Here is a 105,019-nt window from a genome sequence, read left to right on the forward strand (position 1 = left end):
GACTACTGTTCTTATGAAATGGAATTTTAAGAAATTTCATTATTAAATGTAATTTGTGATTTAGCTATTATCTTGTATATGCTTTACGATAGGTGATCCACTGCAGTGGCTACCTGAAGATCCGTCAGTACAGTTTGGACATGTCACCTTTTGAAGGATGCTACCAGAATGTGGGCTTGGTGGCTGTCGGTCACTCTCTGCCTCCCAGTGCCGTGACTGAGATCAAACTGCACAGTAACATGTTCATGTTCAGAGCCAGCTTGGACATGAAGCTCATCTTCCTGGACTCCAGGTACTAATCAAGACTTTGTTCTATTTGTTGTTTTCTTTTCCCTTTAGGTGTTTTTGAGTTTGTTTCTATTTTAATTGTACTGTGTGTTTGGCAAACGTTGTGTGAAGTCTATGCATTTTTCATTAGGAAAGGGAAGCAAGTTATAAAAGAAGCTCCTGGAGCTAAAATTGCCTGTGAAAACCGAAGCACAGAAAAATGAAATATCCCTGAATTAGCTGCTTATTTTAACTCCTGAATTTCTCCCCAGGGTAGCTGAGCTGACAGGTTATGAGCCCCAGGACCTCATTGAGAAAACGCTGTACCATCATGTCCACAGCTGTGACATCTTCCACCTCCGCTGTGCACACCACCTCTGTGAGTTACAAGTGTGTTCATTTATGCTTTTACAACAGGCAGCTTGACCTTCTCTTGTTATGCAGCAACTGCTCAGGCAACCTGCTGCAGCCACCATGTGCAGGCAATCACACGTCTCCCACACGCACGCACACACACAAAAAAGAAAACGTGCAACTTGTTAAACATGTTAATCTCTGCTGTCTGTGTGTTTCTTTTATCTCCTGCAGTGCTGGTAAAAGGCCAAGTCACAACTAAGTACTATCGGTTCCTTGCCAAACACGGCGGCTGGGTCTGGGTCCAAAGTTATGCCACTATCGTCCACAATAGCCGATCCTCAAGGCCTCACTGTATCGTCAGCGTCAACTATGTCCTCACGTAAGTGTAAATAACGATTTCCATCCTAAAATCAGAGGGAAACTTTTGTTTTAACAGATACTTCATAATTGATTTCAAAATAATTTTAAAAGTATGCTTTTTTGAGACAGTTAAATCTATAATCTGTGCTGATGGCTGCAATTATACTGTAGCTGCGCAGTCATTGTAAAACAAGGTTGCAGCACTACTCCGGTCTAAATAATAATGCCCTTTTAATAGAGATGGCACTGTGGGAATAACACTGAATATTTTACTTGTATAATCATATCATGCACTCTTATGATCTGTACTTGAGGCTCACTCTGTGATACAATGGGTCTTTTTCTCCTGGAGAAATCCTTCTCTTTATCCCTCCGTAGTCTCTCTGTACAAATCCACCAAATACAGAGGTTGCAGGACTCAGGCAGCTGTGTGTTATGAGAGAACAAAGCACACTAAGGCCCTTTGAGACAGCAAGACAAACATCAGGGTTCAACCCCATCAAAAACCTCTACTGCCACCATCGATCTGCAGTCTAAGGAAAGCAAAATCGATCAAACGGTGAACTAGGAATCAATAGCTATCTCATAGCTGTAACACATGTTGGATTTTCCTTGTTTGGTTGATCCACATGTCGTTTTTTCCTGTGTGTGTGTGTGTGTAAGTGCATGTGATGGAGAGTTTGCGCAAGTCTGTACGTGCATGTATGCATATGGCTGCACTCCACCTATTGATTTCTTCAATGCAGTAAGGCGAAAACAAAGTAACTACATTAAAATGACAGAGAATTTCCAAGTGAATAATCAAGTCCAACACAGAAGTATCTGAAAGTCCAAGAGGCAAAAGTGGAAAAAAACAAACAACTACTTAAAAAAAAACAGCAATTCAATCGCCTTGGCATGGCAGCGTTTCCGCCCAACAAGAATCCATTAATAAATTATGTTTGGAAGTTGGCTGGTGGCATATTTCAGACGTGAGGTGCTCTGACATTGACCCCTGAGGTGGAATTCGGCTAACACAGCTGAGTTTGCACAAAGGCCCAACATTATTGGCTCAGACATAAGTCAGCCAGGGCACAGATAGGATGCACAACTGGCTACCATAACTATACCTGCAAGAGCAAATAACACTCAGACTGTGCACTGGCTATCCAAACATAGCCTTTCGCCTGCAGTGTTGTACATAAGGAATGGGTCATATTTAGAGTCATATTGAAGAGGCTGGCTGTACAGGGTCAGGGATGGGCCACAAGGTTTAAAATGCCAGACAGCTGCTATTACATACTGTTGATGTGATAAGTTAAGAATAGGCTCATGTTTGCTGAACACTTGACACAGGAGCCTTTTTCACTCCCTCGACGGTGACAATTGCATTGAGTTCAGCCGCAGTACAGTGGGTTAAAATGTCAAAGATGGCACACAAGTTGCATGTTTGAAATCTGCAACATTCAAAAGTAAATTTAAAAAAACTGGGTACATTTAGAGGAAATTGATTGCATAGATAAGACTTATAAGTATAAATATGTTTCTGGTGTGTGTTTACTCTCGGTGCATTCTTTCCACATTCTCGTAATGTTTGTGGTTAAAAAAGAAAAAAGAAAAAAGAATGATTAATGTTTTTTCTGGGTGTTTGTTAATAATCTCAGAAGCTGAGAGCTTATAATCTTAAAGTTCCCTTATATACTGTATTCACTTAAAGTTGTACTTAAATCCTTTTTTATAAAGCCTGACTCAATCTAAGTCTGACCATCTATCTATATTCAACATTAGCCAAGGAGTGTGCTTTAGACTAATTAGTAATTATGCTTCTCGTGCAATGCTAAAATCAAGATGGTCAGAAAGAGAACATGATCCAAGTATATATGATGAAAATAGCCTAAAGGTTTGGGGAATTCTGGATTAACTACAGAAACATGAGCTAGCTTGAAAAAATGAAAGTAAAACTAGGTCAAAAATGTTCTGTGTGTTTGTGTAGGTCACTGTGAAGAAGCTCCTCAGTAACCTGCAGCTCATAGTGCATAAAATAATTTGAACCCACAGCAAAGTTCAAAGATGCATGCATGTTAAAAGAAAGCTAGCGATCCGAGGTGATCTCTGAGGGTGTACATGCTAACATCAGCATACTCGCAGTAATAGTACTAACATGATGTCAGCACTAAAAAGAAAACCTCATGGTGAGTGGTGATGAATTTGGTTTTGGTGGCGCTTGATGGTGATAAATAAGTAAAAGGATTACTTGGCAGAGTCCTGTGGAGCCCATGAATTTCATAGCAATTCGCTGTTATAGATATGTTATTCTGAGCATGATCTTGCAAGATTATAAAAGCATCACAAAATGGAAGTTTAAGTTAAACTATTTTGTTTATCTCTAACATGCATTTTATGTGTTTTAAAAGGGACACTGAGTATAAAGGAATGCAGCTGTCTTTGGATCAAATGAGCCCCAGCAAACCAGCCTTTCCCTACGCTGACAGTCACAATGAAGAAAGAAAGAGCACCAAGTCACGTCTGACCCAGTCCAAGGCCAAAGCCAGAGTGTCACCCTACCCACAGGTAATTGTTTTTTAGAGCTAAGTCAATTAGGGAAGCTTGCTGTGGATTCAAATCAAAAACTCCCAGAACTGTGATTTTCTTGTTTCTGTCCAGCAATTTTCAGCTTTCAATCCAGAGCGTTCAGAGTCTGACCAAGACAGTCAGTGGGGAGGGAGCCCACTGACAGACTCTGCCTCTCCTCAGCTGTTGGATCCCAGTGAAGCAACGGAGGCTTCTTGTGCCTACAGATTGTATCCAGAATCGGGCTCCCTGTGCTACGGCCTGGGTCTATCAGAAGAGGATCTTGCCCATGCCCAAACGCACCCTCACACCACCACCTGTGATCGTGTTCGATGCCAGAGTGGCCGCTACTTCCTGGGAACCCCCCAGTCGGGAAGAGAGATGTGGTGGGACACCACACGCTCCGTTCTCTCGTTGCCAAAATTCTCAGTGGACAACAGCGAAGGCTACGAAATAACATCCTACCATGGCGCCATTCACGGTGAGGTGTTAGGGTTGAGACCACAACCATCTGTCTCTGAAAATAGTTCTGGCCTAGCTTCTCCTGGTAGCTGTTTTCCAAATGTTATTATGGGACATGCTAAGTTGTTTACACCGTCTCTTGCCAGTGTGCCGATTGCTACCATCTGTTCAAAAATTGCCCGCAACTGAAAGCCAAGTTATTTCACATTTCACATCCTCAAACAGCAAAAAAAAAACCACTGTGCTTCAGCCAAGACACCCAGTCAGACCATGATGCTATAATGATATATGCATTTAAGGCAGAATTTTGCCCATTAACCACATGAGCATTTTAACAATGTGATATTCATTTATTCTATTGTTATCAACTCTGACCACTGATTTGCATTTATAGGACGGGGCCACTGGGACGAAGACAGCGTAGTGAGTTCACCTGACGGAGGTGGGTCCACCAGTGATTCAGGTGAGCGTTACCACGGTGACCAATTCCAAGCGAGCCCTCGAGAGCCCAGCAAGATGGAGACCCTGATCCGTGCCACACAGCAAATGATCAAAGAGGAGGAGAGCCGTCTACAGCAACACAAGATGCCACTGGATGTCTCGGGACTCACCAAAACTCACAGTCCCTGTTTCACCTCCTCCCTACCCCATCACTCTCAGCTCACTATGCCCAGCGTGGTATGCCGTGGCCCCGGAGCCCCCAGCATCGACCTCCTTACTGAACGCCTCCATCACCGCGACAGCATTAAAGTTCTTGGCCCCAATGAAAATGATGAAAACACGACGAGTCCTGCTTCTTTGTCTCGTCTCAGCAGCCCCAGCTCTGACGGAATCCCCAGATCAGGCCTCTCCCTCACCAAAGACTACATGCAGACAGATATGTCCCCACACCCTCAACAACCCCAGGGAAGTCCGCTGATCTATCCAGCACAGGAGAGGCAGCCACTGGACAGGCAGGCGGCGTACGCCTTGACTGGGTACTCCCTCGAGCATCTGTATGATCCGGAGAGCTTGCGGAGTTACTCCACCTTGGCCTGTGGAGGAGTGCAGTATGATGTGGCATCTCATGTGAGAGTGCAGGCTGAACAAATACAGGGACATAAAACCACCTCAGTTATCATAACCAATGGAAGCTGACGATATCTGGTGAAGATTGAGCCAGCTGTCTAAAAGAGGACGTTACCATCCATAGTGAGGTTGTAGGCATGTGCAACCAGGTGCTCCACACAAAAGCTGAGACACTGACAAAAGGATACAAGGAACCTGTGTGGGGCTGACTTGCCCTTGGTGATCCATTCAGCACAACTTGTGTTTGTCAGGCCTTTCTCTTTTCTTTGTCATTAGAGAAGTTTTTTCCCCAAGACTCTAAGAAGCTGTTCAGGAACTGACTTTTTGCATACTGCCTGACAAATGGAGAAAGTTTGCTCCATTACATAATATAACAGAGTTGTCTTAATGGCAGTAAAGTAACTTTCCCTCCCTGCAAAAGCTGGTTAAACATCAATCCAGTGTTTCTATTCCAAACCTCTCATGCACCATTGGCCATGTTTGTTAACCTGACCTGTACATGATTTCCAAAGGCAGTAAGAAAATGTGTTGTTCCATAGCCATTTCACCTGAAAACTCCAGAGCACAGACCATACTGTCTGACACGTGAAGTGCAACATGGAAAAGGCTATTGACTCCCTATTGTAAGATGTCAGTGTTTCCTGGTATTTATTTGTCAGTGAGCTGTTTTTTGTATGTGTCATTATTTTCTGTCCAAGTAGAATATTTCACTGGTGGCATTAAATTAGTTTTGGTGTTTGGATCACACCATTATTACATTATTTAAAAAAAAAGAAAAAAGAAGAAGAAGTGAAAAAACAGAAAGAGAAACATGCCTCTGATATGGAAAAGTGCAAAATATCCAGGTCAACTTGAAACTGGTTTATGGAATATGTGAAATGCCCTCATTTAGTGTGCGAAAAGATGTTTCCAAACTCACTCATTTTTTTTTATCTTCCCATGCTCTCTAAATATAGGCATTGTATATTTACTTGCAGTTTTAGCTATTAATGCTTACATATCAGAGTATGATTTCTTCTGTTTTTACATCACTTAACTTTTACCTGACCTATTAGCATATGTAAAATATGCAGTAAAAGTTTTTTAATTCTGTTCCATGCGTTGTAAAATTAACCGTGGATTAAGGCCACAGGTTGTAGCTGTTTTTTGTTTTTTTGTTTGTTTTTTAGAATTCTATGAAAACTTTTTCTGCAGACTTTTTTCTTAGAATTCTTTTTTTTTTTCTCAGAACTCTAGAAAAAGAAAATCTAATATTCTGACAGAATTCCGAGGAAAAAAAATGAAATCCTGGAGAAAAAAAGTCATATTGTCATTGTTTTCCCCAGTGGCCCTAATCCTCTTCTTTAATTTTTAATTGTTTTGATTTGTTATGAGTTGTATTGAATGCTTCAAACATATCTTAAATAAGTTGAAAGTCTTTAGTTTCTTATTTAATTTATGATGTAAATATCAAACAAGGAACTTTTTGAACTGGAAACGACAAAATTATTTATTGATTGGTTTAAAAAGTCCTTAAATCCGAATACAGTTGTAAACATATATCTTTTGTCGGTGTTTTGTTGTATCTGTCAAATCTGTTTTGAATGAACTCACACACAAACTCAAACATGCAGACACAAACACAATGCTGCTGCCTCAAAAAAAAAAAATAGATACAGAAATGTACTGATACATAGTAGATCATAATAGATTAATTGCTGTGTATTTTTTATGTGGCTTTCATCTTTGTTTTCTTCTAATATTTTAGAAAAAGAAAATAAGGAAAAAAATATAAAAGAATAAGTGCTGCTATTCTGTCTCCCTTTTCTTGCAATCACTGGAAGAGACCAAAAGTAGTAATGTGAAAATATAAACTTATAAATGCTGAATTTTAGATTTTAAGCTACATTTACTATAATAATCATAATACAAGGGTAGTATATTTTAAAGTAAATTACAGCATCTGTATACCCGTTAAGAATCAATGTATATACATGTAGTGCAAAGACTTGGTTCACTGATGTGTTCAGACAACAATGAAGCTCTATTGCACCCTTTGAATACCCGGTATCAGTCTTTGGCTACACTGACAATGTAGTTTTTCCATAAGATTCAATGACTGTAATGGGAAAAAAATTGACTGATAATTATTCCAAACAGCTAGCATAAAAAAATCCTGAACACATCATTACAATGGCAAAGTAACTGCAGTTTGGAGCAGTTAAATTTGCACATTTAGCCTCTAACCTTTTCTCAGAGGTAATTCCTCTGTGGTGTATTTTAATGAATGTATGTTGTTTAAATGTAGTTGGAGAGGTTGCCTGCCTGTCTTTCTGTCTGTCTGAGCTGACAAAGGACCTGGACACAGCCTGGGCCTGAATGGAGAACTTCCATCAGTTACTGCTGACGTGACTAACTGATGGTCTGCCAGATATCAGTGGTGCTGTCATTCCAAGAGGCAAAACCGTTATACCGCTTAGCTGCTGACATCATCAAGGCTTATGAACAGTGTGTGTGCGTGTGTGTGTGTGTGTGTATTTGTGTGAGTGAGCGTGTGTTTAGTGCTGAGATACGGCAATAATCAGAGGCCTTTTTTTCTCCTCCTGAATACTAGGAATTTTGCCTGATGTGCCCCGAAGGCTTTCACATGTAGAGTCGGTTACAAATGTGGCCAAACACTGGGCCTTTTGCCCAGACTTCGCACTCTTGTATACGCCTCCCCAACTACCTCATACTCCCTCATCCAAGATCCTCTCAGTCTATAGAAAGTTAGAGCGCTGTAGACAGACTAAAAGTTAAGATGAAAACGCTAAGGTTGTGTGCAAGTGGAAAAAGAGTTTAAGAAAAAGAAACCAAAAAGGTAACAAGTCGAAACAGTGGAGAGAAGAAAGGTCAAGAAAAATCAATGCCAAAATAAAACGAGGATTTCAGAACTCTGCAAAAGTTTTACACTCAGTCTTTAAGTAAAAGTTCTGTAGAAAGGCTCCAAAACGGCTACGTTTTAAATTATGCATGAATCAAAGCTACCTGGATTTAACTTTTTTATAATGCATTCGCTTGTACATCTGCAGTTAAGGCAAGCACCACTTTACCACAATTAATTTACATAAGCTTTTCTACAGTGAATTTAACTTCTTGTAATGTTTAATAGATATTTTATTAATGCGCTACAACTTTTAGTTTGCCCAGTCAAGCTTGTCTCTAAAATATCGGAGTGGAGCTAGGAAGTGTTTGGATAAAAGGGAACTAGTCAAAAATGTACTCGAGTATTTTGTCACTTTGCATCATTGTAGAATGGGAAAGACAAGAAGAGTGGAATTATCACAATTACAGAAGAGCTCATCCTTAAACTCTAACAGAGGAGACATTTTTTAGAAGTGACTCAAGGAGATGCTGGAGAATAGCAGATGTTACTCCTAGAATCAAATCAATCACAAATATAACAAAGGATTGTATGACATCACTACAAAAACAGATGTCTTGCGTTAATCGCTTAGTCACTCTTAACTCATCATAATGAATCGCAGTGCTGCAAAATTAAAGTATTTGCAGTTAATTTAACTATATGCTACTGCTAATAAAACGCACAAGTGAATTAGCTTCGTTTGCACCACAAGGCATTAGCAGTTTGAGAAGATAAAGATGCCACCTATGTCATGTGGTTGCCTCAGTGTGGAGGTAAACCATAGAACCACAGGAGAAAGACCCCAAGGTTTCACAACTGCAGTGAAGGAGAAATGGATCCTAACTTCTCAAACGAACACAGAATACAAGAGTGCAGGTGGCAAGGTTCAGAATATCCACTGACTGTCTACTTGATTGATTTCAGGCCCGGGATTGAGGCACAATTGCATATTCATGCATCAATTAAATTGTTCCTTCACCAGTGCCACCATAATTCATTGTGGCGCTCCGTGAAAAGTCATCCTTATGAAACAGCTTCAGAACAGCACAAAGGAAACTGTTTCAACATGTTTTCTGTTCGTGTGTACTTTACGACCTTTCCAGTTTGAACTGACATCTTCTAATTGTTTAATTCCTGCCCTTCTCTGAAATCAGCTTGGAATTTATAACTTTTACATATCTTGCCTCAAAACACAGCTGCACAGTGTAAGAAATGCAAATGTTGTCCTGTGCATAAAAACGTTTCCCACGGAGCCAAAAAAAAAAAAAAAGAAAAAAAAAAAGAAAAACGCCCAATTCACAGATTCCAAATGAGTCATTGAAGGACAAAGTAGCACAGGACCTGGGAAAATCACTCAACCAGGACTTTTAGTGACACCTCCACAGCAGACCGCGTTGCACCAACAAGACATTTAGATGTTCTGATTGGGTGGACCGGGATATTGAGGTCATCTGGTCGATCTGATTGGCTGAGCTAGAAAAGTGGAGAGGTCATTCTGTAAAGAGGAGAGGAAATAAGTTTTTCACTGTGGAGGCAAATGCTGCTTGGAAATCGTGCCCAATTAGAGTGTACACAATGTACTTTACATGACGACAGTGCGATCATTATATTCATTTAGATGTAAATGTCATCAAGCTGGATAGTTTAAAAGTTAGACATAAAATGATGAGAGAAAAAAGTCAACAAGTAGTTTAAAAGAATATCCATTCCTAGTTTAAATCTGAAGTTTTGCTTTTAATCGCTTTGTAATCTGTCCTTTTAGTGTGAGCACCTGGATGCTGAATGCACTACAGTGCAATATATAATATTACAACAATATAGCACTCTGTCATAAATGAGTCTAAAAATTCATGAATTAGTTTTTCCCTCTATAATTGCTTTATAAAGTATTTTACATTTTTCCTTAATAATGTCGCTAAAAACTAAGTGACAAATTAATCTGGAGACCAGTACAATAGTTAACCGTGTACTGTCAATTAGTTACAGTGTTATGTAAAAGAACTGGACCATGTGACACTGCAATATGAACAATTCGTTTATGCCTATATTGTTAGAAAACTTTAAGAACATTTAAACACAAAAAGAGGAATGTGAAAGTCATAAAAACCAAAACAAAAAAATTCACTCTTAATTTAAAACCCACTAATCTCTCGGCAATGAGGCTATTAAAAAGACTACAAGTACAATATCTTGAGCCTCCACACACACACACACACAGCACCGAGGCTCAGACAGTGTGAATCTAATGCCCTTCAATCCTGTGAATCCCTTTGTTCCCGATTTCATGCTTGATTTGCCCACAGCTTGAGTCTGGCTGGTATCAGCGCTCTTCTCACTGCTTTCACTCCTGCCAAATCCACAGAGCCACACCGGATCCATGTCTCCTCTCTCCCTCTCTGCTTTCGTCTGCCATTGTTCGTTCCAGCATCTCTGCAAAATGCTCAGCACATGCCAAGATGTTGTGTTTGTTTATTTGCATCCCGGTCCCTCTTGTAAACACCTTACCAATCTGCCAAGATCAAATCAGAGCTATTTCTGATGGTAACAAATCATTTCACGTGATTTAAACCGTTGTTTATCCACTAGACATATATCTTTATTAAATGATCTCCTGCAGAGGTGCAAGGACAATACACCCCCCCCCCCCCCCCCCCCCCCCTGCTGCATCACAGTGCATGCACGATACAAATCATTCACAGATCTTAAGATTGATTCAACACCTCTCACAAGAGGCCTTTCAGCTATTCTGTTTTGAAGTCTTCTGCTTCTAAAGCAGCACATCAGCTCGGCTCTTCTCCTACGATTCCTCCAGCACTCGTATTGAGCAGATATTGTGACAGCTGCGCGAGGGGGACAAGAGGGAGAGAGCAGAAGACGGACAAGGAGAAAGAAGGGGAAAGGAAAGAGCGAGGAGAGAGTCTCTAGAGAGAGGGTGCCAGTGCTCCACAGCTCCAAGTCACTGCTTGCATGCCAATGAGGAGATTCCCCTGCAGCAGCAGCAGCGGCGGCGGCAGTAGTAGTAGTGCAAAGCAGCAGGAAGGGCCGCTGCTGACACCGTACCGCTATAGTCCTTGATAGTCACATTACACACTCCACACAAAGGAACTGAACACCAGATGGACTTTTGGAGCAAAATACCAAAATGAATGAATACCAAATCAAAGTTAGAGTAATGATGACGATATCGTGATATTATTATTGCAACTTTTGGTCCATTTTCAGTTTGAAAAACATACGTTTATGTCAAACCTTTAAAATGTTACCATTTTGGGGATATTCCTATGTTTTGTAATGCATATCGTACAAAAGCAAAAGGACTGTTTTTGTTTGTTTGTTTTTCATTTTTTGTGAAAAAGGTCAGAGTCGTGTGCTCTTAATAAAAATGCAACAGACCTCAGCTACATTGTGCTCTGCTCTACTTTATCGGATTCTGCTGGTAAAGAAATTGGTTACTCCTGCCTCCTCCCAGTTGGGTTTATCTTTTTATCTTAAACTATAAGCAACAGAGAGAGCAACAAACTATAAGCAACAGAGACCAAAACCTGCTGTTCTGGTGGATTAGTGGACAGGTTCACAATTTGTTTCTCTTGAATTCACAGCCATCCTTTTGTCAGAAAAGATTAAGCATTTGTGTCTGGACTGGAAATAGCACACTGTGATATAACATTGCTTAGGTTTGGCCATTTAACTGCAAGAACGAGAGTAATAAAAACTGCAAGATCCCCCTCGGAGCCGGTTGACTAAAGGTATATTTTTTTTTGGTTGAAGCAAATTTAAGAGCGTTTTTATTCAGATCTGTTCGTCACTCTTTATCATTTTTCGCCAGCAGATGAGAACACGAGTTACATCCGTAATCCTGGTGCTAACAGCAGCAGCATGAGTAAGAGCACTGGCCCCCCCTCCCAAAAGAAGAATTAATAACTAATTATGTCAGGTCACTCGTCCAGATGGTCCTATCAGATGGGCCCACTGTCTGAACCTCACCTCCAACAAGCACCTCTGACCCTGAGGACTGCATCACCCCTAGCAACATGGAGTCTGAGGCCTAAGCGGATGGAAAGATGGAATCAGGGGGTACATGAGCGTTTGGGGTACACATAAAGAGGCTTTGGGATGGGGGGGGGGGGCACAAGTTGGGCGTGTCTGATCAGTGTTGGATGGCTGCCTTTAAAGCTCAATGAATACAAGGCTCCCTGCCGGGGCCCTGATCTCCACGGTCATGATTCTGTTATTACACGCCATGTTCCTGTGATGGGCAGATGGCTCAGAGCACTGGCACATGCATTCACACGCATTCAACACACGCCGAGCCTGTCGCATCAATGGACACAACCTGATACTCCCCTTTCTTGTCTCATTAGGAGGCTATAGAAACATAAGAACATAATAGGGGGGAATTAAGTGCCTGTGCGGATGTCAAAGGGGGATGTGGCAGAAGATTGGGACGATGGCTAACAAGCGCATGGTGCGCTCGTTCAGCTTTGTGGGGTGATTAGTGCCTTCGACAGGCCTGACAGGTAAAAGACAAGCCCACTGAAGAGAGGGCAGCTTTTAAACAGACACTTAAACAGCTAGGAAAAATGACAGCAGTGAGGAACATGCATCAAAGTTTCCAGTCTGACACAATAAATTTGGGCGTGCATGTCATGTTGAATAAAGATAAGTTTAATTTACAAATGTAGGATGTGGAACACGGCGTGTTATTTTGTGACAGTGTTACAACTGTCCTTCATATGGTGATCAGAAATATTTCAAATTAAAATCTGTGCTTAAGGTTACCAGTAACGAAAGAAAGATGACGACAGCTACGTTTAAAAAGGCAGTGACACAACAGTTTTGCATTTTTTCTTAATTCTTTCTCTTCATTGTCTTTGCATGCACTTTTTCATTTAAAAGATTTTGCGTCCCATTATGTCCTCTAAAAGCTCCTTTGCAATTTGTCACACAAAAGCCTCCTAAACTCTTAAGCAAACAGGAACTTTACCAAAGCTCCCCTCAGTGCAAGACTCTGACCAGATCTCCGTCTCGTATTTGAGCAAGAGACACGCGACAAAAGCAGCTAAGAAGAAATCAAACAAAGACACCTTAAATAGGATTTAAGGTGTTTAACCACATCTCTTTCACTCTGCCACTTTCTTTTCTGTCCTTTGGTACAAAATTGGTGGATAAAGAAGCGTGACAAAAGCGGCGCGCCTCACACAGCATCAGTGTGCAGCAGAGCACTCTGCTGATATCATCGTGGCTCAAGCTTTTAACAAGCACTCTGCAAATCAAAGAAATTATAAATGGGAGTGACAAGATTGGTGGCTATCATTCACTCAATTATATCAAATGGCCTGACACATGTTGATAAACACAGATAATTACTTGTGAAAAGGTTCGTCATTAACATTACATCATTACTTTCTGGCATTCTGGTGTTAAGTGTCTAACAAGATTAGCCTGCCAGGCACGTTTCTCCTCTCAGCTGAGTAGACAATGAACAACTTTACCAGCTGGCTGCTTTTTTTAATGTCTGTTATTTATGAACTCTCAAATTTGGCTTCATATTTAGGAATAGGAGGAGAAATTAAATGATTGCTGTCCAAACAAAATCATGTATATTTTAAGGTTTTTTTTTTCCCGTTTTCTTCTTGTGCACAAGAAAAAGATGAAAGTAATTTTGCTTTATGGGTTGTAAAAATGTATGTACTTTGCTTGCCTTTTTATTAGGTATAAATACCTAAAACCATTGAAAACTAATGCAGCACATAGATAATAAATCAGACCTGAATGATGGTTATGAGGCTTATTTTTTTGTTCAAACTGTTTTATGGAGGTCGCAGTTTGTGATGTTGCTGAACTATTCTCATTGTTTTGTTCATCAGATTTTTGTCAGCGAGGGTAACTTAAATAACAGAAATGCTTCTTTGTCTGATGCTATGTATATAGAATTTCAACAGCCCCACAAAACCACATCCTCCAAAGTAATCACAGTTGAATCCTCACCTCTGTAACACTGCAATCTTTATAAAGGTACAATTAATTATAGCCAGGATTGTAGCTGCATCACTTTAAACTGGGTGCACTTAATTAACTTGCAACTATTTTGGAAGCTTTCTGAGTTGGAGGAAAATTTAAAGTCACAAAGCTTTGATTCTTTTCTCCTTTTTTTTTGTCTTAATTAAAAAAAAATATCGTGATGGAAGAAAAAATTATATACTGTGAAAATAAGAGTCATGACACATATGGAAAAAATAGCCTTGAATATAGTTTTGTTCTTTTTAGATTGCCCTCTCTTAGAAGCCTAGCAAATGGTCATGAATGCCATGAGGTGAATTGTGTGAACTATTTTGCAACATTTGCTGACAGCTTTCCTCCGCTATATTCAGAAGAAATACTTTCTCCAGTTTTCTCACGCAAAACCGTTCCCATAAAATCCATACTTTTTTTTATTAAAGTGGCAAAGAGAAAAGAAAAAACAAAAAACAAAAACAATTAAGCAATAAGATTGCAGAGGTTGTGTAGTGCCTATTTTTCACAGCTATTATTATTCTCCCATTTCCCACATATGTTGCTGTAATGAACCCAGAAGCCCTGTCACTATGTTACAGCAGGAATCTGATGATGGCCTCTTCTAAGCAGCTATCACACACCATCTGGTAGTACTATTCTTCAGCTGTTTGAAGAATCAAGAAAATCAACCCATCATCTACCCCCACGCTACCCCCTGCACTCATCCACACAAATACACACCCGTGTGTACACTTGCGACATGCACCTGCACATATACACACGCATGCATAATTTCATCCACACACACTTCACTTTGAACGCACACTTTTCTCCTGACCGCCAGCGGGAGTGTGATGTCATTACAGCTCTCTACGGCCTCTTACTAGCCAGTGCTCTATAATCACTCTGGTTATATATTAGTACAATGCATTGATTACCCCATAATCCAATCACTCGCCTGTTATTGATCTTTTATAGAGCACCCCCCAGACAATAAAGCTGAAGCCACAGACTGTGGGTCAATAGGCACACAGGGAGAAGAGTCTCCTTGCAGCTAATTGGCTTATGAAATAATACAAACATTTTGCTTTCCCTACACCAGCAGAAATCAATGCAGAGCAGAGCTGGTGCATTCAGATTCTTTTCTTTTCTTTTTCTTTTTACCAGGAATTGATGTCTCGGTTACACATTTCAGGCTTCGTGCACTTTAATCTTTTATTTTTAACTTTCATTTTTTTTCTTTTGCCACTATTTTTCTATTTTACTGTCCTCCACTTTCTCTAAACCTAATGCTTCCTTTTTATTTCCCTGTAATTTGTCCTGCCAGTCCATCTTTCTTCCACTTGGTCTTCTCTCCTCTTTACCCCTACTCCCTCTATGTCCAGCCTTCAACTGATGTTGGATTGCCAGATAAGTTTCTTCTTACAGCAAGACCACATCTGACACCCAGCTGTGTGGTTCATGGGCTGCAGGAGCAGCTGCTGGTCATAAATCACCCGAGCTGGAGGAGCTTTGGCACTCCTTCTGTCAGCCGTGAAACAAAGACATAGAGGTAGCGGGGGGTCAGAGGTATCCAACCTGGGCAACAGCAAGAGACCCAATGCCACCTCTGTAGTGCTGCACAGAACAGTTCTAAATTATCAAACCACACTGTAAGACTGGGTGAAGTCATTTAGGAATATATGCAGTCAAGGTGCAAGAGGATATAAATGCAAAGTCAAAAAGTATGCTGTAATATGGTATGCAAGCAATTATGGTTAAAGAGGCAGTGCAGCCTGCGAGCTGTGAGGTCAGACAACAGACAACCCCTTGCTGAGTTACTGTAGCAGAAGAAATGCAAATAAATTCGATCAGAAAGTGAAGTTCTTTAAGGAAAGACCTGCCAAGCATAAACACAGTAAAAAGCAATAATATAATATTTTGCTCTAAATTAGGAATAAAGCACTGATTGTGCGCAAAAATTAAGTTTAGTGAGCAATTTCATAAAAAAAATATCTAACATGGATGTATGCCTTTTTTAAGTAATTAAAAAAAGTGTTTTTATACACTAATTTGCACCATTTCTGTAAAATATACAATAAAATGTATTTATCTATAATAACAAAAAACACCAAAACCAGGCAACAGGTAATATGCAATATAATGCATCAAGATGCTCGGGCATTCTGTCATACTTTCAAATTCTCAACTTTAATCAATCAATACCATCCCTGCTGAGAGCCATTATTTGGTTTCCTGCCATGTTTTTGGTTTGACTGGATCTACAAAGGGGTCTCGAACCTGCAGCTTGTTCCCCATCTCCAGTGGCTTCCTGTGGCTTTGACATAAAAACTACATGAATATCATCACGAAACTGAACAATGTTTATATGTTTAAAAATTACATTTTTGTTTATAACGTCTATGATTCATTGGATCCAACCAATTCAAAAGCACACCAAAAGTTTTATAAAAGGAAAGAGTTTCAGCACCAGAATTACTCAGTTGGTAGGGCCTTTGAGATGACTATGCATGCACATGTAAGCAGAATTGGTCTGCATGTAGTTCAGACAATGAGTTTGTGCTACCTGAGTTTACAGAGGTCTATTTTTTTTAGGTTTTCCTGTTACTTTAATAAATATTTTAAGCCTGTATTTAAATGTAAATTAAGCCCCTATTATTGGAAAAAAAAAAAAAAAAAAAAAAAACCTGTCTAAAAAATGTCAGTACTGGTAATTTTGCTGTCGTGTGAAGCCAAAACTTTGTTGGGTGCCAAAAATGTTTATATGCAGGAAAAACCCTGCACATGGGAATAGATAATAGATATTTAATTCCTTGTTTTATCATTAAAAATAGCAACAACAAAAAAAGATTTTGCTTCTATAAACTTATAAATGCAACAGAAACCTGGTATTATTGTAATAAACATGTAAAGTTAAATTGCCAAATAGTCATAAGCAGCTCACAGTGAAGGAAACTAGGTTAAAAGATTTCAATATTTTGGCTCATGGTAGGCTCATTTATATTTAACAGGCCGTGTTACCTTAACTGTTAGACTTAAATATGTTGTGCAGCTCCAGTACATAGAGACTTTTTTAAAACCTCAAAAATGGGTGTTTTGATGGAGCGTGGCCCCCAGCCCCGCTCGATAAGAGTCAGACTGTAATGAGTAACAGTTCTGTCTGCTCTTGTTTGGTGAATTAACATGCTTAGACGTGCATGTCTGTTCACATGTATGATAAAATATTTTAATTATTAAACCCCTGGTTGGGAAACGAATGCATGAGCTTATTATCATGGGTGAATATCTTATCCAGATATTAAGGGAAATTGCTAAATTAACACAAGAAGTTTTGAGTTGGGGTGGGGAGGAGGGACTGCATTTACTTTGTTTTTTTAAGCAGACATGCACACTGCAGTGGGCAGTGCATGCCCTAGCTTAACCTTTTAGCCACGGTCCCTTAATAATGTTGTTCAAAACTGAGAACGAAAAATATTTGGAAACAGAATGAACACTTATTTTGTCTGTATGTATTCTGTAGTCAGCAGAATTATGCTAGGTTTTTTTTAACCTCTTACAGTTGCTTCTCAATCAGAATATGAAAATGTCTTGTGACTTGTTTGAACCCAATGAGCAATAACCTCTGAAAAAAAATGCAAATGACAAATGCAACACATGCATCTGTGTAAGAAAATAAATCTGTTTTCAGATCCAATCCCTGCACAGTACACTAAACTGTTGAAGTGTGGAGATTGTGCAGATTGCACAGAACTGTAATTCAAGACCCCCTTCAAAGTCACCTCTCAGTGTTTATACTTCAGCCCACACAAAGCTGCATACTTTTGCAGATTTCTGTATAATAAATTGGGTGTTATTTTACAAGACACCAAATCTCCTACAAGATAAAGAAAGAAAAAAAAAACGAGAACAACAAGCATGACGGCTTGGAGAGAGGATTGGCCATAGACACGAGACACTAGGGAGAGGAGTGGGAGGAGAGTTGTGTTTTCTTTTTAGATCTATATGTGTCTAAAATCATGTTCTTTATGTTGCTGCTCACAAACATGACATACGACACAAACACCACAAAGACAAAGCCTCTAAGAAAAACACGGAAAGTGTCAGTTTCCAGCTTTTTCATCTCCTTGAGCAGAAATATAATTGCCAATGAGGAAATAGCAGTAGGTAGGATGTCAGCGGAGAGGAAAGGGCACAGGGAAAAGAGAGCAGATTATAAAAAGGTATAGAGGGGAAAGGATGACAAAAGGGAGAAGGAAAGGAGAGGACTTCTTTGCCCTTTGGTGTGCAGCAAAGGCAGATCGATAACACCGTAATGAGCGTGGTATTAGCTGGGGTGCAGAGGGACTGAAGCAGAATGGAGGGAAGGTGGAGGGGGAAGGGGGAAGCCAGGATCTGATTCCCAACAGCAAACAACACCAGTGCTGTAGACACCAGAACCAACACCTGAGAACACCTATTAAAGCCAGATGACCCTCTGCTCAGCTAATGATGAATCCACCCTCGTACAAAGTCCTCACACACACATACCCACGCTCACATGTACACACTCACATGGGTTTAGTACCCGTCACAGAGTTGTTCCGACTCTGCCAAGCTGCTACTAAAGCCAAACACATCACCCAAAGAGGGCTAACAGAGAAAAACCAAGCCTAATCCTTACTAAGAAAAGGACTACACTCAACATCACCTCTCCTTTTTGGTACAGATTACCCAACAATGGCTTCTGCCACTCTCTTAAATCCACTACACATTGGCAATTTGTATTAGAAAGCAGGGAGACACAGGGATTGTCTTTGGTTGGTTGAAAAAGAGAGAGGAGGACCAGCAGAGAGAAGTGGGGGATAACCATCAGGTATACTCAAAGCCAATCTGTTGCCTCATCAATAGGCTCCTTATGCTACGAGTGCCATGTGCAGGGCACACAGCTCTGCTAGCCCCCAGATTCGGCTGTCCGACTAGCCATCGAGGCAGGCAGAAGCCATGGGATGCAGATAGATGGCCACGGCTGGGTCCTCTCAATGGAAGGATCAAAGCGGGAATCAAAGAATGGGCCCCCTTCTTTGTGCTCGTGTGGATCCCAAAACAAACGCATCCTCCTTTCTGTTGGAAGCTGCATAGAACAGACTGTCTGCAGGAACAGATGGTAACAGAGGACTACTACTGGGAGACACCTCTGCAAGTGCTTAATTCAACACATCTCTATGTCTCATTTATAGACAACAATCATGTGAAATCACTTCTAATCCAACATATACTAGACCATAATAATACACTATATGGTATCTAGTTATCCAGCAATTAATTTATCAACAAATTGTTTTTAAAAAAAGCCTAATATAACTTATTTTGCCACAAATTAGTTTTTTGTCCAAAACCATGGAATACGATGCAGTGAGTGATCTTGCATACACAGTATCTGCAAATTCATGATTGAAAACAGCTTTCAGCAAAGCCTATATACACATACACACCTCCACATTTTATTTATAGGCACCTTTTAAGGCACTGAAAAAATCAAAATCAGTCTGACTAGACTAGAGAACTAAATTTGTATTGATCACCAAGTGAAAACAGTCTAACAAATCCACTTATCTTGTTTGAGGAAATAAAACTAATTTTTAAACTTTAATATCATTAGTAGGGAGGAAACTGAGATAGTGTCACACACAGAGTGACACTGTGTGCTACAGTGAGATAGTCCTCACTGTAACAAAAAGTAAAATCCTACTGCCAGACTCAAAATTTTGAACGTCAGTTTACTTATAAAACAGAACTTTCTTTATATTCAAAAGAAGTTTGGGTTTTAAATAGCCTAGGTTACTAAACAGCCTTCACTGGAACTTCTGCCAGCACCATAAAAGATTCCAGTGGCTGACATTGTGCTGGTGTGAAGGAAGAACTCAGATAGGTATATCATCAGATGTATAACCCTTTTTTAATATAATCCAACTGTCTGAACAATCTGTCACTGAAAGCACTTGGGCTGTTACACTCATTCTAAAAAAGAAAATTGCCTTGCTAGAATTTAGATGTTTTTGTTTAGTGTAAAACAATCAAAATTGTCAATTTTGTTTTATTATTATTATTTCCTCTTGTCGTGAAGAGTCACAGTCTCATTCACAGCCAGTGAGTAGAGAGATTTTCTCAAGCCCATCAGAAGCAGGGCTTCCAGTAGATATAACCCATGCTATGGTAATCACATGCTAATCACAGTTAACACCAGCACAGGGTCCTATACTCTAGATTAATGCATCCGTGGCATATTCACGTTTCCATTAGCATAAATCAGGTTCACCCTGCCTTTGTAATTAGTGTTTTCGTGTGAATGATAATAGGATATGGTGATTAGGTCAGGGTACTAGAATGGAAATGACTTGTCAGCTAAGTCGGCCTCAAACAGTTCCGCACATGATGGACTATCAATATGTGCTTCCTCAAGAAGCAATTAATGATCTAGAAAGATAATTGAAGTTTGACAGTAAGATGTGGAAAGCAAAAGGAGACCATTAATCAAATTTCGGCAATAGTTGTCATCGCAGAGTTTTGATTGACACTTTTTTCTGACACCTTGCATTAAAGGACAACTTCAGTCCTACAAACCGGATCCCTTCAGAAAATGTTTTCCAGGCTGCAGGACACCTTTTAGGATCAAAACATGGGAATGGTTTGTGGACCCCCATTCTTCTCCCCAATTATGTGCATGAAAATTCAAAAGGCCTGACCTACTAAAGCATAAGTACAAACTACAACCAGTTTCACCTCTGTTCCTCTGCAATCAACATGCAGTAAAAACCTTTTTTGTACAGCCTGGAATCACCATTTCATCTTTTTCATAGGAAGCAGTGTGGGCGGGGTGGGGGGGGGGGGGTGTATGTATGAGCAAATACATGCGCTTGGGAACATGCGGACTCAAGATAAGATCAGTGTGTTACCCATGTGTGTAAATTTAAGAGACAGACATGAGGACAGATATATGTGCGTGTGTGTCAGTGCAATGCACACCTGTGCGCTTTGATGAAATTCACAATACAAGCAGGACAAGCACCAATGACTGGCCAGAAGTGCAGTACACTTTGTTGGGTATTGTATCCCTCGGGAAACCCCTTCCTCTCCTGACATCCATGACATGGAGCATTCCTCTCAGGCTGGTGACCCCACATGACGGACGAGAACCTCCATGCCTATAACCAACTGATGAGATCTGCTGCAGCCCTAAGAGAGTGAAAGGTAGAGGTTGTGATCAGGAATGTGGAAAAAAAAAATCAATCTGTTAGGTTTACAGTAGATCACGGCAGCAAGGAGAAAGGAATACATGGCATGTAATCAAAAAATGAAAATCACTCTGATTTTAAATCTTGATTTAACAGGACTGGTCACTCTTTGTGTAGCTACCTGACACCCCTGTTTTCATAGTAATTTATGAGCCTTGACCTGTGAATCTGAACACCCAGCTCTGGCCTCCAAAAACCCATCTTCTTTATGGGTATCATAACCCCTCTTTGAACTGTTTGCTTGGAATCACAGCTTTCACAAAGTCTTAAATGTGAAAACCGATAGTCATGACGAAACTTTTGGTTTCCCTCTCTTTTTTTTCTGGTGAGGGTTACGGTTAGGATAAAGGTAAAGGTGGGGTTACTTTTCAGCCTTTTCTGGGAACATTACAGCTTGCCCATACAGTTTTAGCCACAGTGCAAACACCACTAACACAAGGGTATACAGAACGTCTGTGCAGCATAGCCTTTTATACATCCAGTTAGCCCACATTTACCTGGAGGACTCTGTATCACAGTGCAGCTCTTGTCATGGTAGAGGAATAGCTGAATGAGAGATTCTCAAACAGGGGCAGTAATTTGCAGAGTGTGTTTCTAAGTTATTCTAGCTCCCTGCAGCTCAGCAGTGGCTGACCCCTCTCCCCTTCTGTCTGCTAAGAGGCCTACAGGGAGGAATCAGCCCAAATTACCTTTATTGATCCAGAGAGACAGGTGAATACCAAGCAGGTCTCTTTTCCCTTCACTTGTCTTATCTCTCATCCAGCATTTTCATCTCCCCATCCCCCCTCCCTGCCTGCAAGAAGACAAAATTTAAAAAAAAAAAGAGAGAGAGAGAGAGAAACAGGGAGCGTTTATGTGAGAGGGAGTGTTCTAACCAGCACATGCTACTGTATCAGCCACAGCAGTGATTTACTGGTCACATTCGTGTTGCTGTGATTAAACCTGCCTTCTCTCTCCTCGTTCATCTTTCACAAGCTACCGAGTGAACGGGAACGGCGAGCGCCTGTTTTTCTGTCTCCAATCTGCCGTTGTCCTTTCGCCCCAGCATACAAATCACTGTAGCGGTGGAAAAGATACTCCATTAGGTCCAACTCTGAGTTAAATCAATGCGTGACTTATCAAATGAAATAGGGGATTATGAGGTAATCACCTGACAAACGTTACTGAAATTGTAATTATCTCCACTGCACACATCTCAGAGACGGAAGACCAAACTAACTATTTAAGAGGAGGGTGGGATAACAGGGTACAGAAAAGCACAACTGCCTTTTCTCTTAGATAGCAGTGTGAGCCAGCATGTTCGTGGAGCGAGAAGAACCAGAGCAACTCTTTGGTTTATTTCACTCAGCAGAGATATATGTAGCTACTAAGGGGTTCACTTCATTGACAGATCTATGCTTTAGCTTGTGGAAAACTGCTGCCCAGTCTGTTTGTTTCTCCTGCTTCATGACACGCGTGTCCTCTTTACATCATTTTTTTAAGGAAAACTGCTGTTATTAGTTTATTGTTGCTTTACTTTGAAAATTGGAGTTATAGAAATGTCTTTTTTTATTCCACTGTGAGTAGAAATCAGTTATTTACCTTTGCCGGCTAAAGCAGAAACCCCTGACAATGTATCCATATAATTTATCTCAGCAGCAGGAAATAGAAGATATTCAGTATTTCCAGAAATTAAACTTCCAGAATGATATAATGATCTATTCCAGTGTATAAACAATTTATATCATTACATTTCTTAATAGGTGCAGATTCTGCATCATAAATGACATGTTAAGTATTTTCCTATGCATTCATCTGTACAGTGATGTACAAAGAAACATCACAGGAGGGACGTTCTGTAAAACTCTGTTTTTATATACATATAGAGTTTGAATTTTACTCCATCATATAACTGAAATTCACTGATTACTTCTCAAGTACAACACAGCCCCCAAGTGGATGTACTGAACTATTACACTGCAGTGCTGCAAACCAGGGGAAGACTCACTTTTGGCTCTCTTGCCCCATCTTTTGGTCAAAAACCCACATTGAGCTTTGTAGCTTTCTAAATGCATTGCATTTATATAGCGCTTTTCGAGATCCTCAAAGCGCTTTATAGTTCCACTCTTCATTCACTCTCACATTCACACACTGGTGGAGGCAAGCTACAGTTGTAGCTACAGCTCCCCTGGGGCAGACTGACAGAAGCGAGGCTGCCATATCGCGCCATCGGCCCCACTGGCCATCACCAGTAGGCAGTAGGTGAAGTGTCTCGCCCAAGGACACAACGACCGAGACTGTCCGAGCTGGGGCTTTCAATTACAAGACGAACTGCCAACTCTTGAGCCATGATCGCCCCAACTAGATTGAAAACTCCATTAGGATATGTGCAGCCTATCTACATTATTAAGGGTTGCATTGCATTCAGTCCCCTAAAAATGAAATGAAATGTTCATTAGAGTTTTTACCAATTTTATGCACACAAATAATGAAACACAATTCTCTAAAGGTTCTGTGTAATCTGCAAAAGTTTCTCTATAGTGTAGTGGTTTACAATTTGCCTAGCACAGGAAAGCTCCCTGGTTTGATCCCAGGAAGTGACACAAACCAAGACATTCACAGCTACCTGCTAAGGTGACACATTAAGAATCAGCAAGCAGCTAAAAGTAGCTTCTTCATGTATCATCTGAGTGATGATATTGAAAATCCCATCAAATAAACACGACTTCAAGCACAGTTCCATTGGTCTGCATTGGTTGCATTATTTCACACACTTTGTTCACCTCGAAACACTGGCCTTCAAAATGCAATAACATGACTACCAATTAGTCTCAGTCATGTTGCACCTGTTCAAACATATTTGGAAGAACAATTTAATCATGTGTCAGAGCATAAAAGAGGCCTCAAGTGACTTATACAAGTGTTAGACAAGAAGATGTAGCAGCAACAACACAGAGGAAGAGGAAGGCAATTAGCATTTGTGTGTGTGTGTGTGTGGGGGGGGGGGGGGGTTGATTACTGTAAGCATACTACTACACATCATATGACAGTATTAAATATTTATTTTGTTGTAGTTCTGTATATATGCACTTACTGTACTGTTTCCTAATGTGTTTATATTACACAGATATAATTATTGACTTTTGCTACATTTTTTACTATGTAAAACAAGTAAAACTTTGGATGGATGGATGGATGGATAGATAGATAGAACAGCAATTTGGCAATTTAATCAAAACATTTTCTGCTTTTTTTGTAAAACGGTAAAGCTGAAATTTAAGCATAACGATAATAATTATAATTTTCATTAAAGAGCATGTCCATACTTGTGGATTAACCATTACAGAAACATAAAAAATGTTAAACATAAAAAAGAAACATAAAAATGACAGAGATGTGTGAAGGTTTGAGCATTCAACACTTTCAGATTGTGCTTTAAATTTTTTGAGAAACTGAGCCAGAGTTTTTGGAAATGTGTTTGAACAATTTCTTTATCTAAAACATATACATCATCCCTACCTAACATTCTCCAACTTAAACATTGAGAAGAAAAACTGTGCTAGAATTTACCATGTGAAATTCATACCTTAATTCATATACATCACATTTTCTATTCCACACCAGTGGTGCTTCTTGTCTACAAATCTGCCAAAGACAATCTTGTGCATATTCAGGAGCACACAGCTCCCTTTTTGTATAACTGGCTTAACTGTCTTCGAGCAACAGAACAAACAAGAGAACTATCGAAACAACAGATACGAACCAAAATGACCAAAATGCATCTCTAACTGCAACCCCTCTGTTCTCACAGCCCAACAAAGGTGTGCCTGTGGGAAGCTGGTTGATTAAGATCAGTCCCAACTTGGCCGAGTCACACTTCATCACCTCATTAGGTGACTACAATCACACCACCAGTGCAGTCAGAGTTCACAGGGGCATGCCTCCACTTAAGCTCACCAGATGAACTAAAACAAACAACAATATTCCATTAGAAACTCCCAAAATTATTATCCATTGATATTTATACATTGATATTTGAACAGTAATGAATACTGAAGATTGATTAACACCAACTTGTGACTTCATATAAGACAAACATGAACTGATTTGAATATAACCATAATCTCCACTGCACTGGGGGTAAAAGTGATATCCATCGCTCCATATTTATGTGTTTCATTGTCACTGGTTGCATCTGTTTGTAACCAAGGTGCATGACAGTTGTGACATGTGGCTACTTGAGACTGAATATTACTGTCTTAGGTTTGTATTCTTTACACTCAAGTTCACACCAGCACATGCAAAAGCAGCATGTGTCTGATAAAACAAACTTTACAAAGCTGAGTTAGGTTTTGGGCAATGTTCAGCATTCAAAGTCTCAATGGTAAATAACAGTTTACTTTTTATTATCATATTTGCAGCTGCATTATCCAAGCATTCAGCTGGCTATCATTTCACGAGGACACACATCTTTCCCTTGTTTTATGTTTATTCCTGGACGTGAGCAGATTTCACACCAAAGTAAGTGACACTCCAGTAGCTTTAACACCCACGCATGCCTGGGAAAGTCCCAAAGCTCCTACAGTTGCAGACAATTACTTCAGCAATTCATCAAAATCTATGATCTCAGTTGAATATTTAGACATTAAAATGAATTTTGATGCTCAGGACTCAGATTGTGATCACTTGCTCTAGAAAGTCATTGTTTTACCTTTTGTGATGGTTTATTGAACCAACAACACCATAGTTTTTTTCTTTATTAATCAGAGGCCTGTACTACTATTAAAGTATCAGCGAACAAGTATTTTGCAAATTATTAAACATTCCTACGTTGAAGTCTGTCTATGATATGTCACATGTGCTGGGGTGATGCATCGCCCCCAGTGCAGTTAAGAGCCCAAAATTTGTCTCACCACAAAGGCGTGCAAACTTTGCACTCTTCAGAACACCTACAGATGATCTAAAAAGTTCCCATGGCACGGTTTAAAAGGTCAACACTGGTGTGACTTGAAAAGTTCAACAGTTCAAATGTGCAGATATGTTGTTGAGGCTTTAGCAACCCATACTAGACTACTCATAGTACTTGCATCATATCCAAAGTAGAGCAAGCTCATGAAACAGAACTTTAACATGACAAGTGTCACTTTAATTGCTATATCGCATGATTGCTGGCTGATGTAACTATTTGGACATGTCATATGTTTTGTGGTCCAAAACCCAAGACTCTGTTGGGATTTACTACAATTACAAGCAGTAGAACTTATCTTATTCATAGCCTTTTCCTTTTTTGTTTTCTTTAGGTCACGAGCAGTTGTCCAAGCATTTCACTACATATCGTACTGTGTATGACTGTGTACGTGACAAATAAAATTTGAATTTGATTTAAATTTGAGTAGTCACAACCTGATACCATAACTTTAAAATAATAAACTCATTCACTTCTGCATTCCAGTAAGGACACATTGTTATTATAAACATCATCAGAGGAATTTTAGAAGAAAGGTTGAGATGTCACTCTCTAAACAGGCAACTGATATGGCTCTAAGTTCACAGGCTTTTATCCTTAGATCGCTATTAATTCATGTTGGTTTACTGGGTGATATATGTTATATAACCAGAAAAAAACACAAGATGCTATACATATGTATAGAATGATGGTGCATTATATGGGCACCAATAATGCACCAATAGCAGGCGGAATAATGGACCAGTAAAGGTTTGCAATGAGTTAATCTAGCTCTTGTTAACACACTCTACATCAGTGTTGTTTCTGTGCCTACACTTGCTATGATTTTAAAGCAAGCGTAGGCACAAGCATAAGAACTGGAACATACATTCAGTCAAACCAATTCAGTCACTAGTTGGTTTTCAACAGTTTAAACAATCAAGATCATGGGGGTTAGCTCTAGCTAAGAAAATACAACTAGTCCATGAATGCTTTTGTTGTAAAGTAGGGGTCCATAAGGATAGAGGTTGGGAAACATTGAGCAGATGAAACACAGTGGTTCTCTATTGCAAGGTTTGTTATCACATGAGCCTGTTAGCACCTCCCCCTTTCACCCCAAATCCTTCTTGACTGAGTCAAACTAAGAGCCTAATTTTAAAAAAATGCAAACCTAATGTTAACAGTTTTTTGTTTCCTCGCCTCGTGCCTGTCAGATTCGACCTCCTGCTTCATGCTTGCTCCCCAAATATGCGGTGTCATCCCAAGGAGGACGTGTGACTTTATGGGTTAGGTCTGATGCACTTCAGCGCACAAGTTGGTAGAAGTCCTTTGATGGCCCACATAAAATACAGATTCTCTGCTAATGTTATCAGTACATTTTCTTCTTCTAAAATGTTTCACCTCCGTTTGTCTCAGCCAAACTTTATGGTCTCTGGTGACAGGGGTTTGCGCCCTCCACCTGTCCCAGTTTCCGCGCTTCACGCGACACTGCACAGGAAATGGTGCGTTTAACACCCTGCACTTATCCGTGGGAAAAGGGATGTTCAGTGGAAAGAAAGCGGTTATAGCCAGTAAAGTGAATGCAAATATGGAAAGAAAAAGCTCTGCTACAACGTCTAATTAAGGGATCTGCATACATTTAGAGTGACTTGTAGGATATATTCATGTGAGGTTTTAGATGTTTCAGTGCCATAAATAAATACAGTAAGTAAGAAAGGCCCAAACAAGTTCTGCACTTGCATAAAATCAACCTGATATCTTTCGAATGGAAAATGTCACAGTCTACTGGAGAAGTTCTCATTTTCCCTTGAACACTTCAGTCAATCAATGCAGCGCTGAATGCTTAATTTGTGTGTGAGGGTGCAGTTATTATTTAAAAAGCAAATAAACTCCAGATAACGAAATTTATTTCCTGCATTTTATTATAAAATACAAAGGAGGTAGAAATGTGAAAGGAATAACTTAAGCTTGGTAACTGGTATTTGAACTATTTACATATAATTACAGGAATAAATTAAAAGATATATATATATATAAATATTGTCCAATATGACAGCATGCAACATTCTTCAAAGTTCACGAAGACATTTAGTTCCGCTCCTTTTCAACCTCCTCCTCGTCATCATCGTTGTCTTCGTCGCTGCTGGAGTCTTCGTAGGTGCAGATTGCTGCTTGGACTGGATAGTTGCGAAGGAGTATTTCTGCGTCCCGGTACAGATAATCAAAGCATCTCGATTTTGGCCAGTACAACCTTAGAACAAAAAGCAATTGATGTTTTTATATTTGTAGACTTTACTCTTTTATTCAACGATGCCTTAATTAATAAAGCTCCACTTACTTGACTGGATGGATCACTTGAGGTGTTTTCGGATCTTTTGCGCCACTGAGGTCTCCATGGTTTGAAAGATTCTAAAAACAAAGAGATTTCTTTAGTCTTTCTGTCAAGTAAGCAGTGCGTGTTTGGATTTCAAAAATACAAACTTGAACGTGCAAAACTTACCTTGTGTCGGACATTGTTATCCTCATTTCGAAACCATGGCCTCCACAACTCGGACTGCTGGCTCGAATTGCCTCCGTTAGAAACAGACGATAGCCCACTCTTGTTAGCGCAGGTCTCCATGGCTCCTTGTGGTGGTCAGCTCTTCATAAAGTGTTGTGAGGATGTGGGGAAGCTGACAGGAACCGTCTTTTTATCAGGCCCTGGAAACCCGTGCCAAATTGCGTTTTGACGCGTCCCCAAGTGTTTCCATGCGCCACGGTGATAAGGTGCGAAGTCACACTTCAACAAACTACGGTCATTTGGTCACCTTCTGGTTTAATTTTGCATTAAGATTTTTTTAAACTGCCTGATAGTAATCTATTTAAAACTGTATCAGTAATGGTCAATTTCTAGCTATTTATTAATACAACTGCTTGCACAGTTGTATTATGTATGCAGATTGCAAAGTCTGCATGTGTTTTGTACTGTCAATATTGTGACAGGTTTTGTGTGTGTGTTGCTTTTTTTTAATGATTATCCGTAAACGTAATTTAAAATTCAAGCACCTATTTTAATCAGCTTAACTTTTGTGAGAGAGAAAAGGCTGAACTCTTGATCCCTTTCTTTATCTCTGTCTGTCTGTGTAGCCATTTGGGTGTAAGGTGTGAAGAAACACGTGCCCTAATGTCTTTGTGTGCTCAGTGAGAAATGGAAGGAGGCTCGTGTGCGTCTGTGGGAGGGGCGGTGAGGCAGTTACACGCGCCAGCCTTTGTTGAAAACAACGCTGCAGCAGATGCAGAGCTGGAAGGCATCCACTCTTAAATGGAAACCCTTATAATAAAGTGTTGTGCAACTTTTGGAAAAGCCTTTATTTTTCAACTTCTTGTTGCCTAATTATAGATTTTCAAAGTTGCTAAGGCACATTCTTATGCATAATCTCCATCCTTTTGTCAGACCTGAAAGCCCAGTTTTACTATTGTGAAACCTCTGATTTTTTCTGGACAAAATCCAAAATAATAACACTCTATACACTATTTTAAAAAAGCAAAAACAAAAAAAAAAACACCTGAAAACACAGTGTTCGGGACATCATAACACAACAGCAGTAAACACAAGAAGTTTCAAGATTCACATTCAAGACTATGATGGTCTAATCTGCTGAGTCCGGGTTGTCAACTGTGTCCAGCTCCCATCTTTCACATAACAAAAAGAAACAGAAGAAAGCATACAGTCGAGATCCATTAATGCTTTATATGCAGACATATAATTACACATACAGTAATTTACAGTCCTTTGGTCAGATTCACATATAAAATGAGAAAGGCAGGCACCTTAATGAGTAAATCACAGTATGACATATACAGATAGGCTCTGTATATGTTGCAGAAAGACAGTTTTTGGAGTTTTGGCTCATACACCCCCACAGAGGATTTTAAATGAGACAATCAGCATATGGTTAAAGTGCAAGCTTTCAGCATTAATTTAATTGAAGAGAGCCCTGTGCACATCATATTTCATCCTGTAACTTCTATTAGTGCTCACATTATAAATAAACACTAGTGTTATTTATACCTGTTATACTGGCAGTCTTACATGTCATAACATTACATCCACCATGTTTTAAAAATAGTGTGGAATGTTTCAGATCATGAGCTATTTTTTTATGAATTGTTTTAGATGAGGACTTATCTTGTTTTTGAGTGTAACCAGTGGCTTGCACCTTGGTCTAAACTGACTGTATTTCCATTCATTTCTTATTTATAAACCTTAACACTGATACACCTACCTCTATCACCGAAAATATGTATGTATTTAAACAAAATAAGACTTTGAAATCCATGATAATCTCTTTTAATTGATTGATCGACTGGAAGTCCCGTCCATCGCTTTAATGATTCTGAAGGTGCTGGAGGGGCCAGCAGATTTTGGGGGTTGTCACCCCTGCAGTGGTCTTTCAGGTCCTTCGGTGTTCCTGAACTAGCCAATGCAGACATTTTTTGAAAGAATGTACCAGACTGTTGATTTGGCCACTCCTGAAGTTTTTACTATCTATCTAATAGATTTTCTTGTTTTTACAGCCTAATGATGCTCTGCACTTGTACTAAAACCAGTGCAGTGCACTACCACTGACATCTCCTTAGGCCTCATATGTCAAATTACAGTGAAAAGCTCTAAAATACAAATTCAGCTCTGTGAATCATTGTCAGCTACTCTTGTTGTTCCTCATCTTTCTTGTCTTCCTCCACTGTTGGTCTTAACCTTCGGCTAACCCTTGTTGGCTGTGCACTCTGAACAGGCATGCAGTGTGTTTGTTAAATTAGATCATTAGTAACAATTGCAAACAATTCTGAATTGCTGTCCTTAAGGAATGACATCTGTGCTGTAGCTGATTAACTTCTGCTTAGCTTTATGTATCACAAGTAAATTGCTGTGAAAAATGTGTTTTAGTAAGAGCGAATATAATTAGAGCCTTGCAAATGAGATTTGCTAATTGTGTCTAACCATGTAAGCTGTTTGAGTTTTTGTGGGGGGGGGAAATGAGATGAAATTGCCTTAGGATGGTGAGAATTTGTTTCAGAGATAGGGAGTTAGTGCTTTAGAAAAGACTGCCTCATCTGGAGAGTGCCTCCCCGCAGTGAACCAGCAGGGGGAAGTGTGGGGCTAGATGCTAAAATCATAATGAGAACACTCTAAAAGATGATGAATCTGAAAAAACTTACAATGCTCTATTGTGTGAATGAGAACAGACTGGACTCCACGCAGGCACTAAGTGTGCTTATTGATATCAATCAATCATGCCTGCCAAAGGGTGCTGCTCTTTTTCTAAGCATCACTTGGTGAGACATGTACTGTGAGGATGTCTAGGCTTACAGGTGAGCCATGTATGACCAGCATAACATTTCTTTGCCTACTAGCCACATAGACATCACAACACAACCCTGCAGTCAGAGCTTGGTGCTAATAAGGTCCGCACAGATTACCCCCCCCTCTCTCTTCCCCTCTCTCTCTCTCAGTCTGTTTTTCAGCTCTGAAGCTAATTGGACACTATGCTCTGCGCTGTTAGGCCCTTTTGTGTTTTGACGTCACTCTTTTGCTATGCTTTCAGGATAACAGAAAACTACCTTAGATGGATACATTTTATGTTCTTGCTATACAAACAGATTAATGCAATGTGTAAAAAAAAAAAATCAGCAAACAACTCAGCAAAACTGGGTCATATGTGTGTGCACACATTCTTTTCCTTATTTGTCATCATAAAGATACTCCTTGCATTTTGTGCAAGTTTTGTACCAGCAGGACTTCAAAATACAGATGGTAGTTTCTGACAAACAGTGTAAATAACATCAAAAGAGTGATTCAAGAAAGAATACGAAAGAGCAGCAATAGAAATGTGAGATCTTAGTAAAAAAATTCCCTCCAAAAGATCACAGAGAATTTCTTTCAGACCTGTTACTTTTTTATACCTTTCTCTTTCAACATACTTTGTTCTCAGTCTCTTTTTCTCAGTCTTTTTCACACTCATTCACCCACCCTGCATAATGGCAACCACTGGAGGCAGGCGTTAAAACACAACTACAGTATGGATGCCATTTCTTAAACACAGCCACTCAAAACTGCTCATACGTATTTCTGCTAATCTTATTAAAATGTTACATGCCAGGGGAGAATGAGCTGAATGACAATACCAGCAAGTGATTGAGTTTTGTGGCTGTAATTTGAAAACTGGATATTGTGTTTTGATTTTTGAGAAAAGGATGGAATGTTTCGAGAAATGATTCCATTATGTGCTTCTCCAAGTTAAAGCTAAGACAGCAGGTAACCCCTGCAGGAACTGATTCTGTTATCTGATGCATTTAGTAGTCATTACTCACTTTAAAAGGCTGATTACCGCCACATAGGCTCCTAGCTGTCACTCTTCCAGCTGTGAATGACGAAGAGGTGGCTGGATTTGTGGTGACAGTTCAGATTCTGCAGCTGTGGTCCACTCTGTGCTGATACAGATAAGTTGTTATTGGCGTACAGTAGCTTCAATACATCCCCTTGCCATAATCACAATTGAACACACAGTAGCTGCATGTATTCCATTTACACCAATTACAAACCAGCATGTCGCAGTCATAATCATAAAGCGCCAACCATGAGCACAGCTGCAGTCATGGACAGCTCCATGAGCCCACATCTACAGTCATAGCCACAAAGACGGTGTCAGAGCTGCAGTCAGCGAGAGTGCTTTTTTTCTAAGTCTTTGCCTGAGCATGCAGCCACAGCTAAGGGTGCACTTAGACGCACTATCGCAACCAGCAGACATCTAGTGTACAACATAATACCTTATAAGAAAGAGAGATCTGTCTTTCTTCATGGGTCAGATTAAATGCAAATGCCTTGTTGTCAGCTTTGAATGAAGCAAAACTGAAATTCCCTTTCCCAGAGGACAGAAAAAAGAATCACACCATGCACACAAACACACGCAACAAAGCACAGAATATTAAGCACACTCATACACTCATTGATAGTCCAGCATAAAGCCATTATCTTTTACTGCTTCGAGCCATTAGGTGTTACTTAGTATTAAAGGATGAGCTGAAGATAAATTGAGGCAGATGAAATGCTCACACAGCTGCACAGAGACTGATTTTACAGAAAATATGGTAGCGCTCAGCTCAGCAGCAGGGAGATCTGCAGTATTTTAAAAAATATGTCAGAAATTGATCAGTGTCTGAATGTCTCCATATGCCATTCAAGATTTTTCTTATTTATAATTTTTACCTAAATAAATAATCAAATAAATGGAATAAAAATATTAGAAAAAATAATACAATAACGGTTTCTTCCTTTTTTTACTTTCTTTCTTTGCTCCCTCATTTAGTAGTGAAAGGGTCAGATGATCTCTTTTTTCTCCAAGTCATTTATCCCTCTTTTCTACAAAGACTTCTCTCCAAAATATTCTTCTCCATGGCAACAGCAAACCACAAACAACACTTTTGAAAGAAGTCATCATTCAGATTTTTATATTATTTGCACTGTAAATTATATATAAATGTATTCACAAATTATGTGTGAATACTTCAGTAAGGTGCACAGCGTATAGCTGTCATTCATGCAATTAGGTTATGTATTTATAGTTCCCATGGTTACGCTTCCTGTGTATCTGTGTTTTAATCACGTTCTTGCATTTTGGGTGAAAATCAGTGTCGCATTCTGTACAACTGGATTAAAAACATGATCTAATGTCACACTCCACTGGTAACTGTACTTTCAAGGAATGCCTGGTTTCTTCTTTTCACTTTCTCGGAACTGAGAAAATATCAGTGTGTATCAGATGACTGCCAAAACCTTCCTTTAAGCCTTCAAAGCGGCAGGAAGCAATGTGGTGGTGTAACATGGTAGCGCTGTCACCTCACAGCAAGAGAGCAGGTTTGGGTTCAAATCTGCATGTCGGCTGTAGTCTGCTGTGCATCATCGGTTTTCTCAGGGTGCTCTCACAGTGCAAAGATATTTATTTAAAACTATTTGGTGATTGTAAAGTGGCAGCAGTGGATCAGGCTGAGATAGGCTGCTGCTCTACTATGACGCTGGTCAAATAAATGATTAAAAAAATACTTTTCTCAGCCTTTTCTTATCTGAAAGAATTATTTTAAAAGTATAGTGAGTAGAGATGCTGAATCAAACCAGAGCATCCCCCATAGTTTCAGAATACATTCCTTGTTTGTTTTTGCACTGTTTGAATAATATACATACGCTTAAAATAAAATAGAATGGTAAAAAAGAAATGTGCGCAGTCGGAACATCAATTCTAGAAACCATAGAGTACTTTCATGTCATGACTTTTAAGTCAACATTCCAGCTGTTAATACACATTTCTTCAAAGCTTGCAAGCTTTAATTTCTAAACTCAAAATCCAGCTTTCAAACTAAATTTGAAATATTTCTCACTCTGTTGGCAAAACCTCACCAACAGATCAACAGTTTAATCAGTTTGTGCCTGGAACCACAATTATTATCTGATCATTCACACAACCTGTCAGAATAATGTAGCTACTGAGAAGTTGTTAGATGGTGAATTCAGAATTTTTCTGAATTGCTGAAACACTAAAACTCATTGTCTGAACCAAGTGCTCAGTGGCCATAAACACAATTTACAGATCTCAGTGACTAATTTTTGCAAAACTCTAAAAACATTATCATTACAAATATTTAACACTGTGATGCACAAATGGCAAAAGGTACATAAAGCACAGATGTCCTAAATTAAAATCGATCACATTTGTTCCCAATGATGTGACACAGCCAATATAAGCCAGTTCAGAGAGCACACAGGTTGTTGAAGTTATTGGTTTCATATCTAAAATAGACTGAAATTATCAGAGAGGCAGAATACATGTCATAGACAGGGTACAACAGGAAATTCAAGGAGCCTAGGAGGATGAAGAGCAAGACAAAGAGTAATGATTTCTCATGTAATTCAAGCTACTATAACAGACAATGGTCTTGTTCATGGAATGACTATAAGGAACAGGACAAAGAGTGCAACCCAACATGAGCAGATTCTTTGTGTCCACCAAAATTCATAGATCAAGACAAGAGAACAGGTACAGCACCACTGTGTTTAGTCACTGTCTTTATATCAGCACTGTATAATTTATGCAGTTTTAGTTTTAGTAACCAAGGTCATCAGAGTTAATACTGTACTGCATTAATATTTTTGTAACTGCACATCTATCTTTATGGACTTGCAAGATTGCCACACAAGGGTGGAAATTCACTCAGCAGCAAAAGGCCATTATACCTGACAAGCTGTTTCAAAACAGCTCCATAAAACTGCAGGAAATATAGCAACAAGTTACTGAAGGCAGTCCAGACTTTGTAGGATTCAACACCGTCAGCCTTTCCACCAGCGACTCTGTCTCCAGCGACAACAGGGTGCACATGAAGAAAATGCACTTTGAGTGCAACTCAGAAAGGGTCAAAGAGCTGCATTTTTAGCATGTGCAAGTAAGTGCACATTCAGACAAAGTATAGATATGGCAGGCTCAAGCTCAGTGAAATCACATCAGTATGTCCGGTGTAAGTCGATATTGCACATATTATACTCTACAGCACAATGCCGTCTTTCTGTAGCACTTAGAAAATTATATCTATTTCAACATATAGAACATGTTTGATGTAGGATACCTGTTCAGTCATGGTAATTTGACACTGTGCTGCCATAAGCAAATCATATGGTTCCCCACTATTATGTGACTCAAAGGCCAAATAATACAGAGCATCTTCTTGGGTCTTGCATTGCTGTTCAGAATGGTTACAATTATGGGCAATTATTGCCAAGCACCATCCACCTCCCTTTCCTCAACCTAATATGGGAGTTTTTCTTGTATGGTAGTGGAAGAGATATGTGTGTCAAGGCTGGATACACCAGACGGTTCTGTCCCCATTGGCTGGTGTGGGGGAGTATGCAGCGTTGATGAAGTGCTGCGGCCTGACCCAGCCCAAAGACACGATAAAGCCAAATGACAGTCCAATTTACGGTGCATTGTAGGCTTTTCACTGCAAGGAACTTGCCATTTCTATTTTCCACTATGTTTTTTAATGTACATACAGTAAATTTAAAACCCACTATCATTTTTTTTTCTATAATGCAATGCAAAATGCACTTGCTGGACTGTAAACAGCAAACATTTCTCCTGCAGCTATATACCTTGAACATTCTTCTTTTCATCTACTCATCTTTTCTTTATATAGTTTGAAATGACTGCTCAGTTGTGCTTTTATTGTGACTGTCCTGTTTATGATCTGTTGCCATTGTTGCCTTTGAACAAGGTTTTAAGGCGAGTGTTTGATTTTGCGAGAAATGCCGGAGCTTTTTTATAACGCCGTTTGAAAACGTTGTTTTGTATTAGTAGTGGAAGGTTTCAAGAAAAGTGTTTTAGCAGTTCAGAAAAAAATGTAACTGTAACAGAATAAAACATATAGCAAATGTTTATGTTTTATATGTATTGTATATTTTGTAGGATTTATATATCTCACACTATAACTCATGAAAGAGACCAATTTCACTTCTTTTTTTTTCATATAACATAATTTTAAAAAGTAAACATAATACCCTGTGGGAAAATATGAGATAGTTTCAGCAATAATGAGTCATTTCTTTTCGGATAGTTTATCATTTGTAGAAGAAAATCTCTACAAAAAACACCTTTCTTTATCTTACTCTTCCTCCGCTGCCTCTTCATTTTTTTCCCCATCCATCACTGGTAACAAGCTTCAACTTGCCCTTGCGTGCAACTCTGAACTTACCTTAAATTGCATCTGTAGCAACCAGTCTGACCAATTTTGAGTTATGCTCTAGAAATGAGTCTGCACTGTAGTTCAGTTTAACTTCTGTCTCCTGTGGTTAGCATTTATCAACACAAGTGTATCACTGTGAAAAAGTATTTAAGAGATAAGAATGTTTTCAGAGCTCTGACCAAAAAAAGCTTGTTGTACTGAGTGAAATTGTTTATTGTTTATTGTTTATTTATTTATTTGTTTGTTTGTTTGTTTATTTATTTATTTATTTATTTATTTATTTATTTATTTTGTCAAAACTGTGATGGAGAATTGGATGATATGAGAATAGCTGTAATTTATTATTCTAGAGTCAATAAAAAGGGGCAAAGCAAGCTTACATGGTTTGTTGACTATTTAAAGTTCTTTGATCCTTTAAGCCAAATAGAGGAATCGGCCCCCACATAGAGTATACATTGTGTAATACATGTTATGTAGGGTTGGTTCCAGCTACATACCAGTCCTTGAGTAAATACACCATTCAGAGAAAACTAATAAAGAATTTACAAGGAGGAGTTTTATATGCTAAGCCATGCTGCATACAACTCTGATCAGTGTCAGTTTAATCAAAGCTATCCGGTAGCTTCACGTGTAGCTTCCTGCACCTGCAAGCCAATAATCTAATGCTAGAAAATCATTTAAGATTCTCACGCTAATGTTATGTGTATTCTGTGAGCTCTAGGCTATGTTCTGAGAATGGCTATGTAGAAGGTCGAACTGATCCACTTCCCCACTTAATTGAAGTCCAGAGTGTTCCCTTGGAAACCATCTGATGGGGTAAAATGTACTGTAAAAAGACATGATTCAGAGAAAAATATGAGGGAAAACATAAAAATAAAATCAATCACAAGCAATAAATTTGTGCATCAGAACCTCAGATGTTATAAGGAAAAAAAGTGAGATTGTTCCTGTGTGGCTGTACTTATGTGGCTTTATATTAAAGTACTAGGGATAATAGGGGATAACACAGGGGTAATAAGTGTTTGCAAATGAAATTGTCTGTTTATCTACAGTTTGCGGTGTTTTAAATGCGCTAAAAGATTTAGAATCATCTTAACCTTTTTCGTGGTCTATCTGTTTTGCTAGTGTTACCCTTTTCTCTCTTTTCTGTCATCATTATTTCAGTTACTGACCCTCAATCACAGATGGAAAAATAAAAAACAAGGATAAATCACTGGGCAAGTGTGAAGATGAAGGTGCTCTGCTTGTCTTTCTGCTCTTCGCTGTGGTAAACTCTTGCAATACAACTCTTACAATAACGATTTAGAAAGACTCACCCATCGGAGCTGATGCACTCAAAAATACCCCTCATCAGAGACAATTTGGATGACAAAGGAGAAACTGAGAATTTTTGAGGATGATTTTGGAGTCCCTAACCAACCTTAATGAGAAGTGTGAGTTTGAAAACGGGTTTGTGTTTGTACAACAAGCATGCCCCTATATCTCCAGTTGGTACCCCAGCCTTAGTCAATGCCACAAGTCTTGCAGAGCTTGAAACTGAGAATCAACCCAGACAGTGTGATGCAATAAAAAAAAATTGTGACTAAAGATAAGAGAGAAAGAGCTGAACTCGAAGAGCCTGGATAAGAACTCACTGCTGGTGAGTGAAAGGCATGAATTCATCTTAGCAACAGTAGCAGAGTTATGCATTGCACGTAGCGGCAATGCTGATACAAAGCCATGAATATTTCACAGTATCTGTTTAGGAGTCTTCAGTGTTCCTATTTCTGTGGATGGACAGCTGCAGAGCAGTCAAAGCAGTGGGTGGTAGTAGCTTTAAAGCTTCAGCAGAGTGTGACTAAAATGTTATTAGGCAAACTGAAGGAAATTGAAGTGATTAGAAGTGATAAATGCAGCAGTAGTTTTGTTCTGCCTACTGATGCTGTCTGCTGTGTACTTTTACATTATGCATTGTTGACTGTCAATTTCACGTAATGATGTGTAAATGCAATGTAGCTGTGAAAAAGTCCAGAGGAACAAAAGCATCAAACTAAATATATCCACTCACAACAGCACTGGACACACAAATGCATTTCATTTCAGTGTTTACACTGTATTTCTTTAACCCTCTCAAGGCAGGCGTTGCCGATTTGCAACAGTTAAAAACTAACAACCTGATTACCCCACATACATATTGTATGAGTTTTTTTTACTCAGAAGTACCACTGCAGGACTTGGTTGTGCATTAGCAACAAAAAGTTTAATTTGAGCCTGAGAGGGTTAAATAGATTTTATTTTTAATCATGGATTAGAATATTTTAGCTTTACTAGTTTATTTTATGTTTAAAATGCTGAACCTTAAACCATACAGCACTCCTACCTACAGCATCTTCTGTCATGAGTCACATACCTAGTGAACAGGGTCATTTACATGTCTCAGAGGACTGCAGGCGTTTTAGGGGAGATCAAGTGTAACGTTCAAAGCAAGACCTTTTACCTTTAAACACTATCTTTAACTACAGGTTAATTGTAGTCATTACTGAATAGCTCATCATTAAACCAATCAATATACAAATCTGACCTCAGGATACCAATCTGATTGGTCTCTGAATACCAGCTGTTATTATATTAATATTATATTAATAGGCTATAGTTTTGGTAAAAATCCAACCACATCAGTAAAACTGTCACTGCAATTATAGCGAGGACTGCTATAATTGCTCTGGCTTTCTCCCACAGTCCGAAGACCTACATTTAGTGGGGTTAGGTTAACTGGTGATTCTAAATTGCCCTTATGTTGAATGTGAAGGTGAATAGTTGTCTGTCTCTCTGTGTTATTAATCCTGGCAACCTATAATGGTGTTCCCTGCATCTCACTCTAATGGCAGCTGGTATAGGCTCCATACGCTCCTCAGTCAGTCAGTTAGTCAGACAGACAGACAGACAGACAGTGGTACAATGAGTGTTCACACTATCAAACTAACTGACAGGTCCTTAAACGATTGCACTGCAAGCAACCACTGGACACACTTCCTTTGATCAAAGCCCTTCAGATGTTCCATGTGAAAACACCACAGCATAATATCTTCCATTGTTGCTGAAGGAGAACAAAGCAAGCTTTGAGAAACTGTCTGAAATATGTATTATTGATCCACAGATGAATACAAGACGAAAAGAAAAGAACGGTGGACATTAAGCTTTGATGTGTCTTTTTCACTGAACACGGCTTTTAAAAACCTTGGTACTGATTTATGTTATGGTTTAAGGTTCATCACAAATGACGACCCGATTGCAAACACAATAGAGGCAGACAAGCAGCTATAGCAAAAACAAAGGTGAGTTTTAATAGAAAGCTGTTTAAAACTCTCGAGTTACCATGAAAACATTCAACTCTGCGGTTATGAAGAGTAAAGTCTAAAAAAATAACACAGTGGTGAAGAACTCGGGCAGCCAAACAGGCAGATGAAGGACTGAGGAAAGAGGTAAAAAAAAATTAGACTGAAACAGACAATCAGAGGGGTGGGAGAAATAATTGAAACAACACAACCAAAAACAGACATCAAGATTTTGTTTCTTTTTTGTAGTTTTTCAGTTCAGAGCATTTCCCTCATTCAGTGTAAAACAAATCTATAAAAATGCAAATTACTCCTTAACACCTCCACCATTTGCCTGCAGACTCAGGGCCCACCCTCTGTAACTGGAGGCATCAGTCACTCTGTAGGATCTCTTGGTATGTGCTGGGGGAAAACAATGGCACGTTAATACTTGGGAAGTGTGTCTTTGTTAATCAGGACACTAAAACCCAGTGTACAGTCTGTAAATGAGCAAACTATGCACTCAGTTTTGAACCAAACAAAACTGAATGTTTCTTCTTTACTTACCTGTTTTGCACCTGTTTTGTCCCTATTACATTAAATCATTAGTAAATGAATTAAACTCTGGTCCTCTCCCATGTGTGTCTTGTCTTATCTGCTCTGCTCCCTTAAGTTTCCCCTCACTGTCTCTCATGGCAGATGGCTGCCCCTCCCTGAGCCTGGTTCTGCAAGATGTTTCTTCCCATTAAAAGGGATTTTTTTCCCTTCCCACTGTCGCCAAGTACATGCTCATAGTGTGTCCTCTGATTGTTGGGGTTTCTCTCTAATATTATAGGGTCTTAACCCTACAATATAAAGTGGTTTGAGGTGACTGTTGTTGTTATTTAGTGCTATATAAATAGAAGTGAATTTAACTTTGAAATGAATTGAAAGTGCTGGGTTGTTGGAAATGAGAAAATACTTCAAACCCTGGGCCTGCACTGGCATAAAATTTTCAACAGAGTAAAGCAGACTGAGAACACTAATGGCACCAAGGTTTTAATATATATGCATTTGTGATCATTCTGGTGATTGTAATTTTCATAATGTGAACAATTCATTTTGGTGGACCACGAGGGCACGAAAGCTTACATAAACTGGTTGAAGTGCATCTGCTTAAGAGGTACTTCATAAATTAAAGTAATGTGGGACTAATGAAGAAGGTTGCCTGATTTATTTAAAGATGAAAAGAAGGATTTACATGAGGTTGCGTTTCGGGGTTTTAATAAACATTTTTTAACTCACTAAGTAACATCCTAACATTTTGAAATTTTCTTTGGTACAATTAGGTTCTGAATCATTAATCACGGTGGCTCTGTTCACAGTCTTTCAGCAGTTCAACAACCCTTAATTAAACTAAAATGGATGCAAGTCGGATCGTGTATCCCATCAGTAGTCCCAGTGGGTGGGAGATTAATAAACTTGGCTAACATTTTTCATAAAACTTATCTTGGACTTTATCAATAATGGGTCAAAACAGATGAGAGCCATTTCTGAGTACTAAGACATGATGTTGAAGTACAGCAAAGATACTGGCTGATCAAATTACACTGGTGCATATATATATATATATATATATATATATATATACTTTCAAGCTCGTGTTTGTGAGCCCACACACTGACCCCTAATGAATCATTCCAGATGAGCATTAACATGTAATTACCTTTTGTCTCATTAGACAAATTTTGTCCTATTCCAAAATGTTATGATGGATCATTATAGTATTACCAGGCTATTTAGCTGCGTTGGGCTTACATTGTAAATCTACTTCGTACTTTATTCAATTCATAACACCGTAAATTATTATTCTCCTCCAAACCATCAATTATACTTTATATAATGACTCTGGTTTGTCACGTTTAGGCTAAGGGAAATGTGCACCCGTTTTGCAGTATCTATCTAAATACACAACTTTGGTTTAAAATAAATACATAAATTAATTTATCCAAACGGTCAATCCTACTGGATCGACGTACACAGAAGAATTTCAGTCGGCAGTGTTGTACGTGTCTTCAGTACATTTAGTCAACCTACTGCAAATGCCTTGGCATGGGTTCGAGGACACGAGCATCTTGCAGCGTAGTCTCTTTATCTCCGGGAGTAAGTGAGACACTAGTACAGAGACTGTTGGGTAAGGGTGATGCGCACTGAGAAGCTCCCCAAAAGGCTGTTGCTTCGCTTACTGGACTCACACGAGGATGGATAGAGTTTTTGCGTAACGGTAACGCGGTGAATTTTTGTACTCTTTTTCCAAATTTTGGTCGCTTTGTAATTACGTTATTAACGGAAATAACGTTCAAGGAGTTGTTCGGGGGATTCCCCAAATGTCCAGCCTTTGAATTTATTTTCAACAACAGTAGAAAGATCTAACATTCCTGGAGATTGCCTGTTTGCAAACGTTTTGGATACTATAGCGTCTCACTCATATGGCGTTCTGACTGGATTGATTTGATTTGTCTTCTACTGTTATATCACGAAAAAAAAAAATTAGGTTGAAATGTCCGACTTCCACAACCGGAGCCAAACAAGCGCACGTCGCAGTGACTACGTGTGGCAGTATGAATATTATGAGGACGAAGAGCCCGTGTCGTTCGAGGGACTCAAAGCGCACAGATGTAAGCCAAACACATTACTAAGACGTTTCCCATTGTTTCTGATCTCCTTCTAAATTGTGCAGTGTTTATGTCTATGGCTGTGTTATGTGTAGCCTATGTGTATGCCTTCCAGCGCACTTTTAATTAAATGATTCATCACCCTTTGGTCCCCCTTACTCCCCCTTACTCCTTGCATTATTGCTTTAGCTGAACGCTGTCTGTTTCTCAGCAACATTGTGTAGCAGATTTAGTTCGTGGAGCACCTGTAGTGCCGTTTTATACTCCAGTGGAAGCCTAATAGTCAAGCCAATTAATGAGACCAAATTGTAATGCCAAACAATTCGGTTACTTTAATCAAATGTTAGACGAACGAAATTTCACTCTTTACAACACAATTAAGAATTCTGTCCTCAGAGTGAGGCTTCCAGTTGAGAATAAAAGTCACACACAGAAAATGAGAAGAGCAGAGATTAATGTAGTCATTAATTGTACTAATAAGATTCTTCCTTCTCTGACCTTTCAGACTCCATCGTCATCGGCTTTTGGGTTGGACTTGCTGTGTTCGTGATTTTCATGTTCTTTGTTCTCACTCTGCTCACAAAGACAGGAGCGCCACATCAAGAGTGGGTATAATAGCAGGCTGGAGCCCATGTTTATTTCCACTTTCACATTTCCCCCTACAAGGACATTTAAAGCACCGTGGAGAGCTCAAGGAAATAAGCACTTAGCACTTCTCATCTAGGTGGCTGTTTAAGAGTGAGCTGATGAGTTTCAGGGATGCTGTTCTGACAGTAGACTGTGCAAAAGTCTTGAGCTACCCCCACATTATTTATTAGTTTTCTAGAAAAACTGGAAATAGTGTAAACATTTTTGAAACATGTGCGAAATAAATACAGTTTGTAATGCAGAAACAGTGTCTGTACAATTCTAATGAGCTTGAAAGTCATTTTGTTGGTATGTCCACCTTAATTCTTCACCACAGCCTGAACTCTCTTAAGCAAGCTTTGTGGTCATTTATTTAAGCAGTCTGCAGGAATAGCTCTCTGGGCTCCTTGAAGGGCATCCCAAAGCCTTTCTTTGGATGCTTGGTGCTTTTTGCACCATTCTTTCTCAAGATGATCCTACACTGTTTTAATAACATTGAAGTCCAGCAGTCCATAAGACTTGTTGCCATTTATTTTCAGCCCAGTTCATGTGTAATTTGGAATACTTTAGCATTTCCTCCTTGTTTCCCAATGAAAGGGTGGCTTCTCGACAGCCACCCTTCCACAGAGACCATGTCAAATGAGGCTTCAATTAATAGTAAATGGATCAGGTTAGATGTATCACTCGGCCCCTGTCTCAGTTCTTTGCCAGATTTCTTTCCTATTTTTTAAGACTATGACCATCAGATAGTGTTCATCTGCTGTAAATTGTTTTTTAGGCTTCCCACTTCTTCTTTTGTCCTCCACTTGTCCAGTTTCTTCTCCATGTTTTAGGGTCACACTGCAAACCATGCTAAGACATGCCTAGTTTTCTGCTAACAGCTCATTTGGATTTACCTTATTGGTGAAAAAGCCTTTATCTTTGGCATTTTTGAAAATGTAACTAAAGAAATGGGAACACATGTTGTGTGTTTGTGACAGGCTGCTAATAACAATTTGCTAAAAAGGTACAATTTAAAATAGATTCTTTGCTAAACTGTATGTCAACACTGGCACATGTCTTGATTTAGGTCCTTCTAATGCTTCAATGAATCATAGGTCAGTTTTAAGTAGCTGAACAAAAAAACAGAAATCCTCAGGTACAAGGACCGGCCTGAAAATGACTGGAAAAACAGCTAATATCCAAAGAAATTAAAAAGTGCTCTTGAGCTATAGCGCTCCAGGCTTTCTGAATCAAAGACCTTCAGAAAGCCCAGAGAGCTATAGCTCAAGAGCACTTTAGAAAAATTACAAGAAGGTCTGTCTCTTTCAAAGCAAAATATAAAGAAATGAGAGATTACTGGGCATTTTGCACATTACTGTATGTTGTAAGACATTGTAATATAATTATGTCATGTTGAATACATATATAGATGAGTGACAAATAAAAAAAGGCCAATGTAAATTAAGTTAAAGCGATTGGTCACCATCAATTCATCGCTCATTGACAATGATTCCTCTAGTTTTGAGAATGCTGCTGCAGGGATGGCCCACAGCGGATCATCCATCCGTGATGGTGGTGGAGTGTTTTGTTATACACTTTGTTCCAAAATCTCCAAAACGTGTTTAACTACTTCACAATGTGATGACTGGAAAAACCGTAGCATATTATTCACATCACTTTCATACTCATCCGTCACCTCTTGTGTCGTTTGGATGGGAACAGTTAGCCTTAAGAAAAATACAGAATGAATACAAACCATTATGTGAATAAGTCTAGGGTTCATGTTTTGCCTGTAATTTTTCAACTGCCTCTTTACTGATTTTATATTGTGCTTTTTACAAAAGATATTTGAACTGGCGCTGAGCTTCGTATTGTCAAAGGCACATTTTCCATTTCAAAATAATAACCAGAACTGGAAATTGGTGAGAAGTCACTTATATAATGTCAGACTGAATACAGCTCTGTGGTTAAACCAAGGCGGAGTAAGTAGTTACCCCTGCTCAACCCTGTTCCTTTTTCAGCATGGGTGATTTTAAGAATCCATTTCCAGACACAGAAGCAAAAAAGCAATGGAGAACAAAAAAATCCTTAATTTTTTCTATTGAACTAATGTTACATTCAGGACAAAAATGACCAAAAAAAGCGCCTCATATTGTTAAAGCCTTCTCCTGCTGTAATCTCACTCTCATCTTTCTTTGTTTCATAACAGTAACCCAGACTCGGCTGAAAAGCGTCATCGACCGGGAAGCTGTCTGGTAGACATTGATGGTCACCAGGATGAAAACGACAAAGCCTTCTCACGTCCGTTGCTAGCAGGATCCCGTTCATATTTTAATTTCTACATCAATGAGGAAGACAAGGGTCACGGGAAGCAAAAAGTAGAAGAAAAGAGAGCTGGAAAGCACACCGGGGCCCGAGCCGAGCAGGGAACCTTCAACCGGAACAGAGGTGTCAGCTCCTCTGGGATGGACGAGATGGAAGAAGACATTGAGGAGGCTGGGGTCCACCAACAGCTTACTGGACTAATAGAACAGAGCAAGACAGACAGAGAGTGCACCTTTCTTTCTCACTTCAACATCCCTAACTTTGTCAACTTGGATCACAGTTCAACTCTTGGAGAGGATGATCTGCTATATGAGCCCTCAGTCATACTAGAGCGTCAGTCTAAATGTCACGATGCTCACTTTGACATCCACTAAGGCTCGTCCTGCAGATAAGCATGGTTATAGTGATACCGTAACACCATTTGCTTTTTCAAAGGGTCATTTATGAACTGACAATGAGAAATATACTCATCACTAAGCTTCTGTGTATGAAGTTTTGTTGTGTTTTTTTTACAGCCAACAACCAAGAGGGCACAAAACCTAGCTGACAGATCAATATTCAGTGCAACTCAAAGTTATAAGATGATAATTCTTCCTGAAGTTGAAATTGCCTCAGGCGAGATACCTGTTATTTTGAGTATAGGCTCTGGAAATGGACGCAGCTGTGCTGTACCTGGATGAGATGACATTTTCACACAGGAACAGATAAAAATGGAAGAGTGCCAGGTTCACAAGGGAGATTTTTTTTTTGTAGTTCTGTAGAATTCATCATGTTGTTATTGCTGTGTCGTTTTCCTTGTAGAATTTTGAACGCTGGGCATTATCTTTTAAAAACGAAATAAATGCCAGCTGGTCTACCAACAAATTTAAAAACTGTGAATTAATCAAGTTTTGTCCTAAGATTAAGTGTTTAGAAAAGGTGAAGTGTAATTCTGTGTAGCAAACGGTATAATTAGTAGTACAAAATCAAATATATCAGAATAGGGACTCGCAGGAGAAAATACACTGCGCTTTTGTAGTCGGAAAATCTATTAAACTTACTGAAGGTGAATGTTAACTGTTCTAATAAAACTTAAATGTTTTTGAAATTAACTCGCGTTTGGAGTGGTGCAGTATTTTTCTGAATGTTGTGTTTGGACTGACTCTCGCCTTCATATCTTTCAGGGACTCAAATGTCTACGAGTACAAGAGATGTGACTGCTTTCACCTGCGGTGACAAAGCAAAAGAGGATTATGGCTCTGCGGTTCATCGCATTAACATTTACGTAACGAATACAGAGGATAACTACAGAGCAGTTGGCAGAAACCAGAATCGCCCTAAAAAGTAACGTTTGATCCGGATCACAGCTGTGAAAAGAAAATCTATACCGTCATTATCCTTGTGTTTGGGGACATTTTAACAGAAGAGCTCATGCATAAAAGCCTAAATGCTGCACCCCTCCTTGTCTTTATTCATGTAGAAATATCTCCCCCAGCTAAATCAAATTAAAATTGTTTTGAACAATATCAGGTGATAATTATGCAAAGGAACATTGCTAGTTATCATTATTACTTAACGGGGACTGCATGAGTTACATACATTTGTCTGATGGAAGGATGTGCTGAGAATGCTCGAGAGTTCATCAGCATTAATGGGACACTGACTTCACTGAAGCAGCCTCTTAGGTTTTGACAAACAGCCCATTAATTCTTACCAGTGAAAATTAATGTAAAAATAAAGACCTCTGACCTCGACTGACATTTCTCATATTTCTTGAAAGGCAGGCGGTCGAGACCAGGCTCACAAAATGTGGTTTGTTTGCCCGGAGCTTGTTGCAAGTAAGGCTTGTAACATTTATCCAATATTATTTTTCTCTGTACTATATTATTTATTTAATTTAAGTGCATTATCACTCTATTTCATAAGAAATCATTAATTATTTTTCCAAATAATAAAACATCAGGGTAGCTTTTATGGGCAATGAATAGTGTTAGTAAGTTAGAAACGTCACGTGGCTTCAAGCAAGCTTTGACAGATTTTTTTTCATATTCCTCTTTTTTTAAAATTACTAAGTGCAAAATATCACATGTACCAAAAATATTCCTGCATCTTTTCCCCTTTCATTGCACTGACAGCAGTGCATGCCAGGTTTGTTAAGCATTAAAATCAGTAAGCCAAAGTGCTGTTCTGTAGATATTAAGAACTCTTTTAGGGAGTTTGTAGCTCAATCAGGAGGCAGTAAACTCTGTAATTAGGAGCAGCTGAGGTCAGACAGTCAAGAACTGTGTAGGTAGAAAGCATGTTCATATTGGTTATGTAATGCAAACTTCAAACTAAGTTAACCTTAACAGGACCTTTTCCTTGCTTTTCCTTAATTTATTTCATCCCTATACAATGGTGGACATTCTTATCCAGCAGAGTTGCACGTATTCTCTGTGAACCAGAAGCTCAGGCTTCACACTGATTTTGTAACACCCTTTTTTATTCCTAGTGGCTTTTCCTACTCATGGATCCTCATCACAGAAAGCAAATATCCCTGACACTGCGATCTCAGGCACACAGTTCCGTTGGAGTGCAGGGACAGCAAATCAGAAGAAACTTGGCTCCAAGGACGTGGGAACGAGGGGGTTAATATTTCAGAGAGTGAAGAATGAACTCAATATATGCTTTATAAAAACACTATATTGTATTGTGAAAACATCTGTGGCACTTCAGAAATTATATATTCATTGTTTTCATCTCAGTAAACATTTTTGAATGGCAAGACTTCAAGCTTAAAATCACATAGATATCATTGCTGATACGAGAGAATGGCTTGGCAGTAACAGACAGAGCAGCAGTGAATCAGCGTGTTTTTTATCTTATAACTGAGGGGGTGTTCAGTCAGCTGAGCATCCACTAGGCACTCTCAAACACAAGAAGGCCAGCAAACTATCTGCCAGCAAAATCAATCAGATAGAAAAGCAATATGTTCATTTTAACTAATTGCATATATACTTAAAGAGTATGCATGTGAAACCCCTCTAGCTAATTAGTAATTTCATATGATCTGCTACAACCTAAATTATCAAACTTATGTGACTTTAGAATAATGCGTGCAGGATCCACAAGCCTCAGCAGTTAGCCTAGGGCGTGTGTGCAAACTGTATAGACTGTATATCTTTCCTGCAGTCTCTGGGGCTCACCCTGCATGGGTGCAGCTCACATCAACAACCAGTGGATGGAGCAATGGAGTTACATCAAGTCTGAAATCTGTTATTTTTCCTAAGTACCCCCAAGGCGGTCTCTGTAGGCATGCTGGTTGAAAGTTGGCGGTTTGCAATGTCTGCCCAGCAATGAGTAGCAACGGAGGAATGGCAGGGAGGGACAGGCATGGCTGAAGAAAAGCAAACATTGCTGTGTTTTATTGACACGGAAATTTCTCTGGATTTGGTGGGTGTTGAAAAGAAGTGCCAGTCAAATGCTAATTATACATTTGCGTACGCAAAAACAAGACGTGCAACATATCTCGTGTTTCAATGAGCCAATGAGTAAGGGCAAAGTTTTACAGTCTCTCTTTCACTCTCTGCAATGCAAGGAATGGTTGAGCAGCATTTAGAAAATTCTGGTTAAACCCCATAATTACTATTCCTAAGAAGACCCATCAGAATTAATCGTGTTTCTTTAGCCTACTGTGTGCTTTTAAATAAGCCTCTTATTGTTTGCCAAACATACATTAGAGTTGAGGTGTGTGTCATCTTGACCCCTGAAGTCACTCTAAACAGTTATTCTACATTTAGAGGCCACAAAAAGAAACCAACAAATTGAGAAATAAGACATGGGAATGAGTGTAAGAACTGAGTCTTCCATGGTTACATTGAATCTAATACTGTCTTTTTCCTAAACGAAGACTGTCAGCTTGGCTCCAGAAGCTTGACAATTCAAATTCTTTTCCAAAGGAAATGTGGGTGGATACAAAGAATGAGTAACTCTTTCTTTTCCCTCAACAAAGCAGCTTTATGCACGTGCCTGCAGTGGAGCTGCTCACTCCAACAAAAGGAGGCTGTTTGTAGCAAGCGGCTGCTAGGTAAACATGTCTGCAACTGTATGACACAAAGGGCAGGACTGAAATAATTCTTGGCGCACACTGTAAATCTGCTCATTGCTGTTCCTCTGTCTGAAAATGCATAGAATGTCTTGTTAGACCACATAACACTTCTAGCCAAATTGCCAAGTAAAACAGAATGTGTGACTCACCAGGAAAATTCAATCATCCCACCAAGCATTTGTATTGTCACTTTATAACAAGCTCTTAAACTAATCCTCGCAATATGGGTCAATTAGAGGAGTCAGCACTACTAAAGAGACATGGAACGGTGGTTTTCTTTTTCTCTTTTTTATGTCATGGCTTCTAAAAGGTTTTCTATTTTTTCCATGTGTTATTTGTTTAATCAGCTCCAGACTGGAAAAACTGGACCTGCACTCCCTTTAGCGTGAATTTTGCTGAGTGGACTTTTTTTCATATTTTGATGCTGAATTGCATAGACAAATGTAGTTTAGTTACCCATCGTCATCCCAATCCTAGTTTGATAAGAAGAGATCACTTGTAAGAATTTGAACACGATTTATTGAGACAGAGAAATTGATGTATTTGTTGATTAGACCCACCATGGCAGAAAGAAATCCCAGCGGTGATGGGAATTAGGATAGGACCCCCTGGAGTCTAGATACTGGTGTTGGTAAAGGTGAAGACTAAGGCTCGAGTGAAGGTCTGACTAAGGTGTCCGTGAGGTGGAGATGGGGAGGAGGTGGGTTGCACATATGAGAGAGAATGACAGATGGCACAGATTTAAACTACACAAAGTGGAGGATGATTGGCCCAAAGGAGGCGAGCAAGAAAATGATTGGATGAGAATAATAATGACAGTATTGAGATCGACAGGGTGGGAAAGCAGTAGTGATGTAGAGAACAGAAAGGCAGACTAGCACCCGGGAAAGCAGGCAGATGAGTGATTCCTCATTGAATTTATGCTTAAGCTTCATATAAAGTACAATTTATATTTAAAGATTCAAAGAGTATACACATATTTCAAATAATCTTAGAATTTTGCACAAATGATAATCAGAAAATACTGATTTAAACATTTTTTAGAACATATAGAATGTTAAAACTTATGCTAATGTTTAATTAGATACAAGTTCAAACTTGCAAAAACATTGGAACAGGGGCAGCAACTGACTGGAAAGGATCCATAATTTTAAAGACACACATACACACAGAGAAACTGCAAATTTCTTCATCTACCGTAATTTCAAAATATTTAATAGGCCACAGAATTCCTGGGACTCTGCCAAAAACCTTATTTGGATGGTCATCTGCCAGTCCTCAAGCAGCACTCCCAGCACTGTTAATCACTGCATGGATTCAGGATCACTGCATTCAGAAATGTGACTTTAAACATTTAAAATGGAAAGAACAAAACAAACATAAACAAGATTCAGATATGCTGCCACATTTATTGGTTCCAAGCTTATTTGAGGGGGACTGAGGCAAAGTGGGAAACAGGTTTCTAGTCTAACAAATCAAAATTTTAAATTCTCTGTAGAACAGATGGATGTCTTCTAGGCTAAAAAGGAGAGAGACTATCCAGCTTGTTATCAGAGGAGTGAGTACAAAAAAACAGCATCTGTAGAGAGTACGGGGGTTCATTAGTACACTGCACACTGTTCACTGACTTGCACATCTGTGAAGGAGTAGCATAAAGCTGCCAGCCACACAGCATTTTCTCAGGGTAGGCCTTCATTATTTGTGCAAGGCAATGCCAAACCACATTCTGCATGTATTACAACATGCAGAATGTCGCTCCATAGTAAGAGGGTTCAGAGACTACGGTGATGTGCCCAGACCTGCTACACATCGAGAGCTTTTTTGTATATTAACAAACTGGAATTTGCAAATTCCAAAACTGTTAAGCAGGTTTCAGCTAAGCATGTGAAAGACCACAGTTTGTCTCACTGCATTCTATTACATTTAAAGTTTCAACTTTTTATTCTTTCTTTTTTCTCTAGATATTGAATTATAATGCACTGGTAAATCATTTACATTGGGCAAGTTCCCCTATTTGTTTTGTTATTGGTAAAAGGAACAAGTAACAAGGTGAGGCTAGGTGTAAATTTTTTATAGGCTGTAGAATGAGGCAGGTTTCAGTTTCTGTGGCCCATGAATAAGTCATGGGAAACAGACAACCCAAGAGGAGGAATGCATTTGCATGTATTTATTAATGCCATGCATGTCTTTTGATGTGTTGTGTGTACACAGAGCTTGTTATGTGTAGATAAAAGGGTCCGGCATGCAAGGACTAGCACTGGTTTTAAAGCTAGGGTCTACAGTAACACAAAGGTTCTGCAAAAGAAAGGGAAAGAATAAGGTAGTGCAAACCACCTAGTGGATGTGAACATGCTGGTATTTCCTAAAGCAGATAAAACCCCACAGACGGGTCTTTTAGGGGAGCCTATCTCACAGCATGCAGCCTAATACACAGCCGTTACACAACGCAGTGACATAGCTGTTGTGGCATGGTGCTCAAAGCCTCGGGGTGTTACCTAGCTGGGGCAGATTCCAGCTGCGTCCTTCCCCTTCTTACCATGGGAAAAAAAACAACACTTCAAAAGTTGCAGACTCAATTGCATCTGGCGTACTGCAAAAGTTAGCCTTGAAATTCTTTTCTGTTAAGCTTGCACTGAATATTTATTAGTTAGTCCGCTGCAGAGTGGCATGTCTGAGGAGGTTAGAGTTACCTGAGAGAAGCGGCACAGCACGCTGAAAGACTTCATTTATGAGGGCTATTCCAGGGGGCTACCTTTGACCGGTTTGTTCCCCATAGAGCCACGAGAAACACTGTAATCATGGTAAGATCTCGCTCTGTCTGTGGCGGCGTGCTTGTAAAGAAATTAAGTTGCGGTTTGTGGGCTTTTCAGTAGAGACGGTTTGAAAGTTTAAGTAACACTCTAAAGCCTCTAGGCCACATTTGCTTTAATCTTATGAACTGTAGTTCTGGTAGACTTCGTTATGGTAATTAAAAGTAGTGAAAACAACGTTTAAGGTGGTTTAATGATAGCGTGGTGATGGTTGATGCTTTACTTTTCGTGTTTGTCTGACCACCATTGTAAGGGGTATACCCGTTATGATAATACTATAGTAAAAACAAAATGGGACATTAAATGTGAACGCATAAATTAATCCCATGTGCAGTGTTTAAACCAGTGATTCGCGGCCAGTCCCCCCGGGCAGGGTGGATTATGTATGAGCATTAGAAGTAGAGAAAATCGAGCTTTCTTTAAAATTCATCATGCTACAACGTGGCTTCTAGTTGCTCTGCTTCATTATTATTATTTTTAAAAAATCAAAACAATCCTGAGTTACCCAGACAGGAGTGGTTTAATGGTTAAGTTCCCCGACTGAGCAGCATGGAAAGAATGACTTGAACTTCTCGCCAAATAAAAGAAGAGAAATTTGGGGAAAAAAGAAAAAACGACTTTCAGCAGACTCTGAAACCCACATGAGCGGTGCGTCATTTCCGCTGAAAAACTTTGTTTGGGCAAGGCCTCGTGCTGCATTCAGTTGTTAAGAAAAATGTCGGAATGTTGAACTGCACACACATCAGCTAATTAATGATTACAGAACAGCTGTCACTTCCTCAAAACAGAATCTAATTTCAGTCTGAAATGCTCATATCTGTCAAATATAACCTATTTGAAATATAACAGATCTAATTTTGGTCTAGGTGTAAGAGTTTGGAAAGGAAACACTCATCCAGATTATCAATTTACTGCTTTTGCTCTTTGAAATATGACATTTTAACCTCACTAAAATTTTGTAAATTTTGTAAAATCACAAAGCAATCTACACTCATTTATCAACAAGCCTCTCTTATATTACATAATGAGATTTCTTTCTTTCTTGTGCATTGTCACCATTTAGGTATCCTATACATACTTGCTACTTAGTGCTTATATGTTATGGTGTTTTGTAATTTTATTTCAGTGTTCTTCATGTTGAGTTCTTTCAGTGGAAATAAGCTCATTCAGTGAATGGAATGAGTGCGTATACTTATTTTTCATTCTCCTGCGGCAGTGCAGCAAACTTGTGGATGTACTGCATTGTTTCTTTAGAACAGCAACAAATAGCCCACAGTAAAATGTATACTGAGACACTGATACACTGCACCAATAGATGAGACAATTGCTCTTTTTTTTCTTCTGCTTCTTTAGATCAGTACATGTTAAACAATGAGACACGTGGCTACTGCGTATTTCCAATCCTATCCTGAACTTGGACAGCAAAGGAGTGCCTGAATAAACAAATGAGTGAATGGGTTTTTTTTTTATCAGCTGATGAGTTGTTACAGTGTAACAACTGTTCCTGAAAGTGCAAAAAGTCAAGAAGAAATTAGAAAAATATAAACTTATGACCATCACAGGACAAAAAAAAGCATAAAAAAACAGAGAGTAGTCAACTAGGAAATGATTTTAAAAAAGTATTTTCAAAAACTCCAAGTATTATAAGTAATGTCATTTTATTCCTGTGCAACAATATACATAATGGAATTAAAAGCAACATTCATTGAATAACTACTTAAAATATTGCTTTTTAAGTTTTACCCTTAGAAATATTCAGCACATTTATGCCACAAGTTCCAAAATTTGTTTTGCTTAACGTTTGGGTGAAAGTATGTCGAGTTCAAGGATGAGATAAGTCAAGTTAAGAGATGGCTCTGGGATAAAAACTGTTCACTATGCTGCGATTTTTCCCTAAGCATTTACGGTGATATTACAAATATGTGAAATATGAGTCATGACATGGTCGATAACAGGCAAACAGTCAAACTTATGCGAAGGCCGTCAACAGAAGACGTGACTGCTTTATATATACACTGGGGAAATCATGTAAATAATACATAATTTTTTGTTCCAGTGATCATTATGAAATAAAAAAGATAGGCTAATTAAATCTGGCAGCACAGTGGCACAGTGGTTAGCACTATTACCTCACAGCAATAAGGTCCTGAGTTCAATTTCGCCAGCAGGTCAGGGTCTTTCTGTGTGGAGTTTGCATTCCTCCCACAGTCCAAAGACATGCAGTAAGTGGGCATAGGTTATTTGGAAACTCTGTGAATGTGAGTGCGAATGGTTGTCTGTATCTATGTGTAAGCCCTACGACAGACTGGCGACCTGTCCAGGGTATACCCTGCCTCTTGCCCTAAGACAGCTGGGATAGGCTCCAGTCCCCCGCGACCCTAAAAAAGGATAAGGGGAAGTGAATGGCTAATTATATCTATCTTTAGCATTTCTTGCCCCCACAAACCGCTTCTCTTAACTTAACAAGTTGAAAAAATAACACGTTTAATTTAAAACAAACAAACTGATTTTGTTTGACTTGGAGGGAGTTACTAAGCCTATTATAACTAAAGGTATTCCAGTAAGTGTTAGTTAAAGCTTTAAACTGCTAATAGCAGCCAGTCATATAGCCAATCATTTCAACGTATATCTGATGCTATAAGTTGCCCTTAAGCCAAACTAAATACCAGCAAAATGAAACTGTGGTTGAGCTGCTGACGTGGGAAAAAAACTGCTGTTGACAAACCGGCTTCATCGGGCCGCTCATGTTTGCATGTTGGAAGATGTGTACGAGCAGCACTTGAAAGCATCGCTTTTAGCTCTGGGCTGCGCGCGTTCTGATGGAGGGGCTGGAACTTCAAAATATCACGCACATCTCCAAAGCCCCACTCTGCCGCGCTCTTATTACAGTTGTGGATGCTTTACTGCAAGCAACGGGGACTAAACGCAGCTTCTCCATCAGCTAGACAAACATCTTAGAGAAGATTTTTAAGCAGCGGTTTACATTTTGAAGTCGAGATCAAAGTTTTTCTTCCATGTGAAGTTCAGGGTAAGTCGATTTTGAAATGACGGCCAAGAGTGTCTGGTTCAAATTAGAGAGTTATGTATGGATCTGTCAAAGTGATTGATCCATGTGATGTTTTTTCTGCTCTTTCACACTGCTATTGTTTGTCCTGGTGGAATGATTTTGTTTGTGTTTTATGCTCTGTAGGAGTTTTTGTTCTAAACCAAAATCATGTTCACAGCCTACATAAAGGGTCTGAATGATATGGTATTTTCTACGGTAAGCTTACAGGTTATAAGCACCCTTGCATGTCTTTGCTATGCTGAGAGATGCATGGCTGTACTAAAAAATAAATAAATCTCAATGAACAGGAAACCCTCACTTATATTTTCTTCGGATCTCCAGCTTGCACTCCTTTGCTTTGTCCATTTAGACAGTTTGTATTACTGTCATGTTATCTAAATTCTGCGCATATTCACCGGAAATATGCATGTTTGCAAATTGCAGCTACGTTTTGAAGCTGACATTTATTTGAGTTATTTCTGTGCTTTGCTTTAGTCTGAGAGCCCCGAAGACCAGCCAAGTACTGGAGTCTTGGGTCGTATTGGCACTTGGCTCTCTCCGTGGAGGGGAAAGGCTCCGAAGACTCCTACTGAAAATGCCCCCTCAACTGGCGATCACACTCTTAAGTCAGAGGGAGAAGTGGAAAGTGAGGAGACTGTGAGACCCTGGGCTGGAGAACAGCAGCAAGAGGAGGAGAATCCCCATCTTCAGGATTTCTTCAGAGGCGTTTTCCCTTGTGACGAGGAGAACGCCACGCAGTCTGCCCACAGAGACGGCCCTGTTGTGTGCAGCACTGAGACGGGAGTAGGAGGTCCAAAAAAGGAGGAGCTTTGGGAGTGCAGTAGGCAGACAACAGGACAGGACAGGGAGGAGAGCAACAAACGTACTTCAGCAAGTGGGAATCCTGAAAGGAATGACAGCCATCTGACACATCTCTATTCATCTACTAAACAGGGAGTGGCATGGTACTCTGACCAGGCCCACACCCAGCCTCAGGCCCAGAGAAAAGCACAGGCCCAGACAGGCAAGAAGCTCCATGTGTACCTGGAGGAAACGAGTGTGATTCAGTGTGGTGAGAACAGTTGTGCTGGGCAGGAAGTTGTCCGCACCAAACTCACAAAAAGCCTTCAAGTCCTCCCTAAGGCAAAGTCATCACCAAGTTTTCATTTAGCAATTAGCTCAAGTGCAGAGAACAAAGAAACACATGCGAGGCCTGCTGCTGGGGCACAGGATTATTACGGCACACTAGTAGGAGTGCCACTAAAATCCCACAAAGACTCACAGTTAGAGCCTGAACCAGATCAAGAACAAATAGAAGAAGACATCATGGGGCGTAAAAACTCAGCCAGAAGAAGAAGGAAAAACTCTCAGAGCGATGGAGGGAAAGCTCCTGCGGAAACAATCCCTCCAACTGCACAACCTGCCTCAGAGGGATTCCCTAAGTCAGATAACTTAGTGAGTAGTCTAAAGAGCAAAAGTGAGGCACCTAAAGACTCCTCCTCCTCCGAGCAAAACCCCACCTCACAGGCCTCACCTGAAGGAGGGGAAAGAAAGACTTCCTGCCCCGCCACGGTCAAGCAGTTGGACAACCTCCAAGACTTGAACTGTGTGGCGGATGAAGGTGCAGACATGGAGGGCGATGACGATTTTTATAGAGTAGAAAGGAAGACAGAGACACCAGAGTCCAAACGCAGGAGCATTAAGGTTTCTCAGAGTGAGGTGAAGCTTTTTACAAAACATGTTCGTCTGAATCCAAAGAAAAGTCCAGCTGAAGATAACAAGGATTGGAATGCAGCATTAAAGAATACCAAAGGTGACGAAAAGGATACACCCAAAACAGAGAATGACGGCAGGTAAGTTGAATTTAGGAGTGAAAGTGTTTGATTTACATAGATAGAACACTGGCTAATCACCACATGCATCTATCAGTCTTTCAGTAACGCTCACTAAAATAAGTAAAGTAAGTGTAACTAAATAAGTAAACCTCACTTAAAATGCTATCTTTTGTTTGTTTGTTTTTGAGGGTCAAGGCTGAATATTTAACTCATCGATATCCCCTTATTAGCAGATACTTATGCTAGCTCCAGCTTTGGTAAAAGAGCAGGCTACAGCTTTAGATGAAAAGCAGCATTGCTTCACTGTATCCACAGTGAAACAACGCCATGATTCATAATGCAAAGATCAGTGCTGTGCTCTAAGGACTGATTTCATAACATATAGAGGACGTGAAAAATGGATCAGGTTATTCTTATCTCTTAAGTGATTAACAAATAGAAATCTCTATGGCAGGTGTGGTGGGTCATAAATGGATTATGACTTTAAATTCAGAAGTTCTTTGATATATTTACCTCTTGTTTGCACAGAGTACACACCCCAAAGAAGGCTGATGAAGAGCGTAAGCCAACGACTGCCAGGATTGCGGATAAAATCAGCCTTTTTGAGAAGCAGCAGCAACAACCTACGGGTGGCCACAAGCAGCCCTTCAGAATCCCGAGGAGTGCTGATGTGTCTCCAAATAGACAACCCACCGAGCGGTTGAAAGTGGATTTTCTTGCGTCTGATCAGAGGTCAAGATCAGCTGAACGCTACAGCACGGAACAGCCACCTGTCATGGAAAAGCTGATGACCATCAGGGAGCGAGTGCAGAAATTAACAGACGCGTCTGTGTCGGAGGATAAACCTGTGCAGCCTCAAACACCGGCCGTGAAAGGAATGTCTCACAAATCCACCTCGTCTGTGGCAGACATTACGTCAAAGTCTCCAGAACTGGACAGTCAAGGTAAACTGGATACAAAAGAGCTGATACAGACAAAAGCAGTGTCAAAGATAGCACTAAAACCAGAAGGACGAGATACGACTCCTTTAGGGGAGCACACGTCCATTCCCACAGTACAACAAACAGACTGGAAAACAAAGGAAACGGTGGTCTCAGAAGCAATAGATCAAGGTACGAAACCCAACCGCGCTGAAACAGATCCTCCAGCTGAAGAACTAGGCGATTCCAAAGAAGTGACCAATAACAGTAGCCCATCTCCCAAAGGCCCTAGCAGAACAGGCTCCCGCTCTAAAAGACGGAAAAATAGAGACCCAACCAGTCCCATCAGTCCAAGCATTCAAAACAAACCAGAGTGCTCTGCAAGTAAGTCAAAGGTCACCGCTACAAAGCCAGATAAGAGTGATGAAATAAATGAGACTGCCTCTTCTCCCAAAAAGCTTTCAGGAAAAGAGCCATCTCAAGTTCAAAGAAGAAAATCTGACGAACAGCCACTGAGCGATAGCCAGCAGAAGGAATTTAAAAAGGAAGTGGAGGTATCCGATAAACAGGAGAAGCAGTTAGATGCTTCATTTAAAAAGGTGAATATTCACCAGTCAGTAAACACACCAGCAGGATTACCTCAACCATCTGTCAGCAAAGATGAACCTGATACTGCTGCTTGTAGCAGCACAACAAAGGTGCCCGCTAACAAGGACTCCATTGATTTACCCCAAAAAGAGGAAGAAGCAGAGAGACAAAGTCTGACATTTAAAATGGAAAGAAAAAAGGCTTCTGTGGAAGTCACAGAACCTTTAGTTTCCCCCCAATCACCTTTGGTTGAACCAACTATTGAGAAGCCTTCTGCAGCGGAGGAGGAGTCACCTGTTAAACTTCCCAAATTAGATAAAGAATTTTCAGTGCAACTTGAGTCAAAAGATAAAGAAAAAAGGAAGAAGCCTAGTAAAAAAGAAACACAGCAACCTCAAAACAAGGACACAGAACTAATAACTCAAGCTGAACCTGCAGATGTGGTGAGATTAGAGAAGGTGGTGAGTGAGAAAACAAATCAGACTGAGGAGAAAGTTAAAGAAAAACCACAGCAGCGCCTGCCTCTAGATGAAAGTGCCGCAAAGCCCAAGGTTTCACACAGTGTGCAGGCGATCACAGGGAAAGAGGAAAGTGTTGCAAGGGATGATGAAAGAAAAAATCCTGAAAAAAATGAGGAGACACAACTGGTTAAAGACATAATAAGACCAGAAACTAAAGAACCAGAACCAGCTTTTCAGTCAGAAAAGAGCAGCGGCTCATCAGATCTCCCTGCTCAAACACAACATCTCAGTCAGTCGGTGACTGCACCTTCAGAAAAAGCTGCTGTTTGTACCATCACCCAGGCTAATGAGGCTGTGAGGGGCGCCAAGAGTGATAAAGAGCTTGGGAAGGTAGAGACGCTTATAAATGGGCCTTCTGAGTTGCAGACTCATTCTGCAGAAAGCCCCAGAACAGAAGGAGAGCCAGTGGTGATTGCACAGCCTAATTCTGCATCTGTGGAAAAAGCAGAGAATTCACGGGATGACTCATGTACACATGGAGCTAATGATTCAGAGTTCTCCAGCACAAATCCTATTACCAAAGCAGCTACGGCCAGTGAGGAAGTGAAGGCAAAAGTCTCTAATGACACTCTATTTTCACTCACTGACATGACACATGGGCAAAACAAAGAATCATATGTGGAAGAGCCTTCTTCTACTTCTGTTTGCAAATCTGCAAACACAGAGAGAGGTGGGCAGGAAGATCAGGAAAAAAGCTCAACTGTCAAATCAGTGACCTCAGAAGTCAGTACCTCTGGAGATATGACAAAACCAGCCTCCAGCCACACACTGTCTGATGAATCAAAAAATATAGAGAATGGCAGCGATATTACACCACTCAGGGATGCTGAATACATAACAAAGAGCCGCCCTGATAGCACTGCTGCAAGCCACGCAGTGAATGTGACTGAGAATTCAGCTGTGATGGGATTGCATTTGCCAGTGAATGAAGTTTCATCTCATATCAATCGTGACATTTCCACACATTTAGAAGTCAAGCCAGTTAAAAAGGAGCCTGTTGATAACAATCTGAGACGGTCTTCAAAAGCACCCACTTCCCCAGAGTCTAACAGGCTGATCCCAGGCTCAATACAGCATTCATCCATGAAGAAGTTCCAATTGCCACAGGGTCTAGGCACAGATGACTCCTCGAAACAGCAAGATGCCCCCTCTAGCTGGCTGGATGTGGACTTCCCCAAATGGAAACATAAAGTCCAGGAGCAAAAGCTGACTTCTTCTGGAAGTGAGAGCAATCTTCTGGACACTCCTGGCGAGCTAGATGATCATGATTTTGTTGAGAAAATCAAGAAACTTTGTGCCCCATTTTCCCTCCCACCACGGAAGCACAACCACCTCCGACCACCTCAGCCCCCATTTGCAATGCCAGCCATTAAGGAGGACCGCTTTGAGAAGACTTTTGACCCAGAGGAGTTTACATTTGGCTTGAGAAAAAAGCCTGAGTTTTCCATAAACACATCACTGACCCTTTTTTCCAAGAACTCAAACACAAATACAAAATCTGTCCTGAAGCCTGCCAGGGTTAGCTTTGCAGACAAGAGCATGCTGCTTAATAGCCTAGACACACACTCTCGCCTCAGGGACAAAACCCCTGTCAAGGAAGAGGAGGACGTGAAGGAACAGAAAGATGATCAAATCAAGGTGAAGTCTCGCTTGGCGGGGAGCTGCGTTCTGAGTAGTCTCACCTCCCTTTACAGAGGAAAGAGAAATGGAGTTCAAGCCGAGTCAGAGGGCACTGGCTCAGGAAACGTATCGCCTACTGCAGCCTCCGAGCTGAGCCCTCCACCTTCGTCCCAGCCACCCACACCAAGCCCGTCAGCCACAGCTTCAATCAAAGACACTCTAGCCAAGCAGAGTGAAGAGGAAACCCGTGCTGCAGAGGCTGTGGTTAGTGACTCAGGTCCTCCACTTCCTTCTTTTAACGACATCAAACTGTCTGACTATTTAGAGAAGTACCTCCCAAGAGATCAAGTAAAGCCAGTACAGAGCATACAAGGACAGGATCAAGTCAAACCAGAGGTTAGTTTTTCTGCATGTAACTAAAAGTTGTGAGTGTCAGTGTAGTTGTCCTTTTAGCACAGAGACACAATGTAACTAGCAAGCTCAGCAGAGTTGAAGCATAGCAAAGCTATTTAGCTAAAGCACAGAACTCTGCTTTCCTGTCGACTGACAGGAGAGACATGGAAATGGCACTTTAGTAAATAAACCACAGTAGACGTTGCCACAGCATATTTCATAAGCAAACACATTAAAAACATTTATCCTTACTCCATCGTTTTCTTTTTACACACCAGTTAATTAAGAAAATGGCCACTCCTGTTGCTGGAGATGAAGCAGACAGCGTTGCAAAGCCAGGTCCGGTGCTTCCTGACACTGCTGCTCCATGCTTTCCTGTTGTTCCTCCAACAAAACAACCAACCCTCCCCGAACGAAAGCAGCCTCCGGCTCAGCCGCAGGGAGTACTTAGAAGTAATGTAAGTGTTCTGCATTCATTACAAACATTTTATTGAAGGATGAATAAAAGGTTTATTGTCATAAATTAAAGTTGTGGATTGCTTTGAAGCACATAAGTATCAGCTCTTACTTTCTGACAAGCCAGATACAAGAAAGCTTGCTGTGCTGGTAAGAGAGTTGGATGCTATTTCTATTTTCGGAGCTACACCACATATGGTTTTCATGGAAAAAATTACATTTTCTTTTCTTTTTTTTTGGTCATCACAAGTAGGGAAGCTTTCTTATTCTCAGTAACACTGTGTCTGGAATTTGCTCCAGTGGAGTCCATGTAAAAGTTAATCTGCTCAGAAGTAACCGGCCACTTTATTAGGTACACATTGTTAGTACCTGGTTAAACACCATGTTGCCTTCAGAATTGATGTAAATCTCACATTTAGGAAGGTGCTAGAAACATTCTGAGATTTCGGTCCATGTTGACATGATAGCATCACACAGTTGCTGCAGATTTGTCAACTGTACATGTACTCTACTGGATGTACACTTTGGTCATAAAGGGATAGACATGGTCAGCAGCAATACACAGCAATACATTGGCATTTAAATGAAGCTCGTTTGGTGCTGATGGGGCCAAAGTGTGTCAAGAAAATATCTCCCTCACCATTACAGCACCAGCAGCCTGAAGTGTTGATATAAGGCAGGATGGATCAGTGCTTTCATTTTGTTTACACTGAATTCAAACCCTTCCATCTGAATGTTGCAGCAGAAATTGAGACTCATCAGACCTGGTGTCGTCTTTCCATGCCACATTTATAGTCACCTAAATCATCTTTCTTCTCCATTCTAATGCTCGGTTTGAACTTTATTGGTTTGTCTTCACCATGTCTACATGTATACATGCAATTAGTTGCTGTCATGTGACTGACTATATATTTCCAGTTGAATAGGTGTATCTAACAAAGTGGCCAATGGCTGCATAAATAAAGCTGAATTGAGCTGAAGGGAATTTGTATGACGATTTCTGTTCTCTGTAAATGGTAAAAGCTTGTTTTTACAAAGCCCAAGCTGGTATATTACAGTATTTAAAGTGTTTATTAGATTCAATTGACAGTTCTCAATACTGAGTATATAAGAGAAGGCTCAGATATTTAATGATACATAGATATAACACGTTTCCGAGCATGAACCTCGAGAGGGAGTGCGACAAAACAGCGTGAAATATGTAAATTATAAATCAGTTATAATCAAAAGTCTGGACTTGATGTTTCTAGTTGCTGTTGATTTTTTGTTTTTTAGTTTAATTTTACTGCCGTTTTGTGCAATCAACATCACGAGCTTACGCTGATTGCACTCTGGTTTTGGCTGGTCTCTGGTTTTGGGTGCTTAGATATGAAATGAGAGGAATGTCTTCTCCACATGCCCACTATGTCCCTGGGAGTAAAACTGAAAGGTCATAGGCACAGCTTCTTCACAAACTAATTCATATCAATTTCTTTTGTATTGTCGAGATGTTTACTTTGATCTTAACTATGTGTTTCTGCATTCCAGATAAGAACTGTGAAGGGATTTCACAAACGCCCTGGAAAGGTACAGTAGGCACAACTTTACCATCATGAAATAGAAACAAGATGGGAGAGAGGAATCTGAACAGACAAGTCTCTGTTCTGTGAAAACATCTGCTTTTCATATGGTGTTCTCGTGGGTAAACAGAGTAAAAAAAAAAGTCTTGTGCAATTGCTCAGCTGGGTGCAATCACAGAATTCAGTTCTGCCAACGTAGTGCAGATCCTGTGGTTTTTCATTACTGCAGAACTTCATTAGTAGTTGTTACAAGGAACGAGGAATTCCCGGGGCACTCAACATTTGTAGTTGCTTTCCTACATATTAGGTGTTCATTAATTCGGTTTACCTCCTGTGTTGCCTTTGGAGGGGCTTGAACTATGACGACTGGGATTAACCAAAACAAACAGAAGAGAATATATGTAAAGATTTAGAATTTTAAGCAGGCTTATTAACAAACAAAACATAACAAAGAGGTTTCTAGAGAAGCTGCTTTTTCCACAACTGTGGTTTACTCCTTCATTATTCATAACTATCAAGCTTCTGTTTGGCTTTAAAAACAAAAACGTTCAAATTCATGTTTTTTATTAAAATTATGGTGTCCTGGTAGTTGAAGTAATTATATACCTGTAAGTTTTTTTGCTTCTACTGTAGCATGAAAAGGAGAGAGTAAAATGGGATGTCCTTGCACTCACTGAATCCTGCTTAATGTAATAGATTTAGCAAGTAATGCATTATAATATTAAGCCATTATTTCTCTTCATGGTTGATGTGTTGATGTTTTTTACTTTTTTATTTTTTTGACACTGTCCTTCTTTTCTCTATGCAGGTGGTGCTGTTTGAAAAACCTCAGTTCAGTGGCCAGGCATATGAGATTTACAGGGATATGCCAGATGCTACATCTCTGCAGCTCTCGCCTTTCATATCTGTGAAGGTTGTTAGAGGGTGGTAAGTAACAAATATTCAGCCAAAATGTCAGATGATGGAAAGAAAATGCCCCGTATAGCTTTAATTGGTGTCATGTGGTTTTGAGATGCCAAAATCTCTTGTTGAGGCTCTACACCAAGCTAATTTAATGAAGCATGAGCACTGAGAGAGTCTTACTTGATAATCGAACTTATTATTTATTTAGAACCCTGCATGCTTTACATTCATATTTTCTTTGCTATCAGTCCCTTTTTTACCCTTACCATTCCTGCTTTTCTTGACGTGGTCCAGGCACCTGTGGATTACTGGAAGTGTGTAATACCATTTGCAGGAATGTGCCAAACACCAGCCATGTGCTTGTGTGTGTGCAGGTGCATCCTCTGGCTTGCACTTCTTAGCTTTGTAGTTCTTTATACTTCTTTGCAGTGGTCAGATACTGTTTTTGATATTCAAGGTAGATGTTTGGAATGATGCTATCTAAAAAAAAAGAATGACATTTAAATGCACTTTCTGAAAATGCTGACACTTACATACGTTGAAAAAAAAAAATCAAATTTTTTGTGCTGGGGAAGAAAAGCACAGCTTGATTCTGGTGCTAAAATGATAAAGGAAAAATTCAAATTAGAAATGTGTTCAGATCTGACCTTCAGCGGCTACATCAAGATACACTAAATTAGCATTTTATCATATTCAACAAATAGCAAGACTTAAAAAGTACAGCGCCCTCTGTTCCAGCAGCAAGGACTACTGTAACAAGCTCTTGCCTTGTCCTTTTAAAAACACAGATTTCATCTCATTCACAGCGTGGCTGCCAGACTTTCTGCAAAGATGTGTTGTTCTTCCACTTTGCAATGAAATCGGGGAAGAAGCAATGTGTTAATTAGTGAGCTAAAGAGGAGCTGTTAGAGCCAGCTGTGCTAAGGTGTATTCTTAAAATAGCAGGAGAACGATATTGATTCACTCATGTAGCTTTCAACGAGCAACCAAATAGGTGTATTTCCAAAATTGTCGAATTAGTGATGTAATCCACAGTTGTTAACCTTGATCATTAGCTATCTGATTGTGATTATGATGATTATGTTTTCATAACTAGCTGGATGCTGTATGAGAAGCCTGACTTTCAGGGCCGCACCATCGCCTTGGAGGAGGCGAACATGGAATTGGCAAACGATTGGGCAGAACCTCAAGTGGGGACAGAACCGCACAACAGCCCGCCAATGGTGATCGGCTCTATTCGACTTGCTGTCAGGGTGCGTACACTAACTCCGCCTTGCATGGTCTTCAGTACCGACATTATCTTCACCTCACATTGGATCTGAAATGTAGCTAACAGACTGCATTGTTTTATTGATATTCAATCCAGACTCCAGAGCAGAAAAGAATAAAAGTCAGCTAGTTAAGATCTTCCTTGGATTTATTGGGAGGAATTATTGAAGATCTTGTGTGGACCACTGCTGATAATGGCTTTTCTTCCTCCCCACCCCCTCTGTAGGATTACAGCATCCCCCATATTGATCTGTTTACTGAACCCGAAGGCCACGGCAGAGTAACACCATACCACGACGACACAATAGAAACTGGCTCATTCGGCATCCCACTGAGTACAGCTTCCATTCAAGTGCACTCTGGGGTGTAAGTATTGTTGTTTTATGCATGTAGTCCATAAAGATACAAGAAATGCACCTTTTAGAAAATGAGACAATCTCAGTCCTTCTCAGTGATGTTGTTTTTTTTCCTTTTGATGAGCTCTTACCTGCTGCGCTCAAATCAGAGCTGTCTCTTTAATAAGATCTTCTCTGTGTTTTGCTCTGAGAAATAACTGTGATAATAATCATTACTACATTCATTTGCCCGCCGAGGAATGTCTGTCCTGCTGTTGCATGTTAGAAATGAGGGAGAGCGGGAGTTGGGACACATGGGAAGCAGAGGAGTAGAGGAGGAGCAATTGACAGAAAGTGAGAAACAGACAAAAGTGTGGAGAGAATTCGGCAAATGGCACAAGAATGTTTTTCTTGGTTATAGGTGTAGCTATTCAGTACATTTTGTGCCCTACAGCAGAAGGGAATGAATGCTGTTAGTTAGAGCTTTTCCTGTAAAGCGAGTATTGTTGACTTACCTACAATACTTAATGCACAGGATTTTTTTCAGCATTTGTCAGCAGCAAAAACAAAACTAATTGCTGTCAGATGCCAGCTCATCTCGACACATAATTGCAAATTCTGCCACTGTAGCTTCTCCTGTCTGTCTGTGACAAGTGAAGGCAGCTGATCAGCAGATGTAGCGTTGTGTTTTGCGTGCAGTAATCCCGGTTGACTTCACTGAACAGATAGACTCTGTGGATTTAGCAAGTTAAGGTTGACATAAATTCTTGGTAATCACTTTTTTTTTAGTCCTGACTGAATGAGCTGGGTGTATTTTTCCTGACAGAGACTCACATCTGGTTGTTGGTATGAGGCATTGTGCTGTGCCACACCATGGTTTAAAATACCAAAGTTGGGGGCATTGTTCTCACAAAGGCTGCCCGGGCTATAAATATGAATAGTGAAGAAAAGTGATTTGAATTGAAGCATGCCATTCCCCAGATATTTTGCTCTTAAACAAATAGCCTTTGTTCCTAGCTCTAGTTCTTTGGCTCATAGCAGAGGTAGATATAGAATTAAACCCAAATAAAGCGCCGCCTTGAACTGACAATGCTTAATGTACTGAGGAAAAAGCATAAGTCACTTCTGCCGATACCACAGCTGAAAAAGCTGCTGCTTATTTATGTGTTGAGGAAAAAAAAGGAACAGAAAGTTTGTTGTTTTTATGACAATGATTTTTTTACAGCTCTTTTATGGAAGTATTTAAGGTCCTCACTTACATTAGTTTTAAAACAACCAACAGTTTTGTTGTTATGCATAATATGAATAAAGGTTTTTGATGATGAAATAACATGAATTCCTCCTTTCTTCAGGTGGCTGCTTTTCAGTGATCCAGGGTTTGAGGGCATGGTGTCTGTCCTGGAAACAGGAGTGTACCCTTTTCCTGAGACCTGGGGTTTCCCGTCACCCTTCGTGGGATCTCTTAGACCACTTAAAATGGTTTGTATTACTGTAATGTATAACATCTAATGCATTTTAAAATGACAAATGATCTCTTTTGATCATTCCCTCAATGTGTCCCAGGCATAAAATAACTACTGGATACACAACCAAAAGCTTTGGAACAGTCATTTGTGATCCCTAAAGGATGAAGCATACAGATTTTGTTTTTTAGTAAAATCTCTGCATCCATGAGGCCAATTGCTATAAAATTTGTTACACATATTTAAGGATCCTAGAGTCTATAATGTTAGCAGTGCTGCTGATCTCCAGAGTTTGTTATGGTGTCCTTCCTGCAGATAAAATTTACATCAGAGCTTTTGTAAATGGACTTAAAATGTGATATAGACTGGCTCTGTGGTGCACGCATTAACACATTTGACCCTTGACGATTCTGGGAGGAGACACAAAGGCAATCTTAAGGAGGTCACGTGCTGGTCCCAGTGCAGATAAATGGGATTGTGTCAGGAAGGACAGCTCACATAAAACCTGTCTCAAATCAAAATACATATCCTTCTACTGTGGAAAGTACCTGCTGAGAACATGGCATAGACATTTATAGTTCCTAGAGGACGAGTCATGAGTGTAGCATATGTTTTTGCAGATACGCTACAGTCAGGATGTTAAGTTTTGCCCATGTAAGAATAGTGAAGCTAATTAATTATCTAGAGAATTGACAGCGAGCTACTGTGTGTGACGTGTCCTGCCTCCTGCAAGTTCTATTATGCAGCACCCTCACCTGCACAACACCAAACAGCATTTCCAATAGTGGCAAAGCTTCTAAAGAAGACTCTCTCTCTCTATTTCTGTTCTGTTCGTGGTTTTTTCTAAGACTATGTGAGACAGGGTGACTGCCAGCAATGTTCTGACTTGATTCTCCTGACACTGTTCCTCTGGTAATTCACTGAGAATTCACTGAGATTTATGCTTTATGGGAGATACAGACACATATTGGACTGATGTGCCATTTGTTACAAACATCCCACCCCTCAGATAAATTAATGAGCCCGATTTTTCACCAAGTGCAATCATAAGGTCAAATTCTTAAGTAGTTCAGAAGTTTTACTTTAAATTAAATGTAACTGAAATTATGCAAAATTGCTGACATCCCCTTAAGCCACAGCTTCATGTTGTGTTCAGTAATAATTTCCAAAAGCTGGCATTCCGATTTCTGCCTTTTCCGCATTGTGAAGGGTCACTCTATGTCCAAAGGCAGTGTTTACTGTTATTACCCACAGAGACAATAGCTCAGCTCAACCTTCCATCTTGGGACCCCTTCTGTTTAACATCTACATGCTCCCACTGGCACAGATTATAAACAACAACAAAATAAACTATCACAGCTATGCAGATGACACACAAATATATATCACAATGTCACCAGGAGACCGAGGCCCTGTACAGGCTCTTGGTAAATGCATTGAGGAAATCAATGACTGGTTGTGCCACAATTTTCTCCAGCTAAACAAAAACAAAACTGAGGTAATAGTCTTTGGCGCCAAAGAAAAACGATTACAGGTCACCAGAGAACTTCAATCTATACATCTAAAAACCACAAACCAGGCGAGAAATTTGGGTGTAGTGATGGATGCAGACCTAAACTTAGAAAAACACATTAAGACAATAACAAAGTCAGCTTACTATCACCTCAAGAATATATCAAGGATAAAAGATCTGATGTCTCAACAGGACCTGGAAAAACTAGTCCATGCATTCATCTTTAGTAGGCTTGATTACTGTAACAGCATCTTTACAGGTCTACCTAAAAAATCAGTCAGACAACTACAGCTCATTCAGAACTCTGCTGCTCGAGTCCTCACTAAGACCAAAAAAGTGGACCACATCAGTCCAGCTCTGAGGTCCTTACACTGGCTGCCTGTCCGTCAGAGGATAGACTTTAAAGTTCTGATGCTGGCCTATAAAGCTCTGAATGGTTTAGGACCAAAATACATCAATGACCTCCTGACCCAGTATGAACCATCCAGATCCCTCAGGTCATCTGGATCCGGTCTTTTATCAGTTCCCAGAGTCAGAACCAGACACGGAGAAGCTGCATTCAGCTTTTATGCTCCTTATATCTGGAACAAACTCCCAGAAAGCCTCAGATCAGCTGAAACACTCAGTTTATTTAAATCCAGGTTGAAGACTCACCTGTTCTCAGCTGCATTTGAATAAAGCACCAAATCCACACTTTAAGCTTAAATTTCAAAACTTACATTTAACTACTGATTTTATCTACTGTTCTGATTTTATCTGTTTTGATTTTATATACTGTTGTTTGTTTGTTTGTTAATTAGTTAGTTAGTTTATTTGCTTGTTTTATTCAATTTTAAATCATGCTTTTTATTTGTTCTTGTTTCTAATGTCTCTGTAAAGCACTTTGAATCACCTTCTTGTTGAATTGTGCTATACAAATAAACTTGCCTTGCCTTGCCTTGCCTTACCAGGCCAAGGGAATTATGAACATTTTTGAGAAAATTAGTTGAACTATGAATGTGTGTAATTGCTGGCAGGTGTTCTATTGTGTGCATATAATTAGAGAAGAGCATTGTTAATGATGATGACTTCTCTGTTCCAGGGTGGTTTCAAAGTGGAGAATTCCAGTGAAGTCAAGGTATGCGCAGTTCTGTTTTGTTTGATCTCAAAAAGAAGAAAAAGAAAGGAAAAAGCTATTTAATGTTAAATTCTGGAAATTATAAAATAATCTAACCGCAAACTGTAATATCTGTGTTGAGTATATAGGAAAAGCATGTTTATGAAAGGCCTTCAGGCATTGCCCAAGTACCCAAATGTTTTTGACTTGTAGGCTTATTTCATTTAAGACCACAAAAAGTAACGGAAGTTCCAGTACACTAACCACAGTTTATTTTAAGAGCGAGAATTTCCACAGCTAACAATGTGAGAATCAGATAAACAGATTATTTTTAGGGTGAACGCGTCATTCAGCAATTGGACAACGTAAAAACCACTGAGATGCACACAGTCTTAATACTGTGCCATTCAAATAGGACTTTTAATATGTAGTTTGTAGTTCCTTGGAAATACAATGAAGTGAAATAAAATATAACCTGTGTGTTCATGTAAGCTGTCTGTTCTTTGATGCAGGCTGTTCTATATGAGAAGCCCGGCTTTGAAGGCTCCTGTATGGAAGTTGACGGTGAAATTTTCAGCTTTTGCGAGAGTGAAGGAGATGTTCCTGCAGACCTGGACACAATGAAACTGAAGTCCGTGAGCTCTTTGAAGATCATTGGAGGATTGTGAGTCTTCTTCTGCATGTCCCTTTGCTTGTACAGGATGGAGTTAAATGGCACTCTTACTCTGGAGCAAAGTTTATTCTAGACTAAGATAGTGATTTTGATGTAATATGATTATAATATAATAATTTGATCAGGAGCTACCAGTTTAGCTCTAATCAGTGACTTTGCTGCATTTTGGTTCTTGCATTAGCTGGGTGGGCTACAGTGAGTCTGGGTTCGAGGGTCAGCAGCACATCCTGGAGGAAGGAGAGTACCTGGAGTGCAGTGACTGGGGCGGCTCAGAACTTCTGTCATTGCGACCGATACTGTCTGTGAGTACTGCAAACACTAAAAAACTAGCAAGGAGTTTAGCATATACCAGTGTGTGATTAATAGCAACCGCCAACTGATGCTTGAATTTTGCATAACCACTCTGAGTTGATGAAGGTTACAATTCAGATTGCAGCTGATTGTCGAAAAATAAAAATAGCACGCTTTTGTAGGCTTTAAGACCATTCAAGGTGCTTCACACTATAACCTGCATTCACCCATTCTGACAAAGCTTAGCTCTGTCATGCACACATCAGTGGATTCGTCGGGGTCGATTCAGGGCTCAGTACCTTGTTCTTCTTCTTTAGACTGCAAGCTAATGTAAAAATATAATATAATAAAAACTATTGAGACCAAAAACTTCCACATAAACACTGACTATGAAGAGTCTGGAGCATTAGCAAGCAGGGAGACATATTTATTAAATGGTAGACAAAATGCCAATTTTCCAAGTCTTTGTTGGGGAATTGTTTTAAACAGAAAGAAAGCAAAAACAACTTTTTGTTTTAAGAAGCTGTTGCAAAGAAATACATTCCACTGTATCCCCAGTGGGCATGGCTGACTTTTGGATGTACAAAAAAACCGTATAAAGTCTGCAGAAAATTGTTATATACAAATTGTTAATAGCAACTCGAAGGCATAAACAGTTTTTGGAAGCCCCAGATTCTATAAACAAATCAACATCTTGCATATAATATATTAATCTTACCCCAAAGCAGTTTTTGCTCAAGGGCGCTTTCATTATGGTGCTTTTTGTCTAGAAACAGCTTTTCAGTCAGGACCACTTTAATCGAAGGATAATTGTGTTTTCTGTCTTCAGTAATGTATTTTTTTGGTCTTTCTCTGTTCTGAGACCTCCCCTCCCTGTATATAAGTGGGAAGATAGAGGCAGTGAGACCTCCCATAAAGAACAGAGCAGACATCAGTCATAACATTTAAATCAGATAGAAGCATGAAAAAGGAGTGGTAGAGGCGGGTTGCAAAGCAGCTGTGCAATTGTGCATGCAAGTTAAATAGAGAACCCTATATGAGATTTACTATTTGGATGTATATCAGGATATCACCTGAGACGTCAGCTGATGTAAGATGGTATGCTGATATGCCAGGATTGCAGCTGAGCTACATTTCGTGTCGTGCCTAAGCTGATACTGTCTTCATTTTTTGGACAGGGTGTGCAAGTACATCAGAAACCTATAAGCTGTTGTGTAATCATATTCTTTGCAATTGGTGTGACTGGAAAAATGTATAACAGTTTAAAAATAACTCCCTAGAGTAAATTGACTTTATTCCTAACATACATATTTATTGTTTTGATCTTCAACCCAAGATTTTGTGTTTGTCTGCAGCTTTTCCTAAAATGATTTTATTCTTGTCACAGGATTTCATGTCTCCACACCTCAAGATGTTCAGCGACAGAGATTTTGGCGAGCTGGGGATGAACATTGACCTCTCAGTGCCTGTTATTAACATGGATGAGACGGGCTATGGCATGAAGACGCAGTCTATTGATGTCGGCGGTGGTGTGTAAGTAGCATGCTTATTATGGTTTATTGTTTTGTGATCGTTATGGGTAAATAAAAGCTTGGGGTATTTTAGAAAAAACGTATTTTCGGCTGTTAGAAATGGGTTAAACACTTTCCTTTGCAAGTCATCTTCAATCTGCAAGACTTGTGGTGAAATGCTTGGGTATGGTTCTAACAAATATTGCTTGATTACCTACCTTGATGGAGAACGACTTAGACTACTCTACATGTTTTTAGATGCTTTTCTTCCCGCCAGCTTGATGATTAGTTGAGGCTACAGTTCCTGTGAAGTCTTGTGTGGTTTATTACCCTTCGTTGCTTCTCAGGAGCGTGGCTGCATGACTGCCACACCTTTGCTGACAGGTCGAGACAGATTACCTCGTTCACTAATGGTTAGTCTGCCGTGCATATGTTCCTGACCTTAGGACTATCTCAGACTTTTTGCAGTGGGAAACAACTCTGTGACTTCTTGGAGAGTGTGGAGGAGGCAGACTCAGATCTTTAAACTTAGTTAACAAGGAATTCTGTTTATATTTGGAAATTCTTTATTCCCTTGAGGTATTTTTATCACCATCTTTTTTTTTTTTTAACCACATGCTGTAGGAATGAGCAGTGGCAGTGTTCCATCACTGCTTGCCTTTCAACCTCTCTTTATGGTATGATCAGCTAGAAAAAAAATGCAGAAGTAAACAAACAGGAAGCAAACGAGAATAATGAAGCGCAGAGCATGCTTTCCTGATTGCTTCTACCCAAGGGAGAGGAAGAAAATGGTTAATAATGTGGAGTGGAACATAACGTCCTTCTTTATGAGAAAAGACTCTCAAGACATTGAAAGGTTATTCTTGCTGCGCTGCTAGTCTGTTATTAGACTGCGCGGCCTCGCCCATGTTCTTCTGCTGTTTGATTGGCTCATTTGCGTTCCGTTTGTTTTGCTGGGAGACAACTGTCAGTTTTTCAGTCTTGCACGTTAGGACACACACAGTTCTGCAAATGCAACACCCACTCCCACAGCCACTCGTGACATGCCACATTTTTCAACAGAGTAGCTGCTGAGATGCTATCATGCGGGACGGTATTGGATTTTGACCGCAAGTTGTTGCTGAACGAGCACAACTGTGCCTGAATTCTTGTGGGTTTCAGCCATGGCCCATCAAACACTCTGTTTCTTTACCAATTAAAATGAAATGAAAATGAAAAAAGAATGTCATGTCAAAAGTAAAGGGTGCTCCTCTTTTGTTTTTGTTCTCAGCTGGGTTGTGTTTGAAGAGCCAGGCTTTTGTGGCGAGCCTTATGTCCTGGAAAAAGGCCTGTATGGAAGCCCAGAGGACTGGGGGGCACTGCAGCACAGAGTTGGCTCAACAATGCCTGTCATGCTGGTAAGAGTGGTGACTCACAGGGTGGAAACATTGTCTGGTTATTAGACAGATGGTCTGGCGACTGTGATATTTTACATTTAATCAATGCAGCAGCCAGTGTGTTTGCTTGACCTGCACGATTAGCTCCATCAGCTTTGCACGATGAATAGTTGCACAACTGCTGGTGAATTTTCACTTCCTCTTGAGGTACTAGTGTGACTCACCATGTGGTTTCGCTGCTTGTAACCAGCAACTTTTACAATCAAAATTTAAGGTGGAATCCTTAAAATAGGAAAATGAATGTCAGGGATAACACGCGACAGATACCAGGCTTTACAGTGGATTAGCTCTGGGAGCATGAAGCAGAGCAGAAATGTGAATAAAATTACTTATCCAGCATGAGAGAGGAAAATTCTTGTCATTAGATTGAAAGCAAAAATATCTTAGATCACAAAAGTGACTCATCGTGAAGTTGCTTTGGTTACAAACTGGATGATGACAAAGAGGCATATACAAGACAAGACTCGGTAAAATGCTGTAATGATCGGTCCCAATTAGAGTAGGCGAGTCATTAAAAATTAATTATTTGGCTTTAAAGTTAAGATGGTCTGTCTCAGATATTTGTGTAAACAATTTCTGTGGAGTTTAAATGTAAAAAGGATGGAGTCTTTGATGTGAGTATCAATCCTTCAAAGGCTTTTGAGATGACAGAGGTTAGATCAACTGACTAGTGGTTGTACAAACGAGTTACAGTAAATTTTTCTGGGAATAGGCCCGATGGTGGTTTTAAGGGAGGTTCAAAATGTGTGTCAATACCTCTGACAGGACAGCCCTGCACATCATTGGACCCAGCTTTTTTTTTTAATGCAGAAGAGTTGAAGAGTGTCTGCTGCACCTTGTGAATGCCTTTCAGTCTGCTATCGGTTTGTGACCGGCTGGAGTTTGATTTGATTATTATTTGTCAAACTGTGCAAAGAATCGGTCGAGTTTCTCTGTTAGATGGATTTGTTGGCTGCTGCGTGCTGCCTGTTATGAGAGCAGGACAAGCAAGCCAGGCTGCTGGAGGCAATGTGAGCAAGAGCCAGGCTGGCTGATGAGGATGCACACGGAAACAAAGAGTTGCTTCAAAGGGTCACATAACATGAGTAACAAACTAAATCAGAAGTGGGAGTAGTGTTAGACTCACATAAGGGAATGAACGATCCAAAGCGAGCCACAGAATGCTACAGGAGCTTGATTAGTGGATGAGGTGAGTTGATTAAAGGGGCAGGAATGGAGTGCAATGCCCAGGCAGACACACACACAGACTACACAGAGATTAAAGAAAAACAAAAAACACAGACAATGAGACATGAGGAAAGGTAAAACCAGGAAAACGGAGTGGAGGGAGGGCATATCACACACACACACACACACAAGTTAAAGCAATACCACCCACAATGTTGCATCTCTCCTTTCCTATCAGCGCCACTCTCTTTTGTGGTTCAGTGTGAATCAGTCTCAATAATCTTTTTTTTTTTTTCATTTTCATTTCAGGATGATTTTGAGAACACATCCAAATTTAAGGTAGGCATTTAAAAAGGAAGAAAGAAAGCACATCTAATCTTGAAGCGTTATTGCAATTATTATGTGACGAGGAGGTGAGGAGCTCAGAGTGGATGACTCAGTCTTGTTTTCTTGCTGTGTGTGCCTCAGGTGCAGCTTTTCTCTGATCCAGGTTTTAAGGGCTCTGTCCTCACTCTGGAGGACAATGTGACCTCCCTGCAGGATGGTTTCTCTGTGGCCTCCTGCAAGGTTCTAGCTGGCAGGTGAGTAATACTGTACATTGTGAAGAAACTGTCACACTGCGGGGCTGTAAGGTGAATCTCTGGCACTAAAAACAACAGCCTTTCAATAGCAGATTTTAGAGATAGATGTGCCAAGGTGATCTGCTACAATTGTAACTGCATATTGGTCACATTAAAAAGCAATTTCTGTGATTTAGAGTCTGCTTCAGGCTGTCACTGTTACACTTTCTAAACAGAAAAAAATGCCATATGGCAGTAGCTAGTGATACACTGCCTGCATTACATATTATAAAATGCATCATTAATATTAATATACTATTTTGCTTTGGCCCATTAATAAGTAAGAATTCAGTAGCTCAGTAAAAAGCTCTTGTTCACCTTCAAGCTTGAATAGTATTAAAATTGAAAATCTTTTTAGTGCAGGTAGGTTTACACAATGATCATCTATCGTATTCAGTGCAGAACACGGGCACATTTTTTGTGCTTTTGTTCTTCTTGTGTGTGTGTCAGTATATTTGTGTAATTGCATTTATGTATTCTTGCAGCTGGATGGCTTTTGAGGGCCAAGACTTCACTTGCAGGATGTATGTGTTAGAAGTGGGAAACTACCCAGACCTGAGATCAATGGGCTGTGTCAGTACAAGCTCCTCCATCCTGTCACTACAGACTATTGGCTTTGTAAGTCTATAATTTAATTCTTCTAACAAATTAACACTCACTCCCCTTTTACAGATTGCCAGCCTAAAACTGAAACATGTTATTTTTGGTCATTAAACCCTGGGAGTAGACATTAAGTTTTCTAGAATTAAATATATTTTTGAACTGAAACACTCTTTAAGGAGGAGATTAAGCATTAAATTAGCTCTCATCAGTATTTAGGTCTTGCAAAGCTACAAAAACTAATTTGTAATTGACAGCTGAAGGCATCACAGACAAATATCCATTGCTATTGTAGTTTTTCAAGCTAGTTGAGAGTCTGTCTGAAGGGTGCATGAATAGTGCCTGTAATCTGCACAGTTGCACTAAAGTTGGACACCACTTGGACATCCTTTTGGAGTTTTGGCTTCACCCTTTAATGATAAATGACTCGGACCTGAGCAGATGTGGGAAGTACACATGTCTGTCATGTGGCATATGGTTTGTTTGTTTTTTTTATCCCAAATGCTGTTCAATTCTTTGATTTTTTCCAAATTTATAAAACTAATACTTTTTTGACATCTTGTCAAAAAACAATGGATGAATCATCCCAAAACTGTTAAGTGTTAAAATAAAAAAAAATATAACTGTCAATAATGGTGATTTTGTATCAGAAGGTAAAAATTCACACATTTCTGCTTATTTCTTTCCTTATCATCTACATCATCACCATCCAGTATTAAATGCGTTGACCCATGACATTAGTGTACATTTAGAAGGCAGTCTGTCTTTTACAGTAAACAGGGAGTGAAAATGCCAGGGAGCACAAAGGTGTGAGTGTGGCCTGTTTCCAGGGTAACTTCAAAATAACCTTAATGTCAACCTGTATGACCTGGAGCTTTCAGCGCTTGTTAATGCACTTGTCCTTTCTCTCACTCTTGGCAGGAATTCTCACTTCCATCCATCACTCTTTTTGAGCGATGTGGTCTGCATGGGAAGAGGGTGGTCCTAAAGGACGGATCAGTCAACCTCCAGCTGGCCGGAGGATGTGGCAGAGTCCAGTCTGTGCTGGTGGAAGGAGGCGTGTGAGTGCTTTTCAGACCTGTTTGGTTATCCAGCCGTTACTAAGGATACCCTGTGGTTTGTGTTTAACAGGTTCATTCTGCTCTACTCCCAAATGTTTATAACGCTAAGCGACACGTGACACTAAATAAAATTCTTTACTTTTCACTCACACAACAGTGGCCTGTTGTTACTCAGCAGTGCCACCTCTTAATCCCTTTTGGTTTCATTTCAAATTCAGTTGCTATTATCTCTTTAGTCAACATGTCAAAACATTTCCAGAACTTTCTGGTGCCATTTCCATAGTTATTTGTGCAACCTGTACTTATTTGATGTCTGTTGGTATAACTAAGATGATTTTTTAAAGATTCCTCTGTAGTTAAAGAATTCGTTTGGGCGTACCATATAGACTATAACATGGCATTTTGCAGATTCAGAAATATTGAATGCAGTGCAGGGTCAGCACATCTAATATTGCAGAATGGCAGTACTGACAGATGGATCGATGGTGGAAACCTGCTGCTGATGTGCAAGATTTAGACTGTAGGTGTGAGCCAACACTGAGGAAATAAAGGGCTCGCAGTAAGGCAGAGCTGCCTCTGGACTGGCACATTCTTGCTGCAGAAGAGATGAGCCATAAAGCAACGAGTGAAAAGCAACATCTAACCTCAAAGCAAAATTGGACTGTTATAAAACTCAGCAGGGTTATTATCTTTTGCTAGGCATTGAATGGAAGCCAGGATTCAGAATTCAGCTATTTCTTAAGATAAAACAATGACCTACCAGCATCGAAGGCTTGGTTTCTAGTTTGTGCTATTAAAAGAAAAGAAAAAGAAAACAGGTATAGAAAAATCATATTTGTTTATGTCTGCCTGTCTCTGTGCTCTCTTGAGCATCCTGTAATATCCTATCACACGAGGAAGGAGGATATTGAAATATATTAAAACAAGGACTGGCATTTTCAAGCCAAATTTTCACTCATGGTGACTGACTGTCAGTCCCCAGACAGCGATAAAAGCTGATAAGGAAGTGTTGTTTTCATTTCTGCTGTTGAATATCTGAGACTTGATTATGTTTTTGTCTCGTCTTAAAAAATCAGGTGGGTGCTATACGAGGGAATCAACTATCGGGGTGCTCAGATTTTGCTAAAGCCTGGAGAGGTGCTCGACTGGCGGAAACACAGCAACTGGCAGAAAATTGGATCGCTCCGCCCTCTTTTACAGGTATACAATGAAGCTATGCAAAGTATTAGATTACTGCACCACAATGGTGGTAATGCTCATAGCTGCACTTTTAGATACCACACATGTGCATTGATTGATTGACTGTTAGTTGTGATAGTTAAGAGCATGGTCGAGTTGATTTGAAATTCCCTTGCTGTGAATCCTGTTTTGAGAAGAAGCGCCAACTATTTGTATGTGTTTTCCGAGCAGAAGCAAGTGCACTTCCGTTTAAGGAACAGACAGACGGGGCTAATGATGTCAGTGACCGGGGATTTAGATGATGTCAAACTGCTACGGATACAAGAAACAGAAGAAGCGGATGGTTTGGAGCAGATTTGGTTCTACCAGAATGGACGCCTACACTGCAAGGTAACAGTACCTTCATTACGCAACGAAACGATAAAGAAAGGTCAGGGAAAGCTTGATGAATAGCAGCCCTTAGACCAAGATCAAGATCTTAGATCCTAAGGTCAAATCTCAGATGAGAATCAAAACAATGTTAAAGAGTTAAAGAAAAGTGACCACAGGTCAAACAGAGGTGTTTTCTGCACTATATCTGATCATATATTATATGATCTATGAATCTTTCACCATTCTACCTGTTAGCAGCTGGTAATTTGAATATCTCTAACTGACTCCTCTCTCTGTTTCCAGCTCTTGGAGGAGTGCTGCCTAAGTCCCAGTGGTAGTGTGACAATTGCAGGAAGCCGTGTGGGTCTCACTCCAGACCCAGATGACCAAATCCACCTCTGGAGCATCACTCCTGAGGGCTTCATTCGCTATGTTCTCAACCCTGATCTAGTCCTGGAAGTCAAAGGTAAGCCTCACCAGTGTTACAACACCAACAGTAAAATTGTTCCGATAGATGATTTGTATATAAAGACTTGTTTGTACTACAAGCACCATCTGTGACAAGCTTCCCACAGAGAATTCAAATGTCAGAGTTACATAATACTTAAGTTTCAGTTTGATTTCTATGCATTAAATATTCAGGTTTCATGGCTAGTCTTATGAAAGTTGTCAAATCCAACAAGCTGCCTGTATATGGACTACGGAGCAAATGCTACAATTATTATTAAATGGCAAATGAACTTACATTGTGCCTTCCTACTTAATTTGAGCACTTAAAGCTCTTAAACTGAGTATTCTATGTTCCCATACACATTTAAGAGATAGTAAAGATGCAACTTCTGTGCATAAGGCAATAAAAAGGATCTTGAAACCTGTGGTTAGATATTCCCAGTATAAAACTGGGGATTTATGTCTAGTCACTTTGTTTGCATCATTGTCAATTAGTGACCCCTTGTGGACTGAATTTTTCCCTGCAATAGGCGTACTGAACACTATTGTAGGAGTTATCATTATTGTATGTGAAATTAAATATATGCAAAACATTTTTAATTCTACTTTTAATCCATCTTAAATAAACAATATTACGCAACACAATCTCTTTCCAGGCACCAGAATGATGCTAAAATATGTATACAAAATCCACTTAATAAAAACATGTGTTTCTTTCAGGTGGTCATCTTTATGACAAAAACCAAGTGATTCTGAACACACCTGATGCAAGTAAACTACAACAAAGGTGGGATGTGGAGATTATATGAAAACAAAGTCTGCTGAACTGGATCCCTGACACACTAATGCAGTGACACACAGTGCTCACAAACGAGGTACGCCGCTGGAGGTTCTCAACATTTTGCTGCAGGGGAACCATGAGAAGGCAGATGAAGAGGTCAACTTGGAGAGAAATTAAGGATTTTGGTAGAATGTATTGCTACGTAACAAACGTACAAACAGTTCATTCAGGAATTGAAATATTTAACATGTTATTCTTACATCGTTTGTCAGTTTGGGGTCAATTTGAAAAGTCCTGCTTTTGAAAGAAAAAAATATTTAAATGATTGCAAATGTTTTAAGATGCAATTAAGGATTCCTTTCTGCTGAAAGAAAAGGAAAGTTTGACTTGTTTAGTGTACGGTGATTTTTGGCCATCTTGAGACAAAAACTGGCCTATTAGCCTACACATATGCAGATATTCCATAAAAAATCCTTTGTTTGATTTATGATTCCACGTTCCATTGTTATTTACAAGGTATCTGATCAAGTAAATGTTTTACCAGAACAAAACAAATTAATATTGTTGTACATTCAAAAACAAGACATTTTCTAGGTGACCCCAAACTTTTTGAGCTGTATCTCCATTGAACAAATCTGTTTTTGCCTTATTTTTGTTAACTTAAAACAGTGTTAAAACTTTTTTTTGGATTTTTTTTAATGAAATGTGCTGTTATTTAGTACATATTGCTTTTTTCCAGCTGCATGCAACACAAGGAAACAAATATCATGTATTTTATTTTTGTTTAATCAAAACTATTCAACATAGAACTTTTTTCTTTTCAATATAATAAAACTATTTTTGTCAATGAACTTCTCAAACAGTGCACAGTTGAGTGGAATGGACATGCAAAAAACAAAACATTTCAGATGTTTGTTGTTCCCCGAAAGTTACACTGATATATTCCTTTCAGATTATGTAGCTTTACAGGATGTCCACATAATTTCACATACAAGTAACTAAACCAAAAAAAGAAAAAACAAATAGTTTCTTCCACATTTGTAACAGAAAAGCTTTTTTATACAATGTTGTACCAGCCAGCTAATTACCAAAAGTCTGGTAACCATAACCAGCTGCATGGTTGACATGAGGAGCATTTAGCTGGTAACATTAGTAATTTCACCATGATGAACACAGCACGACTTGAGAACTTTGAAAACTTTGAGTACATCGCAGAAGGCTCGTTAACAAGAGATACAACTTCTGGTATCTTCTAATTACAAGCGCAGGTCACGACTGCAGTCTGCTACAAAACAGACTACCTCTCACTCTGCTGATGGTGAAGGGGAGGTGAGAAGGATCATAACAGAAACTCTCTAGGCACCTGCTTTCCTCTACTTAGCTTTGCTTGGCTGTTTCTTGCACTGACTCTACAGTCTCCGTGCTGCTGTCCTGCACCAGCTCTTCAGTCTGTCTATCGTCCTCTTCAGCCACCCTGACTACCGTCTTCCCTCTGGCATGGCCCTTCTCGAGCTTCTGAAAAGCCTGAGGCACCTGAGTAAATGAGAACTGGGCCTCCACAACAGGCAGGATCTGTGACAGAGCAGCAGAAATGGGAAATAATTAAAAGATCAGATTTACACATTTAGGCAGGAGTTCAATTGATTATGAAAATTAGTTTTGGCTTTTGTTTTAATGGCGCTTAAAAAAAAAAACCCATCAGAATAAGTATTGACAGTCTGTCATGAATGTGGCAGCTTGTGCAAATCCGACTCGTGAGGTAAGCACCATGCATTAAGAGCAGCAAACCAGACAAAATGAGTAACTGTCCAAACTTAACAGCACTGGAACCATTTCCACTTTCACATCTTAGTGAAGAGGCTTTTTTGCAAGTCACAAAGCACTGCAAATTACAGTGATCCCATAATCAAACCCATTATCAAAAAAGTTTAGTCTAGCAAATAACCACAAACTCCTAATGCTACAACATCGCTGCTTTCATAGTTGCAAGAGTGAAAACGTGAGGGAGGGGTTTAGAATGTGATGAGGCTGGACAATCCTGTGCTAGTCCCAGAACACAAGCAGCCAGGCTTGTTATTGTGGTCACCATCTTTTGTCTTTAACAATGAATGGGGAGGGCAGTCGCGTCACTGGAAACCATCCACACTTCTGACTGCAAATAGGACAGAGAGAGCAGAGAGATCGTGCGTGTATGTTTTGTGAGGAGGGGTGGTGGGGCACCGGAGGTCATAGATTCCCGCCACTGGCCTGAGTTTGCTGCTTGCTGTAAGCCCCAGCACAAAAGGACAGAGGTCCCACACGCTTTTGCGAATGGCTGCTCAGCACTGTTTAAAAATCCATTCACCGTCTGATGGCGCCTGACTCAATCGCCCAGCAGCCAACCGTGCACAACACCAACCAACCAGCCAACCAGAATAGCAGGAATGTGATTCTGACTCCCTCACAAAGCCACATGGGAGCCTCGGATACAAACTCATAGGGAATCCATGGTATGTTCAGTATTCAGTGAGTTGCATGATCTCCATCTCTGCATAAATTCAACTCTCTGCCTGTGACGGATTTGCAAATTAGACATCACCCTAATTCTGTCAGTACAAATGGTCCTAAAAGGCAGGTGTGCATGATATGAATAATAAAGCCATATAGTACCTTCCCTGCATCTACCAGCTTGCTGACTTCATCCAGGGCAGGTCCATCTGGTGCATAAAATCCCCACCTATAGAAGACTCCGCTTGATAATAAATTCTAAGAAGAAAGCAAACGGGAGGCAGTAATTAGAAGTCAGGCTTGTCTGCATCTCATACACGAGTAACCACACAGAGTTATCGGTTAGGAAAAAAGAGAAGGAAAATGTAAAAAAATGTACTTTAAAAAATTAAGACCTGGATCAGAACACCAAAAAAGACAACTAAGCTGACTAAAACACACATGGCAGTTACCCTGACTTACAGTAATTAGCACCATAAGGATTTAGGAGGAAGAAACCGCATTTTGTATGAAAGGACTAATTAGCACTAATTTCCTGATAAGTTTTCAATAAACTACTGAAGGTTACTAAAAATGTTAAAGCACCTAATTTAAACATTTATGTTTAGATTAATGATTTGGTTTTGTGAATTTTCAGACGCACTGTCATGAATAACTGATGATGAGATGAGCAGAAACAGGAATGTTGGATTATATTAGCAGTGTTATTGTTCACATCTAGTAATACAATTATCATTTATTAAATTGTTGTTCTTAAAAAATAATACATAACTTGAAAGCTAGTATTTAGTTTTACACACACGGACACAAACTGGACCTCTGACCATCACATATCGCATGAATCTGAGCTACGTTTCTTTGAGTGATGCAGGATTCTGAGCACAAATACTTTGGTTGATGGCATACTAGTTTATTAGGGCATCTAAATTAAACAGAGAAACCACTAATGGTTTGTTTCACTAAGATTTTTCCTGCTATATGTGAAAAAGACCAGGACTGCCAGCTATGAAAAAAGGTCTGTAAAAGGTGCTCCAAATGTCTAAATAAAATTAGTGGTGTAATAATTCATTTAAAACAACAAAAGCAAACATAACCTTGCTTTATACTTGATAATATTGTGTTATTATGTAAAACTGCTCTGGTAAAACCACCCTGATTTGCTTGTTAAAAACCAGACAGTTCATGATTGTTCAGTGCAGCTCTAGTTTGACACTAGAGGGCTCAGTTGCACAGATAAAAATGGCAGGCTGTCCAGCGTTGGGCACCGAGGGTGTGACTGATGCAGCGGAGCCTCGCCAAAGTGACCAGCTGGCTGCTCCCATGGACAAAAGGCCTCGGAGGCTTGGCAAGAAACACACAAACAGTGGTATTTGCCGGGAGGGGGGGGAAATGGTTGGCCACAATCTGAACAAACACCAAATACTGCTGGTTCAGCAGCAAACACATGCACGCACGCACACACACACTGTCTCATCCATTCTAACGCTGCCAGCTGTGCTGTCACCAGTGCCTACCCTGCCCAGGACAAGTTCACTCAGTCCCTAGAGCACCCTGTCCACCCTGTCCTCGTCTGTTCGGTCATGATCTTCATGACATGAACACCAGCTATTAGGGAAACGCAACACCACAAACCTAACACGCATGCAGGGACTCAAAGTGTTAATGCTATTCCATCTTCACCTGCACACAGCACATACAAACAGAAGAAAAAATACAGGCAGTGCAAAAATTTACTGTGACGCTCAGTCAAGTCATCACTTGACTTTTCCCCCCTCCCTGTGTCACCTCAGCTCCAATCCATATAATCAACTGAATGGAAAAGAAATATCCATGTTTTCTTTCCATGCCACTGAGGATCAAGTATGACATTTCAATTTGGAAGCACTGGCAGGCCACACCCAGAATAATGCCTTAGTGAGAAAAACAAACCTCAGTCCGTGTTACAAAAATAAACAACCTCAGTGGAAGCTTTTTTTTTTGTGTACATCCACTTTTGTTTGAATCAAAAGTCAGTTTTACTGGTGTTTACCTGAATGGCCTTGCTCTGCAGAGAGAAACCAGCATTCAATGTACCATCCAATAGGCCCATAGAGTCGGTGTTGAGAAGTAAAGGTGTTACCAGTGTGACGTATTTTGCACCAGACCAGGGCTTTAGCAGGCCCATCGCCCACTCCTCTGTGTCCCCACCCACGCCGTCAAAAACAACGTCAAACCTTGAGGTGGAAAAAAGAGGCAGACAATCTTGTAAACATCTTGCTGGAAATGTGGTAAAAAAACAAAACAAAATTTACTTTTTCAAAACAAATTATCCTATGTCAGTACACTATGCACTGTGCTGGTTTAGCCCCTTGCTGGAATTCTAAGAAACCAAACCAAGCACTACCAATTTTGTTTTAGGGGCAGGAAAATAAATGAACCATCATCCACTCAGACCTTAAACCGTGGTTTCCATGGAAACTAGAAAGCGAGTCAGCGAACAGGTGTGCCAAGCTGATAGGAATATGTTTACCACATTTGGGTGTTTAAAGGGCGAAACACACCAAATTTAGCAAATCTAGATGAGTCCTTTTTAATTAACACGTTCACTGGATTGGCACAGACTCTAATGATACTTCAGTAGACACCAGCATTGGGACCAGTGAGCAACATTTTGCTCCAGCGTTTCTTTAAACACAGTACAATCTAACCACACAAGTTTCAATGTATACACTGCAGCTCTTACTTCTCCATCATTTCTAGTTGTTCAACCACATCTCCTGCTGTGTAGTCCAGCACTTCATCAGCTCCCAGCCCTCTAACAAGACCCACAGCGTTCTGAGAGCAGGTGACCGTTACGTGGGCGCCCCAAGCCTTCAACAGCTGGTGAAACATAAAGGATAAAAAACAGGGAGTATGCACACAGCAAGAGATCTTACTTTGTCAGGGTTTAAAAGGCATAAATATAGATACAGGCATAGCCAAACGAAGACACTCTGTCTTACCTGAATAGCAAATGTTCCAACACCTCCTGATCCTCCAGTGATTAAAACTCTAGGAGGAGAAACCCCAGCAACAAGAGGGTCATTCAATTACTGTGTGACTCATTTATGCAAAGCTACGAAAAGAAGTGGAAGCCTCAGGGGGTACAAAGGGATTTGCAGGATTGGAAGCTATTACGTTAGCGGGTTAGGTTAAATGTTTTGACGTTTGCAGGTTAAATGCGTTATTTTAAAACTCTTGTTGCCAATTAAAATGAAATGAAAGTGTTGAAACGGGTTTCGTTACATTCTGAGTCGACATGACTGGACTGATTTCTCAACAAGGAAAGAGCATATTCAATTCTCCAAGTCACAAACGAAAGACATTATTAAATCTTTTATAGCATTCAGGGGCTTAACACTTTTTTAATGTTTTTTTTTTAATAAGTATACATGGCAACAGGGTGAAATGAGCTCAACATAAAATTATTTTGGATCAGGCTGATTCTTGCCTTTTATTTGAAGAACTGTCTCTGCAAAGACCACCTCCATTGACAAGTGCAGACAGAGAAGTGTTGGCTACATAAGGAATGGATGCCGCCTCTATGTGGCTCAGTACTTTTGGCTTATGGGAAACCTGCAAAAATCAGCCACACAGAGAGTGTTAACAATGTTAGAATTGCATTCACTTGTAAACAATATTTTACATTTATAAACTTTGAGGCTGTGTCTAATCAGCACAGCTACTGTGAGGGCAGACAGCCAGAGTCGGAGAATAAATGAAGTTCAATGCAGCAAGAAAACACAGGGCAATTTGTATGTCCCTTTAATTGGTGCCACCGCAGCTACAGCTAACAAACAAACTTAATCCTAATTACATTTTACAGTGAAGGATTACTAAACAGGGTTCGCTTCTTCCGAACTTTTGTTTAATGTATTTTACAGTTTAAATAAGGGTTCTCAATGAACTTTTTCCATTAGTTTAAAAACAAACTGACAATAAAATTACTTTAATCTCAGTCTTTGTGTAGACACTAGTTAAATTATTCACAGTTAATTCTGAAAATGCACCGCCATCCAACTGCTGCACAGACTCTGCTCACCTCGTACTCTGTTAGAGTCACATATTCAGCCAGGCTGCCTTGTTTCCAAGGGGGAACAGCAGCCCACACCTGAAGACAAATATGACATTTAACATGCAGAACACAACTTAAATTAACCACCTACTCTCACTCTCTGAATCTGGTTAATCAGCTATTAGGGTCTCACACAACTGCTCCTGTCCTTTCTCATCATTAGACGTTTCCAAAGATATTTTTATACTGGTGAAATACAATTACTAGAATAGTGCATGTGGAAAATTTTACTGCTGTATTGTTCAGTGATTTAATTACATTCACTTTAAGCCAGATTTGCATAATTGCATTTCTCTCTGCAGGAAGACAGTAATGTAGATATGTGGGAGACAGCAGGGTCTCAAATTATGAGTCACACTGACTGGGAGACCAAGCAGAAAGCATTTGATCTTTTCAACAAGAAAATGTCTCTGAATGACTTAACTATGGAGGTGCATGTAAGTGGGCTAAGCAATATAACCATATTTAACTTTAGAAAAATTGTGTAACATCAGCAAATTTGCCTTCGCATTTTTAATATGGTATTTATCACTTCACATAAAATCAAGGGTGCCCAGTCTTTATGACTTTGACCCTCAGTCCATATGTCTATGAATATCGTGACTATATTATTATGCAAATAATATATTATAAATGTACAAGAACAAACAAAGCATTTTGCTTGCTTTGTGCACTTTCTTTTACAGTCATCTACTCAATTTCAAATTACATTTGAATCTGACAAAATATTAAAAAGATCATCCTGTCTAGTTATTTTTCAGGTTGTCAGTTGATCACTAATAGACACTTATTGGCTACTTTGCATGGTACACCAGATCAATTGCTTGTTAAAGCATATAGCTAATCAGGCAGACATATGGTCCATGGGAGCAGCATATCAGTGCATTTATGGTCAAGACAACCTGATGAAGTTCCCCATCAGAACGAGGAGGAAAGGATAATTTAATGGACTTTGGATATGACCTGGTTGTTGATGCCAGATGAACTGGTCTAAGCATTTCAGACACAAATTATCTATTGGGATTTTCCCCACTCAACCATCTCTTGGGTATACAAAGAATTGACTGAAAAAGAGACATTTTTCAGTGAGCATCAGTTCTCTGGTCAAAACGTCCCTATTGATGTCAAAGAATGGCCAGACTGGTTAAAACTGATAGGAAGGCAAAAGTAACTCAAATCACCACTTGTTACAACCAAGGAATCCAGAGGAGCATCTCTGAATGTGCAATATAATGAACCTTGATGCAAGTCAGCTACAGCAGCAGTGGAAGACCACACCAGTTGCCATTAGATTAGAAAAAGGTTGCCTGGTCAGACAAGTCTAGATTTCTACTGTGGCATTCAGATTGTAGGGTCAGAATTTGGTGAAAAGAAGATAAATGCATGTATGCATCATGCCTTGTATCAAATGTTCAGGCTGGTGGTGGTGGTATAATGGTGTGGGGGATATTTTCTTGGCACACTTGGACCCCTTAGTACCAACCGAGCATCATTTAAATGTCACAGCCTGTCTGAGTATTGTTGCTGACCATGCTGATCCCTCCCAGCAGGATAACACCATGTCAGAAAGCTCACATCAAACTGGTTTCTTGAAAAGGACAAGTGTTCTTAAATGCCCTACAATCCAATAGTGAACTTTTGGGACGTGGTGGAACGGGAGATTCACATCATGAATGTGCAGTTGACAAATCTGCAACAACTGTCCAAGTCAATATGGACCAAAATCTTCAAGAAATGTTTCCATCACCTTTTTGAATTTATGCCACAAAGAATGAAGGTAGTGAAGGTAGAATGAAGCAACAAAATAGCAACTAATAAAGTATCTGATATTACGAAGTCACTTTTTAAGTGCACATGTACAACTTAATGCATTCCAAATGAATAGAAGAGGCACTAGAGTACAATATGAGAATATGGTAAATTTTCACTAACAATCTGAGAAAGCTTGTAGCTGCTGCTGATGTTGTAATAGAATGTGTTTAGATGTGTTTCTAATATTCCTTAAGAGGATGTCAATAAAGAGCACTAAACACTAACTTTAACATCAATGCAATGAATGCAGCTATAATATTATTGTCACTAATTTCCAGTACATCTTTTAAAAGACGATTGTGCAATGCAGAACCTACCTCATCTCCCAGGGCAAAATGGGTAACCCCAGATCCACAGTCCACTACTACACCAGACAAATCACGACCAAGAATGAGAGGAAACTCAGTGTCATTGTCCATCACAGATAATGGATCTCTTCTTAACTTCAGCAGTTTAGCCCCATAGCCACCTGAAATTGAGAATTTTCTTGGCTTATTGATGTAAGTTATTCGTTTCTTTGTTAATTATTAATTTGAGTTAGCAGCACTTACCCCTCATAGCTACATCAAGGGGGTTGAGACTAACTGCATGGACCTTAATCATCACCTCAGTGGCAGAACTAATCGTGGGAACGGTGGTCTCTTCTGTGTACTTCAGAACACCATTACTGCCATACTGATCAATGATCCATGCTGACATGCAGCCCTGCAGCCTTGGAGATGAACTGCTCATATTTCTTGTGAGACACACTCTGCACCCTGTCCTGGCTAATGTTTTAATGGATCCTGCTGCTGTCGCATTGAATAAACACAGAAGCCTGGTTGATGTCATAGCTCTGGCAGAAGCCATTCTAGTCGCCTTCCAGCTCACTGCTACTACAAGGTCAGGTTTCGATACAACATGACATTTAGGAGACTTCTCACCAAGCTACGTAGCTACACAGCTAGCATTAGCATGTCGAAGTTATCGCCGATCAAAACAAATGTGTAAAAGTGCAAAACGAATCAAATAATCAAGCGATAGCACATTCGTGCACTATTTTTATGTAACAGAAGTCTCAAAGAGCAACAGCTGTTACAATAATGAACAGATAACACACATCTCAGCAGCTGGGTACATAACAACATTACCAAATAAGCTAACCTCTGAACTCACAACGGCAGCCAATCAGTTTCCAGAACATCATGGCCACGTGACTGCGACGCATTGCATGCCGGAAACTCGTGGCAAAACAATCCAAGTACTGCATCAAATGCAAGCATTTGCAGCACCGCAAAACGTTCTTTCTCCGGTTCCAATACCTTCTTGCTTTTTCTTTGCCCCCCAAAAAAGGTATGAAAGCACTGAATAGACGCTGACGTAATTTTTAACTTATTCAGTTAAATGTTTTCATAAACGTTTTCTTACTAATATAAAACAAGCATTTTATTAATTAATTAATTAATTAATTGAATACTAATTAATTAATTAATTAGTATTCATTAAAGTTTGAACTGCAGCTTGATATTAGTACCATTTGTTTATCTCTTCATCATAGTTCCTAGAAAAAACAGCAGTAAACTAAAGGCTACTGGGCTTTTCAGTGTACTAGACTCCTATTATGTAATTTAACAATTCGTCTTTTTATGATGTATCGGGCACATTTAATTGTCTTTTGATTGTTTCTAAGCTACCTCTTGGCATGTTTTGGGTAGATTGATAGATTACCAGTTATCTATGTACGAAAAACACCCTTGTGCACAATGCACAATAATTATGTAATACTTATTTTGCTAATTTGAACAGGTAAACGGGGAAACTAATAAAATGCTCAAGACATAAACCACAAAGATCAGAGCCACCAATATATAAGTGGGTTACACTTTTGTCTAAAAAGCAAAAGGAAGAGGCACAAATCCCTCTTAGTTTGCATCTGTGAGTTTGGCGTAAACATTCCACCATGCGGAGCTACCTACTGTGGACACCTCTGGTAAATAAAGGAACAACTGAATGTGGCTTTATTAGTCAAAAGATCAGAACTTGAACTAAAAACGTTCCAGCACCTGTGACAGAACTAAACACTGAACCAGAGTATAGTCACTTTGCAAGAAATTATTTAAATATCAAATTAACTGCTACAGCACTGTTGCTGTTGTTTAGAAAAGTAGGCTGTAAGGTCCTTACCAGTTATATCCCTTTCTCTGTAATAAGAGTTGTCAACAAAGAATGAAGTCACAGTTTTGTGCTTTGCTTAATTGTGTGCAACAGTTGATGCTACACTGTGCATTATGATAATAATAATAAACTCAGAAAAAAGACTACAAACACCCTTACTTGTTTTCTCAAGCTTGGATTACATTTCTTCCTGATGAGTCTCATTAATAGCTCATTAATAACAGGCAGGAGGTTAGTGCAAACCACAGCGAGATGGGAGAGTGGGAATTACCTATTATTTTAAGCAGTTATGGATGTATTGACTACAATAGTCTAATGATGACATGGCCTGGTTGTTAAATCATATTAAATATATATATATATACTGGCTACGGATACCGACTACGGAACGGAGCAGTTGTCAGCCACCTCCTGTACATGGATGACATCAAGCTGTATGCCAAGAGTGAACGAGACATCGATTCACTGATCCACACTACCAGGCTATACAGCAATGACATTGGAATGTCGTTCGGACTGGAGAAGTGTAGTCGGATGGTAACAAAGAGAGGGAAGGTAGTCAGAACTGAGGGGATTGAACTACCAGAAGGCAACATTGCAGACATAGAGGACAGTTACAAGTACTTGGGGATCCCGCAGGCGAATGGGAACCATGAAGAGGCCGCTAGAAAAGCTGCAACCACCAAGTACCTGCAGAGGGTCAGGCAAGTCCTGAGGAGTCAGCTGAATGGTAAGAACAAGATCCGGGCCATCAACACGTACGCCCTGCCCGTGATCAGGTACCCTGCTGGGGTAATAGGCTGGCCAAAGGAGGAGATAGAAGCCACTGACATAAAGACAAGAAAGCTCCTTACCATGTATGGAGGGTTTCACCCCAAGTCCAGCACCCTGAGGCTGTACGCTAAGCGGAAGGAAGGGGGCCGGGGACTGGTGAGTGTCAGCACCACAGTCCAGGATGAGACAGCGAACATCCAAGAATACATTGGGAAGATGGCCCCAACTGACCGAGTGCTCAGTGAATACCTCAGGCAGCAGAAACCCAAGAAAGAGGAGGGAGACGAGGAACCATCATGGAAGGACAGGCCCCTGCACGGTATGTACCACCGGCAGATAGAGGAGGTGGCTGATATCCAGAAATCCTACCAGTAGCTGGACAAAGCTGGACTGAAAGACAGCACAGAGGCACTAATCATGGCAGCACAAGAACAAGCTCTGAGCACAAGATCCATAGAGGCTGGGGTCTATCACACCAGGCAAGACCCCAGGTGCAGGCTGTGTAAAGATGCCCCAGAGACAATCCAGCACATAACAGCAGGGTGCAAGATGCTAGCAGGCAAGGCATACATGGAACGCCATAACCAAGTGGCCGGCATAGTGTACAGGAACATCTGTGCCGAGTATAACCTGGAAGTCCCGAGGTCAAAATGGGAGATGCCCCCAAGGGTGGTGGAGAATGACCGAGCTAAGATCCTGTGGGACTTCCAGATACAGACGGACAAAATGGTGGTGGCTAACCAACCGGACATAGTGGTGGTAGACAAACAGAAGAAGACGGCCGTAGTGATCGATGTAGCGGTTCCGAATGACAGCAATATCAGGAAGAAGGAACACGAGAAGCTGGAGAAATACCAAGGGCTCAGAGAAGAGCTCGAGAGGATGTGGAGGGTGAAGGTAACGGTGGTCCCCGTGGTAATCGGAGCACTAGGTGCGGTGACTCCCAAGCTAGGCGAGTGGCTCCAGCAGATCCCGGGAACAACATCGGAGATCTCTGTCCAGAAGAGCGCAGTCCTGGGAACAGCTAAGATACTGCGCAGGACCCTCAAGCTCCCAGGCCTCTGGTAGAGGACCCGAGCTTGAAGGATAAACCGCCCGCAGGGGCGTGCTGGGTGTTTTATATATATATATATATATATATATATATATATATATATATATATATATATATATATATATATATATATATACATTATTAAGTATTATCAACCAGTTTTGATGGCACTTACAGCATTTATTGTCCTATACACAGCAGAAATGGCAGCAAAAATGGGAAGAAAGAGCTAAAATGCATTAGCTACAAAACCAAAAACCCATCAAATAGCAATAATAGCCTCTTATCATAAAAATGCAAGTGTACATGAAAAAATTATAACCTAATATACTTGAGAGGCCCACTCGACACTGAAGTGATTGTTGAGTGCTCCATCAGCTTGAGCCAAATGGGTGGAATACATGCCAGTGTAGAGGCCTAATGGAGAGCACACGCATCGATGTTGGAAACATAAAGCAAATGGGTAGAAGAGATTATCTGTTTATTCTTCAACGGCACACATGGGGGTATACTCTGGTTTGTTATGATGTTCAACAATCAGTTAGATTGATTACTTTCTTGTTCTGTAATTGCCTCTTTGGAGACCAACTATTATTTTTTCCGTTACATATTCTGATAGCACACTGGTTAGGTTTAGGGTTAGGGTCTAACAGGGTTACAGCAAATAGGCTGCCTTGCTTTTTACCATCAAGCTTCACTGTTTCTGCATCTGGGTTTCAAACTAAGTCCCCTCATAAGGCACTGAAAAATAAAACAACAAAGTAGCTTCGTCAACTCGTGCTGTCTTCGTAACAGGCTGATGAAATGAATAGATAAAACAGATCACACTGCTCATGCAAGTGACACAAGCTGCAAAAATAATCAATGTTCCAGAAAGCGATGGGAGAGAGGTGAGAAAAGAAAGAACGAGGGCCTGTGGCTGTGCGATCATGATTCAGCATGAAACCAGGCAACAAACAGCACTGTCATTATGATCACAGCTCCCAGGGGAAAGAGGACACAGTGGAAATTGGGTGCTTTGTCTATGTTGGCTCATTATAGAGGGTCTGTCTAATGAATTATACTTTTGGCTGCTGCTCAAAAAAAAACTTCAAATCTGTGTTAGCGCAAGTAGAGGGTGCAATCTTTCATCTTCACAGAAACAATCACTGCTTAATTTTTGTTTCTTATGGGATGAACTACCTAAGACAAGTGTTTGCTCAGGCTTTGAGAAGGATCTGCTTTAAATTTGCATTTTCAGGAGGGTCATTCTTTCACAGAACCTCTGAGTGTAGCTTTTCTAGGCCTCCTTTCTATATTGGGACATGTGGCCTAAATCACATGGTTGCTCTAAAAATTATTGCTTTGCTCTAATTTAATATAGTGATAGTTTAATTTTTAAACTAACAACACATCAACCCTATCTTTAGGTCATCTGTCTACCCGAGAAGTAGCTGTATAAGGTATGTATCTGTTTTTCTCTTTTTAAACTGCATCCCAGAGTCAGATAAATTAGCCTGCAGACAGACTTCCCGATGCTTGGCAAAACACAACTAAACAGTGAGCCCGTGGTTAGTTTGGGCATTAACGGCCCCTCGTTACTTGGATAGCGATCACACAAGCCTTATTCATTACCTGACAAACCAGCTCCGTCTGAGACACAACAGAGAAGGAAAAGAGGCCTGTGCACCTGCTGAGGTCTGAGATTATTTATAGAATGAACGACTGGATTCTCTCCTTGGTATCTGCTGCTTTTTTTTCTCAATAGGCCAGACATTAACGTTGTTGTAGAGGAAGCTAAATGTTATGCATACATTAAGCTTCTTTATCGTCCGTCCTAAATCTAGATCTAAGATCATCTTAATTGTACCAAATTAAATGAATTTTTATTTTCTGCCAGGTATAGAGTAACTTTTGTTGCAATGTTTACAGAAGTATTTGTGCTGTGTTTGATGAGCTTGACCACATGTTCACTCAAGGGATCTCCCTTTTTTATGACCACTCTAGAGGCCAAATTATGTGCAAGTTGACTGGGTTTTCCAGTTCATGTATCCATCTGAGTCACATCAGTGATGTGATGTATTCACCAAGGGGCCTGGACAACACACAGGGCAAACACACCTAAAGCCTGAAAGCTTGTTATCCTGTTTTAGGAATCCTGTACTCACATGAGTCTCACTGAAAGAAATGGAGTTAAGTGTAATCAGGAGACATGCTTTGAAAAAAAAAACAAAAAAACAGAATGAAAATCTCATGCAAGGCTCCAAAATCAACCCTCTAATGCTAAGTGTATCAAATTCATTACATGAGGTTTTGAGACCATTTAAACCTAACCCATGCAAATGTTTTTGTTTAAGCTAAACTGGCTGTGAGCAATAAATTGCACAAAAATGCAGAATGTTGCAAGAATTATACAAATTGTTGTTTATATATGCAAATGATATTTGCCTTCTTTATTTTAATTGGTTATAAGGTTCAATAAACACACATAAATTCTAGTTTCAAGAAATCGGAATTTTCTGACAATTATTTCATGGTTCCAGCGTTTCAGCCTAAGATTTGCACACTGTATTTTCACACATACAAATTAAGCATATATACATATACATATTGCACACAGTAATCCAAGGGTTTATGTTTTTACTACTATTAATTAACGAAAAATGACAATGAGGGCTCTAATGTCTATCTCACAGTAATCATGACACAGAGGATATGAGATGCATATCAACATATGCATATTCAAGTGCTGTTCACTGATATAGAACCCCCAAAGTACTTTTATTCTGACCTTGGATGATAACTCCGTATCAAAGTGAAGAGATGGTATTAACAAGCTCCTGTTAGCTGTAACAACCAAAGATGAAGGCTGTCTCCCTCTTGACAGAGTTATGTGTCGGGGGCTAATCATATCTGTATATAACTACATAACTACATCTGCCAACTTGACAGTTTTTTGTTTCCTTTTTTGAAACATCTAGCATTCTCTGTGCCTGCAAAGTAACAGTGTAACTGTTAAAGGCACAAAGGTTTTAGAGGTTTGTATCAACTGCAGTATTTGGTGTCAGTTTGACAGTTTGCTTGTAGACATATTTTGTTTATGAATAATTTACAGAGGAGAGTGGATGCTCTAAAATCATAGCTCACAGCCTATTTTTCCCCAGGCAGATAGCATGTGGAGTGTTATTGATTTACAATTACTGCTATTGTTGTTTCCTATATAACTAACAGTATTTAAATGCAATAGTTTATCCTCGAGCAATTAACATTGAAAGATTGATTCCAGAGAGCCAAAGAAGATTGGTTGATATGCATCAGAGCATAAACATTTACTAATATATATTTTCTGTTGTTGCTTTTTAGGCTCTTACACATGAACCAAATCAGTGGCATAGGAAACGTAATGTGCTCTGTTGTCCATCTTATAGATAACATCTTATCTTCAGTCTTCCTCTATGCTCCAAGGACAGTGTTGAGAAAGTAATACAATGTTTATTCTGTTTATCCGGTGCATTAGGAAGAACTATGCCATATGTTGATGTCAGAGTAAATTGCTGTTAATTTAAATCACCAGTGGATACAGCAAAACAACAAAGCAAATACACTTTTAGATACCTGCATGTGGACACGCACACACAGTGTTAGACATCCAGCTTAAACCCACATGATGTCCTGCCCATTTCACTAAAGCTAAACCCAAATTTCATTCTGATTATTAGATCTAAAACCACATTTAACCAGTTTACTTCATTTCAGAACTAATGGCCATCCAACCAACTTAATTCAGACTGTGCACAGTCTGAAATGGAGAGGTCATAAAAGTGAGCAGAGCACACACACTTTTTTTTGTACTTTTATTTATATTTGCATAATTAATAACCACTAGAACATAAACAACCACTTATACAACATTCTACTGTAAGCTGTGTGATCTGTTATATTTCTGCTTTTGTTCTCTCTAAGGATACAAAAAGAAGCCCATCCAATAAATTTAGTAAATGCCAATGGCTTCTTCTTGGCAGAGACTTTCTTATTACATCCATGTCATCTCTACACCCTCAGCCTCTATTTAAGGACATTACCCAGACTCTAAAGGTAAACACAAGTCTTTCTCCATTCACAAGCACGAACAGCATTTCAAGTTTACTTATGTGACTGGAAAAAACATTCACACATAACACACACAATATAAAAATATGAAGCCACACTTAATGAATTCATATAGTTTAACACATACACCTGAATCGGGGTGGAGAGGGTAAAAGATGGGGCAATCGTGGCTCAAGAGTTGGCAGCTCCGACAGTCTCGGTCGTTGTGTCCTTGGGCAAAACACTTCACCTGTTGCCTACTGGTGGTGGTCAGAGGGCCCGGTGGCGCCAGTGTCCGGCAGCCTCGCCTCTGTCAGTGCGCCCCAGGGCAGCTGTGGCTACAATGTAGCTTGGCATCACCAGTGTATGAATGGGTAGATGACTGAATGTAGTGTAAAGCACTTTGGGGTCCATAGGGACTAAGTAAAGTGCAACAAAATACAGGCCATTTTACCAAAGATGCTAACTAAGAGCACCCCGACGAAATTATATCTTGGTTATTTAAAACTTACAACAATGAAAATGTAAAAACAACATTTTGCTAAGTTACATGTTATCTTGAGAAAACTAACATCACAGTTACCAGTTAATGGTGCTAAGCAAAGCTAACATAAAAGTGGCTTCATTTTTATATTCATATTTATTTATATCTTGTCATCGCTCTCTGAGAAATTAAAAGTAGGAGTAAGATGTTTCTAAAAAGACTTTTTCGAAAGAGATCCTATGTTTGTTTGTTTTTTTGTTTGTTTATTCTTTATTTTTTGTTCTAATTTGCAGTAAATATGTAAGTCAATGAAAAAAAAATACACAATGTTATTTTTTGGTATGAATTTGTAGATAGAATGTCTATGATGTCTATGCATTACAAATATGTCTATTGTGTATTAATATATGCTAATAAACACATCTTCTCCAGTATTAATAACAGTCAAAACTGTAGTAATATAAAATGTAACAATTTAATTTTAATAATATGTACTCGCTAAAAAAGTACGATTTTCAAAAACTTGCTATTTAGACAAAAGACTGAAATATACATGTCACACCTGGCCATAAGTAAAAAGCACACTGCTAATATAATTACATAATTTATTTATCTTTGATTTACGCTCATGTTTTTTTTCCACACCATATGTTATACAAAATCACGAGACTCATCATTTTTGTCATCACTGTATTGAATTGTTGTTCTCCACTGTACATGTCACACTTAATACAATGTTCCAGGTTTTAAAACGGCTCTGAAATTATTATATTATATTATCTAAATTTGCGTTTTGCAACCCTGAATTCTGTAACAGATTTGTTAGATCCATACATCACTGGTGACCAATCAGTTCAGTGTATTATAGCTGGATATTTTGATGTTAGTATCAATAACTATTCTTCACATGATGGTAATTTTCAATCCAAGCATCAATCCGGCAGGTCTCACTAAACTTCCCACTAAACTACTGAACTGTCGTTATGTTACAGCTCCAGACCCAAACATCAGCACTTGCTGCTTCAGGCTTCTAACACTTTTCTATCTTATATTACTAAACAGCTTTCTTTCTCACTTTTCTACTTGTGTTTCATTTCAACAAAAGTAATTTTTTTAGTTTATGTCACATCTGTAGACCTTTGTGATGGCCATTCAGTATATTGAAGTGCTTCTATAATCCCAGTTCTAAACAAATTAATCTTTAGAATAGATGGACATTATTTTTTTTGTTTCCTAAGTTAATTTCAGCCCTATTAGGTGTTTGTTATTTTTCTTGCAGGTAGTGTGAGCTATTAGGAAATAACCTCAGTTTACAAATTGTTTATGTTTTTATGTTTTCTTGTAGGGATTAAGCGTAATCTGGACAGTTCTATTAGAATGGAACACTGCACTTACACAAATAAAACTAAACTTTTGGCTCAGCCCACAGTGTCTCGCACCTAATTGGGAAGCCATCTGAAAATGAACCACATTCATTATACAAATGTCAGTGCCTGCTGGTGGAGTGTAGGAAGAAGAGAGAGCTGGGAGGAGGTGTGGAGGGGCTGCGAATCAAGCTGACAGTCTGCTAATGAGATATCATCAAGAAAAAAGGTTCCTCGGTCCACTTAAGAGGCACAGTTTTACATAGCAGTTGGGTGTATAATACAACACACAAGAAATTAGTGTGTTATCGTGCAGATTTTTGGAATTATAAAACATTTCCATCCCCACATGTTCCCTCACCATGCGTTCCTGTCAAAGATGTTCAGCTTCCTGCCTTTGTTAAAAGAAGTCCACACGAGCACTTGAACAAAATGCTCTTTTGCCACTAAAATCACAAATGTTTAAGGTTTACATGCTGTGGATGAGATATAGTTGTGTTAGCAGAAGGTGAGGGCATTTCTAATGTTTATTTAAGTTTTGAAAAAAAAGAATACATCTATCAGGAAAAATATTTTACTCATTATAGAAACAACAAATTGTGGTATGGCAGGATTGGTTCTTGGCAGATGACTTTCTTAGTCCTGCAAGTCACAGTTAATTAAGCTTTGGAGTGCTGTGGGTAGATTTTGTGACATTTGGTTCTCTCCACTTATTTTTTTTTTAAATTTTTTTCTTTTCTAGACTATGCTTAGCTAACCAACGTGATATTTAATATGCAAGCCTGTGATGTCATATGAAATGAACAAGGCAAAGCAACACAATGAAAAAGCATTATTAAAAGCCTTAACCCCTCCACCCCCTTTTGTATTAGTTTGCTGCTAAAAGTAGGAAATTTAAAAAAAAAACAAAAAAACCAAGACCTTATTTATCTAAGAAATAAGATCCTGGAAAATTAACGCCATCACTTTCGCCAACAGCAGCATGGTCAGCAGATCTACTGTCAAAATTTCCAGTTGGCCTCACAAATTGTGGCTGTGGAATTGATTTCCTTTGCTTCCTGTGCCAGGGAGGTGACTCACTCCAAATATGACACAGTGTAGACACACAACAATGAAGCTAAACAGAGATCAATACAAAAAAAAAGATGGACAGTATTTGGAACTATTTCTGTCTGTGTGAAACACACTAATCTAAATTTGTGACTGGATCTAAGGATTATCACAAATAGCATGATATTTGTCATGGAATCCTGTGAGCTATTTTGGCAAAAAATAATAACTGATGGTTTTGGTGGCGTTGAAAATTCTGGAAATTTTCATTAAATTTAATTACACGAAAGCTATTACCACTCCTTCAAAATATCCTGTTTGTCAAAGTCTTCTCCAAATCACCAACATCATAATTCTCACTGCCTGAAAAAAAATGAGTGCAGACACAACATATGTGGTTTGTGAACTATGCGCAACTGAAAACAAATAGCCAAATAATTGAAACATGCTTTGATTTTCAGTTTCTATGAAACAGATTCCTTTAGGGTATGCTTGCCATGAAAACCAAAATTATAATGGTGCATTATATTTGTGCTCTGCTTTCAGTTTGTCAGATGTCTCAGACAAGTGAGTGCAGTCTGAATAAAAAGCACGCTGCCTCAAAGAGCAGATGGTACTGAGACACAGTCTCTCTCTCTCATTCTCTCTGTGAGCCATCAGTGTATTTAGCAGTCATTGTATACATGATTAGTTCATGTACATCACAGCTTTCTGGCTGGGGCTTCTTGTGTATCTTTCTTCGACACACGCAGTGGGTCGAAGCTATTCTCAGCAAACAGGTGCCATCATGTGGCATCAGGTGTCCTTCCAAGAGGTTACACGGGGAGGAGAGGGTGGTTTGTCCTAGATATGCAGTTAGTTAGATCAGAGGCGCTCTCGGAGGGCACTCTGAGTTTGGTAGCCAGCAGGGACACCACCACTGTCCCTGACAGCCGGGACAGTGGTGGTGTAAATCTGGGATAACCTGATTTGCTCATGGAATCAGGTTAGTTATGTGGGCTCTCACTCCTATGTTATGTTAAACAGGTCATTCATGGCTCACACATGAATAGGATTTTTGTTGCTTTTGCATTCAGGCTTAGTAAATAAAAGCCATGTCTGTCTAATCACTCGGTGTGACCACCATTGATAAAGCAAGGAGAAATCAACTACAAATTAACACGGGCACATTTACCGTACTGGACTGGTGTCAAAAATCTTTCCATTGTTTGGTTTCTATAGCAACCAAAGCCACTGGACATGAATCACTGAAACTGGAGACAGGAACAGGGGATCACTTTATCTACCTAATTGATGAGCTACATGTGATTACTGAAAATAAGAGAAACCAAGCAGCTTGAAAAGATCTGACTCCCATCTATGCTAACTGATTCACTTCTGCTGTGTTTCACAGCAAGGCAACGCTTCATTGTGTCTAAGAAGAAAAAGCTTCCTTGTAAAAGAAAAACGAGTACAGCTGACCATCTGGCAGGAAGGACCTTTCAGCTGATGCACAGCTTTTTGTCTGCTTTTTCATTTTACCTTCCTCTATTTTAACCTAATAGGGGCATAATGTTACTAAATTGTTCATGTGGCTCTTTGAAATTAGTTTACAATTGATTATATTTAGATAGATCAACAATGTTTTGTACATTTTAGATGCTATTTTTAATTGAGGTGCTGAATAAAGAAAATGATATTTGTGCTCTCCCTACTAGGAAAAACATGAGACTATCCAAGATCCACCATAGATGCATAAGTGCATACACACTTATGCCAACACACAGAAGCAGTGTCTAAAAAACGTAGTAAATCCTTGCTGCTTCCAAGTAGCAGCCAGGTGCTGCTAATCAAATGCATTTGATTAACTGATCATCAGCAAGTGTGAGCTCCTCTGTAAAAGTAGACGTTTTGGCAGTTTGCTTGTCTGGAGCGTTCAGCTGCATGTTAGCTCAATGCCAAGCAGGAAAGATGTCAGCACTGATCTGAGAGATGCAGTCAATCTGAGATGGGTTATAAGATTATTTCCACCAAATTTGAAGTAGTGAGTAAAATTATTCATAAGTGGAAAACATTCAAGAGCAAATTTACCCCAAAGTCAGTTTGTATACTGCTCATAGAAACTGTAAAGCACCCAAGACCACAAAACCTCTGGAGTTTGTGGAGATGTTTGGCCATAATCCACATTACCACATTTGGAGAAAAGAAAGAGGTGTATGTTTGGACAAGTAATGAAAACATGTGCACGTTTTGCATAGTATTGTTGCTCTTTACCACATTTTTAGACCTGGTAAGAACTAGATATTTTTTTTGGTACATCCTGAAATGCAAAACCTTATAACTGACTGAGGGTGTACTTTCTTTTGGCCCTGACTGTATCTGTCATTGTATTCTTAGTCTTACTTGAAATTGGAATACATTTGAATGCTCAAACAAATAGATCACAGTGCAGCAAGAAAATGTCACAGGGTACGTTTCGTCAAATTAATAGCCGTTTGTAGCCCAGTCTAATGATATGAATATGATTGATTCAATTGACAAATGATAACCAGGAAAAATTAGAAAGCAGTTTTTCTCGTTTTCTTTAATTGTCAAGGACAGGAAATTAGGGTGTATAAATGTCTGTGGTATCATGAGTGTAAATAGTGTTTGTTGGTCTAGTCACACAAGAGAGATGTACCCAGAGACAAGAATGACAACAGCTTGTTCTGGTCATGAATGTCAAATTGTGACAGGAACAGATAAATTTGCATAAACAGGGTACAAATGAGAAAGGATGAAAATAATCTGATCACTGCATAATATAAAATCCAGAGAGCATTTAGATTGCAAGCATTTAACTTTAATGTAACAGATGGGTGTGAAGTTGTATATCTAGCAAATATAAGTTTTTTTTAAATGCACATATCAGTGTGTTGTTTTACTTCCATTACCACTGATATCACTAGCACTGATAATCATCCTATTTTAAATACTGTTAATCTGAGAGTAAGAATGACATGTAAAATTAACGTGTCGCGATTTAGTTTCACTTCCCCTGTGGCATCACTGTGTTCATTCTAATCAGCTGTTTTCCCATGTGTTTCCACTTCCCCCTGATCATCATGCCTCCGTGTTTCAAGGTTTTTCCATGTTAAAGGATTTGTTTCATTTATTTTTTCCCAGTTTAGTTCTAGTTAGTTTTGCCTCAGTGTGCATGTGCCTTGTGTCTTGTACCTTTTTCCCAGCCAGAAATAAACGTCTCACCTTTTGTTAAATTATAATTTTGTTCTAAGTGTCTGTGTTTGGGTCCTCTTCCTCCCTCCACACGGTCTGCCAGTGCAAACTGTGACACAGTGATAACAGACCTTGACCTCAAAGTTCATTGCAAATAGGTAAGAAATGGAAAATATACAAATCAGAAAGAGTAGGTTTGCAAAAATGTAAATTTGTGTAAATCATCTTGTCCCAGTACTAAGCACACAAAACCTCAGAGGTCCTTGTTGTGTGATTAATTGATTGGACTCTTTGTTCATGTAAAATTTGGTTCTCTGGCATTGGGATTTAATCTGATTTGTATAAATAGGTGTGGTTATGAGGTTATTTCCTCAGAATATGAAGTCCATCATTCTGTATTGAGTAAAAATATTCACTGGTGGAAAACATTTAAGAGCAAATTAACCAGATTGTTTAATGCTAATAGAAACTGTAAAGCACCCAAGAACTACATTGCAGAGTCTACGGGCCTCAGTTAGCATATTAAATGTTCAGGACAGTAAAATTAGAAAAAGACTAAACAAGCATGACTTGTTTACAACAGTTATGGAGAAAGCCTCTTTTCTCTAAAAAAAGAAAATGGCAGCACAGCTGAGGTTTGTAAGATTACACCTGAACAAACCAAAAACTTCTGGAAAAAGTCCTCTGGACAAGTGAGACGAAGTGGAGATGTTTGTCCAAAATGCATATCGCCACATTTGGCAAAAACAAAATGCATCATATGGTGAGTGTTATGGAGCCACAGCCAAGGCTACATACAGCCTTGCAGTCACTCAGCTGACCATGAACTCCTCAGGATACCAAAGTATTCTAAAGTCAAATGTCAGGTCATCTGTCCAACAGAAAAAGTTTAGCCCAAATTGAACCATGCAAGAGGATAATGATCCAAACCACAGGGTTAAAACTACAATACAATGGTTGGGGGGGAAAATCAAAGCATCGACATTCATGACCGTCAAATGCTGACAGGAACAGGTGATTTGCATAAGCAGCGTACAATTGAGAAAGGATGAAAATGATGTAAACAATAAAATAATCACTGCATAACATATTACTGTTACAGCCATAAAATCCAGAAACTATTTGGATTACAAGCATTGAAATAAGATGTAACAGGTGGGTGTGAAGTTATTTCTAATATGCCCAGCAAATATAAGTTTTCCTAAAATACACAAGCTTTGCTTTCATTCATCATCACTGATATAACTAGCACTCATAATCATCCTATTTTAAATACACTGTTAATGTGAGAGTGAGAATGAGAGGTAATATTAACAATGATAACAGACCTTGACTTCATAGCTTAAGAAATGGAAAATTTACAAATCAGAAATTTACATTTGCAAAAAATGTAAATTTGTGTAAATCGTCTTTTCCCAGAAATAAGCATCTGAAACCTCAGAGGTGCTTGTTGTGTGTTTGGTTGGACTCTTTGTTCTTGATAAATTTGGTTCTCTGGCTTTGGGATTTAATCTGATTTGTATAAGTGGGTGTGGGATGTGGAGTGTCTTCCACATCTTTTATTTCTTTGTACTGGGTGTAGGATTTAAGATGGAACCATTCTTCAACAGATTTAAGTTATTTGACATTCCTAAACCATCTACACACATGAAATAAGACTAGCATTATTACTATATTATTATTATTATTGCTTCATTTTCAACCAGGTTTTAATTTCAATGAGATTTGGAAATCATGCTGTAAGATGCCTTGTGGGAAAGAATGTCCTAATTAAGAGAGACAGACAAAGACAAACACACAAGTGCACAAAGGCAATAAGTTTTATCTCAATGAAACTGTGATAAACATATTAGCTGAATTAAAAACAAAACAAAACAAGAAATACATACACACTGCCAAAGAACATTTGTGTAATATACAGGTTTTTCGCACATTTACATGTATACCTATTTTGTAATAGTGTCATATGCTGTAATTGGTTAAATAATGGTTAAATAATTAAATGACTTTTCAGTGGTAAATCATTCACCAGTGATTTATCCGCTCCAGAGAGTGGAACTGAGTGTCAGGTACATTATATGCATAAAAAAGTGTTAGTACTGTGTATATCAACATGTATTATTGGGAGTATGAAAGTGTATGAAACTATAGTGAAAGTGTTTTATTTA

The 105,019-nt window shown here is 39.5% G+C and overlaps 5 protein-coding genes across 7 annotated transcripts in view; 3 read left to right on the plus strand and 2 right to left on the minus strand.

Moving 5' to 3' along the window:
- Positions 1 to 6,775, plus strand: part of LOC147312757 (single-minded homolog 1-like) — a 10,485-nt gene extending 3,710 nt beyond the window's left edge. The window contains exons 6-11 of the mRNA XM_086263663.1: positions 93 to 292; positions 540 to 646; positions 856 to 1,003; positions 3,378 to 3,534; positions 3,628 to 4,015; positions 4,391 to 6,775. Coding sequence (XP_086119789.1) covers positions 93 to 292; positions 540 to 646; positions 856 to 1,003; positions 3,378 to 3,534; positions 3,628 to 4,015; positions 4,391 to 5,133 — 1,743 coding nt within the window. The 3' untranslated portion in view covers positions 5,134 to 6,775. The remainder of the gene's footprint in view (positions 1 to 92; positions 293 to 539; positions 647 to 855; positions 1,004 to 3,377; positions 3,535 to 3,627; positions 4,016 to 4,390) is intronic.
- A 21,450-nt stretch (positions 6,776 to 28,225) lies between these two features.
- Positions 28,226 to 28,757, minus strand: ripply2 (ripply transcriptional repressor 2). The gene is made up of 3 exons (XM_086263039.1): positions 28,638 to 28,757; positions 28,476 to 28,546; positions 28,226 to 28,388 (listed from the first exon to the last, which is right to left on the minus strand). The coding sequence occupies exons 1-3, from the start codon at positions 28,755 to 28,757 to the stop codon at positions 28,226 to 28,228; spliced, it is 354 nt and encodes a 117-aa protein (XP_086119165.1).
- A 13,594-nt stretch (positions 28,758 to 42,351) lies between these two features.
- Positions 42,352 to 47,454, plus strand: LOC147312759 (melanocortin-2 receptor accessory protein 2A-like). Its single transcript, XM_086263767.1, has 4 exons — positions 42,352 to 42,457; positions 42,728 to 42,851; positions 43,354 to 43,453; positions 45,667 to 47,454. The coding sequence occupies exons 2-4, from the start codon at positions 42,734 to 42,736 to the stop codon at positions 46,154 to 46,156; spliced, it is 708 nt and encodes a 235-aa protein (XP_086119893.1). The 5' UTR covers positions 42,352 to 42,457; positions 42,728 to 42,733; the 3' UTR covers positions 46,157 to 47,454.
- Positions 47,455 to 52,410: 4,956 nt separating this feature from the next.
- Positions 52,411 to 81,187, plus strand: LOC147312760 (uncharacterized). 3 transcript variants are annotated; one of them, XM_086264402.1, is made up of 23 exons: positions 55,510 to 55,686; positions 55,849 to 55,920; positions 56,200 to 57,557; positions 58,068 to 61,584; positions 61,860 to 62,039; positions 63,565 to 63,603; positions 64,405 to 64,523; positions 65,596 to 65,752; positions 65,995 to 66,134; positions 67,456 to 67,582; positions 70,161 to 70,196; positions 70,688 to 70,839; positions 71,030 to 71,150; positions 72,527 to 72,672; positions 73,921 to 74,047; positions 75,563 to 75,592; positions 75,722 to 75,834; positions 76,359 to 76,491; positions 77,395 to 77,534; positions 78,611 to 78,734; positions 78,945 to 79,103; positions 79,389 to 79,551; positions 80,256 to 81,187. In XM_086264402.1, exons 2-23 carry the CDS (start codon positions 55,873 to 55,875, stop codon positions 80,342 to 80,344), a joined length of 7,218 nt encoding a protein of 2,405 aa, XP_086120528.1. In that variant the 5' UTR covers positions 55,510 to 55,686; positions 55,849 to 55,872; the 3' UTR covers positions 80,345 to 81,187. The 3 variants fall into 3 exon arrangements, with proteins under 3 accessions (XP_086120529.1, XP_086120528.1, XP_086120530.1); XM_086264404.1 differs by having other exon boundaries at positions 58,068 to 61,452; XM_086264403.1 differs by lacking the exons at positions 55,510 to 55,686; positions 55,849 to 55,920 and adding an exon at positions 52,411 to 52,649.
- LOC147312761 (NAD(P)H oxidoreductase RTN4IP1, mitochondrial-like) lies at positions 80,542 to 89,873 on the minus strand. Its single transcript, XM_086264405.1, has 9 exons — positions 89,260 to 89,873; positions 89,026 to 89,177; positions 86,864 to 86,932; positions 86,273 to 86,397; positions 85,785 to 85,833; positions 85,526 to 85,662; positions 84,833 to 85,016; positions 82,966 to 83,061; positions 80,542 to 81,888 (listed from the first exon to the last, which is right to left on the minus strand). The coding sequence occupies exons 1-9, from the start codon at positions 89,555 to 89,557 to the stop codon at positions 81,694 to 81,696; spliced, it is 1,305 nt and encodes a 434-aa protein (XP_086120531.1). The 5' UTR covers positions 89,558 to 89,873; the 3' UTR covers positions 80,542 to 81,693.
- Between the last annotated feature and the right edge of the window lie 15,146 nt (positions 89,874 to 105,019).

The sequence above is a fragment of the Aulonocara sp. 'chitande type north' Nkhata Bay genome, linkage group LG15, assembly GCF_057382095.1.
Source record: "Aulonocara sp. 'chitande type north' Nkhata Bay isolate Kocher_YH1m ecotype deep benthic linkage group LG15, A_spYH_male_GT1.1, whole genome shotgun sequence".
Classification (NCBI taxonomy): Eukaryota; Metazoa; Chordata; class Actinopteri; order Cichliformes; family Cichlidae; genus Aulonocara; species Aulonocara sp. 'chitande type north' Nkhata Bay.

Excerpts from the sequence above, each read along its gene's own strand:
- LOC147312761 (XM_086264405.1), bottom strand. The coding sequence starts at position 89,557 with ATGGCTTCTGCCAGAGCTATGACATCAACCAGGCTTCTGTGTTTATTC. Across the intron at positions 86,933-89,025 it reads ATTTTGCCCTGGGAGATGAG|GTGTGGGCTGCTGTTCCCCC; the intron begins GTAGGTTCTGCA and ends ATTTGTCTTCAG. Across the intron at positions 85,017-85,525 it reads CAACTAGAAATGATGGAGAA|GTTTGACGTTGTTTTTGACG; the intron begins GTAAGAGCTGCA and ends TTCCACCTCAAG.
- LOC147312759 (XM_086263767.1), top strand. The coding sequence starts at position 42,734 with ATGTCCGACTTCCACAACCGGAGCCAAACAAGCGCACGTCGCAGTGAC. Across the intron at positions 42,852-43,353 it reads GGGACTCAAAGCGCACAGAT|ACTCCATCGTCATCGGCTTT; the intron begins GTAAGCCAAACA and ends CTGACCTTTCAG. Across the intron at positions 43,454-45,666 it reads ACAGGAGCGCCACATCAAGA|TAACCCAGACTCGGCTGAAA; the intron begins GTGGGTATAATA and ends GTTTCATAACAG.
- LOC147312760 (XM_086264402.1), top strand. The coding sequence starts at position 55,873 with ATGTTCACAGCCTACATAAAGGGTCTGAATGATATGGTATTTTCTACG. Across the intron at positions 61,585-61,859 it reads AGGATCAAGTCAAACCAGAG|TTAATTAAGAAAATGGCCAC; the intron begins GTTAGTTTTTCT and ends TTTACACACCAG. Across the intron at positions 74,048-75,562 it reads CAACAATGCCTGTCATGCTG|GATGATTTTGAGAACACATC; the intron begins GTAAGAGTGGTG and ends TTTTCATTTCAG.
- ripply2 (XM_086263039.1), bottom strand. The coding sequence starts at position 28,757 with ATGGAGACCTGCGCTAACAAGAGTGGGCTATCGTCTGTTTCTAACGGA. Across the intron at positions 28,547-28,637 it reads ATAACAATGTCCGACACAAG|AATCTTTCAAACCATGGAGA; the intron begins GTAAGTTTTGCA and ends CTTTGTTTTTAG. Across the intron at positions 28,389-28,475 it reads CAAGTGATCCATCCAGTCAA|GTTGTACTGGCCAAAATCGA; the intron begins GTAAGTGGAGCT and ends TTTTGTTCTAAG.